The sequence below is a fragment of the Danio aesculapii genome, chromosome 9 (assembly GCF_903798145.1).
Source record: "Danio aesculapii chromosome 9, fDanAes4.1, whole genome shotgun sequence".
NCBI lineage: Eukaryota > Metazoa > Chordata > Actinopteri > Cypriniformes > Danionidae > Danio > Danio aesculapii.
In genome coordinates, this window is record NC_079443.1 from 34,152,653 (window position 1) to 34,296,831 (window position 144,179).

Here is a 144,179-nt window from a genome sequence, read left to right on the forward strand (position 1 = left end):
GATGGCATCTGCTGCGTAAAATATATGCTGGATAAGTTGTTGGTTCATTCCACTGTGGTGACTCCAGATGAATAAAGGGACTAAGCCGAAAAGAAAATGGATGAATAATCATCTAAATAGTATTTGTTTGTTTGAAGCAGTTTTATTTATTGTAATGAACTTATAGATTATTTCTTTGAATATTTTTATTCATATTTTTATAAATAGAATAAATATTATTTTAATCCAAATCAAAATAAATGAAAGCCCCTGATCAATAACATGTTTTCAAGCTTTCTGTATCAGTAAGCTATTTGAATTTTTACTAAATCTAAAAATGATTTGTTGCCAATAAAATAAATGTTTGCCTAATCAGTGGTATATAGTGGAAAATAAGGTATTTTCCCAAAGAAAAGGGGGAAGTTATATACTTTACGCCTTTCACCAAACTAATCCAGTCATTTGTCAGAGTAATTTTCCACTGATTTGACTAACTACATTACCCACAATGCACGAGCGCAACTCTTGCGTATTTCATCCCAGACCAGTACACATGCGCAGTTCTTTTGACCTACACAGTCGCAGGAGAAAATGGCAGCGCTTGGAGTGGGGCTGCAGGTATGACTTTCTGAAAACCTTGTACTCGCTTTATAGAAAATCAATAAATGTTTGCTTTTGTATTCATAACACTATGCAAACATTAAGAATTGTAAATATTTGAGTGGTTGTAACGAACGTGATATGCCTGGAAACTGAGCGAGGCCTTGACAGGCAGTGTCGAATCCGCAACATAACGTTAGACAGTCATTCAAACCGTGTGCTCTTTTAATTCGTTACATAGTATATAATGTTATTTATCTTCTTACCTTTTGAGGTGTTAGTGTTCATTTACTTGTTCGAAAAGGACCACGATCACCGAATGAGTTTCTGCTCTCAATGCTCAATCTGAAGGATGCAGCGCTGAAAATGTGACTGAACTTGCGTCTTAAATTCATCATATCATGCAATGTAATGGGTTTTGTGACCCATTGGGTCATAGACCATATATCAATGTTTATGATTTAACAGTTTGCAATAATTGATAAATCTGAAAATATTGTTTTCCTCTCCATGCAGGTGCGTCAATTTAGCACCTCAGTGATCCGACCAGCAGCAAAACTTATCAAGGTAAATAATACATTCAGCTGTGTCATTCACACAAAATGAACATTTCGTACCAGGAAATAAAAACAGTTTTCAGTATTTCAGTATCCAGCAAAAGTTAACATGTATGAATGTCAGAGCAATTTACAGATGTTACATATATTTATCTATTTTTGACTTCGCACTTAGTCTTATGCACTTATCAATGCGTTTACGGTCATATACATTAAAATATGTTTATGTTTTTGTATTTATGTAGACTTCTGTGGTCTAAATAAATCTGTTTTACACCTCTGGCTGTATTCATATGGTAGTGTATTTTTTTCAGCCCCCTATTCAGGTCTATGGGGTCGAGGGACGCTATGCTACTGCCCTGTTCTCTGCTGCCAGCAAGCAGAAAAGCCTTGACAAGGTGGAACAGGAACTTGGACGTGTGTCTGTGAGTTTCCCTGTCAATATTTATTTTAGATTCTATTTTTTGCACAATGCTTGACTTGGTTCTCATGCTCAATACTCATTTCTCCACTTCCTAGAGCCTAATTAAGGACCCTAAGCTGTCAGGTGTTGTGATGAACCCCCATGTCAAGCGCTCTGTCAAACAAAAGACTTTTGTGGACGCCTTGACCAAGGCTAAAGTCTCCCCCATAACCATCAACCTCATCAGTGAGTTTTCTGTGTTATCCAGGATGAACTACTGTGCAAATTCTCAAGTACTTTTGAAAAATAACTATAGAATTTTGCTTTTAGAAAATAGAGGAAGGACGTTATTGATTATATTATGTGTTTTATTTATATCCACAGATGTCCTATCAGAAAATGGCCGCTTGACCTTGACCCCTGATGTCATCGCAGCTTTTAGCAAAATGATGAGCGCCCACAGAGGAGAGGTCACATGCTCAGTCACCACCGCTCAGGTAAGCGTTATATGAATTAGTTTGCTTGCTCATTTATAACCTCATTATCAGTCTTAAATGTTTTGGGTTCTGACTAATCATTAAATTTGTTTTTCATTAGTCTTAAACTAAACTCTGTTTGTCTAATATGTATATATTTACAGCCTCTGGATGAAGCTAATCTTGCAGAGCTGAAAGTGGCGCTGAATGGTTTCCTTGCAAAGGGAGAGACCATCAAGCTTGAGACCAAGGTATGTGTATTTGCTCCACAGGGTGGTCTTTTTCTTTCTATCTCTCTCTCTCTCTCTCTCTCTCTTTCTCTCTCTCTCTCTCTCTCTCTCTCTCTCTCTCTCTCTCTCTGAACATTTTAAAGAGGTTCGGTTTTATTTTACAAAAGCAAAAAATGTTCATTTATAATGTAACATGCCTGTGTTACAGCATATTAGCTGTTTACTGGATGTGATTTTAGAGCTTTCTCGATAAATAATTCTGTTGTGTGATGTGTTGTCTCTGAAATTACTGTGATAACTGATGTTATTGTCATTTTAAGAACATTTTATGCCACTGTATAAATGCAACAGAATAGTAATGCAAATTAGAAAATGTGAAAATTAATAAAACTTTTTTTTTTCAGCTGTCAGTGACCATTATCTAAAAGAGTTCATGTAAATATGAACTCCAATCATGTAAATATGTTGGGTGATATATAGTTATCAATTTAAGATCATGTCCATGTTTTCTGCAATAAGTCAAAATATTGATTATTGTGACAGGCTTAAGTATAATAAAGCTTTATAAAAAGGTAACAAAATGGTAAAATTCACTCATTGTTCAGATTTATAAAATAACCTTTTTCAGTAGATGTTTTTTTTTCTTGTCAGATCTAAGCAGATCTTGTAACTCAAAGAATTTAAATGCTGATCATATATGCTGAAAGAGGAGAATTAATAGAGTTAGGTGTTTGCAAGGTGCAAATCTGAAACTATTATTGAAATTTCAGGATAATTAGCATTTCATAGATTTCACCTTTAGCACGCATACGTTTTTAAATTGAAATTGTCTCTGAATTACGCACAAGCACATGTAAGAGTTTGAAATTGAAAATAGTTGGTCAAACATATTCAATTTGTTGCATCACTTTGCAAATGTCCCTTTTGTCTTTTCAATTTCTTGTTTTATCTCTTCACCTGCTCATCCTTGTGACAGTTAGCACCCAAATAAATTGCTTGTTTCAATTTAAAGTCATTTCTGATCTTGACTTTCTTAATGTGATACAGATGTTTAATGTGACTCCCTCTTTTCCACAGTCTGATGCCTCAATCCTTGGTGGCATGATTGTGAGCATTGGGGATAAGTATGTGGACATGTCCACTAAGACAAAGATCCAGAAGCTCACCAAGCTGATCAGGGATACCTAAGTCCTGTGGACTGACCAGACCTAATCAAATCAACATTCAGGAGGTGAAGAACAAACAACCTCTCTGCTATTGTGTAGATGAATGACTTTGTCCAGTTGTGTTCCTAATAAATATTCTGTAACATTTAAAATGCATGTGGTGCTGTTTTTTTCTCTCCTTGAGAGTTTAGTTTTATATCAAATGTATCCCGTTTTATTGCACACATTTAGACCTAAGGCAGTACCTTTTCTTTAAGGTTTCCTTTTATTAAAAATATTAAAATATAAAATATTTATATTTACTGTTATGTATTCACTTTACTCATAATTTCATGAACATAAACCTGCTGGTTTTCATTTTCCTACCACAGTTTTCAGATTTTTCCAAATTTCTCTGAATTTATGTGATTATATTTGATAAACACAAGAGGGCGCAATAAATTGAACTTGACCTGCACACTCAAATTATACTCCCATTTTACTTTACTGACGTGTCCATATCAGATATCTGGATTATTTTAACAGTTCAACGGTATGGTTGTCTTTTGATAATGTGTTGATGCAATTAACCACGTATGTGGAATATTACAATTTAAATTACTGCATTTATTCCAGTCTGCAGAGTCACATGATCCTACAGAAGTAAACATTTCTTGTTATTAGTAGTGTTTTGCTGGTGTTTTCATAATATTCCCCAGCAACAGAAAGTTCAGAAAATTGTTTAAAATGAAAAATTCAATGACTTATTATTTATTCAGTTATAATTAGATTTTTAAAGGAATTTGTGTGGCTGTACCATTCTAGTAGAACAAGGATTAGGAAATAAACAATGTACTTAAATGCTTTATTTTATGAAGAACAGTGTCCCCTCATAAGACATCACTAGTCTTTCACACAACTCTGCTGTAATATTAATACGCTTTTCTTCAGACTCTTCCAGAGTTCATTGATGGAATTGGGTTCTACTGTAAAACGTTGTCACTAGGATTTGCCACTGCACACACTTTGGGTTAAGTCTTTAACCAGTTTAATAACGTTTCCCATCAGACCCAAAGAAATTTTGCTTGCCTTCACCATTAAAGTGAACTTTGGACCAGTTCTGTCCACACAACTGATGAAAGGTTTGCTCTTACACCGTGGGTTTTCAGTCCAAATTCACTTTAACATTGAGACTGAGCTACTAATTCTTACCCTGAATTGGAGAGCATTTTGGCTGCAGTGTTGAACCACATTTGTCTTTTGTGAATGACCAGGCTTTATGGGGGACATGCTATATTTTAGAAACCAATGTCACCCAGATGAAGGCAAGTTGCAGAAACATGTAGGTGCATATCAGCACTGTTTTTAATATGCTTTATGTTGAGGCTTTTAAGCTTTGTTGTCTGATTATTTATTTCATTATACGAATCAAATTTAGAACGAACACCTTTCCTTGCTAAGGGTGAAATCTTGTCTTTTGGTATTCATGTGGTCACCCTGCTGAGTATTTCAGCAATACAAAGTCAGTGAAAACCGGAAAAAAACAGCTGTAATATGGTTTAAGCATGTGAAACATCATGTGCAAAAGCTTGAGCACCCTATTGAATTTCATGGTTTTCTGTATTAGGACATAATGGAAACCTATATGGTCCTTGGCAGGTCTTAATAAAACAACAGCACATGACGTCTCACACTGTCGTTGTTTATTCAACAAAAATAAAGCCAAGACTAATAAAGCCATGGGTGATTAACAGCTTTGGGAAACCCTGTCATTCACTTTAGGCAGTAATCATTTACTGTATGAACTTATCAGTCACTCTTTCTTTTACACAGCTCTCTCATCATTGCCACAGCGGAATGAATCGCTAACTTATCCAGCATATGTTTTACGCAGCGGATGCCCTTCCAGCTGTATACTATCACTGGGAAACACCCTACACTCTCATTTGCAATCATACTCTACGGTCAATTTTAGCTTACCCAATTCACCTAAAGCGCATTTCTTTGGATTTGTGAGGGAACCCGGAGCACCCGGAGGTCATGGACACGGCGAGAACATGCAAACTCTACGCAGAAATGCCAGCAACCTTCTTGCTGTGAGGCGACAGCACTACCCACTGTGCCACCATGCTGCCTGAACTGTTACAACATATTTTTAAGCTCTTCTGTTGTAGATGTGCTGGTGTGTGTGTGGCATCAGTCTTGTTGCATGACACAAATTTGGTTAAGCTTTAGCTGTGTGATGAGCATTGTGTTACACACCTGATGGCTACAGGCCAACAAACTGCTAAAACCTTTGCTTATGGTCAATAAAGGTCAGTAGCAGTGCTTGCATTATTTTTTGTTTGCAATGCACACACACAAATACAAATATACAGTATAGCTATGAAAAACTAAGTTATAACTAAAAGGAAAAAACAAACAATATTATACAATAAAAAAGACTGTGATACAGTCTATTAATGTTGTATACCGTATTGTTTATTGGATTTTTTTGTGGACTTAATTAGTAGCATTTCAGTATTATCTGATACAATAGAAAAAGTAAAAACAGGTAAAAAGGTATCAAAAGAAAAAAAACATGGTCATTTTCTCAAAACATTGTTATTTTAGCGCGTTCAGTGTGAACTACAGTGTTTAACTTATATAAGTTCACCTCTCACAATTAACTCTCTCTCTCATTTAGATTAATATTTTCTATAGGATGCTTTACAATATTATATTTGTGATGAATATTTGTTAGTCAGTACTAAACCCAAGTCTGGACCTAATCTAACAAAATAACTCATGATAATTGTCCAAAATAAGTACAACCACTTTTATATGTTAAAGAAAAATATTAAACAAAAAAATAAAAAAGAGCAAAATTCAAAAGCAACAAAGAAATTATACAATTTTGTTGAATTTTTTTTCTATTTTCTCATGAATTTAAATGTATTATTTTTCTATTTCCAAAGATGTTGGGTAACTAAAATAGTATTTTGATACATATATCTGTTTAATAAATATATTGTTAACATGCACCAAAATATATCACCTATATTCACTGAGAAATGGATAAAAATATTCATTTTCAAAATGGGGTGTACTTATTTAGAGCATGGTATATTAGCTGGATTTTAAGGTAAGGCATACATACAGATAGAATGGGATGCTCTAAAAATTAATTTTCATCATATCTTTCTATACCCATCATATTATACTGTACTATGCCGAAAAGACCACGTATAAGTGGGAGAATTAATTACAGCTCTTTGACATTCTCTTTCCATCATCCATCCATCCATCCATTTTTGATGCTCATTAAAAGTCGTTTATGGTGTAACATGGCGTTAGTAAACTATGCCTGATAGTCTGTAAAGCGCTATTATCGTTACTAAAGCACTGATGGTCAGGCACTGTAAAATGTGACAGCTTGGTGCGAGAAAAGTAAACAGATGACATCCTGGAAGATACCAACGAACGGGGGTAAAACTGACAGAGAATGTAGATCTGTCACGAATGTCCTTCTTTAGCCCAGCACGTAACGGAAATTAGATAAAATATTGGTTAAAGTAAATGAAAAAAAAATTATATTTTGAAAGTACAATTAACGATATGCCGTCTTTGCACCGCTCGTGTCATCTCCGCGTGGTTTGCACCCCTCCGCCCATCAGGAAGTGTACACAAATGATCTGTTTGGTGGAAATCAGCTGAGCGATTCAATTCTAGCTGCTCTCAGCTTTGAATTTTAGCATGACGCCTCTGTCCTTTCTTCCGCTGGCTTTTTACTGCTTTTAAAACTGTCGATTTATTTAAATTCATTTGGTTTATTTGGCACGAAATCCTGTGGTCTGTCGACCATCCTGGTTTGCTGCAGTGGGTGAGTCATTACTAGTTCTCACAATAACATGACACGTTTTAATGGATGTAATTAAATGTTAAAATGGTTGATTTATTTTAAACCATGGTTAATAATTAATACCCTTTCAAATATGGCAATAGATTCTGGTTAGGATTGTATTTGTTTTGTTTAAAATTATGCAAAATTAATATTTATAGTTCCATACATTCAGCCATTCAGAATAATAGTGTTCAGCATATTAAAGTGTATTGTAGATTTCAGCGGTTAAAGGTTAAACAGTGAGGTTTTATGCTCAATATGCATGGGTAGGTTGGATATGATGTTCTGTGTGGAAGTCAATGGATACAACAAGGACAGATTTGAGTTACATAACATGTCTCTCTGTTGTTTTGCTGTGCTTTACTGTTGCTTGAGTGAAGCTATTGCTTAAACATTGTGAAACAAGTATAGCAGAGATACTTTCATAACTGCTGTAATTAATGACTATGTATTTATTTCAAACACATCTATTTCCATTTACAGTAGATTTGACTGGCACCCTGTGCACTGTTTTCACTGGTACTGTATTCTGCAAAGAGGTTCATGCTAATGACAGGATCAATAGTCCAATATTATCCTGCACAGCTACTGTATGTACAATAAAACATGGCCAAGGGAGAGCTGCTTTTATAAATGTATATTCTTTGGTGTGTGACTAATGAAACATGTCTCCTCTTTAAAAATGTCAAAATGGTTCACAATATGGGCTCAGAGTTGCTATAATTTGATCAGTAGTGTCAGAAAATACATTGTATAATGTTACTAATTAGTTGTTTCTATTTTAACAATCTATTCATTAAAAATACTTTGTTTCCAATAATGTTAAGCAACTGTTTTCAACATTGCTTATGTGAAATGTTTCTTAAGAAATGTTTCTAAACACATCAGCCTATCATATTGATTTTGAAAGATCATGTGATGTTGAAAAGGGCAGTAGTGGCTGCTGATAATTCAGCTTTGCCATCACATCCATTCTTGCTGAGCGTAACATATATACAGTAGTCAACATTTGAAGCGGATCAAAACCTTTCATTAAAGTTGTCCTAAATTTGTTAATCAATACCCATACCTGTCTTGGGACATTTAAAAAAAATCTTTTTTGATCCACTTCAAATCTTGTCTACTGTATATTATATGTGCACACAGTTAAACCTGAAAATATTCATTTTATACATATATAACATATATTTTATATATATATAATATATACACGCACACGTTTTTAAATACTAGTTTGCATTAGGGCTGCACAATATATTGTTTCAGCACCGATATCACAATGTGTGTATCCGCAATAGTTGGGATTATAGTTGATTAGAATCAATGCAGAGTTGAATTATAATGGATTAAGAATGGTAGTTCACCCAAAAATGTAACTTTACTCACTATTTTACACACATAAAGATAAAAGTGAAAGGTGAGTAAATAGTGAGTGCATTTTCATTTTTGGGGAACTATTCATCTAAGGCCTGTGACTGTGTGAACATTTCAGAGTTTAAAACTTTCGGCCACTAGAAATTTTAGTGTTTGTGTCTTTAATAAAGATTACATTTTAGACGATAAACACTACGCAGTGTTGATCATTCAATATCTGAACCTAAATTCTTTTAGACTCTCTAGAAAACTATAATTTACTTTTATCTTCACTGTATTTTATTAATATATGTTTGTAAGTTGTTTGTTATATATAATACAAGCTCCAATCCCCTACAAAATCACCCCAATCAATCTAAAAAGAAGAGTTCTTTCCAAATAAAGCTGTATTCACATCACGATACATATTGCAGAAATACAAAATATAGCAATATCAGATTTTTCTAATATCGCACAGCCCTAGTTTGCATACACAGACATTTCCTTAGTAAAAATACAAATGGGAATATATAAACATTCTTATGTATGAGTTTACATTTATTTTTATTATTATTATTATTATTATTACTACTACTACTACTACTGTTGTACAAATCTTTACTCTCTCAATTGAAATCTTGTTAAATAAAATATCTGTTTATTTAAAAAAATCTTTCTGAGCCCAATTATTAACACTATATTAACACTAAATATTCTGCTTGTGTTCAATCAAAAGTATTTTAATACAGTATATACTTTTGCAAACGTTCAAGTAAACACATACAGGAATCCCTTAACCTTTATTTTCATATAATTTTGTCGATAATTATTTACTTTGAAATGTATTCACTAGGTTCACTGATTAAGTGACCAAAAATTAAAACAGAAATCACAATACTGAGCAGCTCTAGCAGACACATCCATAGTAAATAATGTTTTTGTTTTGATTTTTCATAATATGATTCCATGCACACAATGCTATTACAATAGTTGTTTTGGCTTCTGTCAAGCAGTGTGTATACAAGATAAAAATATGGATAATCATATTGCTCTAGTTGCCATTTGTAAGACTTAACAAACAGCCATCATCATTTTAAAGGCTCTCCGTTGCTTCCTTGCGGCTTTATTAATGAGCGGCTGTTATAATGAGCATAAGCTGCTGGTGATATTAAGAACATAAGCCTGGATAATTGTGTGAGTGTTTGTGTTTTGTATATTGGCTTTCTGCCTCCTGCCAGACACACAACCACTTTGACGTGTGAATGAAGTGCAGGAAGCGAAATTAGTACTTGATATTAAGCAGCATATTTACGAGTTGAATTATAAACAATCTAAATTCATAACAAATAATGTGGTATACATTTATAGGTGTATTCACGGAAAGCCAAACTGGTAGTTTTTAGAGTACTTGGAGTAGATGTAAGTAGATAGAGATCAGATTATTTTGGGTTGGTTTGTGTTCAACAGGCACGTGTTTTGGGGCTTGCTTCTGCCTGTTAAATCCTCTGCAAATCTCTAGATGCCCATTTGAGGCTCATAGCATCAGATTGAACAGATGTAAGTGTCACAGCGTGTGTTTGCATGCCTGTATGTGTGTGTTCTTAGGGATTTTATCACCGGAGAGATAACAGATGTCTCCATATTTACGCAGAGACCATAATCTATCTTATGGTGTCTGTTGCTTTGGGTGTCTTGTTCATTAGTTGGTCCACACAGAACTTTTTGCATTTTTTGCCCTTATTTTATTATTGTCGGTTTGCCAAAAGTGATTGTTTAATGTAAAGTGCATTTATATAGTGCATTTTAAAGTTGTTTTAAAGTCATTTTAAATTGTTTCTCATTCAGCAGTCCATCCATTTTGAACAGTTTGACCTATTCAATCACTCTTTAGAGGCAGTTCATTTTCACCTTTATTTTTTATTGTTTTCCTCAACATTTTTGTTGTGTATGACCTCTGAGAGGGCAATTGAGATGCAAAAACACACTGTGCCCTTCAATGAATCTTCAGATGAACAGTATGTTTTGGACTCTGTTGGTTAGTTTTACTTTAAATGAGTGGATCATATTGTTTGTCTAATTTTTAACTCTCTTTTTTTTGGAGTAATGAGAAATTGAATACTGTCACCATCAGGGTTGTAGATCACTGGGAATCATTCACTTTCACTCAGGACTACAAATCTGTGGTCGCCCACTGAAGCTAAGCTGGTCTGCGCCCGACATGGGAAGACCACATGGGAAAGCCAGGTTGCTGCTGGAAGTGGTGTTAGTGAGCCCAGCAGGGGGTGCTCAACCTGCAGTCTGTGTGGGTCCTAATGCCCCAGTATAGTGAAGGGGACTCTATACTGCTCAGTGAGCACCGTCTTTCGGATGAGGCGTTAAACCAAGCTCCTGACTCTCTGTTTTCGTAAAAAATCTCAGGATGTCCTTCAGGAAAAGAGTAGGGGTTTAACCCCGGCATCCTGGCCAAATTTGCCCACTGGCCTCTGTCCATCATGGTCTCCTAACCATTCCCACATCATAATTGGCTTCATCACTCTGTCTTCTCTACCAATCAGCTGGTGTGTGGTGTGCAGTCTGGCGCAATATGGCTGCCATTGCGTCATCCAGATGGATGCTGCACACTGGTGGTGAATGAAGAGATTCCCCCCAATGTGTTAATCCTGTCATGCACCACACACTCACACCTTTTTCGGTTCCCCACTAATTGCTAACACACTGATTACATGGACTTTAAACCAGTTGCTGAGTCTTGTTATACTGTCTTTGTGAACATTACGACGCGTTTTCTTTTGCCTTGCTTTGCTGAGTTTTGACCCTCGTCTGTTTGTTTGCTTGCGTTGCCTGCTGCTTGTCTGTACTGACCATTCGCCTGTGTATTGACCACGACCCTGGATTTCCTGTATACATCTGTTTGTCCCTGTGTTGACCGTTGCTCACCTGACCATTCTCTGTTCAATAAACCCTGCATTTGGGTCCGCACCTCCATTGTCAGCGTCCCCATTCACTTTACAAATACTTTAAATGAAAGATTATTTACATTACAATTTACAAGTTTGGAAACAGAAGTATTTCTTTTAAAAGAAGCCAATGTTTTATTTAGCAAGTATTTAATAAATTGATCAAAAAAGACAATAAAGATTTTTACAATAATAGTTGTAATAATAAGAAAGATGGTAATAAAAATCATGATGGTTTGTATCTTTTTTTGCAGTGATTAGTTGCAAGTTGCATGATGTTTTGTCTTATAGACAGATGCTGAGCATGCTGGGACATGACTGAGGCGTGATGGATCCAGAAGAAGCCGAGCTTCAGAATGACTACCGTTACCGAAGTTATGCAGCCGTCATTGAGAAGGCGCTGCGAAACTTTGAGTCATCTAGTGAATGGGCCGATCTCATTTCATCACTGGGAAAACTCAACAAGGTAGAATACCTGAAATAGTTTTTTGTTTTTTAAATTTCCTGTTCACTGACACTGTGGTTCTTCATGATTCTAAAAATGCAAGTGAATGGCTACTGCCATTTTGCAAAAAACATATACAAGCAAAACACAATTAATACCGTAATTCACAAATATTTACTATTTACATTAGGTTTTCCTCACGTGTCCCCCCTCTACAGTTTAAACAAACAGCATCAGCTTTGTATACACCTTATTTTGCATGCCAGACGTAAGCTCTTTTCTGTGAATATGGGACTATGTTAAACTTCCAATTCATTTTCCTCAATGAATAACTGACTAGGAATTGCAAATGACAATAAATGGTCAAACTGCTCAGGCTACAAACCAGTGTATTTATGACACTAGACTCAAATTTAAGTAACATGAAAAGAAAATATCATAAAGCTGCATAAAGAGCTGTTTTGTAGGGCTAAACACAACATTGGAAAAGTGTGAAATAATTGCAATAAATTTGGACTTTTTTTATTTATTTTGCGATATTGAATAGTTCTAAATGCAATTCATTCATTCAGCTTGATTGGGAAATGTGAATCATGAATCATGCATACAAATAATAAACGAATTACAAACATATATAAATGCAATGAAATAAACAGTGTGTCATGGTTTTCTGTGGAGTCTAACAGTATTCAGGTACAGCTACAGATTTTTAATGATCAAATACTAAATGGGTCCCACTTTATATTAAGTGGCCTTAACTACTATGTACTTGTGTCAAAAATCTAAATAATTTACTAACTGTTCATAATGGACTGCAGAACACTTCTAGGGATAGGTTATTATGGTATGGGTTGATTAAGGTGTAAGGGATGGTCAGTTGTGTATTTAAAGATGTAATTACAGATGTACTGTATTTACATGCATGCACAGTGCATCCAGAAAGTATTCATAGCGCTTAAATTTTTTTTCTACACACAATACCCTAGAATGACAATTTGAAAAAAGATTTTTTGAAATTGTTGCGAATTTATTAAAAATAAAAACCTGAGAAATCACCTGTACAGTACATAAGTATTCACAGCCTTTGCTCAATACTTTGTTGATGCACCTTTGGCAGCAATTACAGCCTCCCTGTCTTTGGGAATTTTTGCCCCTTCCTCTTTGCAGTACCTCTCAAGCTCTATCAGGTTGTATGGGAAGCGACGGTTTACAGCCATTTTCAGATCTCTCCAGAGATGTTCAATAGGATTTAGGTCTGGGCTCTGGCTTGGCCACTCAAGGACATTCACTGAGTTGCTGTGAAGCCACTCCAATGATATTTTGGCAGTGTGCTTTGGGTCATTGTCCAGCTGGAAGATGAACCGTCACCCCAGTATGAGGTCAAGAGCACTCTGAAGCAAGTTTTCATTCAGGATGTCTCTGTACATTACTGCATTCATCTTTCCCTCTATCCTGACTAGTCTTCCAGTTCCTGCTGCTGAAAAACATCCCCCACAGCATGTTGCAGCCACCACGATGCTTCACTGTAGGGATGGTATTAGCCTGGTGATGAGTTTCTTATGGTCTGAGAGTCCTTCAGATGCCTTTTGGCAAATTCCAGGTGGGGAGTGGCTTCCGTCTGGCCACTCTACCATACAGGCCTGATTGGTAGACTGCTGCACAGATGGTTGTCTTTCTGTAAGGTTCTCCTCTCTCCACAGAAGAACGCTGGAGCTCAGACAGAGTGTCCATTGGGTTATTGATCACCTCCCTGACTAAGGCCCTTCTCCCTTGATCACTCAGCTTAGATGGCCGGCCAGCTCTAGGAAGAGTCCTGGTTTATCAAACATCTTCCACTTACAGATGATGGAGGCCACTGTGCTCATTAGAACTTTCAGTGCAGCAGAAATGTTTCTGTAACCTTCCTTAGCCTTGTGCCTCGAGACAATCCTGTTCCTTTGTCTTTATGCTTGGTTTGTGCTTTGACATCCACTGTCAACTCTGGGACCTTATATAGACAGGTGTATGCCTTTTCAAATCATGTCCAATCAACTGAACCACAGGTGAACTCCAATTAAGCTGCTGAACATCTCAAGAATTATCAGTGGAAACAGAATGTACCTGAGCTCAATTTAGAGATTGACAGTAAATGCTGTGAATACTTATGTACATGTGATTTTTCAGGGTTTTTATTTTTAAGAAATTTGCAACAATTTGAAAAATCTTTTTTCACATTGTCATTATGGGGTATTGTGTGTAGAATTTTGATGAAATAAATGAATTTTATTCATTTTGAAATAAGGCTGTAACATAAAAAAATGTGGAAAAGGTGAAGCGCTATGAATACTTTCCAGATGCACTGTATTTAATCAATCATAAGTACAATGTAAAAACATGTATTTACGCAATAAGCATGTTGTAAAAATTATTAATTTCAGTGCAAGTACATATTAGTTAAGGGCGCCTAATATAAAGTGAGACCTAAAATAGTGTTAATGGCATAATCAATTCAATACAAAAATATCTTTGTTAATTTCAAACAGTACAATTTCTTGTCCCGCTGTTGATATTCTCACATAGTCACAGGCCTTAAAAACACATGCAGATGATAAACTTTCGCTCTATTATGATTAAATTAAAAAATATCATGTGTTTTGAACTGTGGCTCCTAGTCCGCTCTAATCCCGACTCCATATTGCAGATCCTGCAATGTGACTCTTGCAGATGTGTACATATTGATATTGATGCTGAATATCTGATGCAGAAACATCTGTGAACTAGAAGTCTTGACACAATTAAGTTACATTATGGGATTAAACCAGTAGGAAAGTATTTTAAGATTAAAACAATAGGCATTTTGGAATGCTTTTGCTTTAACTCTATTTGAGAGTAGAGGAGAAGGAAGTAGAATATCGGTCTTGTTACAGATTTTGTTTAGGGAAGTGGGAAAATGGCCTTAATGATCCGCAGTCCTGTTGAATGAAGGCGTTCTATAAAACATTCCTGCTTGACCATGTTCAAAGTACAGCTTATTTGAATAAGCTGAACATGGCTTGTGTACACTATCTAATAGATTAGACAAATACTCTTCATCTCTATCTTCATCTGCAAATTCTAACCAGTTGTATGTGCGGCCTTGAAAAAAGGAAATAAAATATATTTAAATCTCCTTCTATATGACTTTGTACGGCATGTGATTTTTCTTTTTTTTTTTTTGTTTGCTCAATGGGACTTTCCGGATATTATATGAGTGACAAAACAAGCTGTCTGAATATGAGAGAAATCTATTAGGTTTAATGTAAATGTTTTGTTACTCGACGGCTAAAGTGACAGTAACAGTATGTCTTCATTATTCTTTTTTTAACACACTTTAAGTTTGTTTCCATTTTGATATCATTTAGCATTATTGAAGCTTTGTTTTGTAAAAATATGTCTGAAGTGCTGTGCAATAACAAACGAAAACCCGTGTCTCACTTCCTCCTCTGAGCTAATGTTGATCATTGGTTTGAAACCTGTTCAGCAAATGTGGTTGCTGAGTAAGATATATATATAGAGAGAGAGAGAGAGAGGAGTGAAAAGTCTTGTCATGGATAATAACACAAGACTCTTGCAGTCTGTGAAAATAATAGCTTTTATGATTTGTGAATTTTTCTGATATAATCAACTAGAGCTGTGCTACTTATATTTAATATTATATGTGATATCTTTGAGTATTGCGATTAATAACAATATTGCTTCCAAAATAAAATTTCCCTATTAAAATGCAATTTTTATTAGCTATGTTTGTGAATCATTTATGTATTTAAAGATATTAAAGTAAACAAGCAAATACATTTTTCAGATCTAATTCAGACTACAAATCTGTGTCAGGGTGCAAATATTTAGTAACTCTTACACCATGTATATGCAGATATTCTGACTCTGATTGGCTGCTGTCAATTTCCACTCATGTCTTGAATCCCACCATAAGTATTTATTTTCAGCTTTGGTATTGGACTAGCCAATAGCAGAACAGCATCCATAAAGGAGGTGGGAATAAAAATAACAAGGCTCCATAGAATTCATCAAATTTAGATAAACTACCACTGCATGAAATAAATGTAATTCATCACACGTCTGCAATTAGTATATTGCATATACTATTGCTAATATAATGATAATGTTTGTGATATTTTGTGCAACCCAACAATCATCCCATAATTAGTGTTGTAGTAACTTGTATCATTCTTTTTTAATCAGTTCTATAAAGTTTAATGTGTATATAATTTTTTTTGGAAAGCTTGATTATTTTCATGATTTATATGCCATATATTTAAAATTAAGCATAGATTAAAAATGAGGAGAAATTTGAAATATTGATCGTTCTTTTTTATTCAGCATCTTTTTTGCTCATTGTTTCTCAGGCTCTCCAGAGTAATCTAAAGTACTCTCTGTTACCGCGCCGGCTGATCATTGGAAAGCGTCTGGCTCAGTGTTTGCATCCTGCCCTGCCCAGCGGTGTCCATCTCAAAGCACTTGAGACCTATGAGGTCATCTTTAAAATCATTGGCACAAAATGGCTTGCGAAGGATCTCTTCATATACAGGTTGGTGTGTATGATACAGTAAGCACTTGCATAGCCATGTCCAAGTGTTATTTCACTCCAGTCAGATTCAAAATTAAGAAAATATTTTAATAAAGAAAGATAGGTTCATTTACCCCAGTACTTCTACTAATTTAGAAAAATTTTGTTTGCAATGAAAATACAAAATGCATTGTAAATGAAATTTGCACTGTAAATACAATCAAACAATTTGCAGTGCTATTATGAGAATCAAAAGGAAATGTTAAAACATTGTATTGCAAACAATCAAAAAGATTCTAAAATAGGCTTCATTTATGCAACATTTTTGGGGTGAAATGTAAAGTGTTTGAGATGTTTTGTGAATATTGTGTTGCTGAGATCACAGATCGAATCATTTGTGTGTGCGTGCGTGTGTGTGTGTGTGTGTGTGCGCACTTCAGCTCAGGCCTGTTCCCATTGCTGGGTCATGCAGCGATGTCTGTAAAGCCCGTTCTGTTGACTCTGTACGAGAGGTACTTCCTGCCCCTTCAGAGGGCACTGCTACCCAGCCTGCAGGCCTTTATCATGGGCCTGCTGCCTGGACTGGAGGAGGGAGCAGAGGTCTATGACAGGTGAGACTTAGTTTGCATCAACCGGAAGTTGCTGTAACCTTTATTCCAATATGTTGATGTACTGAAATGAAATATTGTGTAGGGGTGGGGCTTTCACTTTGTGCACCATTTTTTTCATAACTAACTGTAAGATGGGTGTGGTTGAGAATATTGTGGCTGAAGCCGTCAAACTGACGTCAGCAGAGAAGGTCCGCCACTGTTCAGAGTTTGATTAAAAATTACTAAAACAAACCTTTTTTTACTGCATTACCTTGCACAGATTAATCATTCGCCTAAAGTATAACATTGTGTGCTAACAGAATAAACATTTTGATTTTACTTTAAAGGAACATAACTAAAATAATTTCATAGTATACTCATGCTAGGGGTATATCACTTTCATTGAATAATATCCTGGCTCAGACTAGTGGGTTAATGAATGCCTTCTGAAGAAAAGCAATTTGTTTTCATTGGAGAAATAAGCATATAAAAACTTCTGTTAGTAAATGATCACTGATTTGAATTACAATGTAAGAATAGGGGAAGCAAAGATGAAAATGTACACTTCTGTTTGGAGTGAGTTACAGTAAACAGAAGTGAGTTTGTTTTGTCTATGCTGTAGATTTGTATTAATATCTGACTTAAAATTTTATGTTTAATTTTTTTTCTGTCCTACATGATGTGTTGCAGCTCTCTCATGGGTGTGTGTGGACGGCAGTTACTGGAAACCAGTTATAATAGTTTAACACTTTAAATATGCATATTTGTCTTGCAAAAATTGAATACTTTGCTTCAGAAGGAATTCATAAATGTACTGGTGTTGTGTGGATTACTTGTATGAAGAATGAAGGCCCTTTTTGGAGCTATTCGTTGCCATTATACAGCTGAGAAAAGCCCATATATTAGGAAGTATAATTTTGATTGTATTCATTTGAAAGAAAAAACATGTATATGAAGACTTGGTGGAGCATAAATTATGGAATAATTGCCTTTTTTTGGTAAAGTATTCCTTTAAAATTAATAAATTATTTTCATTCTGACTTGCATTTAATCTTAAAATTTCCTTATTATGATTCCCTGAACTTCTTTGTCACCATGTCTCAATTAATAAATAAATATTATAATCTAAAGTTAGATTACCTTTGAGCAAAACAATGTGTCCTTATTGATCTTAAAATTAATGTTCATGTGCCAATGATGTAGGTAGGTTTACAATATTCTTTGGATAGTTTATAAAGCATTGACTATAATTCCATATCTTTCTTTCTGCCTGTCTTCAGGACGGATGCCTTGCTTGTGAAGCTGTCAGTGTTGGTGGGTCAGTCTGTGTTTTATGGGGCACTGTGGGGTTCAGTGCTCATTTGTCCTCTGGTGCGGCTGCCAGCTTCACTCTTCATCGTTGCACATTTTGACCACTCAATCACAGCTAAAGAACAGAAATTTATGCTTGGGACAGATCACAGACTAGTGGTGAGTTTGAGTGAATGTTTCAACGTAGATTACTGTAGAAAAGAAAAAGACATGCTTTTAAATAAGTGTTTAAGGGATAGATCACCCAAAAATGATCAAGACTGCCATCATTGATGTCATTGCACCGTTGACTTTTTCCAAAACAGATTTAATTTAATAATTTATTTATTAATAATATATTTAGAAAAATGTTGGAAACCTGTAAACATTGACTTTCATAGAAAGAGAAACAAATACTATGTATGTCAATGGTTACCGATTTCCAACATTCTTCAAAATAACTTCTCTTGTGTTTAACAGACCAAAAAATCAAAACTGGTTTAAAAAAAAGTCCCAAATAATTTTTATTTTTAGGTGAACTATCCTTTTAATTTTGTCAATAAAATCTGTAATGAAAGTCATTTCCATGACTAAGTGGAAAAAAATTAATTCAACACAAACTGTGACAATCTAAACCTGGAATATTATTGACAAAAAAGATGCAACTATAATATTTATTCCAATTTTAAACGGTAACAAATCTTTTAATATATATTTCTTAAACAAAAATAAGTGTCTTTAACAAGTGTCCATGACTTTTATACTTGTGGTTATCAGGTACAATTCTACACTAAAACAAATTTATTTTTGCCTTTTGTAAATGTCAAAACTGTGGCTTTTGAGCAGTTTAAAGCCTCCTTTAAAAATAAAAGTATTGAATAAAAAAAACAATCTTACTGACCCTAAACAGTAATGAACATTTTATAGTGAAAGTTGGGTTAGAACTAGTACAACGTATTGACTATATTTTTAGTCCTCACAGTGTTCAGGTCATATTATACACACTAAGTGTACACACTAAGGCCTATTGTTTTGAAGGAACTGCGTGACTGAAATGTACACCATCTTATCTCGCTCTGCTCCAGGTGAAAGCTGTTTGTCTTGCTTTACAAGACTCTAATGTTCTGGTCCAGAGGAACACGCTGGAAATCCTTCTCTACTTCTTCCCCTTCACGACCTTCCAGGTTATCCCTTTAATTCCTCTATTCACTGCCAATTACATTTGAGTAAAGCCTAGACCTGCCCCAAATTGAATAGTCTTTTTAAATATTCTTGTGTGCAGGATCCTGGCGAGTGTGCAATTCCATTAAAGCAAGATGAGATGATCAGTGTTGTGTCTGCAGCCTCACTCACACTGCTCAGGAGAGACATGTCTCTCAACCGGCGCCTCTATGCATGGATGCTCGGTACTAAAGATACATTTTCAGAACATTACCTAAAGAAATATTTTTTCTTTTTTACTGTATGCAAAGGAAAGGTGTAATATGCATTTGAACATACAGGTTTGAGGTTTTTTTTTATTGTGTGTGACTTGTCAGGCTTGGACATTAAAGGAGGAATGGGGGCTGCAGACTCCAGTCACTACAGCACTGTGGAGGAATACACTGCATTCTACTTTAATACACATTCCAGAGAATTACTGGTGCAGGTATGGATGATAACACTCACTCAAAGTCACATTACATCATATAACTTGTTCAATGGCAAAGTGGAGCTTTTCAGTTAGAACTGCAGGTGTTCCCTAAATCAGCATTTCCCAAACTGGAGTTCAGATTTTTTTTGTGTATTTCTGAAAGAACTGCAGCGTGTTCATAAGTTAATGAAGCGCTAATAATTATTTAGTTTATTTACTAATAATTTATTAGTTTTAAAGGGATAGTTCACCCAACCATTAGCTCACGCAAGTGGTTATAAACTGTTATGAATTTTATACTTTTGTTCAACACACAACTAAATATTCAAAAGAAATGTTGGAAAAAATCAGTCATTGACGTTGACTTTAGTAGGAACAACAATATTATGTAAGACAATGGCAAAGACAAAGACATTCTTCACCATATCTTCCTTTGTGTTCAACAGAAGAAAGACATTTCAACAGGTTTGGAACACTGGGAGTAAATGATAACAGAATATAGATTAGATTCAACTTTATTGTCATTACACATGTACAAGTATAAGGTCTAACCAGGAGTACAATAGCAGCTGGATATAGGTATAACTATAAAGTGCAATTATAGAAAAACTATGGTGATATCTACAGATAAATGTGCTATGAACATTATACAGATTGTATTAACTATGAACAGAGACTTACAATCGATAAATATATGTACAGGTAGCTATTAGGAATCAGGATATGCAGATAGATACATAATTACAAATGTATATGTACAGTGGGTATGTACAATTCAAGATGAATTAGTGCAGCATAGTGTTATGAATATGTGCAGTTTTAATTGTGCAAATATTTAATGATATGTAATTGTTTATGGGGAGTGTAAGTTATGAGGAGAGTATGTGGGTGTGTGAGGGGGCAAAAGAGTCTGTGGGGGGCAGAGTTCAAAAGGGAGGCAGCTCTGGGGAAAAAGCTGTTCCTCAGTCTGCTGGTTTTAGTCCGGGGGAGGCTGAAGCGCTTGCAGGAAGGCAGCATAGAAAATAGTCTGTGAGCAGGGTGAGAGGAGTCCTTAAGAATACAGCGTGCTCGGCACAGACAGTGTTTCCTCTGGATGTCCTCAATGGCTGGAAGTAGAGTCCCTGTGATGCGTTGGGCAGTTTTCACATGTTTGAGTGAACTGTCCCTTTAAATTTCTATATAAAATAAAGTAAATACAAAAACAGAAGAAAAAATCTGCATGTCATGCGATTGGTAACCAACATTTTACATTATTGTAATATTAACTAACAAATTAACTAAACTAAAAAAGTATTTTTTGTTAAAGAGTTTCGTCTGATAGAAATGTTCAGAATTCTTTGCTCCACAGATTAGTGTACGCAAACTGTACATCTGTGGTGAACATTTACTCATACATTCTTTATATTCATAGGCTCTGGTGAATATTCTGAAGCAGAAAGATATCGAGGCTAACCCTGACAACCTGATAGATTATCTCAGGCCGTTTCGCATCATCATTAGCCTGCTGGACAAATCAGAGATAGGTAAATACACTCTCATGGCTGAAGTTCTACAACTGTTATTTGGTTTATCTGTTTTCTATAATTATTCCTATCTTGTTATTTTTTCACACAGGGCCTTTGGTGTTGTCTGATGTGTTGCTGGAGGTGGTCAGAGCGTTTTACAGCTACTGTATAGTGATGCTGGGAGACAACGGTAACAACACCAGCCTCACTGGCAGCCAACTCAACAGGTCAGAAAGAAGCATTCAGACGCAGAGCTTTTCTTTTTACAGTGTTGTTACAGTTTTGATGAGTACCATGATTTTGAGTTCTAAAGAAGACAATATTGTTAGTGTCAAAAAGGAGAAAGGTTGAACAGTAAAACTGACAGGTAAAAGAGTAATTGAAAATGTACAAGTAGCTGGTCATTGTGCCACAATAACTTGACATAAATGATTAATGTTTTATTAATATATAAGGTATATTTATGCTAGTAACTGTCTGGCTGTTTTATCCCACTTTTTAGATGTCACATGTGTGTTTATCAAAAAATGAACATGCAATTGGTTTTAGCAGAAATTGTTTGTTTATGTATGGACTACACAGAGAAGCATGAATCTATTAGAGATTTGAATATCCATAAATTAAATACATAAACTTATAAGTGAAAAATGAAAATACACTACCACTAAATGTTTAGTGTTATTAGGTAATAGCAAATAGAGATAAGAATGTTTTGAAGAAATTAAGACAGTTTTTTATTCAGAAATTATGTAATAAAATAGTAAAGGAAAAAATTACTGTAAAGACTTTTAAATGTTGCCAAAATATAAAAAATAAATGCATTCCATCCATAAAAGGATCATGGAAAAATCTAATTCCCTCATAAACAGTAGCATTGCTTCAACAAAAAAATGAAGCTGCTTTTAACATTGATAATCATAGGAAATAATTCTTAAGCACTTCCCTGGATAATTCTGGTCAATTGAGTTAGAGTTAGGGTTATAAGCTTTCCATTGATACATACTTCATTATAATAAGACAATATTTGGCAGAGACATATACAGTACTATACATATACTTGTAAGGTCCACCCGGTTGGCCCAATGAAGGTGTCCACTGGTGGATTAAGGTGTCCACTGGTCTTTCCAGTGCACAATGTTAATTTACTTCAAATTTAACTCCAAAATTGACTCCAATTTGAATGAGGTGGTTTAGAATATTAGTATATTTATCTTTCGTTTGAATATTGACTTAATGATAACTAAAAAGCCATATTTAAATCCCAGGAATTAAATGCATTTAATCAGTAATAAAAGCCAGTGATTAAAAGGGTGGGCATCACCGCAGTGGGTAGCACAATCACTTAAAGCAAGAAGGTCCCTGGTTCGAGCCCCGGCTGGGTCAGTTGGCATTTCTATGTGGAGTTTGCAAATTCTCATCGTGCTGCCATGGGTTACCTCCGGGTGCTCCAGTTTCTCCCACAAGTCCAAAGACATGCAGTATAGGTGAATTGGGTAAGCTAAATTGTCCGTAGTGTATGTGTGTGAATGAGAGTGTGTGTGTGTTTTTGTGCAGCTGGAAGGGTATCCGCTGCGTAAAACATATGCTGGATAAGTTGGCGGTTCATTCTGCTGTGGCGACCCCAGATTAATAAAGGGATGATGAATTAATAATACACAAATGAACACTGTATCTAAATGTTTTATATCTACTTATCTGTGCAGTAAAATCAAGGAGAATAAGAACTCCTCGGAGATAATAAAGACTGTCAATATGCTTGTGAGCGCCATGAGCAGCAATTTTCTCTGGGACTACATGACAAGACACTTCCAAATCTGTCTCAGGTAAACAAGCTCAAACTCATAATAAACATTAAAGAGATTATGAGATGATGATGTCTAATGTCATGTTTGTTTTTCAGCTCACTGAGCGATCCAACTGAAAAGAGTCCATCTAAATCCTGGAGCAGCCCCTCGTCAGTGACTGAACTCTCCACACTTATTATCTTCTTGCTGGATGTTATTCCTTTGGTATGAGCTGATAATTCATCTTCGGTCTAGTCATCCAAACTTTGGTCATTTGGTCTGATTTCTTTACTTGGTTTATTTGTTTTAGGAACTCTACCCAGAGATTCAAACGCAATACCTGCCACAGATGTTGGGCAACATGTTGCAGTCGCTACGTAGTCACATGACTTCTCTCAGCCTTTCAGAACTTACGCAGGCCACGAGGGCGTGTTTTAAAGTGCTTAGTAAGATACAGATGCCAGTGGCTTATATGGATATGGAGGCCGAATCACAGACACAAGATGTTGAACAAACACAGGTATGATGGGGTTTTTTTTACTTCTACTGCTAATTAAAAGTTTGGGGTTGATAAGTTTGCTCACCCACATCAAGGCTGCAGTTTAATACAGTCAAAACAGTAATATTGTGAAATCATATTACAATTTTAAATACCTGTTTTTCACTTGATGTAGGTTTTTAGCATAATCATTTAAGTCTTTTTGTTTCACTTCAGTAAACATAATATGCTGATTTGGAATGTTTATTATTATCAGTGTTTAAAACCATTGTACTGCAAGAATGGTTGCATAAATTTGAAATAGAATTTTCACTACAAACAAATCACAATATTATCCCTATAACAATTTAACTGTCAGCCAATTATTTTTATATATATGTATATGTGTGTGTGTGTGTGTGTGTGTGTGTGTGTGTGAGTATGTGTATATATATGTATATATATGTATGTATGTATGTATATGTGTATATATATATATATATATGTGTATATATATATGTATATATATATGTATATATATATATATGGGTTCGAGCCTCGGCTAGGTCAGTTGGCGTTTCTGTGTGGAGTTTGCATGTTTTCCCCACGTTCGCGTGGGTTTCCTCCAGGTGCTCTGGTTTCCCCCACAGTCCGAAGTGCGGTACAGGTGAATTGGGTAGGCTAAATTGTTCGTAGTGAATGAGTGTGAATGGATATTTCCCAGAGATGGGTTGCAGCTGGAAGGGCATTCGCTGCGTAAAACATGTGCTGGATAAGTTGGCGGTTCATTCCGCTGTGGCGACCCCGAATTAATAAAGGGACTAAGCTGACAAGAAAATGAATGAATGAATATATACAATGGATGAATATGTACAATGGATGAATGAATATTTAAGTGCTTATTTAACATTTTTTTAAACAATTAACAAAACAAAAAAATAATAACAATGAAAAAATACAAATACAACCCACCCCCCATCCATACATGGTGTAATTTTTGTCAAAGCATTTCTCATTTTGAAGTTGCAATGGTTGTTGGTAATAATAAATATAAACAATAATGTCCAGAAATGATGCACAAATAAATTACATTTACAAATGTGATAAAACATTGAATTTTAAGATAAGAGAATGTAACAATTACAACGACAACAGCAACAACAAAAAAGACTTGCAAAACTAACAGTTATTATATGAAATAATCACTGTAAGCCAATTTTTGAGAGTAAATTACATTTACATTTATTGCTGATCACATCAAATTGTCTGTGGAATGCAATAAAAACATACTATCATGTTTTGTGTTTTTTTTTTTTAAAAAGACCTGGTAACATCTGATTTAATGTCATCTGCTGAAGTATGTACAGTCGAAGTCAGAATTATTAATTATTATAGAAATCTGTTTAACAGAGCAAGGAATTTTCACAGTATTTCTGATAATATTTTTTCCTCTGGAGAAAATCTTTATTTGTTTTATTTCGCCTTAAAAAAAGCAGTTTAAAAAAAAAAAAACATTTTAAGGTCACTATTATTAGCTCTTTTAAGCTAGATTGGTTTTCGATAGTCTACAGAACAAACCATCGTTAAGCAATAACTTGGCTAATAACCCTAATCCTAACCCTAACCCTAAATTGATAATATCTAGTCAAATATTATTTACTGTCATCATGGCAAAGATAAAATAAATCAGTTATTAGAAATGAGTTATTAAAACTATTATGTTTAGAAATGAGTTGAAAAAAAATCTTCTCTATCCGTTCAACAGAATTTAGGGGAAAAAATAAACAGGGGGGCTAATAATTCTTACTTCAACTGTATATACAGTGCATATATAAATCATCACACCCTCTGAAAATCTACTCGCATTACATCCTGCTTTCAAACGACCTTCTGGATAAAGTTGTAGAAAAGCACAGGTTAGGAGAAGACTACAAAAACATTCCAAAATCTGGAAAAGTTATTGGAATGTGATTTGATTTCAGGCTATATGACAAATAAAGTCATTATTTCAAAGGGGTATGATGATATACATAATCTACCACAGTTGTAAAGTACTGTAAAATGTTGACATTTTCAGACTTTTACAACACTTTACAAATGTGGTAGATATTTTAACATACATATACATACTTCATCAGATCACATTACATGTTATCAGGTCTTATTAATGCTTGTGAGAAGTGCTTGAAAATAGCTTGAAGTACAAAATTAAAGTTTTCTTACAAATCCCAAATTTTTTAACAGTAGATTTTTTTTATGTGTGTAAATTGAGATATTAAATGATTTAAATTAGAATCAATTTACTAGAACTTATATGTTAAGCTGCTTTGACACAATCTACATTGTAAAAGCTCTATAGAAATAAAGATTAATTGGATTGAAATGAATATCCTAGTGCTATTCCTAATATGGTTTGAACGTGTGATATATCAAAGTCCTCTGTTTATGTTCAAATATAGATTATGATGACGGGCAACAACAAAGTAAAGGAAAGTGAGCAGGTGGATGGTAACCAGAATAGCGGCTCTGCTGAGGATGGTCTGAATGGACATGAGGCACAGGAGGTGGAGGCGGGTGAAGCTCCGTATCCCCCTTTACGCTCTGAAGACAGTGGATTAGGGCTGAGCGCGTCTCCGTCTGAACAGCATCTCCTGCCTGTTCATAATGGAATCGAAAGTGCTTCAGGTGTAAACTCTGAGGCTGAGGACGTGTGGAGAAGAGGAGGAACTATAGAAAACATGTCTAAATGTGTGCAGGACATACTGGCATCTCTGATCACAAGGTAATTTACTCATTTGAGGTACACTGCATGTGCCCAATTTATAACGTAATTTTTGGGGGTATGCATGGAAATGTATTGCAATAGTTGACAAAATGTAGGAACAGGACACCCAGCAAAGAATATTAGATTAGATTAGATTAGTTTCAACTTTATTGTCATTGCACATGTACAAGTACATGGCAACGAAATGCAGTTTAGGTCTAACCAGGAGTGCAATAGCAGCAAGTGCAGGATTAAAGTTATAAAGTGCAATTTTAGAAGAACTATGGTGATATTTACAGATGGGTGTACTATGAACATTATAAACCGGTTGTATTCAGGGTGCGAATTACAGGGGGTTTGAAGGGGTCTGACACCCCCACCCCCCCACCCCCATCATGAATTGTAATTTACGAAGTAGTTTTATAAATGTGTACTTTTACTTTCCCTTGAATACATTTTAGCGCTGTATCAGTACTTTTACTCCACTACTTTCCTTCAACATGCAGTCACTACTTTATTTTTCGACATGGGCGCTTTATAAATGCAGCAAACCATTTGGAAGTATTAAAAGTGTCCAAGAAGATGTCCAAAATCTTCACACACAGTGACCCAGAGACTGTTTAGATGCACGTCATTGATGAGAAGAAGACGGATGTTTACTTTTATGATGACTAAAATTGCTAAATGCCCTTAAATAATCAATAAATGCACTACAGAATGTTACGTTTACACATCCCTGCAAAAATTGCATGTAAACACATCAGCTTTTCACAGTGTAATACTCAATACTCACTACTCTTGATTACTTTTTACACATACTTTGAGCATTATTTACAACAGATCCTTTTCTCTATTATTACTCTACTATTTTGGGCAAGTAATGGTACTTTTACATGAGTATGATTTTTTTTCAGTCCTCTTTCCACCACTGATGGCCATACACGATAAATGCGCTATATAAATACACACGTTACATTACATTATATTATTCTTCTCTTCCTCTAAGACTAGCAGCATGCATACTCATTATATTTGCTTTTTCCTTTTCTATCCCTGTATCGTTTCCATTCACTTCTTGCATCTTCCAGACATTTGTTAGACATGGTGGATCCAGAGAAGAAGAAGAAACAGGAAGAAGCAAATCAGTTTGATGCTAATGCGTCTCCTAAAAGCAGCAAGCGGTCTCCACTGAAACGGAAAGGCAGCCGAGACCTGGGTCTGATCAAAGACAGGCTTGCAGAGTTCTTCAACCCCAGTAAACTGAGGATTCATGCCCTTCACGGGTTATCTAGAGAAGGGGGTAAAGACCACAGACCTGCACAGTTGGAGTGGATGGGAAATTTTCAGTCAAAGAGCAAAGGGGAGATATCAGAATCATGCCGTCAGGCTTTTACTGTGCTCTGCCAGCTTCTCCTGGAATGTACGACATTTCCTGTCTATTTCACAGAGGAAGAAAATCAAGAGCTGCACACATCTATGTTCAACAAGACAGGCATGTAAAGAAACTGTATTGCATTACTAGGTTAAATTGTGTGTTCTTTTAGAAACTCATTTTTTTTCTCTCATTAGGGATTGATGGAACACTTCCTGATTGGCTGAGGTCCTTAATGACTCTGTGTTGCTTGACTAAAGACTACCAGGTACCAGTTCACAAGTACTCAAAATGGAAACATTGGATTCTAACAGTGATGTCTGCTGTCTTAATAAATAATATGTCATTTCACAAGCTTTTTCATTTGAAAATTAATTATTATTTCATTTAATTTTCATGCACCATTTTATGATGCATTTGTATTATTTTATAAAACATTTCATGGAACCTTAAATTAGCTTACTCTGGAGTTTCATTGTAAACAAGTTATGTTTGCATTTATTCTGAAGGTCTAACAAACATGGGAGAATGATTTCCTTTCTCGTTGATGGTAAAGAGATATAGTGAAAATATTAATAATAATATGATATATGAGGAAAAACAAACTTTGAGTCCTGCTTTACCATTTACCAGTGTTCTCCAAATTCATACGGGTTAGGAATGGTTTGATTGCAATGCACCGTTTACACCATTTAGAAGTGTCAACCTAATTAAAGTTAATGAGACTTAATTAGAGTTGCCTTGGCACAGTGTTTTGGGATAGAACATGGAAAAATTACTTCTCCCCTAATCTGAATAATTTAGATTTTTTTTTTTCTTTTATATTTTTATAGGTGCAACATATTGCCATCTCCTCTTTGCTAGAGATGATCAACCACTCTCAGTCTCTAGCACTGGTCATTCAGGATAAAAACCAGCGTCATAGGAACTCTGATGCAAACCCACTCAGTGGACAGCTCCAAATGGTCACCCTGCCGCCAGTCTACCCTGTGGTTCTCAAAACTCTGGAGGACTCCACAGACTTCTATTTGGTAATGAGCAACTGAAAGATTATTTCAGCCAGACAGGAAAATTCTGTCATTAATTACTCATCCTTATGTCATCCCAATTTCCTGATACCTTCATTAATCTTTTCAGGAATTCATTCATTCCTCCATAAACAACAATAATTCGATGAAAAAACAGAATAAAAAACGTTAAAACATTCCATGTGACTTTAGTGGATCGGCTGTAATCATATAAAGCTCCAATGAAAAGTTTTTTCACCTGTGATTTCCTCATCAAATCAGAGAGTGCTTTTGCTACAGGCAATATGGCAGTTGCGTATTGAGCTGCTAACTCTAGTAGCAACACGTTGTACTGCCCATAGTAAACACACCTTGATGATCTGACATGTGAAAGAAAGGTGCTGTCTATGGAGGATGAGGGAGCTCTCAGTTTTCATCTAAAATATCTTCATTTGTGCTCTGAAGATGAATGAAGGTCTCTGCAAAGGAACGACATGAGGATGAATAATTTATGACAGAATTATAATTTTTGGGTGTTTTTGATAATTATTCCAATGTTTTTCTATTAAAGGAGAAAATTATCTGTTTTCCTTAAAGTGTCTTTTTCTTCACTGATTCTCTTTATCTTTTGTAGCGTGTATCTCAGGTGTTGTGGGCTCAGTTAGACACTGAGCGTAAAGAGCATCATGTATCTTGTGTGGAGCTTTTTTATCGACTTCACTGCTTGGCTCCATCTGCATCCATCTGTGAGGACATCATCTGCTTGGGTTTACTGAGCGGGGACAAGGTACTGCAATTTGTCAATTTAATGCATTTACACTAGGGATGCTCTGATCGATCGTTTTTTTTATTGATCGATTTTATGACTAGATCAGTACTCGCTTATCTGGCCGATCACATGAACCGTTCGCAAGTGTTATATGTGTATACAAGCAGAGGAAGATGCATTTTAAATTCTTATGCATAAAAACTGCACTCCAAACTTTTTTTCATCGAGGCATGTTGAATTATTCTTAGTTTTTACTTCTATTTGTTTTCAAATTGAAATGTCAGTCATTTTCCTCTCCAATTTTTTTTATCTGTTTAATCTATTATTTTCTGTAAAGCTGCTTCTGGCCATGACGTGTCCACACTAAATGGTTATAAGTTACGTGTTTAAGGGATTATATGCAACATCCTTCATTTATTCTTTTAGGAAAGGAGAAAGCTCCACTTAAGTATCATACTTGGAGGGGAAATGTGCTTTATGCAATATTAAAGTAATATAAACCTCTGTATCGGCCGGTCACCATGATGAGGACTCAGTACTGGGTATCGGCTCCAAAAATCTTGATGGGAGCATCCCTAATTTACACATTTACACATTTCCAACAAACATTAATTAAATCATCAAATGACTGTGTGTATGTTTGTGTTAGGTTGTATGTCTGGAGGCGCTCCACAGGTTTTCTGTCTTGTGGCACCTGACACGAGAAATCCAGACCAGTCGTAGCACTTCTCTCAACCGCTCATTTGACAGGTCATACACACCAAATATAATTGCCAAATTTATACTTTTTCATAATATTTTATGCCATATTCACTCAAATCCCTCTATGTATTTCTTTGTTCTCAGGTCTTTATTTGTGGTACTAGATAGCTTGAACAATCAGGATGGTAGTGTTCGTGCTGCAGCACAGAACTGGTTGGTGCGTGCTCTCTCTCTCAGTGATGTAGTCCGTATCTTGGAACCGGTGCTGCTCTTACTGTTGGACCCGAAAACACAGAGATCACCTATACAAAGCATCAAACAGAATCTTTCTGCTGGTACGTAATCAAAACACACAACAAATAAATGCACGCAGGGGTGCCAGAGCTTCAGTTCAGGGCAGAAATGAATGAAGTAGTACAACTTCAGATTGAATTGCAGTATAATAAGAATTAAACTAATAGAATAAAAATGAAATTCATTCTAGTTCTTGATGTGTACGCTGCCAATCAAAATTGGAGGGTCATTATTATTATAGAATATATTGTGGCAGTAAATGTGTTTGCAATGTTGCAAAAGATTTTTAAAGAATTAAAAATAATTAAAATAAATGTTATTTTGCTAATAACTGCTGTTTATCAAATAATCCTGAAAAACACATACATTTTTTTACTTAAAAATATTTAGCAGCAACTGTTTTCAAAACCGATAAAGCAGTTTTGAGCACCAAATCAGCATTTTAAAATCATGTGACACTAAAGACTTTGTGTCTATGAGTAAATTGGAGTAAAACATTACATTAGAAAAAAATTTAATAAACAGGAATAATGTTTTGTAAAGTTGTAGTAATGTCAATAAATAAAAAGAGACTTCTTTTAAAAAAATATGGACCCCAAACTTTTGAACTGCTTATTTTGTGCTAATATGTGATGAAAGTTCAATTATTCTGCTACAAATTTGCAGATAGAAACTCTAAGACAGGGGTATCCTAACTCGATCCTGGAGGGCCGATGTCCTGGAGAGTTTAGCTCCAACCCTAATCAAACACACCTGAACCAGCTAATCAGGCTCTTACTAGATATACTACAAACTTCCTGGCAGGTGTGTTGAAGTAAGTTGGAGCCAAACTCAGCAGGACACCGGCCCTCCAGGACCAAGTTTGGACACCCCTGCTCTAAGAGGATATGGAAAGTTGAGTGCATAAAGGATTAGGCATTGAGCCCCTTGGTAAATATAAATAAAATGCATGTTGGTAGTAAAATGCATAATTAGAGGGTAATGGGAAAACATAATTACACAGTAATGTAAATTGTGTTAAGTTTAGCAAGTTTGGGTATTTATGTTCTTAGGATCTGATGAAATATTTTTATGTGATTTAGGTAATGTAAAGGCACTGATCTGGCGAGACCGATCCATCCCAAAAAGTGCTGGAGACAGCATGACACCTGGTTGCCAAACAGAAGAAAGCTTTGTGAATCGCATAACCATAGTAGACCGTGAAGCACTGTGGGCGGAGTTGGAACGAGACCCAGAATTAACACCCCCCGATTCACCAACAATTTCCCAGAGTGAGAGTGAAGAGACAGAGGGGGAGGATGAAGAAGTAGAGGAAGAAGAGGAAAGTGAACACACAGAATCTGCAGACACCAGCGGTGCTCAGAACTCCACTGAAAACTCCAGCTCAAGCTCCGGCCCTTACTTACAGCGACATGAGGATGGCAGTGTGGAAGAGGACGCTGTTCCCAATGGCCTGCAGAGGGTGGATTCAGAACGTACACAGGTTTCCGATTCGCTCTCTAGTGATGAAGATGATGGGCAGTTAGAAGCCATGGCCAAGACCCGGCAGCTAAAAAGACAGCGGGAGAAACGTGAGGCAGTGGATTCGCTGTTCCGTCATGTTCTGCTCTATAAGCAGCAGTACGAGAGCAGCCAGATTCTGTACGCCTTCACTATTTTAGAGACCATCCTTCGAACAAGTGCAGGGCCGTTTGTGGAGGCTCTTTCCAGTACTTCTCTGGACTGCAGTTCTATTGCTCATCTCAACCTCATCCAGAACCTTCTGCAGAGGCACCGTCAGGCTCAGGATGGTGGCTGCTTCTATGGGCAATTGCAGAGCTCAACTCCACCAAATGGAGGCACTCCTGATGCATCCCAGCCTGCCTTATCTCCTCTCCATTCACCTTCTTGTCCGCCAACTCTCCTCCTAGAGCTGCTCACCAGCCTATGTATGCGTTACCTCCGCTCAAACTATCCATCATATGCTAGTGTTCCCACTCGCCAACTCCAAGCCAATCGAGAGGTGCAGGTAAAAAGCGTGGAGGTGCTGACAGAGTTGATGATCCAGTTGGTGAGGGTGGCCCAGCAAAACGGAGACACAAAGGGAACTGCTAGTGTGGAAGCAGTGCGCAACCTTCTTTGGGGATACAAGGTGCAGCAGTATGTCCTTCTAACACTTTCTGCCTCCATGTATGTCTGCCAGAGAGTAGATCGGCCTGACCAGCACACATTGCCAGAAGAAGACCAAGGACAAGACGGAGGAGAGATCTCAGAGGAGAGCCTTATCAATTTTGGCCGGGATGGGACTTGGGCTGAGCATCCGCTCCAGATTGCCCTACTAAAGCTTCTAAAGGTTCTTATAGTATTGGAGCATCATGTGTGCCCACCACATACCAAGCCACAAGAACACGATCAAGGCCAGTCTAACCCACAGCGTCGCGTAGAACCACCGTCCTCTGCTTTGGCACGAGAGTGGCAAACAGCTGTGATGTTCCAGCAGTCCATAAAAGCAGTGCGTTATGTATCCAGTCAGCCTATCACCGCCCAGGGCATGTTTGTGTCTGCAGCCGCTCGGGCTTTGCACCCACAGTATGGCTGTGCCATGCACCCAGCCTGGGTCACTCTGCTGTGTGAAGTTCTGCCATATTTAGGACGATCACTGGCCATCATTGTATCACCAATAATTGCCCAGATCTGCAGGAACTTTGATGAGCTTGTTAAACAGCACGAGCATGATGGAATCAAGGGTTCACACAAGTAAATATTCTTTGTGGTTGTTTGTGTGAGAGTGGACGCACATGATTTGATCATATTTACATGCTGGTATGTCATTGCAATCACAGCTTGAACCGGGCATATATTTTGTGGTTTTATTTAGCGGTACCTTAAAGAGGGAGAACATAGCGCCTGACTATCCTCTGACACTGCTGGAGGGACTGACCACTATAACACACTACTGTCTGCTGGACCACAAGAAAGTAAGACATAGAAGTATCTTCTAAAACAAAAGGTGCTGGATCCTGGCATAGATGGTGTATAAATTCGTCTAGGGAGGAAATCCAGTCCCACACTTCATGCATAGATCTTAAACACTGCTCACACTGAAGCCTGGTTTATACTTCTGCATCGATTGATTGGTATGACCCACGGTGACTGCCTTGTGCGTAGTCGTGCATTTATACTTCTGCGCGCTGTTTGTGTTGCTCTGCAATAACACTGTCGAAACGCTAGCTGGCAGTAGGTGTTTATGTCCCTCGGTGTCGATTTTTCTTTTGTTTTCTTTGGTGTTTTGTTTTTTCTGAACGCTACCTTATTGTAGAAGTAGCTCAAACTCACTCGCTCGCATCATATTCCATCTGGAGTTCCTTGAAGGGACTCCACACTTGTAAACACTCACTTCAACGGGTTTGCTCGGCTCTCGGTCCTGCCCACACAGCGCTACCAAGCCGACCAATAACAGAGCTTGCGCTACGCATCGTTCCGATATGTAGTTACATTTTTTTTGAGAGCTGCAGACTGTGCCGAAGCATAGGCATCTGCATGACACAGAAGTATAAATCAGGCATGACAGTGATTCAGATTTTCAGTCACCAGTGGTTTTTTTTAGGGTTCCCATTAGTTCTTAAAATCTTTGAAAGTTAAAAATCAAGGTCCTGGATGTTTTTTAAGGGAAACATGCATAGATACAGATCCTTGAATGTGTTTGAATTTATTTTATGCAAGAGGTTTTCTGGAAAAAATACATTTATATTCTGTCTGGTCGACTGATTTATTCGTATTTTTTGCCAGCATTTACAACATAGTTTAGTTCATTTACATAAGTTACACACATTTATACATTACGTTACATTGTGTTTCCCAACATTGCAAAATAGGCTGAAGCCACTAAAAGTTGATGCCTGGAAATTGTCCACACAATAAGTGCATGAATTTGAAGGTATTGGACCTGGAGAGAATTTTCCACTTGAATTTCAAGTTAAATCAAAGCATGGGAATGCTGTTTTTATCATCACAGTTTGCCAATGTCTATAAAATCCCACCATAATATTCAACCAAAACCCCTTATTTCCTAATATACATGCATAGATCTAGAGTTGTAGTTTCAATAAGATCTGATCTTGGCAGGGACATCAAAAATGCCAGGATCACCACTGAATCGTTGTTGGTAAATAAAAAACATGCAAAATATTTGTCTTATGTTTTATTTGTTTTGTGTTGTTTCTGTAGGCAACTGCAGGCGGTGATGTTCCAGACCTGCGAAATGCCAGCAATGCCATTCTGGAGGAGTTTCCACATATGATTAGCAGCATGGCCTTACTCTGGGGCGTGGTCAAGGGCTGTGACTCCACCCATGGTAGTAGAACCACACCCACTTCTGTGTACTTTAAAAGCACTAAGGTATGTCTGATACTTGAAGAAAACAAACCCAAAAACAGTTAGTTAGTTTTATTTAAACAATTTAGTTAAAGATAATGGTGTACTGCTGTTGTCTGCTTAGTCCTGTGCATGATATACCAATAAAGTGTTTTTCCTCTCTGTAGATCCTGCGGCAAAAGGTTCTGGAGTTCTTAATGCCATTGACCCAGCAGTTTGGAGTGCAGGTCATGGCCTCTGTGGCCGCTGTGTGGAATAGCAGGAAAAGCCGTAAAAGACGTTCCAGAAACAAGGTGAATGATTTGTGTCAGTGCAAAAATGACATTATGTAATCCAATAGACTTTTGGGGTGATATTTATGTATGTTTGTGTATGCATTCTTAGATTTTACCAGATGCTAGTGATTCTCAGATGACCCTAGTGGATCTAGTGAAGGCATTAAACACACTCCGTACAGACACCATACTACAGCTCATCAGAGAGGTGGTGAAGAAACCTCATCAGATCAAGGGAGACCAGGTACTGCATGCACTCATTTACTGAAGCTGGCCTTACACTACACTACTAATTTACACCACTCTGTAAGTATAACAACTCCCCTTACTAGGTGTGAGAAATACAGATTACATTTTTATCCTTCATTCAAAGTGACTGTCTTTATGACTGGATCATTGAATCATTCAAATTGAATTTATTTAAAACAGCGTTTCATAAAGTTATGTCACAGAAGGTTTTTAAGCGCTTAACAGATAAATATCCTGTTTTCTGTTCTCTTCTTTTTAAAGTTGCACATGACCTGTTATCTTGGCCATTTTAAACAGCATAAAAAATAATAAAGCTGGTCTAGTGCTTTGTTTTTCTTAGCCTGCTGTAGTTATTTAGTTTGTAAATAATCTAATGTAGAAAATTTAATGTTTTATTAGCATGTTAAGTATTCCCCTGCACCGCCTTACATTGCCAGGTAATCTTGGCTGAAACAAGGTTCTGGTCAAGGTTTTCTTTAGATTGTCATATAATATACAGTAGTTTGTATATACAGTTAGGTCCATAAATATTTGGACATCGACACAATTCTAACATTTTGGGCTCTATACACAGCACAATGGATTTTAAATTAAATTAAACGATTTGAAATTATTTGAAAAGCTTTAATTGGAGGGTATTTACATCCAAATCAGGTGAACTCTGTAGGAATAATAGGACAGAATAATAATCATAAATCAAACTTTCACTTTTTAATACTTGGTTGAAAATCCTTTGCAGCCAATTACAGCCTGAAGTCTAAAATGCATAGACATCACCAGACACTGGGTTTCATCCCTGGTGGTGCTCTGACAGGCCTTCACAGCAACTGTCTTCAGTTCCTGCTTGCTCTTGGTGCATTTTCCCTTTAGTTTTGTCTTCAGCAAGTGAAATGTAAGCTCAATCATATTTTTGGATCTAACTTTATAATTATCATAGTGTACTTCTCTTTATCTATCTAAATTATGAAATATCAATGAAAACATGAAACAATACGTATTATAATTGAACCCTAATACAGTACCTAACATACCCTAACAAATTTTAATGCCACCTTTTATAAATGAAGAACATCCTAAAGAAGGTTTTTGACCATTTGTAATGACCTCTGAGGAAAATTATTGTCACCAGAATATGTCCAGTAAGTAGGCATTACATCTTGAATTAACGCTCACTCTCTTTCTCCCGGTCAGAAGTCTACTTTAGTTGACATTCCAATGCTGCAGTTCAGCTACGTCTACATTCAAAGGTATAGTGTCCAATGACATCATTGACAATTTAAATTGTGCCTTATCTTAGTCCAGTGAACTGTTGAAATGCAGTTGGAAATAAAGTTGATTGTTTTACAATGGGGTATTTTTATAATGTAATTTTGATGGCATTGTTATTTCTCATTGTGTTTTTTCAGTCTCACCGCTCAAGCTCTTCAGGAGAACATTAATCCTCTCCTCTGTCTGCTCAGAGAATCTGTTCAGCTCAACCTTGCCCCACCTGGACACTTCTTACTCCTTGGGTGAATAAAAAATAATAATATAGTCACTATTATGAACTACACGCAGCTACAGCCAATCTGTTACCTCCAAAAAAAATTAACCTGCATATTTGGTTTTGCACTCTTTACTCTTTGTCAGCATGTCTAATGAATTAGAACTAGTATGAGACCACCTAGCACTACTTTAGCAACATACTAATGACGAAAAACCTTAGTAAGCAATCATGACCACAGTAATTTTAAAAAATCAGCTAAAAAATCAGTCAAAAACTCAGTGTACTTTATTATTATATAAAACAGAATTTCTCATTAGACTCTATTGAAAGGTGAAATGTCTTTTGAAACACTAATCTCTGTTTATTTTACTGTTGCAGCATCCTTAATGACTGTGTAAATAGACTTCCCAATATCGACAACAAGAGGGATACCAAAGAACTGCAGGTAAGACCGGTACAGCAAGAGAGAGAGAGATGGCAAAACAAGTGTTCTGTTGATATAGTAGAAATGAAACTAAAACTTTAGTTATAAATAAATATCTTGCTAAGCATTGTCTTATTGATAAAAACAACAAAAAAATAAAAATTACCCAAAGTATTTTTCCCACCCTTTGAACATTTGTTGACATAGTGATTGCATCCTCAACAGGAAGTGAGCCAGCGTATACTGGAAGCGGTGGGAGCTGTGGCCGGCTCGTCTCTCGAGCAGACCAGCTGGCTGAGTAGAAACCTGGAGGTAAAAGCACAGCCTCAAGTCTGTCTTCAGGGAGATGAAGATGACCATGACGGAAATGAATTTGAAGGTAAAACTGTGCAGTAGTACATATGCTCAAAGTGCTTGTTCCAGAAGTATCTTTGTGTTGATTAAAACAAATAAGCGTTTTAACCCAAGAAATAAAGCAATGAGCTAGGAGGAGTATACAAAGAATTTTGAAAGTTTAGGGAGTCATCTTGATTTTGTTTTTCATGGTGTTGCATGGGAGTGAACAGAACTATATATCTTCTTTTTTTCTGTCACTCTGATTGGAGGAATTTTCTGCAGAGCATCATGGGTAATGCAGTTTTAGCAATCTGCTAATAAACCCAATCGTTTTTAAAACATAAAGGATGCCATATTGGTCAATAATTGCTTATTTTTAACCTTATCGTTATTGGCCCATATATTAGAGCTGATAATATATGGGTTTCCACAAGTTAAATCTGTTTATATGTGTGTGTGTGTGTGTCTGACCATGAGGGTTTTGATTTTTGATTTGCAGTACGTGATTTTTCACATGCAGTTTAGATGAGGTTTTGCCAGCAAGAGGTTTTGGGAGACTTTCCACTGTGGCATGTTTTGTGGCAAACTGCTATTTTTACTCAGGTTTGCACAAAAAAAAAAGTGGTTAACTAGCAGGTACCTTGTGTTCTGCAGTTTAAAATCAGTCGTTCACTGTTTTTGCATGCATTTTATTTTAGTAACCATGTTTGTCTGCTTATATTTTGGTCATCTGCTTCCAAAAATAAAGTTATTGGCTAAAATGTTGGCTAAAATTTCAGCTCATCCAAAATACCAAAAACATGGGTTCAAGTAAAGCATATACCAGGGGTATCCAAACTCGGTCCTGGAGGGCCGGTGTCCTGCATATTTTAGTTCCTACTCCAATTAAAAACACCTAAACCAGCTAATCAAGCTCTTTCTAGGTATACTAGAAACTTCCACGGAGGTGTGTTGGAGAAAGTTGGAGCTAAACTATACAGGACACTGGCCCTCCAGGACCAACTTTGGACACCCCTGGCATATACAATAGAATAGCAACCTTGGACTTTCAAAAAGTATCAGCTGTTAAATTAGTTTCACTATGAAGTAAATGAATGCCATTTCTACTTCCAAAACCTGACCTGGTGCACTCTGTATCTGACATGATCTGATAATAATGATGCCTGGCTCTAATGCATGCCTTAAATGGAGGCGGTTTATGAAAATGGACTCTGTCTTTTTTTTCAGAGTGTGCAGGTCAGGGCAGTACTATGGTATCGTCTTCAGCACCATCTGTATTCAGTGTACAAGCTCTGGTTCTGCTGGCTGAGGTAAGGGATGTGCGATTACAGGACTTCAGACTGCAACTGAATGTCCACATATGCTATACAATTTTTAAACAATATTGGAAATAAAATAATAAGGAAACATTGTCATTAATATGTAACATTTTACATAAAAATGCAGATATAAAACATAATAGCATTTGTATTAATTAAATGGTTGTCTGGATTAAGTAAACATTATTGCATTACTTACTGAATTTGATTTGTAAAAAAAAAATGGACCAGAGAATTGCAACAAAGGTATTTTCAAATTTGTTCTCTTGTGTTTGTAGGTTCTGGCTCCACTTTTGGACATGGTCTATCGCAGCGACGAGAAGGAGAAAGCTGTGCCTCTCATTTCACGTCTAATGTATTATGTTTTTCCCTATCTAAAAAATCACAGGTGAGTGTGCCAAATATGCTGTTTACTTGAAGTTAAAGAGAGTTCATGTTTATTCACTGTTATATGACTGATGGATTTAATTTAAAATCCTTCCCGTTTTAGAAGTTTCAGTGATTGTTTTCAATCTTTGTCTCTCAGTGCCTATAACATGCCTAGTTTCTGTGCGGGTGCTCAGTTGTTGAGCAGTCTGAGTGGATATGCCTACACTAAGCGAGCGTGGAAGAAAGAGGTGCTGGAGCTCTTCATGGACCCTCTGTTTTTCACAATGGAGTCCTCATGTTCCTGCCAGTAAGATGGACATTTATACAACACTCTTTAATATATTAATTTATTTATTTTTTTGTGAAAATGTCAAAATGGTCAAATAATTAGCTAAATAATGCACTTGGCCTATATAAACTACTGATAAAAAATAGTTGTACTTAATTAGTTTATTTATTTATTTATTTATTTAAAAAATAGTAATATTATTACAATTTAAAAATATATCTTTATTATTTCAGATATTATTTCTCATTATTAAAAAATTGCAATTTATTATCATATACTATATTATCATCATCCTAATTGTCTTTGTATTTTTCTGATTTTCTAAAACTTTTATTTAGAATTTTTGAATTGCAATATTCTTTTTTGTATTACTCTTTTTTATATATTATTCTTATTATGTAAATCTTATAACATTATAATGGACTGTGCCTTTACTGTGCCTTTTGATCAGTTTAATTTGTCCTTGCTGATTTCCTTTTATCACAAATTTAATCGCCGACATTTGAATATCAATGTTTTCAGAAAATTCTATTAAGCAACAAAAACATAATAGAATGATTTCTGAAGGACCCTGTGACAATGAAGCTGGACAAATTTTCTGAAGGACACTGTGACAATGAAGCTGGACAAATGCATTTTAAAAACAAATACATTTAAATATATTATTTATTTATACATTTAAACATCTAGTTATATAATCTTTTACAATATTTGAAGTTTTACTATTTTTAATGCAAATAAAAGTCTTTGGTGACCAAAAAGATGGTTTGCAGGAATTTAAATAAGATCTATGTATAAATGTGTGTGTATAAAGCACTAGTTTGATGTTTGAAGCCACTAAACTTTCATGTTGTTCTTTAGCTGGAGATCCATCATAGACCATCTTCTGACTCATGAGAAAACAATGTTCAAAGACTTGATGAGTGAGTATACGTACATATTTCAGCTTCAAGCCCAGAGTATATTTCTTTTTTTGTACATGCCTTTACACATATGTGAGAACCACGTATGCACATTAGAATCATAATCAGAAAGAGCTTTATATGTTCACACATACATGACAGAGCTTCTAGAGTGCAACAGAATTACAGAGACAGGACAAAAAAACAGATAATAAATATATTTATAAAAAATAGAAGTAGTGAATGCAAATATACAAATAGACAAGTGTATGTACAGGTATATTACTATATACAACGGTTTATAGTAGTAATTTAGAGTTCTCTTGATGTGTTCCAAACCTGTTCGATCTGTTGAACACAAAAGATGTATTGAAGACTTTTGAAAACCAGTAACCAATGACCTCAATAGACTTTCTACTATAGATGTCAATGGATCTTCTTTTGTGTTCAGCAGAGCCAAAACAAAACAAAAAAAAACTGAAACTGGTTTGGAACAATCAAGGGTGAGTAACGATGACAGAATTTCCCATTTTTGATGAACTATACCTTTAAGACAACAAAACAGTTCAGTGTTGACACCTTGTGGACAAACTAAATAGTGCAATAACTATTGAAAACGCTTGTGTGAGTTGCTTGCCACAAAAATCAGATTGTGTACAGGCCCATAGCCAGTCTGTTGAAGGGGGTGGTCCTTTTTTTTTTAAAGTGGACCTTTTTGCTGTTATTCGCCTCATTTTCTATTTAATTATGAGGTTTAAATACTGCTTTTTAGTGACATTTTAAGCACAATTTTAGCTGGGGTAGGTTGTTGGATAGTCATCATAACCACACATTTTGATGTACCAAACACATTTTTCTAAAGATTTATAAGAAAAACTATGAGAATACTTATTTTTCAAAAACAAATTATTACATCATATATCATTTGAAAAAAATAGGAATCTGTTAAAATTTAAATCAAAAACTATGCCTATACTATGCCTATTTGTTAGACAAACACAAACTGGCCAGCACATTCAACTTTCCCCAGTCAGACTGAAGCAACAGCACACACAGGATTCTGCTAGGTCTTAAAGCCTTTTTCAATGGATTATTTTCACAATTTATTATGGCACAGTCAAAATAGGACAAATAAGCTCATGTATTTGACATTCCGGACCTTTGTAAGAGAGGGGTGGGTCTTTCGAACCACCCGATTTCCCCCCACCCCCTAGCTACAGGCCTGGTGTACATATACATTTCACAATGATGACAAAATTCAAACAACAAAATATGCAGACTCTCCTGTATACATAAAAACTGAAGTATCTTTTGTGCTTTTAGAGAGTCGTTTGTTGTATGATCAATGTGTTAACATGGATTGTGTGGGTTCATGTTGTAATATGCAGGTATGCAGAGCAGTTCTTTAAAACTCTTCAACAGCGCTGAGCAGAAGCCTATGTTACTGAAGCGACAGGCTTTTGCCATGTTTAGTGGAGAAAATGACCAGTATCACTTCTATTTGCCTCTCATTCAAGGTATTCATGTGTGGAAAACAAATACAGTTGCCACAGAATATAAAAATATGTAGCTAATTCTTTTTTTTTTTTTTTACAAATATATTGTAGAGCGTCTGACAGAGAACCTGCGTGTAGGACAGACGCCATCAGTGTCCGCTCAGATGTTTCTCATGTTTCGTGTTCTCCTTTTGAGGATCTCACCACAACATCTCACCTCCCTCTGGCCAATCATGGTGACTGAGCTGGTAAGAAATAAACCCACAGTCCTCTTTTGATTTTTAGAGGGTTTTTTTTGTATAGTGCTCTGTGCAACATTAGTAATAAACAAAAACTAATGTCATTTGTTTGCAGAGATTTAGAATGCTAAAATTTAAGATCCTTTTTTAAGCAGTGCTTCAGCCAATTATTCTGCTTAGAAATGTGTGTTCTGTGTCAGCCAATCTGATAAAAAAAAAAACAGACCCTCGTTTGCCAGTTGGCAGAAAACAGTGTATTTTGCCAGCAGCAAACAAACTGGGTCGGAGATCACAGATTCCATTCTTTAAAAAAAATCTAATGTTAAAAGTAATGGGCTCTATGCACAGCTAGAGTTTTAAAACCAACGATAAACTTGAAAGGTGAAAGCTTAATGTGTCCATTTTCAATTTCACAAGGTTGTTTTTACAGCATCAATGTTGTAATGTGATTACAATACATTCAGTTAAATAGACTTAAACATTCTTTTAGCTGTGCAAGCGTAAAACGATATGAAAGACATTCGTATGTTGTAACCACTAGCTCCGTCAGTAGCAACAGGTTAACGCAGAAATTCCATTGAAAATACTGGGGTAAAATAAACTGTCATATTTTAAAGACATGGCAAGGGGAAATGGAATATAATTCAGTGCTTCTTGTCCGATCAGAGACCCACTTCATATCGTATATCTAACAGGCAGTGAAGATCGCAGATTTTTAAAGAAATCAGATCTTAAACGTGACAATTTTGTAGTGGAAAGACAGTTCATCTGAAGCCCTTGGGCTGCCTGGCTGAAAATTAAAAGTCTGTGTGCATAAAGCCCATTATATTTGGGATGTTTTGCAACCCATACATTGGTCATATATGGATGTTGGTTGTTTAAATTTGCATGTCAGGTTGTATCATTTAACATTCTTGCTTGACGCTAAAGCATTTTTTAGTTATACAAACTGTTTACCTCGTACCTAAAGGGATAGTTCACCCAAGAATTAAAATTTCCTTCATTTCATTTACTCACATGCAAGTGGTTCTACAATTGTATGATTTTTTTTTATCTGTTGAACACAAAACAAGATATTTTCTGGAGTGTTCTGAAGAAAAAACAGCCATTGACATCCATAGTAGGAACAAAAATAGAATAGCAAAGTTAATGGCTTTTTTCCCAAACATTCTTCAGTATGTCTATTTCTCAGTTGATTATTTTCATTTTTTTTTGTGGCCAACTTTCCTTTTAAATGAATATTTCAGGTTAATTTATATTCTGTGAAATATACCCTGTGTTTACGTTAATCTATTTGATGAAGCCTAAAGTTGTTGTTGTTGTTGTTGTTTTTTTCAGAATACATGGTTAATTTATACAGTATTACCTGAAGTATAATTGAATTTACAAAAGTGTTTTAAGATAAAAGTTTCAAGTGTGTAAAAGAACAAACGAATAGCTGATTAACTGTGCATCGAACCTGTGGCTTGAGTTTCTGATAGCCGAATGCTTTTGTGATGAACTCCTAATAACCTGCCCGTGTAAACCAGTACACAGTTCTGAGAAAATATTTTCACATCAACTGTTCACCATTAAAATGATAGAATCAGTTTATCATGCAATGCAAAAGGCATTGCCCTGATAAGCTGTTGTTGTTGCATCATTAAAATTATTACAACAGCATACATAAAACAGACACTGTATGTGAAATAAAGACTTGTATTTCACACAAGATATGGGCTGAGTCTGTTTTAATTTGATATAAATAGATAAATATCAGAGATTAATTTGAGAGTTTAAAGATCATTGTAAACTTTGTCATGCACCAATATTTGGAGTTTAGACTGCAGTAATTGTTAAATTGGCAAACTTAAATTGTCACAGTCACTAAAATGCTTACTGAATATGTTTTCGTTTTTGGTCAGATGCAGTTTGATTGTGTATGTTGACTCTTTCAGATACGCATTTTTAACCGCCTTGAAAAGGCACTGCTGGATGATAAAGAAGTTTCAAAGTAAGTATTTCATCATGCCCAGATATTGTTGTTGTTTTTTTTCTTCCATTTACATAGAAAATCAATCCTATTTTTGTTTCAGGAGTAAATTGCGGGGTGGCCATGACAAGAATGGTCTACTGTGTTTCCCTCAGGCCGAGCTGGACATGTACTTGTCAGCCTGCAAGTTCCTGGACACCGCAGTGTCTTTCCCTCCAGACCACATGCCTCTGTTTCAAATGTGAGAGTCCCATGAACTGTGTTTATGCATGTTTGCCAACATTTCCTATCAGTATTTAAAAGTCAGCCCTGAAAAATAACTTGCCATTGCTTTCTATTTAGACAATATGATGATAGTTTGACATTTTGGTGTACAATGTAAACTGCTTACAACTTTCGGCCAAGCATTCTTATGTAGTTATTTTTGAAAAAAATATATAACTGGGCGACGCAGTGGCGCAGTGGGTAGCGCTGTCGCCTCACAACAGGAAGGTCACTGGTTCAAGCCTCAGCTGGGTCAGTTGGCATTTTTGTGTGGACTTTGCATGTTCTCCCCGTTCACGTGGGTTTCCTCCGGGTGTGCGGTTTCTCCCACAAGTCCAAAGACATGCGCTATAGGTAAATTGGGTAAATGAATGAGTGTGTATGGATGTTTCCCAGTGATGGGTTACAGCTGGAAAGGCATCCACTGCATAAAACATAAGCTGGATAAGTTGGTGGTTCATTTCTCTTTGGCGACCACAGATTAATAAAGGGACTCAGCCGAATAGGAAAAGAAAATGAATGAATGAACTGCTTCAGAATTCACATTTGCATGATTGGTGTGTGTAATTCATGCTGCAGATCAAATATAAAAGCACCAGCAGTTTATATTTACAATAGCAAAAAAGGAAAGGATAACCTATTTTAAAAACCCTGAGGAAAATCTTCAGGGAATCTGTGGCAAATTAGTTTTGACTTATTATGGGTGCTTTCATGAATTGTTCTCAAATGTTAGTGTACTTCTTTTAGTTTAGTAAGATTTTTTCAAATGAATGTAATATTTCATTTACCAAAGATTAATTACAATTGATCATAATAATTCATCAATAATTCTGTACAATTAAAGTATTACAGTGTTAGATTAAGTATCGCATAGGCTTATCTTTATGAACATAGTGAGAGACCAGACATGACCCTGTATGAGGAGTTAGATTTTGAAAGAAGAGATCTACACTATATAAGGATGTCGATTCTGGTGTATGTGCACGATGTCTCATTGTCTTAAGAGTTCTATGTCTAGGTGTGTCCGCAATGTCTACTTGAGAAAAGTTACCCAAGAGTGGTCTTGTGAAATAATTAGTTAGACATTAAAACTGCAATAATATTTCACAATATTACCATTTTGGCTGTATTTCTTATCAAGCTTTTCAATAGTTAATTTATTTAAACAATTATTTAAATTAATGGCACACAAAAAAGAAACCTTAAAAATCCTCCAAAAAGCATCCAAGTATTTCTTATGATTGGCGTGCTTGAAAAAAATCACAATTTTGATTAATTTTTCATCGTAATTTTATCTTTGTTTGAAACCAATGGAAAAGAATATGTTGTTCATAGGAAGGAAAAACTAAACAAAATAAGACCTTGTTGACATTATCAAAATTCCTTTGCTTTATGCCCCTCACAAATCCCTTTTATTTTAAGAGACAGTTCACCCGAAAATAAAAACTTTCCCCTCCATTTACTCATAATCAAGTGATTTTAATCTTGTATGAATTTTTTTTTCTCTTTTTTTTTTGTACACAAAACAATATATTGGAAATGGTGAGGAAGTGTTCATTTTTTAGTGAACTACCCCTTTAAGGTACATCAAACTTCCATAAATATAAAGTAACAGCTCATGGGTAACTTCTTATTAGGCCTTTTGACATTTTTAACCTAAGTGAATCATGGTTTAACCAACATTGGCAGCTGTCAGTAGACTACAGTAGGATATTGTCATACCTAACCAAACATAGAGAATCAGTGATCTGCTCTAACCCTTAATGACTGACCTTAATGATGTTTATTTGCTGTTATATTAAGTGTTATATTGCTGGTATTCATTCATGCAGGTATCGCTGGGCTTTCATTCCTGAGGTAGATGTCGACCATTATGACGGACCAGGAAATACTCTGCTGGAAGGCGAACAAGAGTGTAAACCTCATATTGTCAGGATACTGGATGGAATAAACCGACGCTACGGGGTAAAGTCTCCAAACACTAAAAGACCTGCTTTAGAATGGTAGTTTACGATGAAATGAAAATGCGCTCTCTTTTACATTCATGCCATGCAATATATGTAGGTTTGGTTGAGTATTAAAGTGAACCAGAGGTTGCATAGACAGTTATTTTATTATGTTGATGCCACAGCCATATCACCCTGCAGCCCAAGACTGGTTACTGAGTTACTGAGTTACTGGTTAATGAGCCTGGTCAGTATCTGGATGGAAGACCACATGGGAAAACTAGGTTGCTGTTGGAGGTGGTGTTATTTAGCCAGCAGGGGGAGCTCAACCTGTGATCTGTCCTAATGCCCCAGTACAGTGAAGGGGACACTACACTGTCAGTGAGTGCCCTCTTTCGGATGAGACGTTAAACCGAGGTCCTGACTCTCTGTGGTTATTAAAAATCCCATGGCACTTCCAACGCAATCTCACAGCAATTCATAACTTTTTGATTTAGTGGCTAATTCGTATCAATTCGTACGGTCTAATTCGCACAATTTAGTACGATTTGCTCATCACCCAATGAGGGTTAGGGGTGGGGTTAGGTGCCACGCCTCCTTTTTAAAATCGTACATTTTCGTACGACTGAACGAATTAGCCACTAAACTGACAAAACCTAAAATACTTGCATTTCCTCGTGAGATCAGGCTGGCATTTCTCGTTAAAGAGTAGGGGTGTAACCCCGGTGTCCTGACTAAATTCCCTCCATCAGCCCTTACCCATCATGGCCTCCCAATCTTCGCCATCCACCGAATTGGCTCTATCACTGTCTCCCCACTCCACCTATAGCTGGTGTGTGGTGAGCACACTGGCGCCGTTGTCCTGCGGCTGCCATTGCATTATCCAAGTGGATGCTGCACACTGGTGGTGGTGTGGAGAGTCCACCCTCATGATTGTGAAGCGCTTTGGGGTGTTTGGCCATATACGATAAATGCGCTATATACATACACATTACATTACATTATTTCCAACTGAAACAGAATATTAAGTAAGAGGTGGGGCTTTGTTTTGTGCATTTTTCCCTCATAGCAAACTAATGATAAGAGGGATGTGGTTATGAGAGTAGGATGAGGAAGCAAATGTTCAGACTGAAGATTACCAAAAAATTTTTTATTCAGTGGATTATCTTGCATGGATTAAATGTTTACCTTAACAATAAAAATTTTTACATTTTTATTAATATTTAACATTACAATTTAATAAAATATTGTAAACTTTGATTTTACACAGACTTTAAACATCATTGGTGATTAAGAAAATGCTAGTCTACCTCCTCCACTTTGAAAGTCAAAAACAATATTGTGGCTTCTGATGATACATTAAGGTCTGGTGAAGCAAAAGGACTGAACGTTATTTACACTCCTTACCTTTAATCCACATGTAAACAGTCATGAGAACATTCATGACAACATGAAATTTTGTGTCACATGACGTATTTGCTGCCACAAACATAAACGTGAGCGAACACTCTTAGTTTACAATGGGAGGATGTTCTTCAAAATGATACTTACTTGTGTTTATCCTGGATTCAGCAACATTTATTTATTCATTCAGCAGATGCTTTTTATCCAATGCGACTTAAAAATTGAACCACCAGAGAGCAGCAAGATATAAATACCATGACATGTTTAACTTACTTTAGCAGGTTTTTCGTTTATATAGACACACACTCACCCTCACACATACACTGCATACTGTATATACATGCAGTGTCTCCATGTCCCCCTGACAAACAATGCTTTTCTAACTTCCTTTTTTTGTCTTGTTTCTAGTCCAAATCTCTAAAAATTTGTACATAAAGATGCATTTTCTAGACAAGCAAAAATATTGTCTAGTTTGAGATTAATTTGTTTGCCCCATTGGCAGATTATCTAGCTTGTTTTAAGAAAAAAACTCACTTAATTTAGATATAATATTTCTTAAAACAGGACAATTTTTGCTAGTCTAGAAAACGCTTCTTGATTTAATATTTTTGAGCTTTTTAAACTAAAAACAAGATAAAAACTGTAGGTTAAGCATCTTTTTGCAGGGCATGTGTATGAGAAAGTGTCCGGTGCATATGGAGAGGTTTGTCAACCTATGTAAATAGTTCTAAACAAACAAGTTTTATATATCAGTACATCATAAAAACTACAAGTATAATTTAGATTTTTTTTCTGTTTTTTTTTTTTTTGGCTTTCAAAGTGGCAGTAGCTTTTGCCTTGCATTATGAATCACCGAGGCACATGATTTCAGCTAGAAGTCCTCTTTAAAATTGGGTAACACTTTATTTTGATTTGAGTATTAGCAGACTGTCTGCTTAATATCTGCTGATACTGCTGCTAAACAGACATTTAACTGGCTATAAGAAACTTTGCAAGTGCATGTCATTTTACACTAATACTAAGCCCCAACCTAACAGTCTGCTTATAATCTAATGAGAATTGATTGACATGTAGATGGAATGTAACTTAAATTCAACAAACGGACCATCAAAATAAAGTGCGACCTAAAATTCTACTGAAGTAAAACATTCACCTACAATTTAAATGGCCTGGGGATGAGTTAACAGGAAATTTTCAATTGTAGATGACCTATCCCTTTAATATTTCCATGGACGAGAACCGCTGACACAATAACAATGCTGTGTTTTTACAAAATCTCCACTTTTTCAGTCTATAAATGTCTGTGTTCAGGATCTGAATGGAACAGCAGCGGAGTCGAGCACAGATCGAGTGGAGTTTCCTTTGCTCACGCTGCGCTCTCTCTACTCTATTGTGGATCTGGTGCCATTCTTCAACACCCTCTGCTGCTCTTTTAATGGCTCCTCCTCTGCACACCTCTCTCATTATGCCGCCGACTACCCGCCGTCCAGCAGTGATCAGGTCATGAAGCGCCTGGAGCACATCACCGAAGGAGAGTTCCTGGATGGAATGGACAGTTAAATGAGAAATCCCATCCCTAAACCTCTTACTCAAAGTCTGTATTTCCTTTTGGATTTTATGTAATCAGTTTCTCTTCATTGTTAAAGGTGCAATGAGCTTTCATTGTAGCAAAGTAGTTTACATGAAATGTTTAAAGGACCCTGATTAGTTTCTTAAGATCTTAATCGATGCACGTCAAGTTAAAGGTCTTAAACTTTGACTATTCTAAGACGTACATGCTGTGAATGTATATCATTTTTGTTTTAATTTGGCTTAATGTGGGCTTTGCATTAATTCTGTGCACATTCCATTAATGTTCGTTAGTGATTGAGCCAAATTAAAGATTATTTGGTCATTAAGGAAATGTATTACTTGATTGGTCCATGGCATTTATTTCAGTTGTATCTTAGGCTATTAGTCATTTCTCAAACTGAAATCCAATTGCAGTGTTTTTCCTGAACTGTTTTTTTTTCATCTTCATGAAAGTCTCATCTATCTGTTGGAAAATATTGACAATGTCATTTGTTTGCCTGCCAGTATCCGTTGCTTTCTGAATGTCTTCTATTCTGCTGTATTTCCTCTCCCTCTTTAAATTAAGGAAAATATACATCTTTATTCTTATGTGGATATTGAATGTCTATATAGAATAAATATTCTGTTAATATTTACAGCAGAGGAATTGTAATGCACTTTTTTTCTGTACCCAAGGGAATTGTTTTCATCCATGTCTGTGTGTGACCTTAAGGACGTTTTTATGTTGTTGCTTTAATACTAGCATGCAGAACCAGATTCAGCTATCTCAAATGCTACTTGCTAGAATACATTGCCCTTTGATTGAAGTGCCTCAAAACAAATGCTCTAGTTAAGGAATAGTTTTAGATGTTCTGTAGTTGTAGTGGCAGAAAATGGCAAAAGAGAAGCTAATAATTCCAGTAATCGTTATTCCTCAAGTGAAAACACAAAGACGTCCACATCTTCACTCCATGTTGTTTAGTGGTTTATTCTCTGGAATGTATTCATTTTAAATTGTACTTTTTAATTTATATTAATGCTTATTAAAGTGAATTATTTTAAGCAAATATTCTGCAGATCTGAATAAAATTGCTCAGAATCAGACAAAAGTGTTTATGGTTTGTTTCCTTTGTCTTTTATTAGAATTTTTTTTTTATTTTTTTTTTTTTACACTTTTCGATCTCCTTTGCAGATGCATTTAAAAAATGTAAAATGCATTGTTTTATTGTTCTCACTCAAAAAAGATGGTCATAGGATATGATTAATACAAGAATGTAGGGTTGTCACAGTACTAAACTTTCAGTATTCAGTACAAATACCTTAGTGAAAACCTAAACAATTACAGAGTTTGTGATGAAGATGATGTTTCCTCATGCAAAATCATTTTTAGGATTGAAATTAAATTGATCTGCTTTATTTAAGAAGTTTAATGAAGGAGGACCATTTTTACCCGAAGGGCAAATGGTGTAGCTATACAAAATTCTAGGACAACACAAGGGTTAAGTCAATATACTTAACTTTCAACTGTTTCCACAGTATGTAAACAGAAAAATGTAGAGTAAATACTATGAAGACTGCATAATCTGGAAGTGAATTACTCAAAAAGTCATTTCATTATTGTATTGATGATGATGTTCAAATATTCAAAACAATTGTCAGGATTCCACCGACTGCAACGCTGTCCATAGACTCCAATCGCCCTGGCTCACTCGCCCCTGATAACTAATCATCAACACCTGTGCACACCTTATTACCCTGCAAATAAAAGACTCAGTCACTACAGTTCATATCCTCTGGTCTACTGTTCAGATCTGGTCACTGACCTTCTCCAAGATCTAGCTGAGCCACATTAAGCTTGTCTCCTGCGTTGTCCATTCTTTATAAAAAATGTTATCGAGCTCCATTAAGACAAAGACGTTGCGTTAAAGGAAAATCATGACATGTGGCAAAGTATGGTGAGCCATGCTCAGAATTTGTGCTCTGTATTCAACCCAACCAAGTGCAAGTGAACCGCAGAGAACACACACAGAGTAATAGATGGCCATTGCTGCAGTTGGGGGTCTGGTGGCTTGTTCAGGGAACTCCCCTCAGCCATGGTATGATGGTGGCGAGAGTGCTGGTTGTACACTACCAACACCTACAACCTAATCCCTACCAGTGTCCAACTCTTTAACCATTAGGCCATGGCTGTTCCAGCGATTATGTTCTACTGTTCTCACTACTAACTGTTCAAACGGTGTAGTGGCACCCAAAGTTTTCATCACAGGTCCCTGCCCTACCTGCATCTTTGCAAGCCTTTCTGCTGATAATGACAGCACCTAGATTGAAAAAAAATGATTCATTGGATTTACTGAATTATTTTAAGGTAAGTGGTCATAAACCATTTATATGGGCTGAATTTAAACAAATTTGCAATGAACCATATTTGGTTATATCTGTGTAATGTCTAATAATCCCAATTTTAGTTCTTGATGCACAATATAATTCTTAGTTTATTCATTTCTCAAGGGCAATTTGGTTGCAGCATTCAAGCAAGACAATAAAACCCATTATAAAAATTACAAATTCACCACCAATTTGTTTTACTAATAGGAGTTCTGTATGGAGTACCAGAAGGGAGAAGGAGAAGTGGTGGAAAGATTAGGAATCATCTGTACTTAATACTTATTTGCTTATTTTTGCTTTTTCTTTTGCTTTGCTTTTAATCAGTCTTTGCTTTTAGTCAGTGCTTCTTAACACATATCCTCAATTCTCTTTCACTTGCATTGGTTTCCTGTTTTTTATCGTGTACAATATAAAATTCTTCTATTAACTTGCAAAGCTCTTCACAACCTGTCACCTGATTACTTCTCTGATCTTCACTGGTACACTCCTCAGCGCTCACTGAGATCTTCTGCGGATGAACTGTTATCTGTTCCAAAGTTTAAAATGAAGTCATTTGGTGGCAGGGCTTTTAGCTGCATAGCACCACAGTTATGGAATTCCATGCTATTAGATATTTGTCAGACTCTATTTGCAATTTTAAATCCCAGGTTAAAACCTTTCTGTTCAGGATTGCTTTTAATGGTTTTCTGGTTTAATATTATGTTTATTATTCTTCTGTCTTTTATTTTATGATGTGCCTGTTACATTGTAAGGTGTCCTTGAGTGCTTTGAAAGGCACCTATAAATAAAAGGTATTATTATTTTCTCAAAATCAGTTGTCATCTCCTTGGTCTTAGAGACATTGGATTGTATAAAGGCTTTCTGACATGCCATTTTCAACTACTGCACTGTGCATGGAATCCTCCTCACTCAATTACAGAATCATCAGCAAGTTTTACCTATTACTAAATCTACACTTACAACTATTTTTGTACAAAAACAGTACAGGAGAAAGGATAGATCCTTGAGTAGATGATGCCAGCCATTCAAAGAAACAAATATTTACTTAAATCCTGTGTTTTCAGCATGAGGAAGTCTAAAATACCCAAATAGCCAAAGATCCAACTCAAATTGATTACTAAGTTTCTTGATATTGGATGAACTCCACAACACACAATATTTGCTCAAATGCTTTTATTTGATAATCATTTAATTTGAAAAATTCTTCATCATTTAAAAGAGATTTAAAGTGAAGAAGTTTACATGTAGTACAATCAAAGTACTGTGAAGCAGGATGACGCATATGATCTCATCAGTCTGTAGCACAAATGTAGCTCGATGAGGTTGAACAGCTTACATCATTCCAGCAATGGTTTGCTGTAAAAAAAGAAATGCATACAAATATGTATATGTGTAAGATATATATATATACACATACATACATACATACATACATACATGCATACATACACACACAAACACACACATTGTAAAACCCAAAAAGTTAAGGTAACTCAATCCATTTAAGTACAAAACTAATCCAAATGAGTACTGTAAACTTAATCCATTTGAGTATATGAAACAATCTGAGCACAGTAAAACCCAATAAATGAAGAGAACTCAAACCAACTGAGTACTGTAAAAACCAATAAATTAACTCAAACCGTTTAAGGAAACCGATTGCAACAAACCATTTGAGTTAAAAAGCTTATCTATATGAGTACTGTAAACTTACTCCATTTAAGTTGAAGTAATGAGGTATTTAAATAACTAATTACCTTCAACACTGAGTTCAAAACTCATTTCAAATGAGTAGAATTAACTTTCAGTAAATTTTAAGTTAACTACACTCATTTCATTTGATAAAGTTGACTGTTGGGTTTTACAGTGCAGTAGTCAACATTTGAAGTGGATCAAAAATGTTTTTTCAAAACTGTCCTAAGACAAGAATGGGTATTGTTCAAGGTTGTGACTGCTGTATTTTACTGTGTAATATCCGATCATGGTAGTGAATCAGTATTGAAAGCAGACCACACAGCATTCTTACAGGTAAAACTGATCTCCAGGCAGTTCTCAACACCAGAATTGTCGGGTTGTCCAGAGCACCAGTTGGTGTAGTCAAATGCAGATCCATCATTCCACAGCCACTGTCCTTCCTAATAAGAGAAAAGACTAGTTATACACAGTGCTAAACTGTACCCAGACTACATATTAAGCTAATTTAGTTTAGTTTGAAGACATTAAACCACTAAAATAAAAAAATGTCACCAGTCCAGTCAAACAAGTATTTCTCTTTAGATTAAAAACATAACTAACTTGTTCAGCATCATGAGAACCAATCCAAGTATGTGTGTTTGAAGGCACCAGACTCAGCAGAAAGTCATTTTCTGCTTTATTGGTTGAAGATGCCAGTTTTGCACCAAGACGTTCACAGTTTCTCTAAAAAGACAGATTTGTAGTGTTCAATATGACATTTCTGGGAATAATCAACATTTTTAAACCAAGTTAGATGATTTAAGGTTTATTATTGTGCAGAAAGTGTTTTCCTTTATAAATGACTCTATCAAATACTTTACCTCTGCGGTGACCCAGTTAACTGACTCAGAGAAGAACTTGTAGCATCGGACTCCAAAATTTGTCCATCCATAGGGACATCTTTCAACTAAATTAACTGCATTCAGTACATAAACATTAGGCCTCTTGTAATATTAATAAAAATATCATATTTATGATTACGTTTTAAAATAATACATAAATATGTAGCTTGTTTTAGTGGGCTGCACAATTTCCTGCTATCCATCTTTATACAGTAAAGCTACAAAACATCAATAGTTTGGCATTTAAAATGTGACGTTTTTAAAGGGTGAAAGTGTTGTACTTTCTGCATTCCCCATGGAAGACATAATAAAAAGGAGTAGAAGATTTCTCAGCATTGCCATGATGAACCTGAAAATGAAAAAGCAGGAAAAATTAATGTACAGTATGTATTCATATTCTACACACTGTGAATTTAACAATGTGACTACAACAATACCTGGGAACACTTTATTTTGATGGTCCATTTGAGTATTAGTAGACTGTCTGCTTAATATCTGTTGATACTGCTGCTAAACAGACAATAACTGACTGTAAGAAACTTAGTTGGCATGTAAATGCAATGTAACTTAAATTCAACAAATGGACCATCAAAATAAAGTGTGACCCAATACTTTATTCTAAAGTTCGCTGTGAAAACTCACCTAGGTGTTCAGATGGTGTTTCTTGGGTGTTTCTTCAGTGAAGTTTCAGAAAAAGTCCTGCTTTTATACGTGAGGTCAAGTGTGTGCAAGTCACAAGGGGGTACAGGATGTGCCTGTTTGATTTGTGGACATTTACATAAATTCAAATTTGGGAAGATGAGCACATCTAAAAACACAATATTAGGTTAACTAATATTTGCTTTTAAGCATTTGTTACAGTTACGGTCTATTTGTTTAGGTAAAAGGAAGATTTTATCCTTTGCAGCTGTTGAAAAAATAAATTGAAAGACATTGAGGAAAATACTTGAACTAGAGTGTGGTATAAGTTATGTCTTCTATAAATATTTTAAAATCATCCAGTGTTTTCATTTAAAGGGATCTTTTAAAAAAAGATCATGTTGATGGTGACCATGAATATGATGAATAATTCACACATTGTAAAATTCTACCCTTGCCTTTAATTTTGTACATAATAAACAGAAGTGTTGATTAATATTGATACCATAACAGTGAAAATGTTTTGCTAAAAATCTATTTATTACAGTATCTCTTAATCACCTCTAACTTAGAAATTGACAAAGGGATTCAAATAAATATCTGGAGAATTTTTTTTAACTTAAATACATTCTTAAATAAGTTTCAATTTTTTATAGATGGTATATCAATAAAAGAAAAAAATAATTGTGGACATTTATTTGTTTAAACACCAAATATATTCAAATATGAGAAGATGAGCATTAGTAAAAAAAAATTGTGAATTAAATTGAGAACAATTTTAAAAATTGTTGAACAGTTTTTATATTCAGAAAAGGTGGGTTTAACTAAAATTGACATTTGTGTTTGTTCACACTTATTTAAACGGAGCTGAAACAACACTATTCTTGATTTTTTAGGACAGCTTAATTGTTTTATTTTCAATCCACTTAAATTTGAAAAATAGTAATGACTTAATTCCTTCATGTTGTCTCGACACAAATCGTTTGTGTGGACCCCAGCATTTTTCAAAGTGTATAAAGCAATGAAATCATGATATTGTTAATAATTTGCTATCGAAATTGCTATCATACATTTTTAGCAGGATTTATGCAAGACATTCACACTAAATGTCATTAAGTGTAAAAATAATTCCAAAAATTGTCATGCAAAATTAGAATCAGAATCATTTCAGGATGACAGTGCAGCTCCCAAATGCTAAATAATAACCATTTTAATGGTTAATGTAAATCATTATACTTTACATATCCTTCAACTCTCTAAAATTTATTCATTTGTCAGCAAGACATTATTGGAAATTCTGTAATGCATAGATTCTGTAACCTATTTAAAAAAGTTTTTCATCAAATTAAGTATGTTGTGTAATTTTTACACAAGTTTGTTAAAATGATGGTGGTTTGCTGCACTCAATAAAATTTTGACCAAAAGGGAGAGAATATTGTAATGTTTTCAGCATTAATATCATTAGACATAAATGACAGGTACTGAGTAAAAGACAAGTCAAAAATAGCTATTTAAAAGTAGGCAAAGTAGCATAGAGGAAAGAAAATGAAGGCAATGTTAATTTGCACATTTAAATACTATTGTATCACATACTGTTTATCCAACTGTATGGAGACTACATCCTTAAAAGTGCACAAATGCCGAACAGAGCATTGTTAAATTATGTGATGCTCTAGCCCAGTGAACTCAATTACTGGGTTGCATTTTTTATTTATTTTTTCTTTTTTGCAAGATGTGTGTGCGTGTTTTGCTGCTGGCGACATTAAGGCAGTATTAGTATTCTAAAGATGTTTTGGTTACTTGTTTTTGTCGAATCTCTTCACTGTATTGTGACCAGAAATGAAATTATTATTTTAAAAAAACCTGCCCTTTCAATAGTAAACCATACGTGGTGTGTGGTTGCTAATAAACAAATTCACAACTGATTGACATCAGCATCTTCTTGAGTCTACAATCATGTTGACAAGGTATGAATGGTTTCTTTCTTATCTTCTTTTATTTGTGTCTAGATGGGTTTCTAAACGTACTGTTTTCCTAAGCAAATCAGTAAAGGATATTTTTATTTGGGTGAAAGGTGACACCCTTCCCATGAGTCCCATCCTTCCATGCAAAACTTGATCTCTTCATCAGTTCTTTAGAAAGTTTTTACAATTTTACCATATTTTCTTCATGCTAGCAGACGAAGCTTTGACAGTTTCTCTGGACAATGCCTTATAGTTCTAAGACATAATGAATCAATTATTTAAACAATCTAAAGAATCTTTATTTTATTCAAAGTTGATTTTTCTCCTCTGTTAATAGTATTCTTTCATTTATTTAGTTTTCAGCTTTGTCCCTTAATTAATCTGGGGTCACCACAGCGGAATGAACCACAAATTCCTCATCCCCATCCACCAAATTGGCTGTATCTCTTCACTCCCCAAAAAGCTGGTGTGTGGTGAGCACACTGGGGCTGCTGTCCTGTGGCTGCTGTCGCACCATCCAAGTGGACGCTGCACACTGGTGGTGGAGTGGAGAGACCGCCACTCATGATTGTGTAGCAATTTGCATTCACAATAAATGCGCTATTTAAATACATACATTACATTACAAACTTATCATTACAAACTTATCCAGCAAATGTTTTAGGCAGCGGATGCCCTTCCAGCTGCAACCCATGACTCGGAAACGCCCGTACACTCTCATTCATACACATACTCTATAGACAATTTTAGCTTACCCAATTTACCTATAGCGCATGTTATTGGACTTGTGAGGGAAACCGGAGTGCCCGGAGGAAACCCATGCGAGCATGGGGAGAACATGCAAACTCCACAGAGAAGCCGGGGCTTGATCCAGCGACCTTCTTGCTGTAAGGCAACAGCGCTACCCACTGTGCCACCATGCCGCCTGTTAATATTGTTAATATTATCAATAACATATTCTTTGGGGGGGTGACACGATGGCTCAGTTGTAAGCACTGTCACCTCACAGCAAGAAGGTTGCTGGTTTGAGTCGCGGCATTTGTGTGGAGTTTGCATGTTCTCCCCATGTTCGTGTGGGTTTCTTCCAGGTGTTTCGGCTTCCTCCACAAGTCCAACAATGTGGTACAGGTGAATTTAATAAGCTAAATTGGCCGTAGTGTATGTGTACAGTGTGAATCATTGTGAATAGGTGTTTCCCAGGACTGGGTTGCAGCTAGAAGGGCATCCGCTGCGTAAAACATATGCTGGATAAGTTGAAAAGAAAAGTTTAAAAGAAAATGAATTAATATTTATTGGGGTGTACTCATTTTTGCACAGTGATTTTAAAACATTTTGTTAGATTAGTTCTAGTTTTGACTTTGCTACTGACTAATCTAATGTAGATAAAATCTATTATGGTCAGTGCTTAATTTGTGAATTGCGAGGTCCCGAAACAGATCTTGCTAACAGATCCGGCATGTTACCAGAGGATGGAGAGGTAGACGAAAGTGAAGAGGGTTGGGGAGTCGCGGAAGAAAGTGAAAGTGAACAGCGAACTGGGGAGGAGTGTGGTTGAGAAGAGAGATCGGTAAAATGAGGTGCCGGATCAGATTTCAGAGCATCCGGATTCGGCGTGTTCCAGCACAAATTAAGCCCTGATTATAGTATAGCATCCTGGTGAAAATAATAATTTATAGAGAGATACTGTATGTACGGTGTGTACTCATTTATGGGCACTGTATACAGTTAAACTTTGAAGGCAATTTTATTAGTTAAATTTTGTATTATTTTTCAAATATTTCAATGTTTAACAGAGCAAGGACATTTTCACAATATTTCCTATTATATTTTTTTTAATTTAGAGAAGAGTCTTACTACTATGGGTCTGGCTGTGAGCTCAGTTTTTAAGGTCAGTATTATTCACCCTCTTAAGATTTCCTTTATATTTTCCCCTATTGGCTACAGAAAAAAACACTGTTGTTCAATGACTTGCCTAATTACCCTACTGTCCAGTTAACCTAACTAAGTTAAGCTATTAAATTGCACCTTAAGCTGAATACTAGTATCATGCAAGAGAACTATAGTAACATTTTAATACCGTCATCGTGGTATTTTACAGTCATCACCATTTGTTTTTAGAAATTCATTCATTCATTTTCTTTTCTGCTTAGTCCCTTTCTCTGGGGTCGCCACAATGGAATAAACTGCCAATTTATCCAGCATGTGTTTAACACAGCGGATGCCCTTCCCGCTGCAACCCATCACTGGGAAACACCCATACACACTCAATCACACACATACACTACGAACAATTTAGCATACCCAATTCACCTATAGCGCATGTCTTTGGACTGTGGGGGAAACTGGAGCACCCGGAGGAGAGAACATGCAAACTCCACACAGAAATGCCAACTGAACCAGCCGAGGCTCGAACCAGCAACCTTCTTGTTGTGAGGTGATTGTGCTATCTGCTGTGCCACCGTGACGCCCTGTTTTAAAAAAAAAAATTATTAAATCTATATGAATAGTTACTTTGTTCTTTGTTGTCCTTAAAATATTTTTGTTCCTGGATAGATATATCTTTAGACTAATATTTGACCTATCTAAATCTATCAAATAAAAAATAAATATTTAGTTAACCTGATTTCCTTTTTATGAAGACTCATCTTACCCCATTCTCAAAGTTTAATTTGAATCACAAATCAAACAGGCACATCCTGTATAATCCTTATGACTTGCACACACTTGACGTGGAGTAAAGTATAAAAGCAGGACTTTTTCTGCAACTTCACTAAATCTTCACTAAAGGAAACAATCTGAACACCAAGGTGAGTTTTGACAGCGACCTGCTGAATAAATGATCTGCTTAAAGTTTTGTTGTATACTTTGTCTTTCACATGTGCAGAATATGAATACACACACTAACTTTTCCTGCTCATTTATTTTCAGGATCATCATGGCAATGCTAAGAAGTCTTCTGCTTCTTTTCATGTTCTCCATAGGGAATGCATCAGGTAATTTGTTTGTAGAAACCCTTTCACATTTTGTAGCTTTATGAAAAGTAATAGCAAAGATATTTTTAATATTCTGACTAATATTTGCATGCTTAATGGCTTAATTATTATATTATATTATGTTATATTATATTATATTATATTATTAAAGTTTAAAGTGTATTTGCAACACATAATCACACAAACCCAAAAATAAGCCACATGAAGTAATAATAGTCAAAAAGCTGAATATTAAAATTGCCTTCATATACTGTGTAAAGGCTCATGTCCCTATGGATGGACAAGTACTGGAGTGAAATGTTACAAGTTCTTCTCTCAGTCGGCTAGCTGGATCACAGCAGAGGTAATGTGTTTGATACAACAGCTACAGTTTTAATATTATTTTATTGATGATAAATCAAAGATCTGAAAATTGCAGATTTAAAACTAATGTTGAGCAAATAATCAACCAGCCTAAAATGAAATGCACACTTTTCTTTTGTGTTAATATTTTCTCCTGTTTTTTCTTTATAGTCAGGGAGGTAGGCGTAGTTTTTCTGTTTTATTTCTGTTATTTTGTTAGGGGTATTTAGTTTCATTTGGGTGTTTAGGTAGAGTGTGCTTTTTTGTTTATTATTTTTCTGTGGGTCCTCCTCGAGGTAGTTGGCTTCACGTTTTGGGTGTTTAAAAAGATTAATAAACGGACCCGACTATAGGATTCATAAAAGTGAGTTTATTTGTACAGTGTTCTTTTATGTTGCGTCCTTGACCCTAGACCAGGGTCATAACAAAAGCTTGTGCATCATTTATACATTTTCCCGTTTTTGATTTCTTTCTTTTTTTAATACATGTCTCTTCAGAGAAACTGCCAAAGCTTTGGTGGAAATCTCGCATCTGTGCATAATAAAGCGGAAAATGATTTTCTGCTGAGTATGGTGCCTTCTTCATCACGTTGCTGGATTGGCGGTCATGATGGTGAACAGGTAAACAAAAAAAACAAACATCTGAACTGTATTTTTTGAATAAAGATAATTGACTCACTCAACTCAATATATATATACAATCTTGTGCAATCTTAATACATAATCACTCTATATACAATCATCCCCTTCGCTCATTAGGAAGGACAGTGGCTGTGGACTGATGGATCTGTGGTTGATTACAACAACTGGTGCTCTACAGAGCCTAACAACCAGGGGACTGAAAACTGCTTGGAGATCAACTGGACCTGTAAGAGTGTAGTCTGTATTTTATCTCTTTGTTTATAGCAATTATTTACAGTGGTTTAAGTTCACATTGTAACATGAAAGGCCTAATTTGTCCTAAAGGATATCAGTTTAATATGCTATTATATATATATATTTAATAATTATCTAATCTTTTATTTTTCTACCCTACAGCAAACCATTGCTGGAATGACCAGGGCTGTTCAACCCCAATGGGTTATATGTGTGCTAGAAAACTGTGAGGTCATATGCAGTCATCCTGCTTCAGTTACATTGATTGTACTCCATTTACTTTTTCCAATACTATCTTTAAATTTCACCGGAATATCTTCTCAATACCTTCTCTGTAAAACTCTTCGAATCAATAAAAGCAAAGCAAATTGTGTGTGTTGTGGTGTTTAATTATTTAAGTGCAATATATACTTAAGTTGTATTAAAATTGAGAGGAGATTATTATATCTGTATTATAACTCATGAAAATGTTGTAGGGCTGCGCTGCAGTATTTTCAGCAAACATCCCTGTGTGATTTAACAAATAATAAAAATGTTTTGCAAAAAAGGGTGATTCCCACAAAACTATACTGTCTGCATGTTGAGGTCAATTAAAATACTTTTACATTTTAAATTCACTTTAATGGCAGTGACTGTGGTGGGAAAAAATTAATAGAGTCATATACAAGGCTCCACCATCCCTCCCTAATCTCAGTCTTAATTTTAAACTCTGAAAACTGGACTGACACAGTTTCAATTTACTATATTGTTCTATGTTAAGCTGCTTTGACACAATCTACATTGTAAAAGCGATATAGAAATAAAGATGAATTGAATTGAACTGAATATAAACCAGCCACATTTATTTACTCTAAGACCCCATTACATACACTATAATCTTCATCACCAGCACTGCATAAAAAAACATTCTTCCCCTTAATTCTGGTCTCTGATATGCAGAAAGGACTTGGACTCAGACCACTAGGAACAATCTCCAGTTTTTGCTTTGTGTCCCCTCATGTTCTCCTCTCACCTGCACATACTGACATTCACCATCTCCTGAAACCTGCTCCTTACCATTTCTATCATACAAAAGCTTTCCTGGGGTAAAAACAAAACTGTGTTCATCGACATTGATATTTAGACCATCTCAAGTTTGGCCAGCGGAGAAATTAAAATGGTCGTGCCCAACTGAGTCTGGTTTCTCTCAAGGTTTTTTTTCTTCACTTTCACCAATTAGTGGTTATTTTTTCCCTCTCCGCTGTCGCCACTGGCTTGCATGGTTCGGGATCTATAGAGCTGCGCATCGTTGGATTTGCTCTTCAGTGTTTGGACTCTCAGTAGTGATTATTAAACCACACTGAACTGAGCTAAACTGAACTGAACTACACTGTTCCAATTTACTATGACCATTTATGTGAAGCTGCTTTGACACAATCTACATTGTAAAAGCGCTATACAAATAAAGGTGAATTGAATTGAATCAAGTTAGTGAATGTCAGATACTAATTATAATTTTAAAAATAAGTTTGAATAATAAATGTTATGTTATTAAATTAATTGATTCAATTAATTCAATTCAATAATTCAATTATATGAATTTTATTTTCATTTTACTGAACTCAGACTCCTGACGTTTACTCTAAGACCACTTAATGTACATTGTCTACATGGTCTATATTATATATTATAACATTCCTCAGAGAACCCTGAGATTGATCTCCAGACCTGTTTGTACAAAAAATGTTCTCCGGGTGAGGAAATTCTAGCAGCCAGTGCTTCAGAACCATGTTCATCAAGGCGTCTCTCTATTACATTTCTGGTGGCCAGACTTATGACACAGGACGTCCGAAAATAAATAAGAGTGAATGTAAGGTATATATCATGGCCAAAAAATAACAGATAGGTGTAAAAGGAAAAATGTCATTTCATGTCAAACATAATCAAAACATAATTCTTAAACGGTCACTGCTTACAAAAGCATATATATATATATATATATATATATATATATATATATATATATATATATATATATATATATATATATATATATATATATATATATATATATTTGTTAACCAAATAATTCTTCTTCTTTTTTAATACTGACTAATCTTATCTTATTCCCCATTAAACTCTATTACGCCCACTGCAGAAACCAATGAAATTCTGTATTATCATCATGACTAACACATCAAGTCATGTATAAAAGCAGGATATTCTCTGCAACTTCACAAACTTTTCATCTGAAACTTCACTGAAGGCAACAATCTGAACACCAAGGTGAGTTTTAGCACCAAGATCTACTTAATTTAAAAACCCATTTTATATTAAGTACACTGAAAAAAGTGTTGCATGCAAAACTGTTGCAAACAATGTATTTGTGTTGAATTTAAACAAACAAATTAAATTGAGCAATGTTCAACCTAATTTGTTCGTTTAAATTGTAACTTTGGGTGCCTCACAGCAAGAAGGTCACTGGTTCGAGCCTCAGCTGGGTCAGTTGGCGTTTCTGTGTAGAGTTTGCATGTTTCCCCCAACAAGTCCAAAGACGTGTGGTATAGGTGAATTGGGTAAACTAAAATTGTCCGTAGTGTAGTGTGTATGGACGTTTCCCAGTGATAGGTTGCAGCTGGAAGGGCATCCGCTGCGTAAAACATATGCTGGATAAGTTGACGGTTCATTCTGCTGTGGCGCCCCCTGATTAATAAAGAGACTAAGCCGAAAAGAAAATGAATGAATTAATCTTTGGGTGAATGCAGACACTGAACTTTTACTGTTTATTACTTTTCAGATTCATAATGGCAATCCTGAGAAGACTTATGTTTTTTGTCTTCATCTTTTCATCAGCAGCAGGTAACCAACACATTTACTTGTAAAAACTCTCATTATTTATTTTCTAAAAAGCTTGTTCTATCTATCCTTTGTAGCTTTATAAAGAGGAGCAAATATATAATATTTTAGTAGTAATACTTGCATAATGAGGGAAATACAATGTCCATGCATCATTCCGGACATAATCATATAAACTTAAAACAAAATAGCAATTTAAAACAGATGTTTAAAAAAAAATTATAACTTTGCTGGAAAATCACAATAAGGCAAGGCAAGTTTATTTATATAGCACATTTCATGCACAATGGTAATTTAAAGTGATTTACATAAACAAGAATGAAAGAAACAAGAAAATAAAAATGATTAAAAGGAGATTAAAATGTGTTAAAACAGGTCATAAAAGACTGAAAAAGAAAAGAAATATATAATAGTGCAATTTTATAACCAATCATCAATCAATCAATCAATAACCATAATAACATGGCATATAACACAATATACAGTTGAAATCAGAATTATTAGCCCCCTCTTTGAATATTTTTCTTTTTTATATATATATATATACATATATATGTATATATATATATATATATATATATATATATATATATATATATATATATATATATATATATATATATATATATATATATATATATATATATATATATTTCTCGAATGATGTTTAACAGAGCAAGGAAATTGTCACAGTATGTCTGATAATATTTTTTTCTTTTAGGGAAAGTCTTATTTGTTTTATTTCGGTTAGAATAAAAGCATTTTAATGTCAAATTATTTGCCCCCTTAAGCAATATTTTTTCTATAGTCTACAGAACAAACCGTCGTTATACAATAACTTGGCTAATTACCCTAACCTGCCTAGTTAACCTAATTAACCTCGTTAAGCCTTTAAATGTCACTTTAAGCTGTATAGAAGTGTCTTGAAAAATATCTAGTCAAATATTATTTACTGTCATCATGGCAAAGATAAAATAAATCAGTTTTTAGAAATGAGTTATTAAAACTATTAAGATTAGAAATGTGTTGAAAAAATCTGCTCTCTGTTAAACAGAAATTGGGGGAAAAAATAAACAGGGGGATATTAATTCAGGGGGACTATTAATTCTGACTTCAACTGTATTTATACTGTATAGGCCAAGATGAAAAATGCCCCTGTGGATGGAAAAATTCTGGCTCTCGATGCCTTAAGTTTTTCTCTGAGTCAGTTAACTGGATCACAGCAGAGGTAACGTGTTTGATACAACACTGAGACTTTAAATCACCTATTATCATACAAAAAATGAGCATTTTTGTGTTAACAATTTAAAACGTCTTCAGAGAAACTGCCAAAGTCTTGGTGCGAATCTCGCTTCTATGCAAAATAAAGTGGAAAATGATTTTCTGCTGAGTCTGGTGCCTCGTTCCACACGTTGCTGGATTGGTGGTCATGATGGTGAACAAGTAAGCCTAAGACTTATTTGTTTCTCAAGACTTTAATGTCATGCTCTAAACATACTGTAAACATTCTAATAAAGATGATTGATTCACTCTTATTAGGAAGGACAGTGGCTGTGGACTGATGGATCTGTGTATGGTTATACAAACTGGTGCCCTGAAGAGCCTAACAATAAGAGAATTGAGAACTGCTTGGAGATCAACTGGACTTGTGAGAGTGCATTCTGTTTTTGTTTTTTGTTTTTATTTATTAACTTTTTTATTCAGTTTCAGTCATTTTTACAGTTATAGATGTTCATACAGTAACATGAAATGGCTCATTTGTCCAAAAGGATATAAGTTTAACATACTTTTTTTTCCTTTTCATCCTACAGCAAACCGGTGCTGGAACGATCAGAGCTGTTCAACCTTAATGGGCTATTTGTGTGGTAAAAAGCTGTGAGGTCGAATGCAGTCATCCTGCTTCAGTTACATTGATTGTACTCCATTTACTTTTACCAATACTATCTTTACAAAAATAATATTCTGAAATGAGACTTACCTAAATATTTCTCAATACCTTTTCTGTAACACTCTCCGAATCAATAAAAGTTAAGCAAATTGTGTGTGTTGTGGTGTTAAATTGTATATGTTTCAAAATATGTATTTGTTGTATAAGAATTGAGGGTGATTATTATACATGTGTTATGTAAGGATGGTTAAATCTCTCAATATTATCAGAACCCAAGAGCTGTTAAGGAATTAGATGAACTGTCAAGCAATAAAACAACAAACTTTCTAATCTGTGAAGAGGATCAGCTAACTGTCAGGATCACCCATTATGAGCCCCCTCTCTCTGACACTCCACACAGAATGTCCAAGTTCTCAATATGGTGTATCTTATGGATCTATAATTTTCCCTCATGTTTGGTATCATTTTAAATGTGTCTGTGTGATTGGTAGTGGTCTTAAATTCACAGCAGCCACTTGTATCTGTTGATCTTGCTAGATGCTCCACTCCTCCAGGGAAAACAGTCTTCACATCATCAAATCAAGACCAGACAAGAGTCTTTGTGAAGTTTTATTGTCAAGAATTTATGATTGTTTGTTCTGAGTTGAGTAGAGTAGTGTCTGGATGGTTTAATGACATTAATTGTATAAGACACAAAACTTTACTTAGATATATGGATACTCATATGCTTGAAAAAACCGCTATAAGCAATGAGAAGAAACATAAGAAACGCTTTCAACTGAGTTCGGAGAGGTCAAGAACAATGCACTGAAGTGGGTCCGTTTTCTGCTCACAATAAAGGCAGAAATGGTCCAGATGAAACTTCTAACCAAATATTACAACCGAATATTTCAGAGGAACTTCAGAGTTGAATGAATGAATGAATAAAATAAATAACTCAAAATTAACTAAATGTATTACTTGCGATAAAAGATAAGTAATCCAGCTACTGACTTTTTGGGGGTATAACTTAATATTGTAATGCATTACTTTTAAAAGTGACTTTCCCCAGCACGGCGTGTTAAGATACTTAAATTTGATTCATTTCAAGTTGAATATATAACACCTGATATTAGAATGGAAATATTAAACAGGCACTGTTCTATGGAGGACCAAGAGCGTCATTTAAAAATAAAATGAATAATCAAATGATCAATTTTCAATAATTCAAGCAGAAAATTAGATAAATGAATCACATAGGCAGTTAAACAATGGATTTAAAAAAATTAAATGGATAAATTAATATACAATTTATTTATTTCATGTTTTAAATGTTCAAATTATAAAAAGTGCATCAAGAAGAAATCAGCTATAAATGAACAAGTTAAGACACATTTAAATTGATTTAATTTGAATTAATTGAATAATTAATATCAATAATATTATTATATCAAGAAAAGATTACATTTAAAAATATCATTTAAATTTGTAAATATACTTATTTAAAATTGTTTATTTAATTTATGTTTTGTTATGCTGATTAATCAAAGAATAAAAAAGAATAATAAAATATATATATAAATATGCACATATTAAAATTGCTTTTTTTAACATTTGCCAAAAGCATTTTTAAAGAATTTAAAGTAATTTCTTAATAAAATACTTTTTCATTGTTTGATTAATCAATGTTTTAAAATAAATAGTTTTTATTTATTTAAACATTTAAATGTGATGTATTTATGTGCATTTTTATGGATTTTCAGTGTCACTCCTGGTAATTCATTCTGATTATTAACCAGGCATTTCATTTTTATACAGACTTGTCTTATCCCCATTCTCCCATTTATAAATTGAATTTAAATGATCAAATTCTGTACATAGACTTCCATTCATACGCGTGTGAATGCGTCAGACCGGAAACGCAAGGTCGTGTGGCAAGTCTCGTAGTCCGCTGCATTGGAAAGTTCAAGCTTGGTGAACTCTGTACTGGGAAATCTCATCGCTTGACTGTGTGAGACCAATCGAGGATCAAAACATGACCTCTCTGGACATAAAAAATGGATCCATCGCTCACTTTTTTTAATGTCCAATCATCTTGTTTATTCCCACCCCTTTTTGCAGCGCCACACAACAGATTTTCGCAAGCTCAAACTCTGACCGCAGCTTTCCGGTCTGACGCAGTCACATGCGTATGAATGGAAGGCTATGGGGAGAGAAGTGCAGTGTGACCGCAGCTTCAGTTGATGCCCACAAAACACGTTTGGAGCGATATTGTGCAGGCTGTGCCTTGTTTATTGATTTATTCATTCATTTATATTTATTTATGAATGCGTGTAAATTACCCTATGTATTATGTAATATTAGTTTAATGCATTATTATAAGTTTGTATGTATTTATAATTTTCTTTTATCTTATAAATATTTTTTTTTTTTATAACTCTGTTTTATTTATATAAAAATGGTAAAAATCTGATATATCTCGTTTGGAACATGCTGGAAGTTTCCCTTTGTTCCAGGTTCTGTCACTAATTTCCTTCACCTGTGTCGATGCTTTGTTCAATCTGTGTCTGATTCAGGAACTTTTAAAGTTATTATTATTATTATTATTATGATTATTATTATTATTATTATTATTATTATTATTATTATTTTAAATGTACAAAGTGTTTTCCTCTTTTGACTAACCTTAGTTATTTTCAGGTTCATGATGGCGACTCTGAGAAGTTTCCTGCTGCTTTTCTTGTTCTCCATGGTAAATGCAGAAGGTAACTAATCAACTTGTGAAAATCCTAATTTCATTTATTGTTTTTACCAGATGTAATATAATTTTAGTGAGTTAACTAACTTTAACTGAGAATCTAACTTTGCTGAGAATCACTAACTATGTACTGTATAGGCCAAGATGACAAATGCCCCTGTGGATGGCAAAATTCTGGTTCTCGATGCTATAAGTTTTTCTCCACATCTGTTACCTGGAACACCGCAGAGGTAATGTGTTCGTAGTAATTTGAAGGCTCCTAAGATCTTAGCAAAATATACAAACTTTTGACAAATTAGAATGTAAATATCATTTGTCTCCTTCAGAAAAACTGTCAAAGTCTTGGTGCAAATCTCGCCTCTGTGCATAAAAAAGACGACAACGTTTTTCTTTTAAGTCTGGTGCCTGCTTCCACACGCTGCTGGATTGGTGGTCATGGTGGTGAACAAGTAGGCAACTTGTTTGTTCACATTTTGATGCCCTTAGCATGTGCCTTAAGTTAATTCTAGCAAATCTGATTTTCTTTTACTCAGGATGGACAGTGGTTGTGGACTGATGGATCTGAGTTTAGTTATACCAACTGGTGCTCAGGAGAGCCTAGTAAGGGGAACGAAAACTGCTTGGAGATCAATTGGACATGTGAGTGTTTGGTCATTTTAGTGGTCTAACTTGATACAGTAACCTTAAATGCTGCTTGTCAAAGGATTAAAGTTGATATTATACATGTACAAGCATGCATGACCACCGTTGATCTAAGTTTCTCTTCCCAACAGCAAAGCGTTGCTGGAACAATCAAGGCTGTTCAACCTCCATGGGCTATTTGTGCGCTAAAAAACATTGAATGCAGTCATCTGGTTACAGGTACTGCTCATGTTTCCAGTGTCTTTACAATGTTGTTGTGAATGTATCACTTGGATCCTAATACATTCTCCATCACACCTCCAAACAATAAAAGCTAACTGGATTGTAAGTGTGTTGTATTAAGATTTGTGTGATTCTAAGCAGTGGTGGCAGGTGAGAAATGTTCTTTGTGTGTGATTTATTTATATATTAAAGCAATGAGTTTATTAAAATATATATATATATATATATATATATATATATATATATATATATATATATATATATATATATATATATATATATATATATATAAACCACTTTCATACCTGAGGTATTTTATAGCTATGATCCCTAATTGAGTACATTTTAGTATCAACTCCCCCTTTTACATGAACAAATATGCAACTTGATTTCTTAAACAATATTTAATAAACAGATTCATTTAAAAATGATTAAAATTGTTTATTCCAGTGACAGAGAGCCTAACATGCTGCAATTTAAGAAAACGTGCTAAAACACATACAAATTGAGAAGAACTTCATCAGTTTGACAGCGCACACATACTGCTAATTGTCACAACATTAACTTTTATTTTATTTATTTTTTTTATAAACATGCTGTATTTTCACAACACTAAATGTTGCATTTTCTCACAATGTAAACCTACTACAAAAACTTGCTGCACGTTCTCACAATACAAATATTTCAAGAAGACCCTAAAATGTGTCAGACTTGGCAATTTAGGTTATGGTTATTTAGCCTAAAAATACTAAATACACAAGAATTGGATATTAAAGTAAACAAAAAAAAAAAACTCCCCTTTCAAAGATCATTTACAACATCACTGAGGAAAAGTCATGGCACAGTGTTGTCTGTCACATTTTTGGGTCCCCTTGAAACATTTCCGTTGTGTTCCGTTGTGAGAATGCAGCACGTTTTAATTTGTGTTGTGGGGAAAATGCAGTGCTTTTTTTTTCATATGCGTTGTTAGAATTTGCAGCATGTGTGCTGTCAAATGGATAAAAATCTTTTAATAATTCACTGGTGTTTTTTGTAATTGCACATGTTTACCTAAATTGAGCACTTTAAGATCTCTCAGTCACTGTAGTTTTTAATCCACTCAATCAAAACATCAAGCATATTAAATAAACATTTTAAAATAGCATTTGCTGACATGCTTTTCTTTTTTTCTTTTTTTTTTACGTTTTAAAACAGTATTTTTTTCACATTTAAATGTTTAACATGTCAGAATTATTAAATTGATCATTTTTTTATTTTTAAGTGTCACTCTTGGTCCACCATAATTTCATGATAGCTTAAATATCTCTCTAGATATTTAATTTTTATTCAGATATGTCTTTATTTACGTGTCTTATCCGCATTCTCCCATTTATGAATAGTGTTAATTTATTTGAAATTCTGTATCATCAGAGTTTACTTATCAAGGCAAGTATAAAAGCAAATGTCACAGTTTGGGACATGTTAGTGTTTTCTGCTTTTTTTTCCTGTTGTTCCAGTTCCTGCCGCTAATTTCCTTCACCTGTGTCGATGGTTAGTTCAATCTGTATCACCTGTATTAGTTCATCAGTGCGTGTATTTGAGTTCCTCAGCACGCTCTAGTTTTTATCTGGTTTGGTCTTCTTCAGGTTTCTGTGATTATTTACTGTCTCTGTGTTTGAATTTGTGAATATTTACTTTATTAGATGTGTAACTTCCCTTTGTTATGTTATTTTTATTTTTTTGTACTCCCTTTGACAACAGGGCTGATTGAGCAACTTCACAAACTCTTCGTCTGAAACTTCGTTAAACAATCTGAACACTTAGGTGATTTAGGTATCATTTGCTACTGAACAACTCTAATATTCTGACTTTCTCTCTACATGAGTTCAAACACTGAATTTTTCTGTTTTATTAACTTTCAGGTTCATGATGGTGAGGCTGAGAAGTCTTCTGCTGCTTTTCTTCATGTTCTCTATGGGGAATGCTGCAGGTAACCAGTGAATGTCAACCCTCTTTCTTTTAAAAAAAACTGTTCTACTTTTTGATTTAAGAGAGAATAGGAATTACGCATGTTTACTAGACTTTATCACTACTTTTGAAGTGTCAAATTAATTACTAATGTTGCTGGGATTATCACAACCCTGTATTTTATGTACTGCGTAGACTTGGATGAGAAATGCCCCTGTGGGTGGAGAAACTCTGGATCTCGATGCCTTAAGTTTTTCTCCACGTCTGTTAGTTGGGTCACAGCAGAGGTAATGTTTTTGAGACAACACTAATTTAAAGCCCCTCATGACCTTGGCTAATATAAAATTTATTTGACCACTATAAACCTGTCTCTTCAGAAAAACTGTCAAAGTCTTGGTGCAAATCTTGCTTCTGTGCATAACAAAGTGGAAAATGACTTTCTGCTGAGTCTGGTGGCCAGTGATTCCACACGTTGCTGGATTGGTGGCTATGATGCTGAAGATGTAAGACTTGGCTTTGGCATGCTTTGTAGGTTTACTGGTCTGAGAATATAAGAGTATTAATCAACATGTGATCTCTCATTAGGAAGCGAGCTGGTTTTGGTCTGATGGATCTCCATTTGATTATACCAACTGGTGTTCTGGAGAGCCTAACAACAAGAATACGGAGCACTGCTTAGAGATCAACTGGACAGGTAAGTGGGCTTTTTATTTTATTTTTATTTATTTTTGTAGAATCTAAATGTCTCATTTGTTCCCCTTCCACAGCGAACCACTGCTGGAATAATACACCTTGTTCAAGTACACACGGCTATATTTGTGCCAGAAAACTGTGATTTGATGCCTGTGGTGTGCAGTCATGATTGGGATCATTTCAGATTCTATTCTCATCAGCTCTGAACTGCTTCAATAAATTAAATCCAAAGTAATCCTCTGTGGTGTACGTGTGTAAAACGTGGTTAATTGGGTAATTTTAAGGGTGTGGTTATCAGAATACCATTAAGTGTCCTCCCAAGGTGCTGGTAGCGCCAGGCAGTAACTCGGATGAAAATCTGTTTGAGGAACCCTGCATTGTGGATGTAATATGGGAAAAAAAAAGTGACAATGGCTTAAGACTTAAATTGTATCTTTTGCACCAGGTGATGTAGGAAGTAAAGATTAAAGTCTTCATATTGTGCTATTTGAAATCTTATCTCTGTGACGCTTAATTTTTAACCCTTTCTAATAAGCCCACAAGTTTAAGAACTCAAGAGTCTCACCCTCAAGTTCTTTTCTAGAAAAGACTTCTTGCAAGGCAACATGTGACTGAGACCGACCATAGACATCATGCAATGCCTTTTTGATTAGTCAGGGTCCCCGCATTCTAGATCAGAATGGTGTCTGCTCTTCTTTGGCCTCCTTCCAAATGATCAAATCTGCTACTGACATAAAATGTAACCTCATGCATGTCTGTGCCTCAACCCATTAATCGATGGTTGAACTGGATTTTTTTTTTTTTGTATGAAAATGAATGTGTTTAAGATTTGATGGCTTCTAAGTGTTGGTGAGAAGTGTTCAGGGTAGGGCTGTGCTGCTTTTAATTTGAAGCAATAGTTAATAAAAGGAATGTATGAATACAACTTTATAATTGTGTATTCTGATTAATCAATATTATAAATATTTTAATAAATCACCTATCTAACACGCACTTTTTTTAATAACTAAAAACATTTGACATGTTTAATGTGTAAACATACTATTAGTTTATTTTAATACACTAATCAACGCATGAATAAAGTAAATGCTCATTAACTTTTTTTTTTTTTTTTTTTTTTTTTTTTTTTTAAATCAACATTTTTTCAAACAAGTTTTGGTCACATTATTTTGATGGTGTGTTTGTTGAATTTGTTACTTTGCATCTTCATGCTGACTAATTCTCAGATTTATAAGTAGACTGAAGGGTCTGTGACCCCAGCGGGCTGCCCCAGGGGCCAGCTACTGTCCCTGGGTGGCAGTTTGGGCTCCTGGGGGCCCTTGTCCTCAGCTGAAGGGTCTGTGACCCCAGCAGGCTGCCCAGGTTTAGTATAAGTTGACTTGCACATGCAAAGTTTCTTATAGTCAAATGTCTGTTGGAGCAGTATCAGCTGATATTAAGCAGATCGTCTACTAATACTCTAATGGACCATCAAAATACAGTGTTACCCAAGAATTATTTATACAAGTGTGATTTACTTTTGTTTGAATTATTAAATTGACAAAATAATTTAAGTGTCACTCCTGGTTCTCTGTACTTTTCACAACTTTTTTTTTTTTTTTTAAATATTTAACCAGATCTTTCATTTTTACAGACTTGTAGTATCCCCCATTCTCATATTTATAAATTGTTTTAATTTAAATTCTGAAATTCTGTCTCATCATTTTGGTTTACTTCAGTTTTAAGATGCAGTCACTAGATTTTGTGTGCGCGAAATTCTGTCGTATATGGTGCTGCAAAAAGGGGTGGGATTAAACAAGATGATTGAAGCTGCGGTCACACTGGGCTTTTCCTCCCATAGACTTCCATTCATACGCACGCGAATGCGTCAGACCGGAAATGCAAGGTCATGCGTCAAGTTTCGCATGTCGCTGTGGTGCAAAGTTCAAGCTTGGTGAACTCTAACCTGCGAAATCGGAGGTCAGAGCTTTTAAGCTGCGGTCACACTGGACTTTTCCTCCCGTAGACTTCCATTCATACACACGAATGCGTCAGACCGGAAATGCAAGGTCATGCATCAAGTTTCGCATGTTGCTGCGGTGCAAAGTTCAAGCTTGGTGAACTCTGACCTGCGAAATCGCATCACTTGACTGCGTGAGACCAATCGAGGATCAAAACAGGACCTCTCTGGACATAAATATAAAACATGGAGCAATTGCTTGCTTTTTTTAATATCTAATCATCTGGTTTAATCCCACCCTTTTTCGCAGCGCCGCACGACAGAATTTCGCACACACAAAACCCAGTGTGACTGCAGCTTTAGACTTAAAAAAAAAAAAAAAGCAAGCGATTGCTCCATGTTTTACATTGCTGTCCAGTTGATCCTTGACTAGTCTCACGCAGTCAAGTGATGCGATTTTGCAGTTCAGAGTTCACCAAGCTTGAACTTTGCACCGCAGCGAACTGTGAAACTTAACGCATGACCTTGCGTTTCCGGTCTGACGCATTTGCGTGTGTATGAATGGAAGTCTATGGGGGGAAAAGTCCAGTGTGACCGCAGCTTAAAAGCTATGGCCTGCAAAATCGCGTCATATGATTGCTTGAGACCAATCGAGGATCAAAACATGACCTCTCTGGACAGAAATTTAAAGCATGGAGCAATCGCTTACTTTTTGTAATGTCGAATCATCTTGTTTCATCCTCCCCCTTTTCACAGTGCCATATAACAGAATTTAGCACATACAAACTCTAGTGTGACCACAGCTTCACCCAGTTTGCATTTAAGCTGGGTCACACTGGGCTTTTCCTCCCATAGACTTCCATTCATACGCACGCGAATGCGTCAGACCGAAAATGCAAGGTCATGCGAAACTTGACGCATGACCTTGCATTTTCGGTCTGACGCATTCGCTGCGGTGCAAAGATCAAGCTTGGTGAACTCTGACCTCTCTGGACAAAAATATAAAACATGGACCAATCGCTCGCTTTTGTTAATGTCTAATCATCTTGTTTAATCCCGCCCCTTTTCGCAGCGCTGCACGACAGAATTTCGCACACACAAAGCCAGTGTGACCATAGCTTTAAGCCAATGATTTCCTTCACCTGTGTTGATCCTTAGTGCAATCTGCATCACCTGTATTAGTTAATTAGTTCAAGTGTATTTGAGTTCCTCAGCACCCTTTAGTTTTTGTCTGGTCTGTCCTTCAGGTTTCTCCTGTTATTTAGGCTCTCAATGTTTGTATCTCTGACTGTATAATTTATTTCATGTTTATTGTTCCTTTGTTTTTGTTTTTTTATATAGTTTTTGTTCACCATTTGTGGAAGCAGGGCTGATTGAGCAACTTCACAAACTGAGTGAGTTTCACGCACCCATCAGAGCTTCTGAATCACTTTTATATACAAAGTGTTTTCCTCTGCATATTAATTTAGACCCTTAATTTTTTTTCTGTTTTATTTTCAGGTTCATGATGGTGATGCTGAGAAGTTTTCTGCTGCTTTTTTTCATGTTCTCCATGGTGAATGCAGCAGGTAATCAACATGTCAAAATTTTATATTTTTATATTTAATTTTATATTTATATAATTTATATTATATATTTTTAAATTTGGGAAAAGGGAAGCAATATGCATTTACCATGATCATACAAACCGATAGTTAACAATTAAAGTTAATTAACACCGTAACCATGTGTTTTATACTGTGAATGCAAAGATAAGAAATGCCCACGTCAATGGAGAAGGTCTGGATCTCGATGCTTTAGGTTTTTCTCTACATCAGTGAACTGGGGTCACAGCAGAGGTAATGTTTGACACAACACTGGTTTTACGATCTTCACAAAATATATGAATTTTGCGTTGACTATAAAAACAACCTCTATCTACAGAGAAACTGTCAACGTCATGGTGCGAATCTTGCTTCTGTGCGAAATGATATGGAAAATAATTTTCTGCTGAGTCTGATACCTGACTCCACACGTTTCTTTATTGGTGGCTATGATGGTGAAGATGTAAGACGTTCATATTTGTGTGAACAAGTTTCCAATGCTGTCTGAGTACAAGCGCACTAAATCTCTTCCCTCGTTAGGAACGAAACTGGTTTTGGTCTGATGGATCTCCATTTGGTTATACCAACTGGTGTTCAGGAGAGCCTAACAACAAAAATACAGAGCACTGCTTGGAGATCAACTGGACCTGTAAGACTGCTTTAAATTTTATTTTGTGTAAATTGGCAATATAGAATGTCTCTATTTAGTCCAACCTACCTGACTAAATTTATTTATTTTTTTCTCCTAGCGAACCGTTGTTGGAATAACTTGCCTTGTTCAATTGAACAAGGCTATATCTGCGCCAAAAGCCTGGACCAGTGTTAATTTTAAGTGTTCTTCTTGTTCAATTACAAGGCTAAATGTGCCAATTAAGATCTTGTTCTCATCACCTGCTTGAATCAATAAATCAAAGCAAATCATCTGTGTTTAATGATGGTCTTGTTTAACCTGGTTACGTACTTTCATTGGATTACAGCTGAATGTCATCAGAGGGGCTCACAAAGGTGCTATTTCCTCAAGTGACTTGGAGATGAAAACATGTCCCAACTTACCTTACATTTTGGTCGAAAAATCCCATCAATCTTCTGAATACCTGTTTGGGAGCCCAGCAAGTGTCTAAAAGAAAAAGATGTGGCAAATGTTGATGGAAAAAACATTTAACAGACTGACATTTGCTTTTGTGATCTTGCCTTGTTTCTTTTAATTTTGTACATTTAATCTGCCTAGTGTTTTCATATTGACACCATAAAAGTAAAGGTTTTGTTCATAGCTGGAGCGTCAAATTCAGTTTGTGGAGGGCTGCAGGTCTTCACAGTTTAGCTTTAACCTGAATTTAATTCCCCATGAGGAGTTTTGGACCAAAGTGAAATCAAGAAAGCTAGGATAATAAAGAATGTGTAACTTGACCTAGTTTAATTGGGTCTTCCTGATTTGGACTGTTGCGCATTTTTGCTAATCCAGGATGAGAATGCGCCGCTACATAAAGCCTGATATTGATAGCCAGGGTAAAGCTGCAGTCACATCAGAGTTTGTGTGTGCGAAATTCTGTCGTGCGGCGCTGCGAACAGGGGTGGGATTAAACAAGATGATTAGACATTTAAAAAAAGCGAGCGATTGCTCCATGTTTAAATTTCTGCCCAGAGAGGTCCTGTTTTGATTCCTCGATTGGTCTCACGCAGTCAAGTGATGTGATTTCACAGGTCAGAGTTCACCAAGCTTGAACTTTGCACCGCAGCGACATGCGAAACTTGACGCATGACCTTGCATTTTCGGTCTGACGCATTCACGTGCGTATGAATGGAAGTTGATGGGAGGAAAAGCCCAGTGTGACCGCAGCTAGAGTGCACATTTGCAGCATTTGTTAAACCACCGGATTGATCAGAGTCAATGATGCAAGTATGGATAAAACCCGGTATGAGCCAATCAGCTATTGAATTGAAAAAACACTCCTCTTGCCCACCAATTTGGGAATTTCCATTACTTTCATTCAGAATATTAACAGAAACATTTGAGGATGTGGATTAACATTAAATTGTTCACTTTGTCCTAAATGTGACCAGTGGACATTCATGCTGCTAATGAATTTATTGTGTAGATAACAAACGCTTGTCAAATATTGCAAATCTATTTTGTTTATTTTATCAAGTTTAATCATCTATATGATCATTTATATATCACTTTCACTTTTTATAATTATTTAATGTATTTTCATCAAAAAATTAATTACTTGTCAACCTTTTATTTATTTATTATGTTTTGTTATTTATAGATTGAGTGTCCATGTTTATCAGACCTAATTGAAACAGAAATTAAAAATGTAAAGTTAATCAACTTTGAAATATCATAACCATAATTATATACTGTATAGACAAATCAGAAATGCCCTAATGTATGTAGAAGGTCTGGATCTCAATTCGTTACGTTTTCTCCAAGTCAGTGAACTGGGTCACTGCAGAGGTAATGGGTTTGATACAACACTGTTTTTTTTTTGTTTTTTTTTAAGTCATTTAAGGTCATTGAATTGACCATTTTTAAATAAAAATTTTCAGAACAACTGTCAGTCTTGGTGCAAATCTCGCTTCTGTGCATAATAAAGTGAAAAATGATTTTCTGCTGAGTCTGGTGCCTGACTCCACATGGATTGGTGGCCATGATGGTGAACAAGTAGGCATAATACTTATTTGTTTGTCAAGACTCTAAATTTAATGCTCTTAACTTGCCCTTCAAACTAATTTGATTTCCCCCTACTCAGGATGGACAGTGGTTGTGGAGTGTTGGATAGGTTTATGGTTTCAGGAGAGCCTAGTAAGGGGACTGAGGCACTGCTTGAGTTTAGTTGGATATGTGAGTGACCGTGTTTTGAATGATTTACAGTGGTATGATTTCATATCATTTGAGTGCCTCATTTGTCAAATGATTAAAGTTAATCACCACTTTTTTTTTAATGCAGTCATCCTGTTTCAGCAATGCAGATGGCAATATCTTTACAAAGTGTTCAGTGAGTAACTTCACCGGACTATCTTGATGCCATCTATTTATCACTTTAAATGAATAAAAAGCAAAATAGATTGCATATGTGTTGAAAGGTTTATACAGTATGTGCATAAATGTAAGATTTGATGGTGTGTGTGTGTGTGTGTGTGTGTGTGTGTGTGTGTGTGTGTGTGTGTGTGTGTGTGTGTGTGTGTGTGTGTGTGTGTGTGTGTGTGCGCGTGTAAAGGTAGCTCGGTGGACAGGTCAGAGTACATAAGGGACAATAACAGTCAATGAATGAAGCAAGTATCATAGATCTAAATAAAACAAAAAGAAAACAGTCTGTTGTAAGGAGTGATAACAATGCTTGTAATGTATGATGGTAATAATGACAGTAAAAAGAAAGGACAGCAGTAATAATAACTGAAAACAACAATAATAATAAATCACAAGTACTACACCAACTACCACTGCAGAAAGTTACTAATATTACGACTACTACTGCTACTACAGCCACAACAACGCCTTCTACTACTACAGATACTACTACAACAATGTCTACTACAACATCTCCTACTACAACGTCTACTACAAAGTCTACTACAACTGATACTACTACTGATACTACTACAGCAATCATTGTTACTACATCTACATCAACAACATCTACTTCTGATACTACTACAACGACTACTACAACAACAACACCATTACTACTTTTGATACCACTAAACCAACGACATCTACTACTACAACTACTACTTCAATAATCACAACTACAATCGTTACTACTGCAATGACTACTACTACTTCTACAACTACAGCAACCTGAATAATGACAATGTTAGAAATACTTATAATAATGATAATGTGGAGATAACAGGAGGACAAGTCAGAACAGGAATAATAATAATGAAGACAAAAGTAATACTATTATAGATGATAGTGAGGAGGTGAGGAGAGGTTGCGAAATCAGGAAGAGGACAAATAAATAATAATAATAGTAGTAGTAAGTAGAAGAGGAAAGAGAGGAAATGAATAAGAGGAGAAAAAACAGAAAAGGGGAAGAGTAGACGAAAGGAAGAAAGTGAGTCAAAAATAGTGCAGCAAACAAAACAATAAGAATAATAATAAGAAAAAATCTGGCTAATCTTCAGTGAACTGGGTCACAGCAGAGGTAATGTTTGATACAACACTGGTTTTAAGTAATTTATGATCTATGTGAAATATGTAAACTTTGCATTGACTATTAAACATTTCTTAAATCTCTGTCTTCAGAGAAACTGTCAAAGTCTTGGTGCGAATCTTGATTCTGTGCAAAATGATATGGAAAATGAGTCTGATACCTGACTCCACACGTTTCTTTATTGGTGGCTATGATGGTGAAGATGTAAGACGTCTTTATTAACTTGGTCATATTTGAATAGATTTTTTTTTTTAAATACCATTTAAGTTTCCAATGTTATCTGAGTACAAGAGCACTAAACCTCTTCACTCATTACGAAGAAATCTGGTTTTGGCCTGGATCTCTATTTGGTTATACCAACTGGTGCTCAGGAGAGCCTAACAACAAGAATACTGAGCACTGCGTAGGGATCAACTGGACGAGTAAGACTGCTTTTAATTTAATCTTGTGTAATTGTCAAAAATATAAAAATTTCTCTTGTCAAAGCTTTGTCCTACCTACTTGACATATAAAAAAACGTTTATTCTGCTAGCGAGCCATTGCTGGAATAATTTGCCTTGTCCAGGTTTTGGTACAGATATAGCCTTGTTCAATTGAACAAGTAAGTGCTTTTAATTTAACTGTGTTCATCTTGTTCAATCACAAGGCTATTCTTGCAGATTAAAATACTATTCTCATCACCTGCTTCAATAAATCTAAGCAAATCATCTGTGTTTAATGGTCTTCATGTTTTAAACATGGTTACTGGGGGCGGTGCTTCATTGGATTACAACTAAACGTCATCAGAGGGGCTCACGAAGGTGCAATTACCTCAAGTGACAAATCTGTCCCAAATTTTGTTGTACTTTACGTTTGGTTAAACTCTTCATTAATATTTTGAAATCCCTGTTTAAAATAAATGGATCTGACAAATGTTAATAAACATAACAAACGCTTTTATTTTTGCCTCAGTTTTGTATATAATCTGCCCAGTGTTTATTATTGAAGTTTATAGAAGTGAAAAGATTTTGTTCATAGCGGGGGTGTCAAACTCCGTTCCTGAACGACCACAGTTGAGGAGTATTGCACTAAAGTGGGATTAGAAAGCCAGGATAACAGAAAGCCGCATTCTGGCTTATACTGTTGCACATTTGCTCATCCAGGAATGAGAATGAGCTGCTATGCCAAGCCTAATGTGGATAGTTAGGATAAGTATCCATTCGCTGCATTTGTTAATGGACCATGGGATCGGTGTGTGGTATGACATCGAGATTAAATCGTGATGAGATTTCTTTTCAAGGTTGAAAATTTGTCTCTTGATATGGAGCGTGAAAGTGAAATTAGCGTTTAAGATTGGAGGCAGGCTTGGATTTGAACTGCAAATCAAGTGCTTTGCACACACTTGGCAAGCCAGGCTTTTTTTTTTTATCTAGGCTATTAGCAAAATATTTTGCAGTGTTTGTATGTCCTTTACTGCATAGAATTCATTTTAAAAAGTACAATAACATTCATTACTAGTTGATTTTTAGAAATGCACCTAAATAGTCTTGCAATTTTTTTTAAGTTTAATAAAAGACTATTCCATTCATATTTCATTGAGGATTTCTTAAAATAGGGTAAAATCTTATTTAGTGTGTAGTTCAATCCAACCATAGATGGCAATCAAAGATGTAAAATAAGACAAAAAACTTACATTGTACATGTATACATACAGCTCCATAGTTTCAAGGGTTGGTTAGTGCTCTGATTGGTTGTCAGCAATAAATCAGAGTGCAAGAACAAAAGGTGAAATGTACTCAAACAGTTAAAGTCAAAAGGAACAAAGAAACTGGTTGTAATTTTACTACATTTCTCAAACTTGCAAACAATATGGATTATCAGACAAAACAAACCAGTAACAAGCACTGCTTTGTTTACTCTAATCTTCCTCTTTCCTTTTTTTGGAATGGAAAAAAAACAGACTATTGTCTCCCGTGGTGCAGAAACACATCCTTGCATGGAGGCAAAGAGCACATATGTTTCAGTTGGATGCCATCAGTGTTGTGTGTTTACGTTCAGCTTTGTGGTCCAAACGGGAACCGACGTGTGCCCACAACACAGTAGCGTTTGTCTGTGCTAGTTGTATAATGTAACCTTGGTGCACCCTTTCCCATAAGAGACTTTACTACTGTTACTTTTCCAAAAATGTCTCGTGCATTTCTATAGAAGATTAATAGTCATGTTTTTTTTTTTTTTTTTTAACCTGACTATATACAACCTGTTCCATCCATTTTGTTTTCATGATTATTAAAGGTGCACTATATAAATAAATACATTTCTGGGTATACCTACATTAAAAAATACTTTTGCAAAATTGTTGCAAATAATTTATATGGGTTGAATTTAAACAAACAAATTAAATTTATTAATGGTTAATTCAGCCCAGATAAAGCCCAACCACTTAACTCAAATAAAATTGGTCAATCTTTGAGTTTTCATAGGCATAGTCTAATAATAAGGGTTCAGTACATGAAATGGCCATACCATGAGCCTCAAACACTATTGTTTTCTTGGTTCCACTTAAATCCTGCGAGTGTAAAACCTTGTGAGAACCAGGATAATCAGAACACAAAACAGACTGTTGCGTGACTTATGGATAGACCCACACGGAATCTGTGCGCACAGAAATCAGCTGATTTTTAGTCCATCATTGAGTATGTTGACATGGACACCAATAATTTGATTTTAATACGATTTAAGACAATAGAGTCTACCATGTAAACTGTTTTTTTTTTTTTTTTTTTTTAATCTGATTAAGTTCATAATCGAACTAAAAAGAAGTTGAAAGTAAGATGTGGAGTATGCTGATCTTAGTCGCATTATTGAAATGCAGTACAGTCATTTAAACACCGCAATCAAACTATACTGTCTTGTAGCACTTTTTGCAGCATTTTGCGACAGGATAGTCCATACACACACACTGCTGTTTGACTATTCTTTGCACCCCACCGAGTCAGTGAAGACCACAGACAACTGCATCATGAATGCTGAGTTTTTTTCCTTCCGTTTAGCATGCAGTATGAACTTCCATTTAAAATAACACTCTTCCAGTGGTTAATCTTGTTTGTCACGGGGGGCATGCATGAAATGTTCCTGAATGAAAGTGCCAATCTGCAATTAAAGTCGACAAATTAAAAATGAATCACCCGAATTACATGAAACTCCAGAGGAAATGTGGAGAGCACGGTGACGCAATGACATTAAATGACATGGCTAAAACATGTAAAACAGTTGCTTTGTGAATGTTCCTTTCATGATCCTGATGTAGACACCTTAATCTTATTATTGTCTTAATTAGATTAAGGCAAATATTTTGATTACTGATGTCCATGTAAACCTAGTCACATAGTCTTTTTAGTTGTGTGTAAATTTATATTTATTCAGTTTATTTAATTTCAGTAATATTATTGACTAATATGAAAGTGTTTATTTGATTTTAAAATACAGTTTGTAAAGTAATATTTTTGTCTTTTTAGTAGGAATATGATAGACTTGCTTTGTTTACCAAATAAGTGGATCTATTCTAGATGGATTTGCATTGTAAACAATAAATACAAGTTAAAAAAAATTTTATTCCCTATATAATCATGTTTTTTGTTATAAAACTCCCAAAATAAATCCACAGAATCTTTTTTTTTTTCAAAAAACAAAATTCTCTGCAGAAATAGCAAAAATGCTAGCCAATTATTTTTTTAGATTAGATTCAACCTTATTGTCATTACACATGTACAAGTACAAGGCAACGAAATGCAAGTAAATTGAACTTTTCTGTAATTGAACTTTTCAAGTAAATTGAAACAATTCTGTCTGGCCCTACATACACAACTTTAAATTAAAATTCAGTTCTCAAATCATCTGTGATGTGGTGTTAAATTGTTTATGTATAAAAAGCATATGTTTACTTGATAAGATTTTAGGGTGTGGTTATTAGAACACTATTAGCAACGGTGTTGTGAGGAAGGGCTTACAAAAGCGCTGGTGCCTCCACAATACAACAAAATCTGTTCCAACTGTTAAATTTAATTTAACATTCAATTAACTTTTCAGATTCTCACAGCCTGCTTTAGAATGTGAATTATACAACTACAGCGACATCAAGTGTCTCAGCAATCACAGTGTTATTGTTGTTTGTTCCAATCGGTGGTTTAATCTTCATTACTTCCCAAAACCATTGACCTGTATTCACACACCTTGCCCCTCCCCTTCATTTATGAAAGCCTGATTTTTAAATACCCACCCATAGGTGTAATTAGACTTATTTTAAAGTATTTTATACCGAACAAAAAAAACTTTTACAACAGGTAAACACTTTAGAAGCTGTTTCTTTTGTTGAGAGGGGTCTTAGCTGCAGACTCGATGCAGTGCAATCTGAGCTGCATCCAATGCTTTTTAATGGGCTCACCTAACCCTTCCCCTCACAGTGACGTCACTCGCTCCATTTGAGTGCATAGTGTCGGACACTGCATCACTGAGTGATGCAATCTCAGCTTGCATCATAAAGGCTGCATCCAGATGCTATTGGCTGTTTCTAGAGAGAAGATAAAACATAGAAATGAATTTAGCCATACAAATGGCATGAAACCATTCTACTTATAAGTAGGCCTCTACTGTTGGAAGATAAAAAAAAAATGGCTAAGAACTTACCCTTAGGTCTTATATTAATATTTTTACAAATTAAAGTGCCCCTATTTTGCTCCTTCAAATATCATGTTTAACATTGTGTGTAACTGTGTTTGTTGTGGAAGTCAAAGGTCAGCACATTTTAAAGTACATTACAAATAAATTTGTGTAAAACTATATTGTCCTCCTAAAAACCTGACTGCTAAAATAAGATATCTGCCATTCCAGTTTCCCTTTAACTGATATAAGTAGATTCTTAACTCATTCAAACAATTGATAGTCAATGGTCTTCATTTGTTATCCCACAAACACTATACCTACTTTAACCCAATCTCAAAATGAAGAAGCATTAGTTATCTCATGCACTTATGTGGTTTATGTATGCAGCTCAATAAAGTAAACGTGTGATAAAGAAAATGTGTTCTATTCTCTATTCCAGTGCTGAGGATTGAGGAAATATTCACAGCTAAATTAATACATGGCATTGGACATTTAACATTCTGACACAGGGTAAGCCGAAGACTATCACAACAACTATAAACTTTTTGTGACTAAATTATTATGAATATTATTATTATTTGGTGGTTGGCTGTTAGCAAATGTGGCCTTTATTGTAACTCTTTGTTTATTATGGGAAAATTAGTATTATTTTTTTTGTATTAAGACATTTTTGTTAGTACATATAGCCTATGCAGTCACTCCTATTATGAAAGTCGATGGTTAAAGTTTTTTTTTTAAAGGTTAAAGGAAGAGCAAGAACGACAAGGAACGTGGGACAAAAGTAACAAAGTGGATTTCTTGAAACCCTGGTAACATTTGCTTTCCAGGCTATAACAGCCCCATTCAGCAATGCAACCCTCGATGGAGCTTACAGGTTAAATTTCAGTTTTTAAGGGCAAAAGGTAAATTATTGTAGTGGTTCTTGTTTTCTTATTACAATTTCTGTTTGTCTTTTCATGCATCACAGTAATGATCAATCTACAAGTTATTTAGTGCAATAACACATACTTAAGTTTTGCAGTCTCTGATATTTTTTTCTGTTTAAAAGTAAATCAGGTTTAAATGGCAAGAGTGGGACAAAAGTAACACTGTTATTAATGTCCCACTGCTATATTCATATCTTATTGTCACTTCCACATTAGAGTTTTAGTGTTTTGATTCATATATTCTATAAATTAATGCATATTGCCAATAATAATAAAAAAATATTTAACATTTGTAGAATTTTTTTTAACCATTTTTGCATTGTTGGATTCCTTTGAAGTATTGATGGAAATGAAATTAAATGTAAGGAAAAGCTAATGTATTCATTAGCTATTAGCCACAATTTTACTAATACGGTGTTACATTAGGGTTAATGAAGCAAAACATGGTTAGTTGTTTTATCATGGATGGTATATCCATGGCTTTTTTTGGGCAAGGTTAGAAGTGTCATCATAGGAAAATAGGCTTACAAAGGTACTGGTGCTTGTTTCACTAATATTATATCTGAATAATTGCATCATTCTATATAAACACAGGAGTATATTCATGAAAACATGGTTTGATAAGGGATTCTTTTGGTAGGACAGTTGTTGAACAATAATTAATGGATATTTAATGGCATATGATAAATTCTTTCATACTTTGATTTTCCTGTAACCCCAAAGAAATATAACTCTGTTATTGGAGCTATCTCTTCTAGTATTGTTTCTTTATGTAGAGGTTTTTCATACTCTAAGAATGCATCTTTTCTTCATCCTGCTGATACTTTCTGTGGCAATTTGTTTTCAGCAGAAAGAATAATAAGAACATACGTCTACTATTCCAAAAGGACTGGTTAGTAAACCACCATATGTATTTTTCTATTCAAGTTTATTCAAAATATTGATTGAATTTAGGTATTACTTAATAAATATCTAATTACAAATAAAATCAAAGAAGTGGTACCCTGTTAACATTTTTTTAACCAGATTGATTGAAGACATAGATGTCACTTGTTCGTTCTGTTCATTATACCCAGTAACAGTACCTCATATTTCCTGGAATTGTCAGTACACAAAAAGTTTATGGTGGAAGGTATCTAAATTTATAAATGATAAAGTGCCTCAATTTAATTTACTGTATGAATGTTATTTATTATTAGTTTTTAACTATGATAAGAAATTAAGCTTATGTTATTAATCTTTTGATTATACTTACCAAGTTTTATATCCATCGTTGTTAAGGTAGCAGTCAGAAACCTCATTTTCAATGGTATTTAAAGAACTAGATATTTATATAAATAGAATTAAGTAGAGTACAAGTAAAAAAGCTGGATAAACTGTGTATTGTTTGACACGTTTAAATTATTGTAAGTTAGAAATGCCTAGCATTATTTGTAATATATATTTTTTCTTCATTTGTTATTTTATTTTATGTTGTTTACCTATTGAGTCTTTATACTTTATATATAACTCTATTATGCTTTTCATATTTTTATGTACACCTCTGACATTGTTTTGTATATGCTGTCATGCATTGATAATAACAATTAAAAAAACACTTTATGGAACCACAGCGACATCAAGTGTCTCAGTGGAACATCAGTTTTATTATTACTTTTCATTTAGTTCAGCGGTTGCCAAGACTTTGCAATATAATCCCTCTGCCCCTGGAAAACCCTGAAATTTAATACAACTATTATTCGCAATGTTTAGTTTAAATACAACTTCCGTTTACAGATATATTTTAATATTAATTATTTGCCTTAGAAAGTTAGAGTGCAGTCTGATCCATCTCCACATCTTAACACGCTCGTTGTTGCTGTCATAAATGAACTTGAATAGTATCAAGGAGTTACATAATTTTAGATTTCATCGTGGATTTTGAAAGCAGTGTTGATATTCAGGTGAGTTCAGTAGCACGATTGCAGCCTTGATAGTGAAGGTGCTTTCCTCTCTCGGTCAGGTGACTAACTACAGCCTTTATCATTCTCTACCCTGCACAAGGACTCATGTCCACACTTTGTCCGACATGGGTCTTCTCTGCATCGTACAAAAGGCTTTTGAATGAAAATCAATTGTTGTGTTTGTCACGGATGGACTGTAGGGGTCAAGCTCTATTCAAGCAGAGAGTAGCTCGTGTATTCAGGTGACCTGTCCATCAGGCATTTCATTCACCAGGCCATTGTAGTCGAGTCAACTTGCTGAAACAACTGCACTCTTTCTTCTTAAAGCAAGTGGTTGTTGTGTTTATCAATGCTGCAGGCTACAAACGTGTCTGCCATGTTTCGACTATATTGGTAGGCCTACTACTTTTACAGTATTGTATACCGCATATACATCGTTGCTTGAGTACATAATGTTGCAATGTGGATTGTGCAGCATTCGGTATCCCAGAATGTAATGCACTAGAAATGTGATGTTATATGTATTTGTTGCTACAGTTGCTGAATCTTATGTTGACATAAGCTGTAGGTTTACTTCACCAGGTAATAACAAAATGAACTGTGGATTGTTTATTGCAGCAATACTATGGTATTGTATACAGTATTACTATTGCTTGTATATAAAAAAATATTTTCAAACAAATTAAATTGAAAAAGCATTAAGTACAATGATAATACTTTACAACAATGCTCAATTAGTTGACTTTACCCAGGTAGCAAAGAGTTCTGGCCCAGATTTGGCATAAAGCTAGCACAGCATGCGTTCGTCTGGTATTGGCATAAAGCATGTGGGCCAAACATGGCCCGAGTTTGGCAGAAGTGGCACCGTCTTTAAGCAGCACACAAACTTGAGCCAGATGAAGTGTAGTATTTGACCCAGATGTTAAAATGTATATGTGGGCCATGTAAGTTTGGCCTATCCTGACCCACTTTTAAAATACATTTAAATTATTTTTGAGTAAAGAAAAAATTCTACCAATCGAGTCGCTTTGAGAAAAAGCGCGGCCATATCGCACCTAAACCACAATTCTTCATGGGTTTATCAATTTCATTGCAGTTGTGACACACCAAGATATCTGGCCCAGTTCAGGCTTAGTTATGGGTTATTACCTTGGTTGAGACTTGGCACAGATATGGTCTATGTTTGCCCCTTGTATGGAAGGATACGCACCTAAAGCCAGACTACTGCGGCATGTGGGCCAAGCAAAATCTGATTGTGTGGGCCAGATCTGGGCCAAAGAAATTAATGCACTAATATCAATTGTGAGAAATTGGTACATTTGTTACAGAATATATGTTGATGTTCATTTAAAATAATACAACTGAACTTTTAAACAAAACAGCAAGTTATTAAATATTAACTAAGAAGTTAACATCACTTAAGATGCTTTGTGAGTGGTTTTGATAATCCGTTTAATTTTAACAAATGAAGCCTTATTGTAAACAATGTAGGCCTACACAAAATCTAAACATTTTCAGTCTTTGTCCCAGGCATGTTGTAGACCAGATTATCATGTGAAAATTAATAAACACAGCTGCAAATACGAACCACTAAATATTCTTAATGGGACCCAGAAAGCATACGAATGTGGGCCACTTTAAGCAGTTATGCAGCACCGGTGGTCTTCCTTCGGCCCAGACAAATGAATGTGACCCTGAAGTGGCCCACCTGTACAATGGCAAAGTGGGACCAACAATTCCAATTCATATATGGGCCATTTAAGGCAAAGATTTGGCACTTATGGCATAATGTAATCTGAAAGTGAGCCTAATGTGGCCCATGTGGAAAATGATAAATATGGCCCAAATGATGGAGGACAAATGTGGCCCACAGCTGCCAAAAATGTGGCCTAGACATTTAAGGGTAATCTGGGTGTAAACCTAAAGTGGCTCACATGTGTAAGTGGAAATGTGGCCCAGTTATCTTAAGACATATGTGGGCCACTTTTGGCGAATATTCGGCACAGTAAGCTCTGGCTAATGTGTATTTAAGTTTATAGTGGCCCAGAGAAGATATGGCAAATGTGGCGCAGTTATTTTAAAACATATGTGGGCCACTTTTGGTGGATTTTTGGCACAGTAAACTCTGGCTAATGCTGCTGTTATCCTGTAGTGGCCCAGAGAAGCTATGGAAAATGTGGCCCAGTTGTCTTAAAACATATGTGGGCCACTTTTGCCGAATATTCAGCACTGTAAGCTATGGCTAATGTGTATTTAAGTCTATAGTGGTCCAGAGAATATATGGCAAATGTGGCGCAGTTATCCTTAAACAAACGTGTGCCACTTTTGGCAAATATTTGGCACAGTAAGCTCTGGCTAATGTGGCTGTGAGTCTAAAGCGGCCCAGAGAAGATATGGAAAATGTGGCCGTTATCTTAAAACATATGCGGACCACTTTTGGCGAATATTCGGAACAGTAAGGAGTCATAAAAGGGGTGATAATTATAGGGGTCAAACCATAGCTCTTTGACATGGCAGATATGGGTAGTAATACACTGTAAAACATTTTGTTGTAAATTTATACAATAATACTGGCAGCTGGGTTGTCAGCCACATACTGTGTTTTAACGTCCACTCCTGTAGTTTAATTTCACTGTAATTACTGTTAAAATACATGTTTACACGTTTTTTTACAGCTCAAACCTTTAACCCTTTAAACCCCACCGCAAAAATTTTAAATGAACACCTCCAAGTGTCCACACTACTGAGTGCTCAAGAAACAATGAAACACAGCTGAAGATAATGGGTTATAAAATAAAGTCAACATCATGGAGAAAAGGGTTTGCTTTAGTTGGCCTCATAGCCGTTAACCTCTTAATTTAAATTTTCTTTTGGGCTGCTGTAACTTTTAGAATCTTTGTTTGTAAAGTTTATTCATTACAGCAAACAAGCCAAGAAAAAACAATAAAATTAAGTGAGGCACAACCTGTGATGAAATGATATAATTCACTGATGTTAACCAATGTTTAATCCATTAAAAGAAACATAATAACATGCTTGCACATGCCACAGAATTATGAAGGGTTATAAGCAAAAAAATTCTATGGTTCAACCTCTGCTCACAGAGACATGAATAATCAGCGAATGAACCTCAGCAACGGTGACAACAAAATGAACAAAATGCACAAACATCACAAAAAGTAATACAAGTAATAAAATCAACAACGTCAACATAAACAGCAGAACAAAAGCAAATAATGAAAACTGGAGCATCAATAAGCTATATAATGTATTCATACTGCAATGCAGGCTGGGATTTTTGTACTTTGCCACAACCAGCAAGTGTAAGTGTAGGCCAGATCTGGGCCAGAATGAAAGCAAACTGGCCCAAAATAGGGTCAGTTCTGGTTCATTAGCTTGAATTCTGGCTGATATGTGAATTGTGGCCCAGATCTTGCAAACAGGAGCGGTCGCCCAGGTGCCATCATTCCATGCAGTATGTGGGCCGGATGTAAGTGTCTGGTGTAGGCCGGATTTGAGCCACATGAATTTGCTAGCTGGGGATAGTTTAGCCACAAAAAAATTAACTAATAATTTACTCTCTCTTACATGTTTTTACATCTCTATGAGTTTCTTTTTGCTGTTGAACACAAAAGAAGATATTTATTTAAAAAATGCTAGTTGCTGGACCCATTGAGTTCCATAATAAAAAACTTTGGAAGTCAATATGTCCCAACAGTTAGCATTTTTCTAAATATCTTCTTTTTTGTTTAACATACAAAAGAAACTTAGATGGATTTTAAAAAGTAAAGGAGAGCAAATGTTGACAATATTCATTTTTGGGTGAACAATTCCTTTAATAATCATTCATTTTCCTTCAGGTTAGTGCCTTATTAATCAGGGGTTGCTTCAATGGAATGAACCGCTAACTATTCTGCCATAGTTTTATGCAGCGGGTGGCCTTACAACTGCAACCCAGTACTGGGAAATACCCATACATTTTTTATAGAATTTAGTTCATCCAATTCACCTATAACCATGTTTTTTGGACTGAAGTGGTTTTGGGGGAAACCAGAGCACCCAGAGGAAACCCACAGGAACACAGGGAGAGCATGCAGACTCCACACAGAAATGGCTACTGGCCCAGTCAAAATTCGAACCAGTGAACTTCTTGCTGTGAGGCCACAGTGCTAACCACTGAGTCGCCGTGTTGCCCCGTTTAATATTCTGAAATAATAAACTGTATTTTTATTATTCACTGTATTTTGAAATAACCATGTATTTATGTATGATTGAATATTGTCCCATGTCTGCAATCTTACCTGACCTTTATTTTTCAGTCTGATAAACTTAAATTTACTTGTTTCTTTCATTCATTCATTCATTCATTCATTCATTCATTCATTCATTCATTCATTCTCCTTCAGCTCAGTCCCCCATTGGAATGAACCACCAACTTATCCAGCATATGTTTTAAACAGCGGATGCCTTCCAGCTGCAACCCAGTACTCTCCCATTCACACATATACACTATGGCCAGTTTAGTTTATTTAATCCACCTATTACACATGTCTTTGAACTTGCGGGGGAAACCGGAGCACCTGGAGGAAACCCACACCAACACGGGGAGAACATGCAAACTCCACACAGAAATGCCAACTGTGACAGCCAGGACTTGAACCAGCCACCTTCTTGCTAACCACTCTGCTACCTTGTCGCCCCTTGCTTATTTCAGTCTACCATTTTTTTTTTTTTTTGAAAGAACTGCAAGAAACTGTTTTGATTTTCAGTCTAACTGCTCTATGGCACCCATGATGATGTAGCTTTTATTGAGAATAATGTTTACTCTCTTAGTTACAGGGCTGATTACATGGCATCTGCTTAAAGACTGCATCAGAAGGTTCAGATATTAAAATATGATTGTTGTACTGCACGTCACACTCTGTTGTTTTTTGTTTTGTTAATGTACTGGCTTTTAAGACATTGCCCAGTCTTTCAAGCATGCAGGAAAACATGTCGTATGCAACCGTTTTTTTCTCCTAGACAGTACTCAGGTTGACTTCTCAGGGTGATTGTGCAAGTACAGTAGATATCTAGATTTCCTATTTCTTAAAAGTTCTGTTTTCAAAAATTGAGTATATATTTTTTATTTATTTTAAAAAGCACAAAGAAAGAGACAACACATTAACAACATTCCCCAGAAATATACTTTTATTTGACATTTTTTATAGAAATTGCCATCCTATCACAATAGTCTCAAACACACGACACATTACAATTTTAAATTGTGATTATTTCAGCATTTAATTCTCTCTCTCTCTCTCTCTCTCTCCTCTCTCTCTCTCTCTCCTCCTCTCTCTCCTCTCTCTCTCTCTCTCTCTCTCTCTCTCTCATCTCTCTCTCTCTCTCTCTCTCTCTCTCTCCTCGCTCTCTCTCTCTCTCTCTCTCGCTCTCTCGCTCTCTCTCTCTCTCTTTGCAGTGCTGTTCAGATTACTGGTGTAGATTAAAACGTAGTCCATTACTTCTAATAATTCATTCAGAAGACCCACCCCTCACTGAAAAAGATCCAGAATTTGTGCTATACATGAGCTTATTTGTCCTATTTTGACTGCTATGCCATCATGGTAAAAATAATCCATCGAAAAGTCTTTAAGACCAAGCAGAATCATCTGTTGGCTGTCGCTTTGGTGTGACTTCTGCTAATCAGTTTTGGCCAATGCTAACAAATATTTTTCATGAGTCCAACATCCAGCTGTGCAAGAAAACACAAATCTGACGTCATAGAAGTCTTCTTTCGCTACTGTGTTGTTTTTAAATTGAGAAAACAAGTAGCTTTTACTGTAAATCTTGCACCGTATTCTTGAAACAAAAGATGACCAGTACAAAAGGTGTGAAGCACCAAAAGCGGCTCATATTAAAATTGATTTGAATATAATTTTGGCTAAAATTGTCAAAAAGTGTGATTATGATGACCATCCAACGTGCTATTTCAGAATAGTGCTTACAATGTCACTAAAATGCAGTATTTTAATTTCATAATTCAATAGGAAGTGAGGCATATAAATGCAAAAATGTCCACTTTTGAGAAAAAAACCACCCCTTTCACTGCTGTCTACGGGCCTGTAACTAAAGAACTGAACATTCAAATGGTCCCTTATTTTTCACACATGCATAACTGGAAATCAAAAAAGGATATTTTTAAACAGAATTCATAACTGTATAATATAAAAAATCTTCTGAAATCAACAAAGCTGCAAATACAAAAACCTGAATATTCCTAATGGGATGGTTCAGCCAAAAATGAAAATTATCATTAAATTATCATTTACTCTCCCTCATGTGTTTTTACATCTTTATGAGTTTCTTCTGTTCTTCTGTCTTAAAAGAAGATATTTATTTTCAAAAATGCTGGCTGCTGGACCTATCGAGTTTCATAGTAAAGAAATAAAATACTATGGAAGTTAACGGGTCCCAGCAGCCAGCATTTTTCTAAACATCTTATATTGTGTTCAAAATGAGAAAGAAATTCAGATTGATTTTGAACAACTGAATGGTGAGTAAATGTTGACAAAATGTTCATTTTTGGGTGAACTTTTACTTTAATATTCATTCATTTTTTTCGGGTTAGTCCCTTTTTAATCAGAGGTTGCTTTAGTGGAATGAACCGCCAACTATTCTGTTTTACGCAGTAGGTGCCCTTCCAGCTGCAAACCTGCTAAACCCCTTTCACTAGGCTGTCTACGAGCCTGTAAATAAAGAAAAACTGAACATTGTCAAATGGTCCCTATTTTTTCACTCATGCATAACTGTAAATCAAATAAGGATATTTTTAAACAGAATTTATAACTGTATAATATAAATATTTGCATTCAATCATTCAATATTTTTAAACAAATGTTATTGATGACAAATGTATTTTTTATTGCTTATTGCAGGTTAGGCCTACTCTACAGAATTGAGTGGGCCTAAAAGAGAGAAAAAAACAGTTATTGTTGCATGAAAATAACAGCGACGTCTTGAATCTTCAGTATTCGTTGTACGAAGAGAACGTACGACGACACTTTCGTTCAAACAAAAAGCGATAGTATTTTTTTATATGACAAAATCAGGTGTCAGGCAGGAGAGCTGTCCTCGAAACCGCGCATGCTCAGCTGAGTCACACGTTCGGCCAGATAGTGCACGGATATACTTCTCATTTACTTCCATCCGAAGCACGGTGACGGGTCTCTAAGCAGCCTGACACAGGAGAGAGAGAGAGCGGCTGGAGGCAGTTTAAGGGAGGGGGGCAGCAGCAGTCGATGCTGGTGACGCAGGAAAAACCCAAGAGCAGACAATAAACCAATGGTCTGATCTCATCCTAGGCCTGTTATTTTTAATCGGGACAGCCAAGCACATGCACGCGACTGCCTAATTATTAAACAGCACTTAAATGATCCGATCTGGGGTCGTATGGAGGAAAGATCCAGTTTGATTCTCGGTAAGTGGGTTTGTGTGTGAAGCTAACGGAAGCTAGCGGCTAATAGCAGATGATTTGCAAGTCAGTGCTCTCTTAGCTTAGCTCGAACAGCTCAATGGGCGAATCTAAAGATGTCTGGATGTTTGTCATCTTTTATATATCCTCGATCACCTCGCTCTTTAGCAGCTCTGGCGCTTTGACGATCCAATCGAGCTAAGTAGCATTTGCATTTCACGGCAGCTCGGCTCGAGGAGGTTGATTTGTGGCTAAACAAGTGGTTTTGACGTGGGCAGGTCGGTTGTTTTTGGCACTAGTTGCTCTTATTCGCTTTTGCAAGGTTACGAAGTAGTAATATGGCTTTGATTGATGATTAATATGGGTGTTTTGATGTTTTAATCGCGCTAAATGCACTGTCACGAGCCGATTGTGTTTTGTTGGAGTCCAGCTGTTAGCCGCTAGCACGTTAGCATGTTTCTGCTGCTGTATTTACATTTACTTTCGCTCTTACTTTTGCGTTGTAAATGAAGATTATGTATGTAAAAACGGTATCATACGACACCTCAGATCACGTAGAGCATTTTGTGCATCAATGGTTACGCAGATAAACCTGTTGGAACTTTGATTGTGTTTGGAAGAGGAAACGGGCCTCTGAACTGCCACAGTTTCAAACTAGGCCCAATACATAATGGCTGTGTCTCAAAAGCAAGTGTGCTGCCCACCCAGACATATTTTGGGCATCGTAGGCGCGTTTGCGACGATTAAACAGTCTAAAGGTGAAAATCTCTTCGTTCGCTATGTTGACAGCGTTTTTGGGCGTCATATAGCTGTCTAAGTATGGATCTCACTGTGTGTGTTTGAGAGACAGACAGTACCACCTTCTTAGCGTAATTCAGATTTCTGGAATTTGCAAATGATTTTTGACAGCTACAATATTTATATTTGCGGCGTGGGAAACGCCCATCTTTCACAATTAACTACTGCATTATTAATTTCCTCTCATTATCTGTTTAACTTAGTCTTTACATATTTATTTAGTTCGCTAATTATTGGATTTATATTGAATGTGTTTTCATGCATTAAGTCCATATTAGGGAACTGTTTTTGTAGTATGATGTCATATTGATTCAGTGAAATGTTGATGCAATTATTAAATGCATATGGAAGCCTGTCTATATTTATCACAAAAATCATCATCTAAGTTATAACTTGATTGAGGCATTTTAATCCGACTGCATATGTGAGTTTTTGTGTTTTGTAATTTGTTTTTCTGTGATATTAGTGGACTGCTTGATACCTTAAGGGGATATAAAGGGTAGTTCACTCAAAAATGAACAAATACTCCACTTACTGAAGGGAATTTTTTTCTGTTGAACACAAAATAAGATGTTTTGAAAAAACGACTGCCATAGTTGAAAAACATTCAATATGGAAGTCAATGGTTACAGGTTTTCAGCATTCTTCAAAATAACTTCTTTTGTGTTCAACAGATAAAAATGAACTCAAACTGGTTTGCAACTAGGGAATAGGCATGTGATGATAACCAAGGTATACAGTGATTTGGAAAAGTCAAGGTTTGTAAACCACTAACTTTTCTGCTATACCGTTACTATGGTATATGTAAGGGTTTTTTTAAGACAACAATATCTCCAGCAGAAAAAATATCCAAAGATGCCGTTTTTAAATGTAAAGAAATCTACAAAACAATGTAAGCTGTTTTTGAAACAATCAAAGACAGCAGAAGTCAAGGATTCATTTGAGTTATTTAGCCAGATATGTTTACCTACTGTTCCAAAATATGTTAAATGTTTCTTAATGTAAAATATATTGTTCAAATTTAAATGCACCTGTTTTAGAGCAGTAATATCAATATAAAAGAGATAGTTAGCTCGGACATGAAAAAATACTTGCCATTTACTCAAGTGATTTCTTGCCTTATGGCTTGCGTTTTCTGTTGAATACGAAAAATTGTTGTATTTTCTTCTGTTGAAGAAAAAAAAAACAATGACTACCATAGTAGGAAAAACATTTACTATAGAAGTCAATGGTTACAGGTTTTCAGCATTCTTCAAAATAACTACTTTTGTGTTCGCCAGATAAAAATGAACTCAAGCGGGTTTGTAACTAGGGAACAGGCATGGGACGATAATCGTAATCAAGGTATACAGTGATTTGGAAAGGTCAAGGTTTTAAAACCCAAATTTTTAAGACGACAGTTTCTCTAGCAGAAAACATATCCAAAGATGCCATTTTAAAATGTAAAGAAATCTGTAAAAAATGTGGTGTTTTTGAAACTAATTACGACAGCAGAAGTCAATGATTCATTTGAATTATTTCGCCTGACATGTTTACTTTTCCAAAATATTAAAATGTTTCTTAGCATAAAATATTTTGCGTTCAAAGGGGAAAAAAGTTTTAGTTTTTTTACCCAGACATTTAAAAAGAACCTATTTTAGAGCAGTGATATCAATACCATGAAACTGGGATATTTTTATCCAAGATTATCACACCATAAGTATCTTATACCAGCCCATGCTTACTAGGGAAGGCTGAATAAATGATGACAGAACTATTACTTTAAGCTCCTTTTATTTATATACATCTTTACACTTTGCGAATTTGTAAATGTCCCCTTTGAATTAATGTTTCTTTCAAGTTAGATGGATATTTTTGTAAGATTTAGCAAAATCAGTTTTTGTTTTGTGCAATAAAAGGAATGCTCTTTCTGATCAACAGCAAAAATGCAAGAATTTTATTTTTTTGAAATCCACTTAACCATACAGGATTCATTCGCCTGAAAGCCTTGTCAGCATTTCATTTTCTTCTATGAATTTTGGTTTGGCTTTGTCTTAATTTATTTATTGACTGTCATAGTAGGAAAAACACTTACTATGGAAGTCAATGGTTACAGGTTTTCAGCATTTTTCAAAAAACTTCTTTTGTGCTAAACAGATACAAATGAACTCAAATAGGTTTGTAACTAGGGAAGGCTAAATAAATGATGACAGAATTTTCAGTTTTGGGTGAACTATCACTTTAAGCCCCTTTTATTTTTATACATCTTTACAATTCGTGAATTAGTAAATGCTCCCCTTGAATTCCTGTTTTCTTAAAGTTAGATGGATATTTTTTGCAAAATCAATGATGCAATATTGAGTTTTTGTTTTATGTTGTGCAATAAAAGGAATGCTCTCCCTGATCAACAGCAAAAACACTACAATTTAGTTTTCCAAAAATCCACTAAACCTTACAGGAGTCATAGCCTGAAAGCCTCATCATTTCATTCTCTTCTATGAATTTTGTGTTGGTTTGGCTTTGTCTTCATTTTTAGCCAACGAGAATGTTTTGCTCATAAAACAATCAAACATCCATGGAATCATTTAGTAAATCTGTAGTTATTTTGCTGTATTTGTTTGAGAGCCAATTTGGCAATTCAGTGAGTGCATAAAGTTTGGAAAAAGGATTGTTGTTTAGGATTTTGTTATATTGCTCAGACATGATTCATCTTTAATGCTTCAACCTCTTCAAAAGCAAATCCAGAATGAAATTAATTTAGAATTCAAGGTTGTTTGTAGTGTTGCCACACTCCAGTTTCTGCACTTTAAACCAGTGTAGCGTTTTTTTTTTTTTTATTATACTTTGCATTGTTAAACATCTAGACAGTTTTCAGATTGAATATAATTTTTTATTGTTGTTCACTTGTATGTGGTTGTTGGCGAATTTCTCAAATCAGCTCATCAGTGCTGCTTTTTCTTTATTTGGCCTTGTATTTATGTACTAACCAGACCTGTTTTGTATGCTATGATTTAATACACTCTGCACCAGCCAGCAGCATCCTCATGGGACGCATAACGAACACCATAAAAGAAAAACCTCTGCTGCTTGTTTTGAACAACACCTTTTGTGATTATTTAGTCATGATTTGAAACTATCAGAAGCTGATCTAAATTCATCAGTGTTTAGATTGTTGGCATTAAGAAGAGCATGTAGGCTTTTGCCAAAATGTAAAATAAAACTTTAAGTTCAAATTTAATGTTAGTGACTTTCTTAATGCACATACTTGGTCTTGTACTCGATTCACAAGTGCATGCTGATCCTAGTAAGGTTCTTGTCTTTTGTGATTGTTAATCCTCATAAAAAGACTTGCTTCTTCCTTTCCTTTCAGCTGGTGTTGCTTGGTCCTTACTGTGATGTGCTGTTAACCAATAGCCAAAGAGTTGCTTGGACATTGTTTTAGTTCTCACCTTTGCTCTAGCTCAGTTCTCATATGCAACACCTTCTTTTCACAATCCAATTTTCAATAGATAAAATCAAGCTCCACCCTGTTTTTTTCCTGGTCATTTAGAAATGCGTCACAAAGGAAATAAATTCATTTAGATTTTATCACACAGACTTGCATGACAAGGAAATTAAGAGAAATGTTGTAGTTATTGTCAGCTCTAAAATTTTTCAACAAGGCTTTAGACTAACATTTGAGAGTAGTGAAACCTGTCACTTGGTTCTTCAGATGGTGGCAATGATTGTTATGCTGCACATGTAGTAATATTAATATTACAAGTTTCGTCTCTTTAGAAATGACCATTCCACAGTAATATGACACTTTAACATTGCATTACAGTAGTAATAATACATTACAAATTTAATATGTTTAATACATTAATAACAAAGTGTAATATAAAAATGTCACGCATGTTTCCCAATAATTCCCGTTATTGTGATAAAACCATGGGAATAGTTTGTTTTAGATTTCCAGAATGAAGAGTCATGGTCATCCTGATGGTTGCACAACGTTCAGCTGTTTTTCTTGTCAGTTTTGGAGAATGACGCCACTGTTTCACTTGGCTTAAACTAATATCTGTTAAACTGTCAAACTATTTTTGTAAACCCAAGACATGATGAGATTGTTTACAGAAGATGTCGTATTGGACACACGAGACTCACACATGAACACTCACTCAAAGGAGAAGAACCCACAAAATATCAATACTGCAACAAAAACCAAACTGTTAATCAAATACTTGTGGAATGCCCTATATTTAATGTTATTTTCAGCGATTTTTACTGGAGAGACTTTAAATGAAATATTTTTAAAAGTGAATCATTCCAGAATTGTACGATTTTTATCAAAAGTAAACCTTAAAACTGTTTTAGTTTATCTTGTATGTTATTATTATTTATGTATTTTATCTCATGTATTTTTTTGATATTGATGACTTTTTATTGTTAAAATATATATATATTTTTTAATTATAGATACTAAAATGTTGTAGTCCTGATCTGTTTTTTTGCCATGACATAGCCAGAGAAGCTGATATGGAAATAAACCCAAAAATCTATCTATCTGTTAAATTGAGCTGAGAAATGGTGCTTTGTGCAGTTAAAAGAAAAGTTATGTTGCTCCTTTACACCAAATACAACCTTTTACTCACATTCTGGAGCTTTATGTAAACACAATCTCTCTTGAATGTCTGGAAATACTTTTTTTTTTTTTTTGGTCAACACACATGGGGGCCCGTTTTAAAGATAATGACGTCGCATTTTTGTTATCTTTCAGGTTATGCAATGGTCTCTGCAACATATCCAGTCCCCCAGGTGGTGCTTTCACTTTCAGAAGTGTGCCGGTTCTCCGTCGCTCCTGAGGAGAAACTGATTTCTTCTGGTGTGCCAGCAACATAAGCAGACAAGATTGCAAAGATCTGCCCCGTGTCGAGTATGACGGCCACGACCCGTGGCTCCCCGGTGGGAGGGAATGACGGTCAGGGCCAGGCTCCGGATGGCCAGTCCCAGCCACCCCTGCCCCAGAACCAGGTCAGAGCTCCATTTTCACTTCCCTTGTGCTGAACGCATCCGATCTCTGTCTGAACACATCTGCCCTTTGCCGTTCTCTAGCTCAAGAGAATGAGTTTCATAGATGAGGCTTATGTTCTCCCTGGTCATGCAGCGTTTATGTTCTTTACACCACATCTGATCTGGTTTGACAGTTGACTGAGTTCCAAAGGAAAAAAAACACATTTGCAGACTCCCATGGATGCAAATGTGTTTCTGTAATTGTGCTTTGCTCTGGAAGGAACAGATGTCAACAGAGGGAAATGTTATTAGGTAACTGTAGGACGATCTAAAAAACATAGCCTCTACTGTATCCATATCATTTACTGATTCCCGCATGGGATTTTAGGAAAAATATAAGCTTTTCTTGGATCTATTGGCAATAATAAGTTATAATTGCCTTATTAATGTTCCTATTATTGTTAAAATATTAATGTTAATGCACTACTAAAAGCAAATTGTTTAGGTATTTCCTGACTTATGTCTGTGAGTTAGTTCGTAACTTTTTTTTTGCCCTGTCAGACATTTTTATTAAATGTTTTTTTTTTCTTAGGTTCTACTGTACCTTCAGTGTCAGTGAAAGATTGTCCCAGCAAGCTCGCAAACAGCAAAATGTGTCCAGATGTCGGCTTTTAAAATAGCTGGAGCATTTTTAAATACTTGCACACGTGCCTTGCCTTCCTTGCTGTAGTATGCTACTCGCATGCGGCGCCTAGCCTAAAGCACCATAATATGCTATTATGACAAATAATGTCCATAATAACTGCTTATGGTCAATAATCAAACCAATACAAAGCCTTCTGCATTGCAATGCGCTAGGGTTGAACAATTCATCTAAGGTGATTTATTTATTAATTTTTTTCATTTGCATTTTGTCAGTAAAGACGGTTCTTGTAAATCCCAGCATGTTAATTCCGATATAGCAGAGTTAGTGATAAGTAGAGCTTGTTATGTTCTGCAAAACATTTTTTTTTACTATTTAACAGAATTGTTTTTCTATATCTGCTGAGAATTTAGTAAAAAAATCAGCGTATTTATGTGGAATGATTTTAGGAGTGTCATGACTAACTTAATATATGAAATAAAAAAATATACCTCTTTAAATTTTATTTAACGTTTACAATGCAAATCCGATTAGATCCACCTCTTTGGTAAAAGCAATTCTCTTATATAATAGATCTACTAAAATACAGAAATTATTACTTTACAAACTGTATCGTAAATAAATCATATGAACTTTTCAAATTAGTCAATAATATTACTGAAATTAATTTAAATCTGAATACAACTTGATAATGCACTAATTTCTGCACTCGCAGATTCCGTGTGGGCCTAGTGATTAAGCTACGCAAAAATCGGTTTTAAATCAAATTCAATTGTTTGATAATGACATCTGAGATAATCAATCTGTGATAATGACAGTTGTCTGTGTAGCTTCTCAATTAACTCCAGCTCTGTAGTAAAAACGTGGTTTTACTCCAAACTCGCCTCCTAACATCAGTCTAGTTATTGAAATGAATCCTTCTCTATGACAAGTTCAGTAGTCATGTATTTAGTATTCAATGAAAGCAGTTAAATATTCAACACTATGGGGAATGTCCTGAGTTTCTTTGTGGGCATTTAGAGTTTTCACAAGAGCACTCTTTGGCAGATCACACTGACAACATGTGCATGTCAATCGCATTGAAATAATTGATTAATTCATCCCTATGATGTTCTAGGGTTGGAATAAAAAAAGTCCATTCATCAATGCATCATGATTAATATTTTAGCGATTCTGAATTGATTCTCAATAGTTCAGAAGCAATTCTGTATTCAAATTTGATTGTGATGCAGTGTCCCTTCTCAGGCTCGAGCAAGAAACGAGAAAATAAGCGATGACAGACATTGTTGTTAAAAATTGCGATAATGATATTTCTTTTAATTTATCTCTAGAGACATTTACATTTCCTTAACATTTCTCTAGAGCAGGGGTGTCAAACTCCAACCCTGCTCCAACACTCTTACCAGCAGGTTTCAAACAAGCCTGAAGGTCTCAATTAGTTTGATCAGGTGTGTTTAATAAGGGTTGGAACTAAACTCTGCAGAGCTGCGGCCCTCAAGGAACTGAGTTTGACACCAGTGCTCGAGAGAAATAAAAATTTTGTTAAATTACAAAAAATCATGTGTAATGATCATACTAAAATATTTCAAACAATTAATCAAGTATTGAATAATGCAATGTTATTTTAAAATCTACTTCAGGCTGAAATAAAAGCTGCCAAGAAAGGTGCAAACATTTAGACGTTAAAACACAATGAATGACTAAATCTCGGTAGATATCCTGATTTCTAGTTTGGTATTACCATAGACTTAATCTCAAACATAAATTTTATTCGCATGTAATCACACATCTTAAATCTATTTCCTTGCTTGTCTTTATAATAAAGTATACACTTCTGAAATAATTGGTATGTAGTGAAAATACTAACATATTGTCAACATCCACATAAATAAAAAAAATGAAGTATTAACACATAAACATTATTAATATGAAGGGATGCAACAATATAATTTTAGATTTGACTTGCAGGTTGCATGCTTCCACATTTAGAAATCTAATATGTGGCAATATAAATTGCATTTATTATAAAAGTTCTTGTTTTAATGTACATGTATACATTTAAAAACTTCAAAAGTAGGCATTTATAATAGCTATGCCATGAACAGTGTGATGACTGAGCAGAATCTTCAGGTACTCTGAAATCTGACTCTCTGGACAAATCTGACTTTCCTTCGCGTGCATGTGTGTCAAGCAGCATCTACAGTTAAACTTACATTGGTACAACAAAGTTATGAGCACTGCTGTTAATAGGCTCCATGTCTCTTGTAAACTTCTGAATTTAACCTGTCGAGGTTATAGAATACTTTGTTTTGATTATGTGCAAATTCTAAGTTGTGTTCCGTGCAACATAAACGCTGTCTGGTGTTGTTACAATTTATTAACAGTGACAATTTATAATATGTTATAATATGATGATGATGATCTTATTTTGACTATATGGCTATGAAGCAGAAAGTAGAGATGATGAATCAGGGAGGTAAGACTTAATAACATTAATTCTCAGCCATGAGTCGAGTCTAAGACAACAGATAATTACACAAGATATTTTTTTTGTATTCTATTAAGTTGTCTTTAATATTCAAGCAAAAGATTTCTTAAGAGATCTTAGCACATCACTCCAGTTTTGTCTTTAAATTTTTCCAGTTAGGCTACATGTAGGATTAATTTATGTTATTATATATTTAGAACAATAATTGTATAATATAAATAATAATAATTATTATTTATTTCTAAGTACATTTCTAAAAGCAGGTGGTTCGCTCAGGGTGCCATTTAAACTAGAACCGCCACTGACGTGAGGCATGTAGGTTTTCTATGTGATGCATTGTAAATAAAATTAATCATAAAGCCGAGACACAATATGAAAATGTTATAGTACAAATTGTGTTTATCTACATAAAATGCATGTGAGCTTGAACTACATGCCAACCAGAAAGTAGTGGATGCGGTTCTCCCATTACAGGGCGCTTTAAAACAACCGCAACTGAAGCCCTGCAGAAAAAAAGAAACCAAAGTGATTTTACAGTATTATCCCCTTCAATATGCGTCTTATTATTTCTATAAATAATTAGCATCCTTTTTTAAAAATATAAGCTACCTTTTTCTATATTGTAGACAACAACAAAAAAAAAACACACATGATACCCTGCATTTCAGTTATTTTATTGAACTGACATTTTACCAAAACAATATTTTACTTCAGCAGCATCAACAGATTTGGATTAAAAAACGTTTTTTTTTTGCTTTTTTTTTTTTGTAAAAAGTTCACAAAAATAAGTTTCACCAAAACTTAACAAAACGAATGTTAAGTAGCACATAGCCTAACTAAAATTAGAAGCTTGCATAATTTGGCTGCGTAAACTTAAAATAAAAATACCTGAATTTTTTACCACAGCTATAAAACTTAAAGATTAGGTAAAATAACCTTTCTTTCAAAATGATCAGTTTGGAGGTAAATAAAATAAAGCCGGCCTAATTTAACTATGCTGCTTAAAACAAAAACCCTGAATATTTTACCATGCATGGCTAATAAAATAACATAAGGAAGGACTACATATTTTTATTCAAAAAGATTAGTCGGTCTACATGCTCTGATGAAAACCGAGTGCGAAGTCGATTTACTATTAGACCGGTGGTAGAAAAAACGCGCTCAGCAGGCACAAAAGTTGCAGGAACAGCCAGGTACCACTGGGCAAGGGTGCTTAGCCTTGCAAATCAAGACTCATTTACTTTGCACCACAATAAAGGATCCGGGTTTAGAGAGATGCATGGCTCCCAAGTAGCTTTCGATTTTGGTATCATCTGGTGAAACATCACTCATACTGTAGTCCTCGCCGAAAAGAGTGTCGAGACACGGCGCGCACATGACAGCTGAAAGTATCACACACCAGACGAGGATATTCGCATGGTATTTAAAATGAAACTACTCAGATAGCGCTCTGTGGCGTGGCAAAAATATGAAGTGTCTGTCGGGGCTGGGCCCTGCTGTGTACCCTGATAGAAACGTACGTTTAGAATTCTGAAATGCATGACGCTGCGTGGGCCGTGCCGCTTTTGGTGTGTGACCCCCTATACTGGATCTGCGCTCAGGTCTCACCTCTAGACCGCAATTCCCTACAGCCATAACCAATCAAATATCAAACTACTGCCCAAATAACAGCATAACCAATCAGAAAGAATAAAAGAAATGGAATTTTAGAGCCAATCAATCATCGTTTTCATGCTCGATCGTTGCTAATGCGTTTGATTAATAGAATAATTGTGCACATCCCTACTTTCAGGTAAAACTGTCTTCGATGCTATCATGCATATTAATGAAGTTGCACAGCATACACAATAGAGCGCGCTGATTGGTTTGTACCAAGTCTTACTCATGAATGAATGCAGCACACTCCAAGACGTCATAAGGTACTCCCAGGTACAGACAGCCAATCTACACGCTGGAATACACGCAAAGATCTCATGGCTGTGACGCAGCTTCAAAAATAAGGTTCAAACCGAAGTACGAATTTGCTCGAAATAACGCAAAAACAACCAATTTTCACTTTTTTGTGAAATATATGTCCTAATAGTGTTTTTAGCTGTGTGGGACATATATACGACTGTCAACAGCTCAAAAAATGTGTTTTGGTGTTTCATGACCCTTTAATGACGTAGAAGAAAGAGCGTGTGTGGAGATGCTGACGTGGTAAACAACAACAACAGAGGAAACATGGAGAAGTATAGTGCTCAGTCGCGACAATTTGCTCCCACCAGACCTGAGATCTCTCTCGTACTCACAAATTTCTCTGAATGTTGGAAGACACCATAGACGCAAGCTGCGATGACAGCCATTTCCCTCCTCTATCTCCGCCTCAAAATCATTTTAAAGTTGGGAACTTTGCATATTCACAGAGCTGGAAGACAATTTCTTCCATCGTAGCTAGTGTGGCGCAAATACTAAAACTCGCCTTATGCATGCGCGACATTGTAAATTGTAAACACATTAATCGGATATGGGTCAATTAAAAGAACGTGTAAATGAACAGGCAAGTAAATAAGATACAGGCAACAAATCAAATTGGGCATCAAGACCTGACAGTGTAAACGGGGCCAATGTCGTTACAAAGTTCACACGCACGCACGCGCGCGCACACACACACACATTCACATCGGACACACACACACACCACACAGTGCACACATTTTTTGCACAGCAAATGTGACCGGATACACAGTGGGGTACCCCCACCCCCCGCTCTTCAGTTCGCGATCATCTCAGTATGAATATCTGTTAAGTTGATGTATAAAATAAACCAGATTTAACATCCATAAACTGTGATTGAAGCGTATTTTATAATTGTACTGACAGGCAGCTGTGGTGATCAAGACAGTAACATAGCTGTAATTCATTATAAACATGCACTGTTTTAAAACGTTTTAAAGATGTAAAACTCATTCTTCATCACATTTGATGATAATTGATGATCACAGAGAGCTCAACAGATCTTTTAATCCCAGTTGCTTTGCGCACGTCATGTGTTGTTGATATGATTGTATGCGTTACTACAGAGACATGTTAATACACTGTTGTCAATCAATTCAGTGGGCGGGTAAACCACACTCCTACGTCACATTGTGGTCAGCCTCAAAATGGGAGGGATTTGGATCCTTTTTTTTTTAACATCAGGAAATAAAAAAGAGACTTATTGTCTCTATATCACTCCATTATGACTGTGGACACGCATGACCTACACACAGTTCTGTTCAAACAGCTTCTAAAAGATGATTTTTATCATAGGTGCCCTTTAAGGAATAACACGTAAACCTAAGTTTTTACACTAACCCTCCTGGTTGTTGCTGATGATTGTGGAGTTTAGTTGACCACAGTTTGACACATCTGTGTTTGACATCTCAATTAAAGCCAAAATACTACCATGTTTCAGGCAGATCTTTTTAGGCACAAGTCTTTTGCTAGTGTCATTTTCTGCTACCGCTGACATTTTCATCTCTAAAATGTGGGAGATATAAGGACCCATCTGATAGGTCAAATTTGCACAACCTCTGCAAGCAACACAAATGCATAGAGCCTAAAATATATTCCGATTATCGCAGCTCTCTGTGATATGGATATCGCTTGTATTATTATTATTGCGATAACGATAATGTTTTGATATATCGTGCAGCCTTAGTGCATGTACATATGCTGCTGAATTTGCATAATATGGACGAAGACTGTGAAATAAACTTTGTTAAAAGGTTATAAACAAACTAATATAATAATGCTCTGTTTTGAACTGTTTGTTCTTTATAATTGCTATTTGCAATCTGGTGTTTCAATGTTACATACAGAGCTAGTTCTACCTTATATCTTTGTTAATAAAACAATTCATTAAGATGGCATTGCAGTCATAAATAGATTCTGATCATAAACAAGAGCATAGAAACTCCACTTTTTTGTGATCAATGTTTTATTGTCTTTAGATTAACAAAATAAAATACATTCAAACCAACAAACAGAGGATGGGGAGCAACAGACATATCAACAATTTTAAATCTGAAAAAAACAAAACCTTTACATGGTCATTCCTTTATATAGTCTAAAATGTTAAAAGAAAAACATTGCCATGCTTCAATGGTACTAGGTTTAGCCTTATTAATTTGTGCTATTGTACCTTCTCAGGTCACTATTTTAGGGAGGCTATGAATCCAAAATGTTTTTGCGAGTAAACCAATTTTGAATGATTGCCTTCTTTGCAGCTGTAAACCCAGCAAAAAGCATTCTCTTCTTTAGTGCACTTGTACAGAAATTAGAATCGGCGTTGGAAGACATAAACCAACATTAGACACATAATCAACTTGTAGTAAAAAGTACAAAACAGAATATACATGAGACCACAGGTCGACAACAATTGGACATTCCCAAAACATATGGAGAAAATTACCTGAAGATACAGTGTTACAGATATGACAGTTGTAGTTTAACTGCAGTTTCATTTTAAACCTCTTGTAAGGAGTTATGTATGTTCTATGTATAGCTTTGAAACTCCACATTTTAATGAGAGCTAAAGTTGGAATGAATCGTTTTAGAGTCAATTGGTCTTTCTGAGAATTGGATTGCGAAGTCCCTAAAGATTCCCACTCCTGTGATGCACCGTAATAAACAATTAATTCTGACTCCGATAGTTTTTATGTTTTCATTCAACTGAGTGCAAGATAATAGTTAGGAGTAAATTAGCATGAGGAAACGGTTCCATAATTGCGAAGCGATTTAAATGGTATGCAGAATAAAGATTGCAAGTGAAGCATCTCATTTCCATATTGTCCAATGCAGTCAGTTAAGAGCAGTTCAAATTGCTGCAGAAAACAACCGATGATAATTAGATGGAGGTAATCAATTAACGATGTAAAGGTAAAATGGCAGAAGACATTCTTTTGAGGTACTTTTGGTCAATTGTCTACTGCAAATATTTGTTAATCCTGTAGCAAGAGAAACTCCTACAAATGCATATGCAGTAAGGTCGGCTTCAATAAGAACTTTGTCCATACCATATTTCAAATTTTAGCTTAGTGAGACTTTCAGTTCTTGTTTACCATAACGAATGTGCTGTATGTTGATCTATCTTTGTTAATATGTAAATAAAAGCCAAAAATTAAATGTCGATTACATAAAGCAACCATGTCTCTTCAGATTAAACCGTTTAATTCATATGGATTGCATTTATGATGTCTTTATGAACTGACTTTGTATAATTGGGGGAAAAAGGTTGTTAGGTTATCTTTGTATAGCTTCAGAAGATACAACATTTGGGGGCCTGCAGCCTCTGTATTTCTCACTGAGCATTTAAATTTTCCAGAATCAAGTATATCTCTGTGTTTCTGATTGAATAACGCTTAAACGGTGGTTTAGTCCATTTGTTGTCAAAAAGCTGAAACCCCAGCATTCTGACCAAAGAAAAGGCGAGAGGCTCCCTTTGATTATGTTGCAGAGGGCAATTGTTACATTCTCCAGCAGGGATGGATTGCAGCAGCGTTATCTATTACACCTGTGCTCATCGAGTGCATGTTAAAAGGCAGCAATCAATGAGGATGAGACGCCTGGCAGAGAAAAGCACACCAGTGGTTAGAAATGTGTAGCGCCGTAGACATGAGAAGCAAACTGCCTATGTAGGTCAGCCAAGCAGAAGGAGTCTTTTCCAGCACACCCCACATTTCCCAAGTTCCGCAGGCTCCATTCAGCTCTGCATGCATAGCTCCAGCCTACATGCATCCATTGACACGGCACAGGAAACTGACTTGGAGCATCTTAAGGCTGCTTTATCTTCCTCACACTCTCTCTTTCATTCTTTTAATCCCTAACAGGAAACATACTTTATGCCTTGCTTATTGGAAGGATTAGCCCATCCCCAGGACACATGAATCATTAAGGTGGTTTGTGTGTATAGAGTTTGATGTTTTTGTTGAAGCATGGTCCTACTGGATAAAGTGTTAACAGGTAGACTTGTAGATTTATATATTTTTTTTATCTTTCTGCATGAATGATTACTAATGATTTATCCACTAGTCTGTCCATTATGTTTATGAATATAGTCATCCTACTGAAGCTTGTCATGAATAGTCTCACTAAACATGGCAGAAAATAACGAAATAAATCCCAATTTATGGGCAGTGAGGTATTGAAAAATGTCTCGTGATCTTTCAATGTATAGTTATTGGTTCATGTTAGCTTAAAATAAAAAAAAAAGTTTATACAGTTAAAAAATACCCTCTGTGAAACATTTATATGTACAATCTTGTAATATCGACATCGCACACTTCCTTAACCTCTGAACTGTTTGCTTTGCAGACATCCTCTCCTAACTCATCCAACGAGAACTCTCCAGTGAGCCCGCCAGATGACCAGGGTCAAGGGGACTCTCCCACTCCTCTGGAGGAGGAGGAGCCTGCTTTCCCCCACACTGAATGGCCAAGCTGGATGACATGATCAACAGGTTAGGCTCTGATTCTATATTTGGTCAAATGGTGTGTGTGTGTAATTGAATAAAGAGCACTGGAGATGAACAACAAGGATGTTGATATGAATGATATTAATTTAGTGTATTATCCGCTGAGAGCAATTTTGCACATCTGCTTCTTATCAGTTAGTCATTATGTAATTAATAAAGATGTGCTTTTTTTGTCTGTTTGTTTGTTTTATAGACCTCGCTGGGTCGTTCCAGTTTTGCCAAAGGGTGAAACTAGAAGTTCTTCTTGAAGCTGCTATAGATCTTTGTAAAAAAGGTAATGCTTTATTTTTAGTTCTTGTCAATTAAAGGTGTGGTCCACTACGTTATCATATTTTAAACTTTAGTTGATGTGTAATGTAGCTGTGTGAACATAAACAACATCTTGGAATGTAATACACTCAAAGTTCAATGCAAAGAGAAACATTGGCTTTTGCAAAGTTAGCTTAGTCAAAGCCTACAGTCAACGAAGTTGGGGACTACAAAAAAAAAATACATCCAGGCTAGTGATATCACAAAAGCTTCAGGTTACATGCACTCACCCTGCAGCAAAGGAGTGTGGCTAGAGGTGCTGTAATGTAGCAGAGAAAGCTGAAATGCCATCCAAATGCTGCTATTTCCACAGAGCTTGTTCTGTTTCTGGGTTCTAAAGGACACGACACAGAGAGAAGTGCTTACAATTTAATTTTGATTATGTTCCAGAAAATTACAAAAAATATATAACTAGCATTTGGACAAAGGACAGCTTCCAGACTATTTGCTCAGTTCAGTTGGTGATTTGGCTAAAAGCTCCTCAACAGCTCCATACGTAATAGAAAAAGCTGTGGATTGTGAGACACAACCTGTATTTTTATTTGTTAAAATTGATCTATTACATGCACAGTGTCTAGCTTTAACTGTATGTTGTAGCAAGGAATTAAAAAAGGACGTAAACAATGGGAAATGTCTGTTTGGGCACCATTAAGAATTTAGCTACAAATTCATCTTTATCCGTCAAACCCCTGTAAACACCTACAATCTACACCAGCACTGCAGTGTCTTTCTATGCAGCTGCTTTCCCTGCATTCTACATCTCAAATAACCAACTTGGAAAAGATACGAGAACGTTTCATATTACTTACACATGCTTATTTCTAATATATGTGAAAGACACTTATCAGATTTTATTGTCAGAGAGCAGGCGTGAGGTTCAGCTGTGGTCCTTTGTCATTTTCTTTCTGATTCAGGCACAAACTGATACGGCTAACAGCTACTTAAACCAATAACAGTGCAAAAGCATGAGCTTGTAGGGACATGACGCTTTTTCTGGTGATGTGAAGCTGATCCGTAAATCACAGCACATTATGTTAGCTGACCAATCAGAGCCTCTTGGAGGAACTGGGAAATATGACGTCGTTTTCATGTTAGCTGAGTAGCTGTATATAACCAAAGTAAGATGCATGAAAAAAATACGGGATTTTTACAAATGAAGCATAAGCACACATTGCTTTGCATCTTATAAACACAACCAAGCCTTAAAATTATACTCTGGACCACCCCTTTAATACACTTGCTTTGTTTGTTAATTGTTTTACTGATGATTTACAAAAAGCTGTTATAAACCCGTGTCTGTGCCATTTGAAGCTTTCACTTTTATTCTCAAAGGAATTCTTTAGTCTCTCAGTAAATGTCAGTCTCCGATAAGTTTTTCTTTCATTTCTGTCTCCAGGAATTGATGTCAAGTGTGAAGCATGCCAGAGGTTTTTCAGAGATGGCTTGACAATATCCTTTACAAAAATACTGACAGATGAGGCTGTTAGTGGATGGAAATTTGAAATCCATGTAAGTCCTGCAACCTGGTGCCAGTTTCATCATTCATCCAGTTTGGTTTTGTCTTTTTGTTTTCACATTAAAGGCTTTTACTAACCGTTGACTGTCAGGTCTGTCCTTTTAAGAATAGATTACTTCTTGGGGTGGCTGGTGAAGAAACGTAATGTTATTTTGGTTGCCTTCATCTTATTTGGCTGTTGATTGAAATGCCAAAGCTTTGATCAAAGAGCTCCTTTCAGTTAAACAGAGGCAGTATTGGGACACAGCACTGAGTCATCGCTCTCGTATGAGGCTTGTTTTAGCTCTTCCAAGACAGCACTAGGATCGGCCTCAATGGCGCTGCTAATATAGATTATTTTTTTAAGGCTTCCCACTCACTGTAAATCAAAGTGCTTCCACTGCACTTGCACGTACTGTCATTTAAAGCCAAAACATACTTGACCAGAATCCTTGATCTGTTTCTGATTCTCTCTACAGCGGTGCATCATAATAACGCCCACCGACTGGTGGAGCTGTGTGTGACCAGCTCTCTCAGGACTGGTTTCCTCTGCTAGAACTCTTGGCCATGGCCACCAACCCCCACTGTAAGTTCCACATCTACAATGGTACTCGGCCCTCTGAGACTGTGCCAGCTGGGGTTCAGCTTGCTGAAGATGAGCTGTTTGCCCGTCCACCTGACCCTCGCTCTCCCAAGGTGAGAAGGTGTTTGCACCGGGGAGAAATTTGAGTCGTATTTTGGACTTTTGTGAACTTTCATTTTATAAATTTAATGAATGATTTATTTGAGTTTAAAATGGGGGATTCATTGCAAATTGTAATTATCATGGGCAAATGTTGAATGTAAACATTTAAGCGATTTTATTTTTATTTATTTATTTTTGTTTATATAAGTCATTCAAAAGAAAGGAACTCCAATCAGTATTCACGTGCTTATTTGAGTTACTCTCAGAGATACTCAAAGAGATTCAGTATATTGGGTTTGTGCACTCAGTCTTAAATTGATCACAGCTGTTAATCAAACAACAACAAAAAACAAAATTACTTATGACTTAATGTATATTAATATAGTTTTATTCTTATAGTTATGATTTATTGGTTATTTGACTAAGTGTTATTTTGCAGTTGATTACTTTTTGTAGATCCTGCTTGATCGCTAGACTCTTAATTACTGACTGTTTGTTTCTATTTATTAATGTTTAAAAATGGTAATGGTTAGGCTAATTAATATTATTATTACTTTTTTATTGTTGTTTTAACAAGACCTTACAAAGTAGTATACATTACAACAAAAGTTAAGAATACATTATAACATAAGAATTACAGACGTCCTAGTTTTTCTTATTTTCCCACTATCCCATAAAATAAAATAAATAAATTTAAGAATTAAAACAAACATATCCTCTGAGAAAAAAATAAATAAATAAAATAAAAAATAAAAATGAAATAAAATAATAATTGAGCAAGTTAACAATAAAAAAGCTTAAAAGTAAGTTAGAAAAATAAGAAAAGTTTGCTAAGTAGTCAGTATTTCCTCTTTCCTGTTATTTACTGACATAACTGACATAAACTGAACGGTAAGCCTTTGATATAGTCAAAAACAGGGTCTTGTAACAAGGTTTGAGAGATCCTGCAAGTAAGCATCTCAACTTCTCTGATTTCTCGGATCCACATGTCATGTGATGGAGGAGTACCTGTTTCTATTTGATTAGAATGGCTCTTCTAGCTTAAAGAGTAGAAAAGCAATAACCTGGCGAGATGCAACAGTCAAGTCAGCTCTCCCTGAAAAACCAAAAGGGCTATCAAGTGGTTAAGGTCTACATTTATGTTAATAGCTTTGTTAAATTTTTAAAAAACACTGGACCAAAAATTTGTCAATTCAGGGCACTCCAGAACATATGAAGATGGTTTAGCAGGAGACGGCTTACAGCAATGAGAGGCATCATTTCTATCAGAATTTTTTTTTGCTAATTTTGCATTGGTTAAATTAGCTCTATGGACCACCTTGCATTGCATTAGACCATGTCTAGCACATATGGAGGAGGAGTGGACCATCTTTAAAATATCTTCACATTGATCTTGCGCAATACCAATACCATGGTCATTTTCCTGAGATTGTTTGAGAGAAACTGTAAGATTTACATTTAGTGTACTTATTAAATTACAAATAGCCGATATTTGATGTTTCTGGCCCGTATCTAAACTGAAATAAATAGTCAAAAAGGTGTTCAGGAGGGCGGTTAGGAAAGTGGGGAAACAATTGACTGTTAGGGAGATTGTATTTAGTGGATCGAAATGAAATGCGAGTACCCTGTCCTCATATTAAATCCTTTACCTCAACGAGTCCATTAGTTGTCCTAGTGCGAAAAGCGTGATCAAAACAAGTTGGTGAGAAATGTATTGTTCAAAATGGGTGTATAGATAGATGTTTTATGCAAGCTGTAATGCTTTCTGAATTGAATCCAAATTGTAATACTGTTAATGGCTACTAAGTTAGAAGAAATTCTGCTGTAGGCTAATTACTTTTAACAAATTTTTTGCGCTACATTTGAAAAGTGGATCAAGGATGGAAAAATTCAATGGTTGAAAAAAACGTAATCTTATCCAAAATTGGTGCTCCGCTAATAAAATATATCTTTAAAAAGATTAAAAACTAAAATGGCACTCTTATTTTCCTATTTTATATATTTTTTTGTGCTGTGTCTCATTTAATACTTCCTGTTTGTTGTTTCCTCCAGGGCTGGTTGGTGGATTTAATAAACAAATTTGGCACATTAAACGGGTTTCAAATTCTGCATGATCGATTCATGAGCGGCCAGGCTCTGAATGTTCAGATCATTGCTGCACTCATTAAGTAGAGCAATTAAAACCTGTTTGATTAAAAGCTGGAATTTTCAGTGAGGCTTTTTTTGGAATTAAACAGTTTGATTGTTTGTTCATTTTCACAGGCCTTTTGGACAGTGCTATGAGTTTCTCACTTTGCACACGGTGAAGAAGTACTTCCTTCCCATCATAGAAATGGTTCCCCAGTTTCTAGAAAACCTCACAGAGAGGAATTGAAAAGAAGCAAAGAATGAAGCCAAAAACGATGCCCTGTCGATGATAATCAAATCTTTGAAGAACCTGGCATCTCGAGTACCAGGACAAGAGGAAACAGTGAAGAATTTAGAGATATTTAGGTTAAAAATGATTCTTAGGTGAGCTGAACATAGACTAAAACTGATTTCAAGATGTTTAAGCAATGCATTTTGTTATCGTTTTTGCTCATTCACCTTTTTTGTTTGCAGGTTATTGCAGATTTCATCTTTTAATGGGAAAATGAATGCACTAAATGAAGTAAACAAGGTGATTTCGAGTGTTTCCTACTACACACATCGTCATGGCAATCCTGAAGAGGAAGAGTGGTTGACGGCAGAACGCATGGCGGTAAGTAATGCTACAGTGCTTTGAACAATTGAACAGAAGAATATGCTTACGTATTCCCTGTCATGCAAATAATTTATTATGATTTAAATACACTGAATAAACAAAACACTGTGTTTTAAGGAATGTGATGGACAGCCAAACAGTACATCACAGTAATAAACATGCATTCCATTTATTTCCCACAGGAATGGATTCAGCAGAACAACATTTTGTCTATTGTGCTGCGAGACAGCCTTCATCAGCCACAGTATGTGGAGAAACTGGAGAAGATCCTGCGATTGTCATCAAAGAAAAAGCCCTAACGCTTCAGGACTTGGATAACATCTGGGCTGCTCAGGTGGGAGACTGTTTCAAGTTTCTGTGAGATTAGTGTACATTGTATAATATCTTGTACTCACTGTTATTAATCAATCTCATTAACTCCAATTTTTTATGTGTTGTGTACTGTTAAGTGCTTGGATGATTCACATGTAAAGCTCTGCATCATCTAAATTTTTGCCATTTAAGACATAATCAAGTAATGAACAGTGATTTGGCTAAATTAGAACAATGTTTTAATGTTCTCCTTCTTTAATTTCTGCTTTAACTGAAGTTAAATGTCACCCAAACAGGTTTTGTAGTTCTAATAATGGCATTTTTATCCTCAGGCTGGGAAACATGAGGCTATTGTCAAGAATGTTCATGATCTCCTTGCAAAGCTGGCGTGGGATTTCTCACCTGAACAGCTGGACCATCTCTTCGACTGCTTCAAGGTTATTCATAATTAACAGGAGATTGTAATTTTATGCATTAAAAAAAGATTGATTTAATCTAGAAGCCATGCATTAGACTTTTCTTTAGGACTCAGCATTTTCATGTGTGCCTTACTAGCATCGCCATGGATTACAGAATCTCTGTCCTCAAAGGAATGATTTTATGGTTTATAGGAAAGTTGGACTAATGCGAGTAAAAAGCAAAGGGAGAAGTTACTGGAATTGATTCGTCGACTGGCGGAAGATGACAAGGATGGTGTGATGGCTCACAAAGTGCTCAACCTCCTATGGAATCTGGCCCATAGTGATGATGTTCCTGTGGATATCATGGACCAGGCTCTTAGTGCTCATATCAAGATTTTGGACTATAGCTGCTCCCAGGTACCCTTAGCCGTCTAAATGGTTTACTTGAATACATATCTTTCCTTCATGGTAAAAAAAAGGCACTTTTTAAGATATTTTGGTGATTAAACAGTGGAACAATTAACCTGAAATTAAAATCACTCTTTTTGTTCTGCTTTAGGACAGGGACACACAAAAGATGCAGTGGATAGACCGATTCATAGAAGAATTAAGAACTAATGACAAATGGGTTATTCCTGCGCTGAAGCAAATAAGGGAGATCTGTAGCCTTTTTGGAGAAGCCCCACAGAATTTAAGGTAAGCCAGCTCAGTTTAACCATCACTAGCACTGATGCCTCTTTTACCACAAAAAGGTAAATGAATATTTTTGAGCATATTTGCTCATAATCAAGTAGTATTGACATTACAGAATCACCCACACGTTTTAGGAAGAGATTGTAAATGTAGCAAACGTGTCGTGCACATCCCTGTTGTTTTCAGAAGAAAATACCTATTAACTTTCTAAAGAGCTTAGAGGGGTAAGTGTACAGCTAAATTTGGGAAATATTTCATCATGATTATGAAACTAATTTTGCCGCTTTTGGATTTCAGTAAATCAGTCATATGCAAAAAATCTGCTTGGTGCCTGCTGCGTCATCTAATCAAATCAACAATCAATGGCCATGGACGAGGTTCATGCAAAGCTTCTTATAGCACCAGTGCTTCTGTTACATGTCATAAACCTACAGATACATTCTCTTGGTATATAAACAAGGTTTACATATAATGCACTGTTCCTGTAGGATGCTTTATGCATGCGAGTCCATTGGAGAAAATTAAATAGCAAAAATCTGACTTTATGCAATGAGGTTTATAATACAAGAAAAACATTTTCTGCTTTTGCTGTGATGGCGCGTTGGGATGTTGCTTCTCTAATGTAAAATTAAGCTTTCGGTTAGGGACAAGCGCACATTCTGTGTTTATATACTTCTAAGAGGCTATCGTCATACAATTTAGTTGAAAAAAATTGCTAAATAATTTATTTATTAATATAATTAACGACAAAGAAATTAAATTTTAATTGTTCTCATTCTTTTCTTTCCAGTCAAACCCAGCGGAGCCCACATGTCTTCTATCGACATGATCTAATCAACCAACTACAGCATAACCATGCACTGGTTACTCTTGTAGCAGAGAACCTGTCTGCATACATGGAGAATATGAGGCAGTTCTCAAAAGGTTTGTGACAGTATGATGAAAACATTCATTTCATTCATTGTTATTATACCTATAGTGTTAACTCGCTGCTTTTATATCTTTTATCAGAGCACACCGACTTTGATCCTCAGACAGTTCGGCCAGGAAGTCGATATAGTCATGTTCAAGAGGTCCAGGAGCGGCTTAATTTCTTAAGGTACTTTACAAGCAACTTTCCTGTGCAATGAACTGATTCAGATTCCAAATTAATTCTCTTTTCGCAGTCATTTGACTCCAAATGTTACTCCTTTTTGTCATCAACCAGTGTATCTGAGTGTCTTAGAATAAACTGTCTACCGCCAGAAATGGAAACTGCTTTTCACTTCACTTTTCCACTTGTTTTCTGTTTAATCTCTTTTTAGAGCTAAAACTAAACACACACATAACCTGAGACTGTAAAACATTCAATCAGCTCAAGTGATCAAAAGTCAAACAATGATCAAAAGTCTCTTTTTCTTTCACCTGACTAAATCTCCTCATCTTTTAGGTTTTTGCTGAAGGATGGGCAGCTCTGGCTGTGCGCTCCCCAGGCTAAGCAGATCTGGAAGTGCCTGGCAGAAAATGCCGTGTTCTTGTGTGATCGGGAGGCCTGCTTCAAATGGTACTCCAAACTGATGGGGGATGAACCCGACCTTGACCCTGACATCAACAAGGACTTCTTTGAGAACAATGTGCTGCAACTCGACCCCTCACTGCTGACGGAGAACGGGATGAAATGCTTTGAGCGATTTTTCAAGGCTGTCAATTGCAGGGAGGGCAAACTGGTTGCAAAACGGCGGGCGTATATGATGGATGACTTGGAGCTTATAGGGCTGGATTACCTGTGGAGGGTAAGAGTCAGTTACAGCTGTTGGGTTGTCTTGGGAGTGTTAGGAGCATGCTTGCTTATAGTTATTTGTTTATTACATTTTATTTTTGATTAATATAGCATTAATTTATTAATTTAAATATGTTGCAGTGTTTTAATGGAATTAAACAAATGTCAAATTACATTTAGCCAAATACAAATAATCTGAGCTCAAACCATCTCTTCATTTTCAGGTTGTGATTCAAGGAAGCGATGATATTGCTAGTCGAGCAATTGACTTGCTTAAAGAGATTTATACAAACCTTGGACCAAAATTGCAAGCCAATCAGGTATGTTTAATATATCACTGGTTGTAACAAATTTTGAGCTGTTCTTGTGCATGTTTTAAAATGTGTGTCATGTTCGCAGGTTGAGATACATGAGGATTTTATTCAATCTTGCTTTGACCGGCTCAAAGCCTCCTATGACACTCTGTGTGTGCTGGACGGAGATAAAGACAGCATTAACTGCGCCAGGCAGGAAGCCATTCGCATGGTGAGAGTACTGACTGTGCTCAGGGAGTATATAACAGAGTGTGACAGCGACTACCATGAGGAAAGGACCATCCTGCCCATGTCTAGGTAGAGCCATTCAAACCTATCATAAAGTAACAGTATTAAATTCCTATTTTTGCCTGCCTCTGATGTCAGATTGTTAAAAAAAAAAAAAAACTTTTTCTTGTCCTTACAGGGCTTTCAGAGGAAAGCATATCACACTAGTTGTGCGTTTTCCAAACCAAGGCCGACAGGTTGATGATCTGGACATTTGGTCGCATACCAATGACACCATTGGTTCTGTGCGACGCTGCATCCTAAACCGGATAAAGGCAAACAGCACACACACAAAGATTGAACTCTTCATCGGAGGAGAGATCATTGACCCAGCAGATGACAGGAAGCTAATTGGGCAGCTAAACCTCAAGGACAAAACAGTAGGCATTTCCTTGGCTCTTTTTCTTAATTATAACATGCACAGGCCATGTCAATGCAGCACTTCTCTGTGTTTCTTTATTACATTACACACATGGCTTGACTCTGTTGAGGTTGCGATTTTTTTTTTTTTAGGCAAGCAGTTATGATGCCTGATATTTTCATATCTACTTGCCAGTCTACTAAACATACTTTTGTATACAAATTAAGCAATTTTCAGTGTCTGTTGTGCTTTTTGACAAGTTTATAATTAGCATGTTGGCACAGTTTGACACAATTTGTTTAAAGATATTTTACTCTGATCACATTGCATACATGGGGCATTTCACACACACAACCTTTACTTTACTTTAAAGGTATTGATAACCTAAAAATGAATATTTACTGACCAATTACTCACCCTCAGGATGTTTCAAACATGTATAAGTTTTTGTTTCTGTTAGAGACAAAATAGGATCATTTAAAATAGGGCTGGGCGACATGGCAAAAATGCAGTCTCGATATTTATTTTCCATATTGAACGATAACGATATTAGGGTTGGGCGATGTAGACCAATTTGGCTGTCGTACGATGTCTAATGTAAAACATTGCAATGGACGATGGCATCATCATCATAGTTGGCGGTGAATTAATTATTTATGAATAATTAATTAATAACCAATTAAATATTTGTAACCTACCGTTTCAATTACCTGACCCGTATGGTCTTCGTTTTACCCATAACCAAATCATAAATGAATAAAGATAAGTTACATACAAATTACCACCTGTCAATCACTTTCCGCGGGACTCTGGCATGAATAGGCAGAGTGATCTGTGTCATTATAAAAATCGCCAATGGACTATGGCATCGTCTATCGACCCAACTTTAAACTATATATATATATATATATATTTCGATATAACTTGTTGCTTCCAGTTTTAAAAGAGTACCCCAATAATGACTGAAGCAATTTCCGGTTGATAAATTTCCGGTGTCCAATATCTAATATCAACTAATTTTAACACACTTTTAGATTCCCATTGGTGCACATTTCTGCTGTGTGATTGGCTCTTGGATTAATTCAGAGTAAAAAAAAAGTCCAGAGCTTATTGTTATTGACATAAATTTTATCACGTTTCAATTTATTATTGTTTATCGGCCCAGCTCGAATTTGAAAAATTTTGATAAACAGACAGTTGGTGGTAGTTATTGACTTCCATAGTGGCAAAAATACATATAAGCATGGCCAGACAGAACCTACAGGCATTTTTTCCTCTTTATACGGAGTAATTTTGGAAGTATAGCAACTAAACTTAAAAAAATCTAATATAAAATTGTATATTTTTCACTTTTATTTAGGGTTTACAATCCTAATCCAGTTAGATCTACTATACATCTACTAAAAGACAGGAAATATTACTTTACAAACAGCATTGTACATATCATTTACACATCAGTCATTAATATTACTGAAAATCACATAAAAACAGTATAAATGCATATTTACACACATTTACATGAGTAAATAAAAACGCTCTGAAATCTGTGTGGGCCTACATATAGACCATTTCAATGTGGTGATGTCATTGGCCCGTAAACATTTCCTGCTTGTTGTCAAACTATTTCATATCTGTAACAAGAGGCGATTCAATCATAACTTAATGTTATAATTGTTGTCGTAACATTATCTATCAATATGTTGAACTTTTTAGACTCGCAGAAGCTATGGAAATTTAAAATGTAAAACAGGAAATACGTCAGGACCATTGTTATTGTTTACATTGCTCAAAATAGTCTATAAATCAATGGCTGCTGTTAACTAATTGGTCACCAACATTCTACAAGAGACCAAGAAAAGGGGTGCAAGCAGTTGAAGGAAGACTAAATGATTACAGAATTTTTTTTCTCAGGTGAACTCTCCTTTTAAATGAAAGGTCATATGTGAACAGGATGTGTTGTAGTTAAAAGTATTCTCTGTCTCACAGCTCATCACAGCCAAGCTCACCCAGGTCAGCGCCAACATGCCTTCCAGTCCAGACAGCTCCTCAGACTCCTCCACTGGTTCCCCTGGGAATCATGGCAATCACTACAGTGATGGGCCAAACCCTGAAGTAGAGGGCTGTCTTCCTGGCGTGGTGAGCATCATTTCATGCAGACACATGGTTGAGCCTAATTGCCTATTGTGTTAGTGCAGTGATCACGCATTGAACATATTTAAATGTGAGCACATCTATGGTTATTAAAAAATCATGATCTAAAGATTGTCTTCAAAAACTGATGTTAATAACTTGTGTATATTCATGCGTGGTGCTTGGTTGAGGCATCTATAGACCATCTGTTTAATTAAAAGGCAAACAGTGACCGTGATTATCTATGTAACCTGCTTCCAAACAAGAAAATTACCCATTTTTTATCCCAAAGTATTCAGATGACTTTGAAGTAACTATCAGAAATGATTTAAATACATTTAAAAAGTTTAATGTAGTTTTTTTTGCTTGTGATGAGACTAATTAGTTTGGTATGTTCTGTAAAATACTCTAATGTCCATTTTCATGACTTATTTCAGTATTAAGCATGATGATTTACAACATTAATTGTAATAATTTGCTTTAATAAAAGCACTTATCATTGTGTAACATCCTATAAGCTCAGTTTACGATCATATTTCTGGAAACTAACTGTTGTGTTTTGTGACTATTTGGTTAAAGTATTGGGTCATTTGATTGCAAAACAGAACATTTGTTAAATGACCGTCTATAGTGTTTTGCCTTGGACAGTTTTAAGTGTATCCTCTGATTCTTCTCAGATAATGTCTCTACACGTGCGCTACATCTCCTTCCTTTGGCAAGTTGCGGACCTGGGCTGTAATCTCAACATGCCTCTCCTACGGGATGGCGCTCGTGTCCTAATGAAGCTCATGCCTCCAGGTGCTCTATATGCTTCATTAGATGGCTGCTTGACATGCCTAGCTGTACCGATCAGCCTTCTCTATTCATTACTCAATGTTGTCATCTTCCAGATAATGCCACAGTGGAAAACCTGCGAGCCATCTGTCTGGATCATGCCAAACTTGGTGAAAACAGCCTTAGCCCCACGTTGGACTCGCGCTTCTTTGGGCCGTCACCGTCTCAAGTGCTTTACCTGATAGAGGTTTGTTGGCTGAGTTGGTTTTAAAAATATGATATATAAAAATATGATATATTATAATATGTATGTGATTTATTTATATATATTTATATAGCAAACAAATTATATCCATTCATCTATTGTTCTATCTATTGTTTATCGTTCTATTATTTTATTATTCTATCTATCGTTCTATCTATTGTTTTATTGTTCTATCTATTGTTCTATCGCTCTATGTATTCTATCTATAGTTTATCGTTCCATCCATCGTTTTATCGTTCTATCTGTCGTTCCATCTATCGTTTTATCGTTCTATCTGTCGTTCCATCAGTCATTTTATCATTCTATCTATCGTTCTATCTGTTGTTTTATAGCTCTGTCTATCATTCTATCTATTGTTCTATCGTTCTATCATCGTTTTATCTATCGTTTTATCATTCTATCTATCGTTCTATCTATTCTTTATCGTTCTGTCTATCTTTTGTTTATCGTTCTGTCTATCATTCCATCTTTTGTTTTATCGTTTTATCTATTGTTTTATAGTTCTGTCTATCATTCTATCTATTGTTCTATCAATCGTTTTATCATTCTATCTATCGTTCTATCTTTTGTTTATCGTTCTGTCGTACCGTTCCATCTATCGTTTTATCGTTCCATCTATCATTTTATCTATTACTGTATAGTAAGTAATGAAAAGGGCAAAAAATACAAATTTAAGATTATATGTCAATATAATGCAATTTTATTTTATTTAATAGTTTTTGCATCTATTTCTTTAATTTTTTTATAAAAAAATTTTTTTTTGCATAATTTTATTATTAGTCACAATAAGAGTTAATGTTTTGGTAATATTTTTGTGCCTCAGGTGGTGTATGCATTGCTCATGCCTGCCAGTGGGACGTTGGGTGAGGATGCTAGCGACTTCCAATACAACTTCTTGAAGAGTGGTGGCCTGCCCCTGGTTTTGAGCATGCTCACCAGAAATAACTTCCTGCCAAATGCTGACATGGAGACCCGGCGGGGAGCTTATCTCAACGCACTTAAAATAGCCAAACTGCTGCTTACAGCTGTAGGCTTTGGCCATGTGAAGTCTGTAGCGGAGGCCTGCCAGCCTGTGGTGGAGGGGACTATCCCTGTGTCGCCTGTAAGTTACCCTTACTTTAGCTTCTAACTCTTCCTTTAAATGAAAAAGAACTGTTCTCTTTTTACAGAAATGTAAACGTGCAAAAGAACCAGTACTTGCACCACATTAGTCAAATAGGTTATAGTATCATGGATTTTAAAATTGCAGCAAAATTATGAGAGAGAACCTGGAGACACTCCTTAGACTTGTCCAGTACCTCATCTTATAAGAGTGCACTTAGCACAGCCCTAGTATATAGTTATAGAACCAATTATGTGGGCTTGGAGTAATGAAGTTTGCTTACTGCAAAAACTGAATTCTGTTGGAAACGTTGTGAGGATACAAGTGTTTGAATGGTTTTGATTTAGTGGCTTGTATATGGCCAGCACTGAGCATTTTATTTCTGTTTAAGACTAACCTTTCAGCCTCTCTGACATTCATCAATCAAATTAGAAACAGACTGTCTTGCCCTGTGCAGCTCCACAAATGTCAGGGGTGTACAGTGTCTTGTGAGGAAACACTTCCACAGACTCTAGAGGCGTTTAATTAAAGGAGTACACAGCCGATGTACTTTGGATTTTGCAGTTTTCTTTTTATTAAACATGTTTCTTTTAGGGTTGCACGATACTGGGAAAATATGCAGTCATGTTGATTGATATTTTTCTAGAAAAATGCTGTTTTAATTGGCTGTGTTTTTAAATCAAGAAACGATATTAAAGAAGTAAAATATGTTTTTCAGGTCTAATTAGTTTTAATTAAGACAAAAAAATCTGGTGCAAATATTTAGGCTTTAAACTTGTAAAAGCAACCAATGCATAAATGTCATTTATTACACATCTACGGTACAGACATGTATTTTCATGTAGTTTTGCTGTAGATTGTGCAGCATTTCTTTATAAATTGTCACTTAGACGCTGAACTTTACACAAACCCAATTATACGACATCACAAAAATTAAATATCAAGACAATGTTTTTTTAAATTACAGCAATAAAAACATTAAGACGCATGCTTGTTTACTACGCCTAAAATAGCCTTTATAAACTGTATGTGCATTTGTTTCATGAAAAACAAGCAGAATAAGCTAGTGGACACCTCTAATTGCAATTTATGCAGCTCATTTGGACAAATCACAGTATTGCTCATCAAATTGCATAATTCTGTAATTACAATTCTGTTTTTGTGATTTGTTAACCTTGATAAATGCGTATTCCGTTGCCTGTCTTAATGAAATGGGTACAGTCCCAGCCAACTGCCATTTGTTTTATGTAGTTTAGTTTGCATATCCACTTCTGTTTTTTTTTCTTTCCATTCTTTTTTTTTCATTTGGTGAGTGCTAATTTTAGGTCTAGGTTATACAGTTGAAAGAATATAACCGTTGCCTTAGAGTATCGCTAATTAACTTGCTTCAGTACATAGACCGTTTATGAGTACTTAAAATTGCATATTATAGTATATATATTTTTTATCTATTATAAAAGATGTAATTCTTAACATCTTTTGTTGTTGTTATTTTTGTTTAATTTTATATTATAGCATATTGTAACCATATTAGAATTGTATTTTTATTTACGTATTTATTTGCTTTTCTGATGTTTGAATCTGTAAATGGTTAGTCTTGGCATCAGTATTGGCATGCCCATTTGGATTAAGCATGATATAACTCCTTTTTCTTTCATAGATCAACCAGACCACACATGACCAGGCTCTAGTGCTCCAGAACGCCTTGCAGAATATCCCCAACCCCTCTGCCGAGTGCATGCTGCGCAATGTGGCCATCCGCCTCGCCCAGCAGATCTCAGATGAGGTATGCTGTACAAAACCAGACAGCCATTACCTCCAGAAAACTGGTTTGTTTGCATTCTGTTCGAATGAATGTCCTCAGCAGTCTTGACAAGAATCTCTGTAATGTATTCTGTGATCAAAACGATTCACAGGGTAAACCGATATACAATACCATTGATGTTGGTTGTTTTGGAAACTTTGTTGTTGTTGTTGCTTTTTTTTTCACCTCCTGTTTAAACTTTCAGGTTTTCATAGTTTATCCTTCTCCTCCTTTACCCAGAATTTCTTCCAGGCCTCCAAATACATCCCAGATATCTGTGTAATTCGAGCAGTTCAGAAGATAGTCTGGGCTTCTGGTTGTGGTTCGGTTCAGCATGTCTTCAGTTCTAATGAGGAGATCAGCAAGATCTACGAGAAGGTGCTGCTTCTTATCTATAATTAAAACCAAATAAAACTGTCATTAAATGGACTGTTAAACTATTTCCGTCTGTGATGTGTGATCTCCCGTAGACCAATGCTGGCAATGAGCCGGATGCAGAAGATGAGCAGGTGTGCTGTGAAGCTCTGGAGGTCATGACCCTGTGTTTCGCTCTTATGCCCACTGCACTAGATGCACTTAGCAAAGAAAAGGCCTGGCAGACCTTCATTATAGATCTGCTGCTGCACTGCCAGAGCAAGTGAGTTTTCATAAGGCATCTGTTCAACTTTGACTGGGTAGCATACCAGTGGCATACTGGTATGCTGTTTATTTTTAACTTTGTAGCCTGCAGTAAATATGGGTCATATACAAAAAGGGGTTTGTAATGTATATTTAACACTTTGTAAATACTTTTTTACTTAGAAAACACACGCAAAAATGACAATGTGTGGTATGGGCTAATATACTAAAAATGTATAAAAAAATTTTAACTAAAATTTACGAACAAGAATAACTTGACAACATTAAAAGCACCTCAGTTAAGACTAAAAAATACTAATAAATTGTAGTTAAAATTTTTTTATTCTTCAGAAACAAATCCTTCATGACAATATTTTAGTTTTTTTAATTTACTTTGATAATTTACTGCATGATTTGTAAAATGTATAAATTTTTGACATTCATTTCATTATATTTTGTAATAATTTAGTAATTTACTTTAAGCTATTTATTAAATTGATGAGTCATTATTAATAAATGGTAATGATTAATTAATACATCTGTATGTATGTACAGTTGACAGTGTTAAACTAAAGACCTAAGTGCTTTGGGTTTGAAACTCAAACGTAAAATAAAAATTGAATTTTTGTAACTGATAAAATTAAAGAAATCATATTGAAATCATTTTTGTTTTTAGTCAAGATAAAATATTTAAAGACAAGCCAACAATACTAATGCTGAACTTTACTCCTAGGTCTGTTCGTCAAATGGCTCAAGAGCAGTTTTTCCTCATGGCCACTCGATGTTGCATGGGTCATAGGCCTCTCCTGTTCTTCATCACCCTCCTCTTCACAGTTTTAGGTGTAAGTGTCTCTGCGTAGTTCTCTGAAACAAAGTTGGAGGTTGAATGTGTTTGTGTTTGTTAACTCAGAACATGTGATGATTTATAGTCCTCTGATTTTATTGTGTGTTTGTGTTCCAGAGCACTGCAAAAGAGCGAGCTAAGCACGCTGCTGATTACTTCACTCTTCTAAGGCACTTACTCAACTATGCATATAACAGCAACATAAATCTTCCGAACGCTGAAGTTCTCTTAAACAATGAGATTGACTGGCTAAAGCGCATCCGGGTATGTTTATTCACTATTAATATTTTTAGACATTAAAATGGAGGAAATTTTAGTTTATTAAATTTGTGATTATTCTCAATTTTTCTTTTTTAGGATGAAGTGAAAAGGACCGGGGAGCCTGGGGTTGAGGAGACCATTTTGGAAGGTCATATTGGTGTCACCAAAGAGCTACTGGCTTTCCAGACCCCAGAAAAGAAGTTCTACATTGGCTGTGAAAAAGGAGGTGCTAGTCTCATCAAGGTAAACCTCTTGGATGTTTTTACAAAATATTTCTGAAATAAGTCCTTTTTGTGACCTTTTTAAATTGATAAACGTTTCTTCTTTCCTCAACCTTTTTTTTTCTATAGGAGTTAATGGATGACTTCCTGTTCCCAGCATCTAATGTGTACTTGCAGTATATGAAGAGTGGAGAATTTCCCACTGAGCAGGCCATACCTGTGTGTAGCACCCCTGCCACCATTAATGCTGGCTTTGAGCTTTTGGTTGCACTTGCCATCGGATGTGTGCGAAATCTGAAGCAGATTGTGGACACGCTAACTGATATGTACTATTTAGGTGTGTGATGTTGAGCTGTTTCTGATTGGGTGAAATTCTGCACTCCAGACGTTTATTATGTGTACTGTTTTTTTGAATATTATTAACTTTTGTTTGTTTGTTTGTTTGTTTTTATATACCTTTAGGTTGTGAACCACTCACAGAATGGGAATATTTGCCACCAGTTGGTCCTCGGCCCACCAAGGGGTTTGTGGGTCTGAAAAATGCAGGTGCAACTTGCTACATGAACTCCGTGATCCAGCAGCTCTACATGATTCCTCCCATCAGAAACGGCATCTTGGCCATTGAAGGCACAGGCAGTGATGTGGATGACGATATGTCTGGAGACGAGAAGCAAGATAATGAGGTACTGCATAACACGATCTATTTCAGGAGCTTCAGTTTGCTGGAATTTTTGATTATGTAAATGACTCAATGCTCTGGAGATATTTGTTTTGCTTCATAAGGGATTACGGATGGTTCATTTACCTTGTGCCATGTGAAAGTAAAGTTTTCCGAATGGGGTATAACATATTTTGTCCATTATATCATATGTCTGAATTGACTTTTAAGGGCTCATGTGAATGCAACTTATTCCGCTCACATTTTGGTCCAAGTGAATTGTTTATAATACAAATTATATTATCCACTATTTTAAAATCCATCACCTGGGCAAACTTGGGCTTTTGTGAACAAACTGGTCAGCAATGAATCAGACAAGACATGTGCTGTGTATAAAGCCTTTCATAAGTAAGATTATAGCTACATGGTTTCCGCTACATGTAGGTCTGTTGGAGACATTCACAAATATTCCTAGCAAATCTAATAAATGTTGGAGACACACTCGTTACATAAATGCACTAAATCACAATTCAGCTTCATATATATATATATATATATATATATATATATATATATATATATATATATATATATATATATATATATATATATATATATATATAGCATTTTAATTAACATATTTAATACTTTAAATGGCTTTTAAATACGCATAACATTTTGAACCATAAATGATTAAAATGGGCCATTAGCAAGTGTCCCAATGGGAACAGCTCAGGTGTTGGGTGTGGCTCATTATAATTAAGTCCAGGTGCTTGTTTTTTAGGGCACTTACAACTCCTGCATTTGTTGGTCTAGAGTAGTGTTGCCAACTTTGTTGGTGGTTATAGCCAATGTTCAGATTCTTTTATTGATGTTTCTTTAAAAGCACATAGTGGTTTGTTCCTGGAGTTTCTCAGTTTGATTCCTGTCTTTAAATGTCATTAAAGCTAAGTTACATTATACTTTGTTAAATGACTATCTGCCCAATGATGATGAGCATCCTTTCTCAGTTCCAAGTGGCTGACAAATCTAGCCATCTCTGGAGTGTATTTGCCATGTTGGCATTCTCTGGAGCTGAGGGCTTTTGCAAATTTGTTGTTGTTGTTATTATTATCAATTTTTGTTTTGTTTGCCAAAGCTTTTCTTAAGTCATTGCAATGGAAGTTTTCTATAGCTTGATATCTTGCTTTAATTTTGCAGAGCAATGTGGATCCTCGTGATGAGGTGTTTGGCTATCAGCACCAATTTGATGATAAACCCTCTCTCAGTAAGTCAGAGGACAGGAAGGAATACAACATTGGGGTTCTTCGCCAATTGCAGGTCATCTTTGGACACTTGGCTTCCTCCAGGTTGCAATATTATGTGCCTAGAGGATTCTGGAAGCAATTTCGGTAACATTTCTCTCTTTGTTTTACTTAGTCCTCCTTTTGTTTAAAGCTGCTGGCAATATGCTTTTTTCTATATTGGTGTCTTCATCTCTTTCTCTGTCTGCAGGCTGTGGGGAGAGCCAGTCAATCTGAGGGAGCAGCATGACGCCCTAGAGTTCTTCAACTCACTGGTTGACAGTTTAGATGAAGCTTTGAAAGCATTGGGTCACCCTGCCATGCTGAGCAAAGTGCTGGGCGGCTCTTTCGCTGACCAGAAAATATGTCAGGGCTGTCCTCACAGGTACATCAGAAATCTAATGCCATCATTTTTATTGCCTTACTAGATCTTTATGTCCCAATGAAACACACTTTGTACTGTTTTTTTTTCAGATATGAATGTGAGGAATCGTTTACGACGTTGAATGTAGATATCAGAAACCATCAAAATCTGCTCGATTCTATGGAACAGTATGTGAAAGGGGACTTGCTTGAAGGTGCAAATGCCTACCACTGTGAAAAATGCAACAAGAAGGTGTGTTAACAGTTTTAAATCATCTTTTTGATGTCCTATGTTCACTAGATAAATGATGTTAAGCTTAAACTGGTGATGTGCATCTACATGACAGGTGGACACAGTGAAGCGTTTACTCATTAAGAAGCTTCCTCCAGTGCTGGCCATCCAATTGAAACGGTTTGATTATGACTGGGAACGAGAGTGTGCCATCAAGTTCAATGACTACTTTGAGTTTCCACGAGAGTTGGACATGGAACCCTATACAGTCGCAGGAGTAGCTAAGCTGGAAGGGTCAGATGTGCACCCAGAAAACCAGGTATTTCACCTAGGCTTCTAGGCTGGTATCAGTTTTCTGGTTATTTTTAAATTGCTAAAGTTTTTATTATGGTATAATCGCAGTATTGAGCTAAGCTACAAAAAGGTTACATTTAAAAAAAAACAAAAAATACTTGATTAATTGTATGTACATGTTTAGAGTAAACAAATGTTTTTTTTTTTTTTATTTAATTGCAGGATTTTAATAGTACAACAAGTAACACTTTACAACTAAGTCTCATTAGTAAATGTTGATTAATCATTAAATTCAAGAATGGGAAATAACCATATTATAATTGTTAGCAGTATTGGGGAAAATGCATTACAAGTAACGTGTGTTGCGTAATAATATTACTTTTCTAAGTAACGAGTAAAGTAAATTCATTCATTCATTTTCTTGTCGGCTTAGTCCCTTTATTCATCTAGGGTCACCACAGCGGAATGAACCGCCAACTTATCCAGCATTTGTTTAACGCAGCGGATGCCCTTCCAGCCACAACCCATCACTGGGAAACATCCATATACACTCATTCTCACACACACTACGGTCTATTTTTAGGCAAACTCCACACAGAAATGCCAACTGACCCAGCCGAGGCTTGAACCAGCGACCTTCTTGCTGTCAGGCGAAGGTGCTACCCACTGCGTCGCCCTAAAGTAACATTACTTTGAAAAAAATTAGTGATAATATTTGAATGTAAAGCGAATTACTTTTTAGCTTTTAAAAAATAAGTTGCTCAATTAAAGTAGTCACAGTGAATCATGCAGTCAATGAGAGAATATGTTCATTAATTTGAACACATCGAAGAAAAGGAAAAAGGCTTTTCTCAATGTACAGTGATTTTCCTTAAGACAAATAGTTCAAAAGTAGCAAACACACTGCTTTAAACTGTCAATAATCTGTGTATATACGGCATATATAGCTCTGGGGTCAGGAAGTTCTCTGATAACTAAAACATATATTTTTTTGATGTGTTTGTTTAAAGGTAAATGTAGGTGTAGGTTATACCGTACGTTGTTAATAACAGAGCTCCTCTTTTAAAAAAAGAAAGAAAGAAAAAAACGAGTTCTGAAATAGATCAAGCCCCAGCCAGGTAATAAAACGTAATGCAAAAGTAACATAACACATTACTTACCATAAAAAGTAAATAAGTACCGCAACTAGTTAGTTAGTTTGGGGAGTAACTCAATATTGTAATGCATTACTTTCTCCAAAACTGATTGTTAGTTTAAAGAAAAATAACTGAATTTATAAGTTATTAGACACTTTAACTTTAACTGTTGATTACTACGTTATAAATTAACCAATAAATTAACATCAGCTAAGATAAATAAATGCTTTGGTAGTTTTTTATTAAATTAACTACCAAATGTAACCTTACTGTACAGGGTTAACAAACAAAAGGCCTATAAATACACCTTATAGCTTGTAGATTTATAACAAATCTCTACACACAATTCAACATCCAGAGCTTTTTGTCTAATTGCATCTCTGTTTAATGTTTGTTGTCTTTTCTCATATTTATTTTCGTGTCGTCACTTTGTGTACACTGGAAGCTTCTGTAGCCAAAACACATTCTTTGTGTAAGCACACTTGGCAATAAAACCGATTCTGATTCTGCAAGTCACAGAATCTTTATTGTTGTAAACCAGATTAACATGTTAACATTAACATGTTAATGGTTGAAAATAAATTGGCTGTTAAATCTTCATCATTTGGCACTGTGATAAACAACCACTGAAATACAATCCCAATTCTTAAAAGACTCTCTAAATTTTGATGTGATGTTCATTATCGCAATTTATTGAAATTCTTATTAGGCATATGTCTAATTGTACATGTATAGGGACTTCTTTTGGCCTTTAAATGATGTGTCATTTGGGGCTATTTTTGTGTAACATGAGTTGTTAAATTGCTCTCTTACAGCAGCAGGTGATCCAGCAGAATGAGCCGTCAGAGCCGGAGCCGCCCTGCAGCTCTCGCTATCGTTTGGTGGGAGTGCTGGTCCACTCAGGCCAGGCTAGTGGAGGTCATTATTACTCCTACATCATTCAGAGGAATGGCAGCGGCGGGGAGGGAGAAAGAAACCGCTGGTACAAGTTTGATGATGGTGACGTCACCGAGTGCAAGATGGATGACGATGAGGAGATGAAGAACCAATGCTTTGGAGGAGAGTACATGGGTGAGGTTTTCGACCACATGATGAAGCGCATGTCTTACAGACGACAGAAACGCTGGTGGAACGCTTATATCCTGTTTTATGAGCGGATGGACACATTGGATAAAGACAGCGAGCTGGTCAAATACATCACTGAGCTCACAGTGAGCAGCAAACCTCATCAGGTGAAGATGCCCTCTGCTATCGAACGCAGCGTGCGCAAACAAAATGTGCAGTTTATGCACAACCGCATGCAGTACAGCTTGGAGTACTTCCAATTCATCAGGAAACTGCTGACCTGTAACAGTGTCTACTTGAACTCACCGCCAGGTAAATTCAGACATCGTCCTTTATCTTCTGTTGTCAGTGGAATCAGGGCTGAATCTTTTCATATTAAATCAGTCACTGTTTTCTTTTATATATTATAAGAAGAATTGGATTTATATTTTTAATATCCACCTTAATTTTCAGCATCAGTGATAACAGTATGAGCTGATTTCTTTGATTGTGCCATTACTTCCCATTCATTAGTCACTAAAGAATAATAATGATGAAATGATCAAAGTTGAAACTGCACAGTTTACTGCACAAATATAGACAATACATATTAGGAAAATAATGTAGTAAAAATGTTTAATGTTGTAAAACTTGTTACAGCTTAAGTTTAATTATTTCATTTTAAGGGATACTTTTGAGGGAATGTGTCTGTATACATCTCTAATAATCAAGTTTTTGGTGGATTAACCCCCTTTGCTTCCCACACGGACGAGCCGCACAAGTATATTTAGTGTTGTTATTTTTTTATTACTTTTATAATCATCCTTTTACACTTATTTTTTTATTTTTTGTATCTGCCCAATATAACCAAACATCTGTGAGCAATTAACCATTGGAAAATCTATTCTTGTTTACCTGTTTCATACTGCTCAGACAGTCTCACTTGCTCTGCAGACCCACAGAGACTAGCACCTTTTTGCATCCGGCCAGGTTTCTAAATCTACTAAAATGTCCAGGATTTGGTTTTGCTTTCATTTTCTAAGCTGTTGTTAATTTTGTGCACAGCCGTGAGAGAAATACATAAAATAATTAATTCTTTAATCTGAACGACTTAGAAAAACTGTATTAAATACTCTGAAATTACTCTGAAATTACATCTAAATTGGCTGTAGAGTATTTGTACACCATTAGAAATCAACTCATTTGTCTTATTTAAATAATCTACACATTTTATTCTTGTAATAATCATAATTTTAGAGATAGTCTTTTATTCCTTTTTACTGTCATTTATTTCTCATTTGCTGTATATTTTATTAGTTTGATGTCAATATATTATATATTTTATAGATTTCAAATGCTTTGGCAATACTGTATAAAATGTCATGCCAATAAAGTAATCTCAGCTTGAATGAGAGATAGAGAGAATCAGATTTGACCTGTCAGTGAGTGCACATGGCTCCTGAATAGCATAAATGTAAGAGAAATTGTGGATTTTTAAAATTTATTTATTTCAAGTCTTTTTTTTTTTTTTGAAAAGAAAAAAGTTTAAAACGGATAATAATAAAAGTAGTGTTAAATCAAATTATATTTTGTTTGTTGCGTATAGCAAATTATTTATGTGCTGTGGGTAAAAGGTGTGTTTCAATCCGACTACCACCGCAAGTATTTTTCAAACCTTTGGGAAGCACTGAATACTGCTTGTATGACATGCTCAGAGTTTGTCAATATTCACGCCCTATCAGTTTTCACTTGTGATGAGCCAGAATCACTCCCTGACATTAGATGTTGCTTAATGAAAAACAGAAATACCCCAGTCTGCAAATAGGAGCTGTGCAACTTTACGCTTGTCACCACTTTTTTTCTAAAAGCGTTTAATAATTGCGTAAGCTTTTCCACTTCTGTTTAGTTTCCTTCACAACTGCAGTTCACACCTGGTCAATTTTTCAAGCTGTGAAAAAACATTTAAGTGAAATGAAACTGACCATCAAATCCTAGTTGATCTGCATTTCCTGTGTGCTCGATCAGACTCAGCAGCTCAAGGCATGGTAAATGCACCAATCCTATTGGTCGGCAGGTTTTTAACATTGTCAAGCAAACATAAAACTTTGCTTGTTTGTTAAATTAGGCTTTTACGCCTGCCATTGGTGTGTGCACTCATATTAGCGGCATTTGTTTAGTCACAAGGCATTAAACGTTTGCATTAATCTCACTCAATAATTCTCTAGGGGTCCGTTCTTCGTACGTGGATTACTCAATTAGCTGGATTTGGTTGTTGACGATTTGACACGATCCAGGATTGTTTCGTTCTTCAAAACTCATCCGAGAGTTGTTGTCATAGCAACAGTTCTGGTAGCTCAAACGTTCTAGGGAGCAGGCTTATTTCATGTAAACAGGATTAGATCGGGTCTTTTCAAGCAAAGGTAATACTGAGTATGTACCAAATGCTGATGTTTTCTTACAGTAGTAATCTATAAATTAAATACACTTGGGAAAATAGTAAAATAGTTAAAATCATTTCTAATAATTTTAATTTCTAATAATAATATTTAATATTAAATAATATTTATGTTTATATACATATAAGTTTAAAAATATTATATATATATATATAGAGAGAGAGAGAGAGAGAGAGAGAGAGAGAGAGAGAGAGAGAGAGAGAGAGAGAGAGAGAGAGAGAGAGAGAGAGAGAGAGAGAGAGAGAGAGAGAGAGAGAGAGAGAGAGAGAGAGAGAGAGAGAGAGAGAGAGAGAGAGAGAGAGAGAGAGAGAGAGAGAGAGAGAGAGAACATTTATTAATATGGATTTTTTAGATACAAATGCGTACTATTTACTATTTAGGTACCAATCCAGCTTTAGTACAATTTCTGTAAGATAATAAACAACATGCACAATATTCAACTGTTTTTGTTTGTTTGTTCGTTTTTTTTGTAAAGGAATAATAATTTATGCAGTTATTCATGTTTTGACAGCTAATAAGCCGGTGATTTGATGCTTTTCAAAAGTTGCAAACGCCTTTACCAATATCAAAATGCTTTTTTGATGCAAAATTAATTCAAGTTCACTACGCCGATTAAGAAACTAAAATTGGACTAGGCTATAGTAAAGAGAATCCGATCTAACTGTAAAACTAATTAAATTGCTAAATACTCTTGACACATGAAAGTATAAAGGATGCAGCCCACAACAAATGTGGAAAGTTATTGTGTATCATATTTTCCAAACCATTTACTACGAATTTTGTATAATTTTGCTCGCATGGATAATTGAATATTAATTCAGATGATGTCAGTACGCTGCTGTGCCATCAGCCAATCGATGCATTGCTGATCATGTTTTCGAGGATCGATAGATCTGTCCTTTACAACACAGGCAGCGATCTCCGATTGTTTCATCCAGACATCATTTTAATCTGATTTCTGAACTTGTTTGAAGAACCAAATTAGCCAGAGATCTGTTATCAAGATTAAAAGATCCAGGATCTACCAAATCATCTCAGATCATTTAGGCGAGGTACAAAGAACAAACCCCAGGTGTGCACATGCTAAGGGCTGCATTTTCTTAATTCCAAAATATCGTTTAAATCTATTGTGATTAACTTAATTTTGTGGAAATCACAGTACATGTATAGCAGCAGTTCGGTGGTCTGTCACTTCAGTTTTTATTTTTAAATGAAATTTGGTATTAGCTATTATAAATTGATATTCCTCTGACACTCAGCCTCATGTTTTTGCTTATGCAGAAACCCACTTAAAAGACATCTTTGCACATATGAGTCAAGACTGCTGGGTGTGCGCTTAATTCAATGTTAAAGGCAATCCTGCATAAAAGCCAGACTAATTTATGCCTCCTCCGACCCACCTCTGCTTGTAATATCAAAGTATACAGTTGTAATTGCTGGGCTAATGGATTCATGCCACCTCTGCTGCATTAAACACTCTAAAGACACCTAAATGCCACTTCAGAAGTGCTTCTGTCCCCCTGTGTAAATTTGGCTTTAGAGTTTTCTCTTATGCATCAGCAGTTTTCTCAACTGACTTTTCTTTGTGGCTTTTAGGTCAAGACCACCTTTTGCCTGAAGCAGAAGAGATGGCTATGATCAGTATACAGCTCGCTGCTAAATTTCTCTTCAGTACTGGATTCCACACCAAGAAAATAGTCCGTGGACCAGCTAGTGATTGGTAAGCATTTTGTGTGTTAATCACGCAGTGCGTTTCTCAAACATGTTCCTGAAGGACCACCGACGCTGCATGTTTTGGATGTCTCCTTTGTCTGTAACACCCAATACAGGTCTTTCAGTCTCTGCTAATGAGCTGATGATCTGAATCAAGTGTGTTTAGTTAAGGAGACATGGAGAGTTGATGGTTCTCCAGGAACATGGTTGAGAAACACAAGCTGCATCCCAAATGGCACACTATACTTGTACGTATGCATTTACACTCTTAACAGCATAGCATATGAATGTAGTGTTATCCCAAATGAAACTAAGCAGAAATTCAGACCATTTCCCAGATGACTTTTGATGGTTGCCATATTAGTGAAATAAATGACCTAAGTACCAAATAATACCTGCCATGAGTATAACCACGTTTACCATCAGGAGGCGCTCTAATCACTCTCACAGTAGAATTTTGCTTTCACAATCCGAAATAAACGATGTAATCCAACATGAGCACCTGATAGCTCCGCCCCTTCCGCTACATGAGCAAAGCAGCAGCCGTTGAGTGTGTGTAGTGTCCATCATTCCACATTTAACGGTAGAATAAGTGCATCATCCGGGTAATTTAAAGTGCACTTATTATTTTTTAGAGTTTTCAGGGTAAACGCACTATTTATTCTATAAAATGGTGTAGAATAGTGTATAAGTATGCGATTTGGGATGCACCTACTGATCAAGCACATGTTTGAATTTGTTCTTCAGTTTGTTGAATCGTGTTTATTGACGTTTTAGGTATGATGCTCTGTGCATTTTGCTGAGACACAGTAAGAATGTGCGTTACTGGTTTGCACACAACGTCCTCTTTGCATATCCGAATCGTTTCTCCGAGTACCTGCTTGAGTGCCCCAGTGCAGAGGTTCGAGGGGCCTTCTCCAAACTCATCGTATTCATTGCACATTTCTCCCTGCAAGATGGACCCTGCCCCACACCGATTGCCTCGCCTGGACCTTCAAGTCAGGTGTGTGATTTTAGCCTAGTTACCATCTCTATTGGTTGTTTGCAGTCACGTGGTTCTGTTGACGTGCGAAATTCAGATGGAGGTCTATGTTTTTGCGATTTTATACCACATTTCAAAGGAGATATACATAGAAAATAACCACATAGGTTGGGCATGATCCTTAAATCATGAGCGGCGAGTTTTCTACTGAACTAAAACATATTTGCCTGTCATTGATGCAGTAGATACTGTATAAGCTTGCGTTACTTAAAAAAAATACTATAGTAAATACTATAGTGTTTGGAAGCATCTATATATAATTACTCGAATTAAACCGTTAAAGTAAGTGTTATTGATGTGATATACCACTACTGAAGCAATAAACAAATTAATCAACAAGCTTCAGTTTTCTTCGCTTTAATTCTACCCCATCACAACACAGCAGAGTTTACACTAACGTTACAGTATTTATTGCAGTTTATCAGTTTACTATGCTCCAGTATTCTGTAGCATTCATTAACAAGGAGTTGTACACATTATACACTTTACTATAGTGTGGTTCAAAAACATGTTTAATTTAAATTACTATAGTTTTTTCCCCATGCGGATATCTTCCAGACATTACGAAATAACAGACAAAAGCATATGATAGAGTGGATGCATAGTCTAGTCTACATTATTATTTATTTATTTATTTTCGTAAGGGGAAAACATGCTCCACAATAATAACAGACTAGTTTTGTCACAAGGGTTGCATGTCTTTTTTGTTTGGTCGATGAACTTACCATCAACAAATATTCACCGCTGCTGCGCATCTCGAATGTAAAGTTACGGTTGTTTATTTTGCTGAAACGCCAGTAAAGACTTGGATTATTGCAAAACAAGACGGAGATGTCAATGCTGGGATTTACATGACAGGGTCAATTATTTATATTCTCCTGTATTTTATATAAGTGTGGTGTTTGTATCTGATTTTTATATAACACATTGACATATTCATACCCTTAGCAAGGCCTGTAATCTTTATTGGTGCTGTCAAACTAATTATCACATTCAAAAAAGTTTACACATGGATTTATTGAAAAAAAATGTTTATTACATTACATTTACATTACCCCCCCCCCCTTTATGAGCTAAAACGTTTGGCAATCTATAAAAGCTGTTCGGCATTTCTTATTTTGGCAGATTTAAACAATTATAAACAATATAAAACAGAAAAAGAATCACTTCCTGCCTTCCATCTGAATTTCACGTGTCATTAATGACGTCATGTGAAAACAACCTATAGAGGCTTTCTGTGTTCATAGAAAATCAGGAATTAATCTTAAAGTTAAAGAGAAGAGACTAATAGGAGCTCTAACTGATGAATTAAGTCTATTGGATTTTTATCTTTGTCCTCTTTTCCAGGGCTGTGATAATTTGAGTTTAAGTGAGCACTTGTTCCGTGCTGTGCTTAATCTTCTTCGAAGGGAAGTGTCTGAACATGGCCGTCACCTGCAGCAGTACTTTAACCTTTTCGTCATGTATGCCAACCTTGGTAAGTGCTGCTCACCATTTTTTTTTACTCCTTATGGGACAAGAAACTATGATATGGTAACTTAATTGACATTGATTACAGTATGATTTTAAAATAATGGTAAGACTTTATTTTGATGGTCCCTGTTGCACATTTTGTTGACTAAAAGTTGCATTGCAACGACATGCCAATTACTTCTCAATTGAGTATTAGTAGAGACTGTCTGCTTAATATCTGCTGATACTGCTCCTTCAACAGTCTGACTATAAGAAACTTTGCAAGTACATGTCAACTTACACTAACCCTAACCCCAACCTTACAGTCTACTTATCTTTTGAGAATTAATTGGCATGTAGACACAATGTAACTTAAATTCAACAAAATGCGTTAAAGGGGCGATCAGAATAAAGTGATACCGAAAGTTCAAGTGTCTTGTACTAACCCCCAGTTACACTCCAGGGTATTTCCAATACAGACTTGCATTCTAAGTTTCCTCATTTTGTTCACTCAGGCTTGGCAGAGAAGACGCAGCTTTTGAAGCTTGGGGTACCAGCCACCTTCATGCTTGTGGCACTGGATGAGGGTCCGGGCCCTCCAATTAAGTACCAGTATGCTGAGCTGGGCAAGCTCTATACTGTTGTCTCACAGCTAGTTCGCTGCTGTGATGTGACATCACGCATGCAGTCCTCAATCAATGGTGAGAATGTTTTGTAACGTGCCTGCAAAATTTGTGTAGCAAAATGGTTTTCAGTTTTAGTCCTTAATGCCCAATGAAGATAGTCATCCTTGCTCAGGATTTCCTGACTGACACAAAGCCATCTCCAGGCATAATTGCCAGGTTGGCATGGCTTGGAGCAGAGGGTATTTAACAGAAAATTAGTAGAGATCTTTTTTTTCTTCTTCTTTATTCAGATGTTGCTTTCATATGCATGGTTTTGCCTTCATTCCTACTGGAAACTTCTGCCCAGCAGGTTTTATGCTGAAATTTCCACATCTTGCCATTTCTAGGTAACCCTCCATTGGCCAACCCATATGGAGACCCCAACACCACCACTCCCATCATGCCTCTGCAGCAGTTGGTGGTGGACATCCTGTTTGTTCGCACCAGTTATGTGAAGAAGATTATCGAGGACTGCAGTAACTCGGAGGACACTATCAAACTGCTGAGATTCTGCTGTTGGGAGAACCCTCAGTTTTCCTCCACTGTGCTTAGTGAACTACTGTGGCAGGTGAGAATAATCTCCAGATTCCAGACCATCTTTTCCATTTTAAATTGAAGTATTATTGTGAACATTTTGTTTGCCCATTTTCCCAAACACTCTTTCTGGACTCCTAAAAATTGCAAGATTAAGAATTCTGATAAATGTTTCTTTTAAACTGAAGTAGTAGCAAAATGCTGTTAGAATTGTGAAACAGTGTGAACTATTTATAAATCCATGAATGTATAAATGTTTAATATAATATGTGTTTTGTGTGTAGGTGGCATATTCATACACGTATGAGTTAAGGCCTTACCTGGACTTGCTCCTTCAAATCTTGTTTATTGAGGACTCATGGCAGACTCACAGGTCAGTCTGACTCTGTAATACTTAACTCTGCATACCCAGTACTAGGTCCGTGACATAATTTACTTCCAAATTCTTTAAATTTTGAAGGTCCGCACTGGCTCAATACCCCCATAAGTGTCATAAGTGAAATCACATTCAACAGTGTTGTATGAAAATTCAAAGGGTTTTCTTTAAAATAATACCAGACGTTTGCATTTACACCTCTCCATGTGGATTTGGGAATCTTTTGAATTTGGGTAGGCAAAATCCAGGCTGAAACCCCAAAATGCTGCAAAATAGGCATCGCCATCTGTGCTGTGAAGAGAAAAGACCGTCAACACAACAGTGCTGTCTCACAGTGTTTGTCATAGGAAATCAACACTTGCTGTCGTGAATAATTTAAAGCGTCTTCTAATTGAATAACCACACACAGTCTCATATATAATTAGACACCTAACAAGTCATCGATTACTGAGGTCATTTGCCCTGTCACAGTCTGGCATCATTTTTTTTTTTAACCAGAAGATTAAAAGAACACAAAGTCTGAAATTAATCATTATTCTCATACAATTAACAGTTGCTAACATTGATTTTTATTTATTTATTGTTTTTTTAAATGATATGCAACACAAACATCTGTTAAAATACCAGAACATTTACTTCAGTCGTTCTCATTAAATCCTGAAGTCCTTAATCTTGCCATGTTAACCTCCTTTTTATATCAGTGGGTGAATTAAATTCCTGCCTGCATAATAAAGTCCTCTGCTTTTTTTTAATCGATTTTTCTAGAATCCACAATGTTCTGAAGGGAATTCCTGATGACCGCGATGGGCTTTTTGACACCATTCAGCGCTCCAAAAACCACTACCAAAAGAGGGCTTATCAGTGCATCAAATGCATGGTGGCTCTTTTCAGCAACTGCTCAGTGGCCTATCAGATTCTCCAGGTGAGAGTTTCAGCATAAGAATGACTCCACACTTGCATGTCTTTGAATTATGAAATTGATTTATGATTTGCCTGTTCCAGAGTAATGGAGATCTAAAGAGGAAGTGGACCTGGGCAGTGGAGTGGCTCGGTGATGAGTTGGAACGGAGACCTTACACTGGCAACACTCAGTACACCTACAACAACTGGTCCCCTCCTGTACAGAGCAATGAAACCTCCAACGGATACTTTCTGGAGCGCTCACACAGTGCCCGGATGACCTTAGCCAAGGCCTGTGAGTTGTGCCCAGAAGAGGTGAGTTTTGGCCACCTTTGTTTATTTGGAACATTTTAGCCAATATGTTCAGTATTGAGAAGTTCATGTGTGCTTCTGCCCATTAGTTAGTTAGACTTTTTAACAATAGCATTTGTTTGAGATTTAAGTTTTTGCATGATTTGCTTTTAACAGAAGCCTTTTCAGTAAATACTGATTGTTTTATGTAGAGAAACCTATTATATTTAGCTGAAATCACCACTAAAATCTCATATTGTGACTTTATAATGATGGGCTGGCACACATATCCAACATTTGGATAATATTTTTGGAAAAAATTAGTTCTCAATTGCTACATTTAACTATAGGTAGGGCTTTGAGTTTTCGACTTTATTTTATTATTATTTCCAGGTTTTCTTTTTTTTATATATATATAATGCAGGCCATTTTAAATGCTTTTGGTGTTTGCGTAGATTTAAGTTTCATTCTATTGTAATTTAGTTAGTGTTTATCATTTTTAATAACTAAAACGCTTGCTCTTATCCAGTAAACTCATTCAATAGCAGACCACAGATGTGAAATGTATGCAGCCGTAGATGCATAATTTGTTGGAAAAGTATGCAATATTAACTGCCGTTTCAAAATAGTGTCACTTAACGAAGCACGAGGTGGTTTCTGAAGAGGACGCTGGCCGGAACCCGTCCTCCACACAGCAGCTTTTGCCAGGGGAAGTGACAGGCCCACAACAGCACACCGTAAGACTCGTTTGGCCCAGCCACACTGGTGCATCTGCGTAACTTTTTGGTGTTCACAGGGCGTGATGTAGACAAGAACCATCTTACACCTCCCTCAAAAACAACTTTCAATCAGCTGTTACTGCGTCCTCATCTCAGTGTGTCCAAACTGTTTTCTTTTGACCCAACTAGAAGTCCTAATGTGCTACGTGATCGAAAACTCTAAGCCTTGGCTATAGTGTACAGATGAGTTGGAGGTCATTTTTGTGTCTGGTGGTCTTTTTTTTTTCTTGAGTTTATGAAAAACTGTTCTGATCATTTAATTCGAAAATATCCTCCATTAAGAAGGTTTTGGGTGACTGCAAATTTTTGCTGCTTTTAAAGGGTTTAATTACCCAACAATGCTAATTCTGTCATTCTGCTATCATCTTTTCAAATGAAAGACTTGTTCTTGATCTTGAGAACGCATAAGAAATTAAGTTGCTAGATTTCCATTCAGATGCCGTTCTCCCAAATTTGAGCTTCAAAATGTTCAAAAAAATAAATAAAAAAAAACTTATTGTGTAATCACAGTTTCAAAAGTCTAATTAAGTGTGTAAGTATCTTCATTTCATCACTGCTCATACCTGTCAACATTGGGATATAAAAATACAGGATATGCCCTCATATCCCCCGTGTGTATATGATTGAAATCATTACAAATATGGGGAGGAAATTAGCTTGAAAGGATGATGAATACATGGCAAACATTACTAAATAAATAAAAAAAGGTTTAGCCTATTAAAATCAATGCCCTATACAGAAATTAAATCAAGTCATAATTTCTAGTTTAATTTTTATTCACTGTATTTAAATACTGATTAAAGTTACTATAGTTATTTAGTGAAGAGCAGCGAATCTCTCATTTTACTTTCGTAACTGTTTATTCATTTAAGAGAAAAGGATTTGTGTTTTAAATATAACATGCCAGGTTGGACATGTTTATATTAAGTGTATTTGTCTGTTTAAAAACCCACCCAAATTGAAGTGTCCACATTCGCTCCTCTTTAAATCGCAAATCAATATAACTACAGAGTGAGTTGGTCAGTCGGCACCATGAATGGACCGACTCAAAGGTTGCATATGAAGTGCGACGGTCGACGCATGGCTTAAAAAGAAATGAAGTGAATGCAGCCATTTTAATTTCAATGTGCTTTCAAGTTAAAAAAGCTGAAGCATAATTCTCTCGACAAGCTCTTGCAGTTAGATCACATTTGAGAT

General features: G+C 35.7%; 7 protein-coding genes, 1 long non-coding RNA gene and 1 pseudogene across 8 annotated transcripts in view; 8 read left to right on the top strand and 1 right to left on the bottom strand.

The window, feature by feature from the left end:
• The first annotated feature begins 510 nt into the window (after positions 1-510).
• Positions 511-3,563, top strand: atp5po (ATP synthase peripheral stalk subunit OSCP). The gene is made up of 7 exons (XM_056465527.1): positions 511-597; positions 1,096-1,146; positions 1,451-1,561; positions 1,656-1,785; positions 1,924-2,036; positions 2,180-2,266; positions 3,323-3,563. Exons 1-7 carry the CDS (start codon positions 571-573, stop codon positions 3,431-3,433), a joined length of 630 nt encoding a protein of 209 aa, XP_056321502.1. The 5' UTR covers positions 511-570; the 3' UTR covers positions 3,434-3,563.
• A 3,506-nt stretch (positions 3,564-7,069) lies between these two features.
• Positions 7,070-50,727, top strand: dop1b (DOP1 leucine zipper like protein B). Its single transcript, XM_056465523.1, has 39 exons — positions 7,070-7,252; positions 11,875-12,049; positions 16,411-16,592; positions 17,012-17,182; positions 18,442-18,631; positions 19,537-19,635; positions 19,734-19,857; positions 19,990-20,099; positions 21,496-21,607; positions 21,699-21,816; positions 23,293-23,412; positions 23,490-23,598; positions 23,684-23,893; positions 26,311-26,633; positions 27,704-28,107; positions 28,185-28,255; positions 28,821-29,018; positions 29,629-29,781; positions 30,413-30,513; positions 30,610-30,800; positions 31,842-33,495; positions 33,617-33,716; positions 34,966-35,136; positions 35,280-35,405; positions 35,497-35,631; positions 36,828-36,883; positions 37,043-37,147; positions 37,501-37,567; positions 37,772-37,925; positions 39,110-39,192; positions 39,480-39,589; positions 39,728-39,877; positions 40,721-40,782; positions 42,150-42,278; positions 42,369-42,505; positions 44,434-44,489; positions 44,572-44,709; positions 46,565-46,697; positions 49,394-50,727. Exons 2-39 carry the CDS (start codon positions 11,912-11,914, stop codon positions 49,640-49,642), a joined length of 6,939 nt encoding a protein of 2,312 aa, XP_056321498.1. The 5' UTR covers positions 7,070-7,252; positions 11,875-11,911; the 3' UTR covers positions 49,643-50,727.
• Positions 50,728-53,176: 2,449 nt separating this feature from the next.
• Positions 53,177-55,277, bottom strand: LOC130235125 (galactose-specific lectin nattectin-like). The gene is made up of 6 exons (XM_056465528.1): positions 55,237-55,277; positions 54,876-54,943; positions 54,574-54,668; positions 54,314-54,436; positions 54,045-54,153; positions 53,177-53,374 (listed from the first exon to the last, which is right to left on the bottom strand). The coding sequence occupies exons 2-6, from the start codon at positions 54,934-54,936 to the stop codon at positions 53,310-53,312; spliced, it is 453 nt and encodes a 150-aa protein (XP_056321503.1). The 5' UTR covers positions 54,937-54,943; positions 55,237-55,277; the 3' UTR covers positions 53,177-53,309.
• Positions 55,278-59,960: 4,683 nt separating this feature from the next.
• On the top strand, positions 59,961-61,778 carry LOC130234950 (ladderlectin-like). The gene is made up of 6 exons (XM_056465302.1): positions 59,961-60,004; positions 60,126-60,190; positions 60,451-60,533; positions 61,030-61,152; positions 61,291-61,399; positions 61,570-61,778. Exons 2-6 carry the CDS (start codon positions 60,133-60,135, stop codon positions 61,635-61,637), a joined length of 441 nt encoding a protein of 146 aa, XP_056321277.1. The 5' UTR covers positions 59,961-60,004; positions 60,126-60,132; the 3' UTR covers positions 61,638-61,778.
• Positions 61,779-64,190: 2,412 nt separating this feature from the next.
• On the top strand, positions 64,191-66,212 carry LOC130235476 (ladderlectin-like). The gene is made up of 5 exons (XM_056466067.1): positions 64,191-64,245; positions 65,379-65,470; positions 65,563-65,685; positions 65,782-65,890; positions 66,054-66,212. Exons 1-5 carry the CDS (start codon positions 64,191-64,193, stop codon positions 66,119-66,121), a joined length of 447 nt encoding a protein of 148 aa, XP_056322042.1. The 3' UTR covers positions 66,122-66,212.
• Positions 66,213-68,807: 2,595 nt separating this feature from the next.
• LOC130235477 (macrophage mannose receptor 1-like) lies at positions 68,808-72,589 on the top strand. Its single transcript, XM_056466068.1, has 11 exons — positions 68,808-68,874; positions 69,006-69,097; positions 69,194-69,316; positions 69,401-69,506; positions 69,641-69,697; positions 71,228-71,261; positions 71,633-71,700; positions 71,874-71,965; positions 72,056-72,181; positions 72,264-72,372; positions 72,446-72,589. The coding sequence occupies exons 1-11, from the start codon at positions 68,814-68,816 to the stop codon at positions 72,511-72,513; spliced, it is 936 nt and encodes a 311-aa protein (XP_056322043.1). The 5' UTR covers positions 68,808-68,813; the 3' UTR covers positions 72,514-72,589.
• A 3,043-nt stretch (positions 72,590-75,632) lies between these two features.
• On the top strand, positions 75,633-76,814 carry LOC130234694 (galactose-specific lectin nattectin-like; annotated as a pseudogene).
• Positions 76,815-94,691: 17,877 nt separating this feature from the next.
• Positions 94,692-112,700, top strand: LOC130235128 (uncharacterized). The gene is made up of 6 exons (XR_008838367.1): positions 94,692-95,016; positions 100,547-100,800; positions 110,247-110,391; positions 110,600-110,680; positions 112,112-112,224; positions 112,690-112,700. It is a non-coding gene; the product is annotated as an uncharacterized LOC130235128 (long non-coding RNA).
• Positions 112,701-115,274: 2,574 nt separating this feature from the next.
• usp9 (ubiquitin specific peptidase 9) overlaps positions 115,275-144,179 on the top strand; it is a 34,724-nt gene continuing 5,819 nt past the window's right edge. Inside the window, exons 1-38 of the mRNA XM_056465529.1 lie at positions 115,275-115,406; positions 115,497-115,635; positions 115,821-115,972; positions 116,283-116,387; positions 116,562-116,768; positions 116,911-117,047; positions 117,835-117,968; positions 118,056-118,143; positions 118,474-118,816; positions 119,028-119,123; positions 119,203-119,414; positions 119,524-119,764; positions 121,732-121,881; positions 122,553-122,673; positions 122,766-122,896; positions 123,738-124,016; positions 125,677-125,802; positions 126,061-126,198; positions 126,291-126,457; positions 127,172-127,280; positions 127,400-127,546; positions 127,640-127,786; positions 127,894-128,101; positions 128,227-128,447; positions 129,623-129,813; positions 129,917-130,090; positions 130,180-130,321; positions 130,416-130,619; positions 132,546-133,107; positions 136,827-136,950; positions 137,721-137,946; positions 139,333-139,462; positions 139,953-140,138; positions 140,450-140,670; positions 140,921-141,009; positions 141,778-141,934; positions 142,015-142,227; positions 142,833-142,940. Of these exons, the coding sequence (XP_056321504.1) occupies positions 115,823-115,972; positions 116,283-116,387; positions 116,562-116,768; positions 116,911-117,047; positions 117,835-117,968; positions 118,056-118,143; positions 118,474-118,816; positions 119,028-119,123; positions 119,203-119,414; positions 119,524-119,764; positions 121,732-121,881; positions 122,553-122,673; positions 122,766-122,896; positions 123,738-124,016; positions 125,677-125,802; positions 126,061-126,198; positions 126,291-126,457; positions 127,172-127,280; positions 127,400-127,546; positions 127,640-127,786; positions 127,894-128,101; positions 128,227-128,447; positions 129,623-129,813; positions 129,917-130,090; positions 130,180-130,321; positions 130,416-130,619; positions 132,546-133,107; positions 136,827-136,950; positions 137,721-137,946; positions 139,333-139,462; positions 139,953-140,138; positions 140,450-140,670; positions 140,921-141,009; positions 141,778-141,934; positions 142,015-142,227; positions 142,833-142,940 (6,384 nt within the window). The 5' untranslated portion in view covers positions 115,275-115,406; positions 115,497-115,635; positions 115,821-115,822. The remainder of the gene's footprint in view (positions 115,407-115,496; positions 115,636-115,820; positions 115,973-116,282; positions 116,388-116,561; positions 116,769-116,910; positions 117,048-117,834; positions 117,969-118,055; positions 118,144-118,473; positions 118,817-119,027; positions 119,124-119,202; positions 119,415-119,523; positions 119,765-121,731; positions 121,882-122,552; positions 122,674-122,765; positions 122,897-123,737; positions 124,017-125,676; positions 125,803-126,060; positions 126,199-126,290; positions 126,458-127,171; positions 127,281-127,399; positions 127,547-127,639; positions 127,787-127,893; positions 128,102-128,226; positions 128,448-129,622; positions 129,814-129,916; positions 130,091-130,179; positions 130,322-130,415; positions 130,620-132,545; positions 133,108-136,826; positions 136,951-137,720; positions 137,947-139,332; positions 139,463-139,952; positions 140,139-140,449; positions 140,671-140,920; positions 141,010-141,777; positions 141,935-142,014; positions 142,228-142,832; positions 142,941-144,179) is intronic.

Excerpts from the sequence above, each read along its gene's own strand:
- LOC130235125 (XM_056465528.1), bottom strand. The coding sequence starts at position 54,936 with ATGGCAATGCTGAGAAATCTTCTACTCCTTTTTATTATGTCTTCCATG. Across the intron at positions 54,154-54,313 it reads GTTCTCATGATGCTGAACAA|GAAGGACAGTGGCTGTGGAA; the intron begins GTTAGTTATGTT and ends TTCTCTTATTAG. Across the intron at positions 53,375-54,044 it reads CCTGGAGATCAGTTTTACCT|CAAACCATTGCTGGAATGAT; the intron begins GTAAGAATGCTG and ends CTTTTTTTACAG.
- LOC130235477 (XM_056466068.1), top strand. The coding sequence starts at position 68,814 with ATGATGGCGACTCTGAGAAGTTTCCTGCTGCTTTTCTTGTTCTCCATG. Across the intron at positions 69,507-69,640 it reads CTTGGAGATCAATTGGACAT|CAAAGCGTTGCTGGAACAAT; the intron begins GTGAGTGTTTGG and ends TCTTCCCAACAG. Across the intron at positions 72,373-72,445 it reads CTTAGAGATCAACTGGACAG|CGAACCACTGCTGGAATAAT; the intron begins GTAAGTGGGCTT and ends CCCCTTCCACAG.
- atp5po (XM_056465527.1), top strand. The coding sequence starts at position 571 with ATGGCAGCGCTTGGAGTGGGGCTGCAG. Across the intron at positions 598-1,095 it reads CGCTTGGAGTGGGGCTGCAG|GTGCGTCAATTTAGCACCTC; the intron begins GTATGACTTTCT and ends CTCTCCATGCAG. Across the intron at positions 2,037-2,179 it reads GCTCAGTCACCACCGCTCAG|CCTCTGGATGAAGCTAATCT; the intron begins GTAAGCGTTATA and ends ATATATTTACAG.
- LOC130234950 (XM_056465302.1), top strand. The coding sequence starts at position 60,133 with ATGGCAATGCTAAGAAGTCTTCTGCTTCTTTTCATGTTCTCCATAGGG. Across the intron at positions 60,191-60,450 it reads CTCCATAGGGAATGCATCAG|GCTCATGTCCCTATGGATGG; the intron begins GTAATTTGTTTG and ends TACTGTGTAAAG. Across the intron at positions 61,153-61,290 it reads GCGGTCATGATGGTGAACAG|GAAGGACAGTGGCTGTGGAC; the intron begins GTAAACAAAAAA and ends TTCGCTCATTAG.
- LOC130235476 (XM_056466067.1), top strand. The coding sequence starts at position 64,191 with ATGGCAATCCTGAGAAGACTTATGTTTTTTGTCTTCATCTTTTCATCA. Across the intron at positions 64,246-65,378 it reads CATCTTTTCATCAGCAGCAG|GCCAAGATGAAAAATGCCCC; the intron begins GTAACCAACACA and ends TATACTGTATAG. Across the intron at positions 65,471-65,562 it reads TTAACTGGATCACAGCAGAG|AGAAACTGCCAAAGTCTTGG; the intron begins GTAACGTGTTTG and ends AAACGTCTTCAG.
- dop1b (XM_056465523.1), top strand. The coding sequence starts at position 11,912 with ATGGATCCAGAAGAAGCCGAGCTTCAGAATGACTACCGTTACCGAAGT. Across the intron at positions 16,593-17,011 it reads AAGGATCTCTTCATATACAG|CTCAGGCCTGTTCCCATTGC; the intron begins GTTGGTGTGTAT and ends TGCGCACTTCAG. Across the intron at positions 23,413-23,489 it reads CACTTCCAAATCTGTCTCAG|CTCACTGAGCGATCCAACTG; the intron begins GTAAACAAGCTC and ends TTTGTTTTTCAG.